The sequence below is a fragment of the Bos javanicus genome, chromosome 3 (genome assembly GCF_032452875.1).
Source record: "Bos javanicus breed banteng chromosome 3, ARS-OSU_banteng_1.0, whole genome shotgun sequence".
Taxonomy (NCBI): domain Eukaryota; kingdom Metazoa; phylum Chordata; class Mammalia; order Artiodactyla; family Bovidae; genus Bos; species Bos javanicus.
The window spans coordinates 9,707,127-9,849,807 of record NC_083870.1 but is presented as its reverse complement, the minus strand read 5'-3'; the positions used below and the strand labels follow the sequence as shown (position 1 = coordinate 9,849,807).

Genomic DNA, 142,681 nt, shown 5'->3' with positions numbered 1-142,681 from the left:
TGGGGGACAAGACCTACCATCCATGCGAGTGTCTCAGGCTCACTCGTCTCTCTGGAGACACTGTTCCCAGCCTCACAGGAGTAGTTCCCAGCATCCTGCTATGACATCACCAGGAAGAGGAAGGAGGTGGCTCCACCATGGGGAGCCGCATGGTTCCATGGGATGTCCCCACTGAGGTGAAATGAGTACAGGATCGGAGGGGAGCCCCTCTGGACCTCACAAAGGAGCTCCGCCTCATCCCCCACAACTAGGCTGGTGGTTCTCAGGGTGAGCAGGGGACGGACGGGACACCGGAGCTGGGGAGCCCACAGTTGGGAAGGACAGTGACTACCCAGGCTCCTCCCTTAGGGACTCCCCCACCCCAGCACTCCCAGGGGCCCCACTGCCCACTGCCCTCTGCCAGGCTTCTGAGTAGTGTCTCCCCTCCCCCAGTTATGCCACTCCCTGATCTCCAGCTGAAGGCTCTGTTTCTGGACCCTGCCACCCTCAGGGGCCACCTCATACCAGCAAAGCCTGGAGTCTCCCTCCTTGGCTGCTAGGAGGCAGAGTTATGTTAAGGAGGTGGAATCTAGAAAGCTAAATATGTATACACACACACATGTGTGTGTATATAACACAGCAAAAGAGTGAAAAACAACTAAATGGTTTATTAATGGAGACCCCAGTTAAACAATTATGGCCCAGCCGTATAGTGAAATACAATGTAGCCATGAGGAAGAGGTAGGTTCATAAATACCAAATGGAATGAGCCCCAGGATAAAGTCTTAGTGAAAGAAAATTAAAAACAACGTGTGGATCCTTGTGCACAATATACCTCTACTTGTATAGATTTAGATATAAAAAGACATGCATGTACGTATTCACACATCTATAAGTTTGTGTAGGCATATTAGATCTTTAGAATACAGGGGGTAGATTGGGTAACTCGTGGACTAGGCTTGGGAAAAAACAGTTTTCACAATGTGCTTCTTTGTTCTTTATAAACATTTTCTAATGCTTTTATCACTTTCACATTTTTTAAAGGTTTATTTTATTTATTTATAGCTGCGAGGCATACGGGATGTTAGTTCCCAAACCAGGGATTGAACCAGAACCCCCTGCAGTGGAAGTGCAGAGTCTTAACCATTGGACTGCCTAGGAAGTCCCAACTTGTTTTAACAAAAGGCTAAGTAAAACAAAAGATTCTAACCTTTATTTCCGATTTTCCATCCTCCCATAAATCCCTGCCACCTGAATTGCCTGAGCAGAGATCTACTTCCTGCAGCTGAAGATCCTGGGAGCTGAGTCACTAGATGAATAGGGAGGATGCTGGGAAAGAGGCAAGGAACAGACTGTGAAATTAAGAATCCAGGCAACCCCAGCTTAGGCAGAGCAGGATGAGTAGATGAGCAGACTGACAGCTGATGATAAGCTTGCGTTCTTGCTGGTGGCAGAAGACAGGAGAGACACAAAGCAGAGGTGGGCCTGTGTCCCTGGAGTTACAGGCCGAGGTCCCACGTGAAGCTGGGGGACACGCAAGGTCAGCAGACGCAGTCTTTACTCAGAGACACAAACAAGGGTTTATTGCCAGAATTTGGTTCTGGCATCTTTCTCTCTTCAGTTATGGGAAACATCCATTGTGTCCTGTCCGCTGAGCTCCCAGCAGAACCACTCACAGCTCCAGCTGGCAGGACTGGGACTTCAGCTGGAGAGGCCTGGGGTGAACGGGATAGAGTGGCTGAGAGGGAAAAGCTGAATGTGCCTAGGCACAGATGTTTGTCACTGGGCTCTCAGAGGAGGCGGGGGTTCAAGGCCATTCGCAGAAGGGAAGAGACCCTGAGACCTCCCTGCCTTGACATACGGCACACAAGCACCAGCTCAGCACTGCAGAGCCAGCCTTACCGACTGATCAGAGTCGGTGGCCGTAGAGGCCTCAGTCAGACGGCTTTCCCCTCAGACATTTCCACCCAGGGTTATCAGAAGGGGATGCGAACACCGCCATAAAAACAAAAACAACAGGGACGTGAAGCTAAGGATGCACCAAACTTTCCATCACAGGGCTCTGCAGTGGAGAAATTGAGGGGGGTTAGACCTGACAATAAGGACTTTCTGACAAAAGAGACTGAACATGGGTGAGTCCTGACGGATGAGTGAGCCCCCTTACTCCCTCTTCCTACACAAATCTGGAAAGTGCCAGCTCCCACTACTGCACCATCCCTAACTGGTTATGGCTTCCCAGGTGGCGGACTACAGTCCATAGGGTCACAAAGAGTCAGACACAACTAAGCATCTGAGCATGCATGCAACTGTATCCTGAGATGCTTCGTAGGAACATTTCCATACAGCACCTGGTTGTCCTGGCTTTAGGGTCTCCAAGGAGCAAGGGTCTTTCCTGCTCCCCGTCTTTCCTGCTTCAGAAGGAATGAGGCAAGGAAGTCAGACGAGACTTGACAACCAGTCCTCTCAGAAGTGGCAAGCAGGATAAGACTTGAGGTAGCGGTGGAGACTTTAAAAAGGAGAAGTGATTTATGGTCTGTTATGAGAGTAAATGTGGATCTTCATACAGGACATCAGACCTGATGAGGTGGATCTCAGCAGGCAGAAAGGACTTCTCATCTCTTAGGAGCCTGGTTCCAACTTGAAGGAGATTAATGGATGTTTGTAGTCACCTAGGTGACACATTGGAGAAGGAAATGGCAACCCACTCCAGTGTTCTTGCCTGGAGAATCCCAGGGACGGGGGAGCCTGTTGGGCTGCCGTCTATGGGGTTGCACAGAGTCAGACACGACTGAAGCTACTTAGCAGGTGACAGATGCTAGGATGGCATCCACACAGGCCAGGAACTAAGAAGGGAGGCAGCTAAAAATGCCTAAATTATATCTTACAAGACAGATTTGTGCTACTTTTTAAGTTTCCCTTTTACTTACCCTGAAAAGAAAGTGGAAGTGCTAGTTGCCTGTTGTGTCTGACTCTTTGCCACCCCATGGACTGTAGCCCGCCAGGTTCCTCTGTCCATGGGATTTTGCAGGCAAGAATACTGGAATGGGTAGCCATCACCTTTTCCAGGGGATCTTCCCAATCCAGGGATCGAACCCAGGTCTCCTGCAGTGCAGGTGGATTCTTTACTGTCTAAGCTATCAGGGAAGCCCTTTACTTACCCTGCTGCTGCTGCTGCTGCTAAGTCGCTTCAGTCGTGTCCGACTCTGTGAGACCCCACAGACGGTAGCCCACCAGACTCCCCCGTCCCTGAGATTCTCCAGGCAAGAACACTGGAGTGGGTTGCCATTTACTTACCCTAGTTTCTAGTAAATTCTCGTCTAAAGGTTTCAGCCCAGCTCAGCCATGTGTTGAAGAGGAAGCAGAGCTCTCTAAAACTCAGTGTGGTGGACACCGGGAGTGGTAGCCAAAGAGAGGCCCCAAGAGAAGGTGAACCTCAAAAGCAGAGGCTGTGGCCCAGTTGCTCCCCCGCCTGCCCCCCGCCCCGATCTCTGCACCGTAAGATTCTTGTTGCAGACCCAACTTCAGCGATTGTGAAGGTGTAGATCAAGCAGTGACTGGCTCTCTCCTCTTGTAGGAAAGGGAGTTTCTCTTACTCCAATCCATCTTTTTTCCAAGCTGACCCCAGAGAAGACTTCATTTGACTATGTGAAAATACAGATAACTTTTGGTTTTAAGGAATAGAGGATTCACTTATGCTTATTTATCACGAGGCTACTACCTGAGCCTTGAATGTCATTAAATACATCTCATCAATGCTGGCAGTATTGTTTCCTTTTATTAACTTCTGTTTGGTCTTGTTTGGTTTTCCAAGTTTTTGGCTGTTACTTGGTGTGACTGTTAGGTAGAAATCCTTGCAAAATCAATGTGGTAGGAGGAAGCTGTCATATTGGTTACAAATCAGGAGAAGTAGAAGGCTACCTAGGTGGTAAAGTTTGAGTTGTTTTAGAGAACCCTGTCTCTCAGACCCCACCCCCAACATGAAAGTCCACTGATTCCTTTTTTGATTGCCACTACTTTCCTCCAAGTTCTTCTTTAATATGCAAATACTGCTAGGAAGATAAGAGGAAACCTCAACATAGCTCTGTTTAAAAACTGTTCTAATATGTTTGTAAATGTTCAGGGGGAAAAAAATGTAAATCTCCTTGGGTAAGCAGGCTTAGATGAAGCTATGAGCTCATTTTGGTAAATGTGCAAGCTTAGGCATTTAAAGCAAAGAGATTTACATCAATCTAAACTTCCAAGGCCAGGAGTTAAGCATCAAAGTATGGTAGCCAAAAAATATTTTATTAACTAGAAGAGACTCTCATGGGACTCTTTATCATGAATGACCTAGAGAAAATAACATAAGGCAATATATTTTCTACCTCAGTTTAACTCAGCAAAGATCTACTTCATTCTACTATATGTAGGACACTATGGTGGGTGTGACTTGGGACACAGGATTGCAGATAACAGTCCTCTTTCCCAGGCAGTCTACCACGCAAGATAAAATACAAACGGAGACACAAAGCAAAGCGTCAGAGTACTGGGAGAGCTCAGTGAGGGGAGAGAGCCTGCCCAGTTGCAGGATTCAGCTGGTATCAAGAAGGGATTTAGAGGCAGTTATCAGGAAGATAGATTGTATGTGAAAGAGTTGTCATTAAGGAAGACACAGAGATAGGAAATCACAGGAATATTTTAGGCCATATCAGATGGTCAGGTCTGGATGGAACATAGAATAACAGTGGGAAGTTAGCGGAAAATGAAGATGGGAGAGAAGATTAGAAACCTCTGAGCAAGACCGAGGCAAAGGAAGTTTAGGGCCAATTTACAGTAAGTCTTCTGTTCTTTCCCATGTCTACTTTCAAGAGCTCGGCCCTAACCACCCACAGGAACAGTAAATCCTAGCACACTTCCAGGACAGGCTTCTGGGGCATCTCTCCACAATGAGCTGAGTCTTTGGTTCTACCCTTAGAAAGACTCACCTCACATAGCTCAGTGTTTGTCCTTTGGCCACTCTTCCCAGCCTCTTCCCATTTACCATATCCCAAACCTTTCCACAAGCCTAGATACCTCTCAGCCTCTTGTCCTTTCAGCCATGACTACCTTTGTCCTCTCTTTATAGTGACTAGTGATAGAAGGTACCCAATCCCATTGCCCGTGTGCCAGGCTCTCCTTTGACAGCCAACAGAGTCTCCTGAGGATTAAGTGCTAATTGGAGATCCAGCCCTATTTAATATGTATACTTCTCACTCTCCAACTCTTACGTCTTTCTCCATCACTGTCGGTGTCCACGTCTCCTGGACCCATCTGATTCTCCTTTTTCTTGTCAGATGGCACAAGTAGGAATCACAGGAAGGAGCAGCAACACATACACCAAAGGACTAGGGCCTCTTAATGTGTGAGAGAGTTGCAAGGATGAGATACCCTCTGTTATGTGCAGAATTGTGCCCACCCTCCCCACTACTCCATTCATAATTGAATTCTTAACCCCTAATATCTCTGGAGAAGGCAATGGCATCCCACTCCAGTACTCTTGCCTGGAAAATCCCATGGATGGAGGAGCCTGGTAGGCTGCAGTCCTTGGGGTCGCTAGGAGTCGGACCCAACTGAGCGACTTCACTCTCACTTTTCACTTTCATACACTGGGGAGGGAAATGGCAACCCACTCCAGTGTTCTTGCCTGGAGAATCCCAGGGACGGGGGAGCCTGGTGGGCTGCCATCTCTGGGGTCGCACAGAGTCGGACATGACTGAAGTGACTTAGCAATATCTCCGTATATGACTGTATTTGGAGGTAGGAATTTTGAAGAGGTAATTAAGGCAAAATGAGGCTCTTAGGGTGGGCTCTAATCCAATATGACTGGTGTCCTTATAAGACAAAAAGGTTAGGACCCCAAGGCTGCTTGTGCATGAGGGGATGACCCTGTAAAGAAGCAACAAAAGCTTGGCCATCTGCAAGCCAAGGACAGAGGGTCAGAGGAAACTAACTGTGCCAGAACCTTGATTTTAGACTTCCAGCCTCCAGAATTGTGAGAAAATAAATTTCTGTTGTTTAAGCCACCTAGTCTGTGGCATTTTGTTATGGAAGCCCTACCAAACCAATAGACCTCCCAAGACCATGTTGGAGTGGATGACTGGAAAGATTTTTTACATTATCAGTGCCTACAAAAATCCATAACATTCTTCAGATGAAATCAGCTCTGAGGACTTCCCTGCTGGTCCAGTGCTTAAGAATTTGCTTTCCAATGCAGGGGACACAGGTCTGATCCCTGGTCAGGGAACTAAGATCCCACATGCTGCAGAGCAACTAAGTCCATGTGTCACAGCCACTGAGCCCTAAAGCTCTAAAGCCCTTTCACCATAAAAAGAGAAAGCCTTGCCCTGCAGTGGAGACCCACCACAGCCAAAAAGAAAGAAAGAAGTTAGTTCTCTCCTGGAACACCAGCAAAATTTGCCACGCCCTGAGACTTGCTGTCCTGATACCCTGGGCACAACTGACTGGACCAAGGATCAAGGTCTCTTTAGACCCATGTGTTTATGGGAGAGCTTCTATCATAGAGTTACTAGGTTTCCCAGTTAGATACTCTAGGAGGGTTTTTTCTTTTTTCTTTTAATTAAAGATAATTACAATATTGTGTTGGTTTCTGCCATACATCAACATGGATCAGCCATAGATATACATATATCCCCTCCCTCTTAAACCTCCCTCCAAACTCCCCGCCCACCCCACCCCTCTAGGTTGTAAACAGGAAACAGTAAAAGAGCAGGGAAGGCAGAGGTGATAGAAATAGGAATGGGAGGAGAAAAGACAGAAGAGAGAGAGAGACTGAGTAAGGAGAACAGCTATGTCTAGAGCAGAAGCTGGCTTCTGAGAGAGCTGCTGCTGAGTAATTCCCACTATCCTGTGAGGCCTGACCATGAGACTGTTGAGACAGTTTCCTTACTTGTCCTTGCATCCTTTAAGTGGATCCCTGCCATTCAGCTTATTTAACTTATATGCAGAGTACATCATGCGAAATGCCAGGTTGGATGAAGCACAAGCTGGAATCAAGATTGCAGGGAAAAATATCAATAACCTCAGATATGCAGATGACACCACCCTCATGGCAGAAAGCAAAGAAGAACTAAAGAGCCTCTTGATGGAAGTGAAAGAGGAGAGTGAAATAGGTGGCTTAAAGCTCAACATTCAGAAAACTAAGATTATGGCATCTCTGGTCCCATCACTTCATGCAAACAGATGGGGAAACAGTGACAGACTTTATTTTTGGGCTCCAAAATCACTGCAGAGGGTGATTGTAGCCATGAAATTAAAGGACGCTTGCTCCTTGGAAGAAAAGCTATGACCAACATAGATAGCATGTTAAAAAGCAGAGATATTATTTTGCCAACAAAGGTCCATCTAGTCAAAGCTATGGTTTTCCCAGTAGTCATGTACAGATGTGAGAGTTGGACTGTAAAGAAAGTTGAGTGCCAAAGAATTGATGCTTTTGAACTATGGTGTTGGAGAAGACTCTTGATAATTTCTTGGACTGCAAGGAAATCCAACCAGTCAATCCCAAAGGAAATCAGTCCTGAATATTCATTGGAAGGATTGACACTGAAGCTAAAACTCCAACACTTTGGCCACCTGATGTGAAGAACTGACTCATTGGAAAAGACCCCAATGCTGGAAAAGATTGAAGGCAGGAGAAGAAGGGGACGACAGAGGATGAGATGGTTGGATGGCATCACCGACTCGATGGACATGAGTTTGAGCAGGCTCCGGGAGTTGGTGTTGGACAGGGAAGCCTGGCATGCTGTGGTCCATGGGATCACAAAGAGTCGGACATGATTGAGTGACTGAACTGACTGCCATTCAAGCTCTTTAAGTCTGAGCCTCTCTTTTTCTTGCAACCTAAAAGAACCTGCCCATTATGATAGTGTTTTGGTTTGCTAGCACCACTGTGACAAGTGCCACAAACTGAGTGGTTTATATAATCAAAATGTTCCATCTTACACCTTTAGAGGCTGGAAGTCCAAGATCAAGGTGTCGGCAGAGTTGGTTCCTTCTAAGGGCCCTGAGGGAAGGATACATGCTTCTCTCGGCTTATAAATGGCAGTCTTCTCCCCATGTCTTCCCTTTGTACATGTCTGTCCAAATTTCCCTTTCTTATAAAGGTATCAGTCATGTTGGATTAGGACCCACCCTAATGACCTAATTTTAATGTAATTGCCTCTTAAAAGATTTTATACCTTAATATGGTCACATTCTGAGGTGCAGGGAGTTAAGACTTCAACATATATACGAGAGTTGGGAGGGTGTGGACAGTTCAGCCAATAACAAATAGGTTTTTAATTTTTTTAATTTTTTTCTGCTTTATTGAGATATAATTGACAGATAAAATTGTACTATATTTAAGTGTACAGTGTGATGATTGAGTATATGTAGGTAATGTTTCACATGATGAAATGATTCCCACAATCAAATTAATACATCAATCACTTCACAATGTTACCATTTCTTCCGTAAGAATGTTTAAGATATACTTGTAGCAAATTTGGTGACTCAGATAGTAAAGAATCTGCCCCCAGTGTTGGAGACCCGAGTTAGATCCCTGGGTTGGGAAGACCCCCTGGAGGAGAAAATGGCAACCCACTCCAGTATTCTTGCCAGGAGAATTCCATGGATGGGCTGTAGTCCGTGGGGTGGCAAAGAGTCAAACACGATTGAGCTACTACCACTTTCATTTTAGCAAATCTCAAGTATACAATACCGTTATTAGCTAATTTTTTAAAAAGGAAACATATCTTTCAGTTATAAGTTTAGAGGATCAAGTGCACAGCATGGTGGCTATAGTTAATAGCAAGTAGGTCTTTATCTAAAACCAAGGCACTTCCAGCAGGCTTCCTCCCAGCCAGTCAGCTTTCCTCCCTTGACTTTCCCCCAAACAAGCAGCCATTCTGGGGTGATGGCCCTGCTCACTGACCAAGCTGCCCCTGAGGCCCAATGTTTAATGCTTTTCCAGAGAGGAATACTGATTTACCTACCTACCTCCAACCCATAAGCACAAACAAAATAAAGCAAATAGTCTGTGTACACTGATATAAAAGGATCTGAAAGACAATTTTAAGTGAGCAAACAAGTTGGAAAACAATCTGGTCAGCATAAGCACATTTATGCTTAAAAACAAACCTGTGTGTTTTGTATGCTGTATGTGCCGTGCTTAGCTGCTCAGTCATGTCTGACTCTGTGACCCTATGGCCCACCAGGCTCCTCTGTCCATGGGGATTCTCCAGGCAAGAATACTGGAATGGGTTGCCATGCCCTCCTTCAGAGGATCTTCCCAACCCAGGGGGTGAACCCAGGTCTCCAGTATTGCAGGTGGATTCTTTACCAATCTGAGCTACCAGGGAAGGCCTTTGTATGTGCATGTAAAATAATGTAAGTGCACAGAGAATAAACCAGGTGATAAGGAAATACAGAAGAGGGCATGAACATCTCAATCAGGCTGTAAAGGAAGGAGAATGTTGAGGGGAGGTAACAAGCTTGAAAGAAACTCTTTAAATGATGGAGTCTCCCTGAGCACATTGGTGAATGGGGATGGGGCAGGGTGAGCGATGCCCCTCTGATAGGACAGAACCCTTAATTAAAGGGAAAAGAATGAAATTAAATGTGAAACTGATCAAGCAGCACAAGAAAGAAAAAGAAAAACAGAAACTGGGCATGTAAAAAAGTCCTGAGGAATAGGAAAGAAAACTGGAAAACCTCCTGACAAACGACCTCAGTCTCAGCAAAATAAAAGTGATATATTCCACTGTTGGGGGCTGAATTATGTCCCCTGCAGATTCATATGTAGACATCCTAACCCTCAGCACTCCAGAATGTAACTATATTTGGAGATACGGTCTTGAAAGGAGGTGATTAAGTTAAAATGAGGTCACTAGGGTGGACCCTAGTCCAATGAGACTGGCGTTCTTATAAGAGGAGGTTAGAGCACAGACACATCTGGAAGAAAGACCATGTGAGGACGCAGTGAGAAGGCAGCCAGCCGCAAGCCAAGGAGGGAGGCCTCTGAAGAAACCCCTCTGCTGACACCTCGATCTTGGACTCATACCCTTCAGAACTTGAGAAAACACGTTTCTGTTCTTTGGGCCCCCAGTCTATGATATTTATTATGGCAGCTCAAGTTGACTCATACACCTCCCAAGGCTGTGGTGTGCTCAAGAAGAGGAAGACTTCACGCACCCGCTGGACAGAGGGAGGGCGCCGCAAGCACACACCCAGGAGAGAACAGCCTACGCCCTTCCAGGAGGCCGGCAGAAAACAGCCCACCCAGACCAGAGGTGCTAATGAGGTCAGCTCCTCTTTCACGTCTTTCTTCTGTTTCCCTGCGACTGCCGTGGTTCAAACTGGGCTGTTACAGTCACCTCTGTGCTGGGAGAGGTACCCTCAGGTGTGCCGCGAGGAGCCTGGGTGACAGGTCTTCATACCGAGGCCACACCCCCCACGCGGCTCCCAGCCAGTGAGGAGCTCAGCAAAGTGCCAGAGACAGGCCGGTTGTGCCTGATGTGGAGCGTTGCTGTTGGGCGCCCCATCAGCCTTGCCCCTCACCTCCTTTCACAGGTGTCACAACTACATTACAAAGGCTCTCCTCTACTCCTGCTCCCTCCTCTTTATCCATCACAGACGTGGCATTTCCGCCCAGTGACTCTCCTGTACGGGGACTTTTGTCGTGGTCTCTGCTTCTGTTAACCAATCTCCTTGCCCCTGGTTTCCCTTCCCTCCATCCATCCTCCACACTTCTAGACTCCTTCGCTTCAAATTCAAATCTTGCCCTGTTCTCTGCTTTCATTCTTTCCTGGATGCTTGATCACTTACAAGACGAAATGAAAAGATTTAAGCCTCTCTAGATTCAGCCTGCACTTGACTATCCATTCTCAGACTCCCTACTTCAAGTCCCGCTCCTGACAGCCATAGTAACTCTCTGCACTTTTCTGAACTCCAGTTCATTTAACATCAAGACTTTTGGTCATAAAATTCCTTCCTCCTGGAACCTTCTCCTCCATTCCCAGCATACCAGCACCACCACCTTCGGCTTACAAACACACCCTACACAGTGATTTTTGAATTCCTATCAAGACCCTCTTCAAATGTCCTGGACACACCCAAGCAGAGGAAATCATGCCTCTCTTCGAACTGCTTTTATACCCAATACCAGCATCTCTTATGGCATTTATCAAACTGTCCTGCAATTCCTTGTCTCTTAGGAAAAAGTTTAAGGTAGAATAAAGTCATTCTGTATCCTCAGTACCAGCACAATACCTAACACATAGTAGGTGCCCAAACTTTATGTGATGCTAAAGTAAATCTATATGTGTACATAAGCACAATATTAAATATAATACACGAAAGCAAACGTCTTCGTCAGTCATCTGCACCTTGGCCAGGCTCCTCTCTTATTGACTTACCCTCCCACCAAGGGTCTTCATCGCAGTGCCGTCACAGGTCTGTGATTCTTCATCTCTGGCGGAGTGAGGTGCATGTGGGTGTTGGAGGAGCCATGGGCTGAATATCGCAATCACTGCATATGTGCTGGGAGTCAGAGGTGGACAGGGGAAAGTTCCCTTTCCTGGAGAAGGAACCCTCAGGGTGCCAAGAAAAACAAGATCATCTCAAGAAAAGATTTTTCTGGCCACTTTTTCTTTATTCCCTTTAGTTCATTCAAGTCAGTTTCTATGACTTGCAAACAAAGGAATTTCATGAATTCACTTGAAAAGCATTGTTGGGAAGGAAATGTCTGGCTTGAGAGGTTGAGTTTGGGTGGAAAGTCAGTGTTGGCTAGTGGAGCAGGGTGGTGGGAGGGCGGAGGTGGGGTAGCAAAGCTTGAAGAGCTTTCAGAGCCCTTGGAAAAGGACAGAGGTGCCTCCTCTGGTCAGTGATTTTGGTCGGTCTCCTCCCTCCACTCCCCCAAACGAGAAGCTTTGCAGTAAGAAGGGCTCACAGATCACCAGCTCCCTCAGAGGAAGAGACGCATGGAAGTCCCAGCAGGGTCATTCACAGCAGCAAGCTGCCCGGGAGCCAGAGAAGGACGCCTACCCTTGTCCCAGCAGCAGCCAGTGCTTCAGGCTTGATGGAGTGAAGGAGGTGGTCTCCTCTAGGAGCAGAGTGGGCCGACTACACAGATGATGCGAAGAGGAAGTAGAAGGTGTGTGGTCTTGGTGCAGTGTTTTCCCTGCGTGACTAGGAAAACAAACTTTCCTCTGTGTGGGCTGAAGGGTGTTCCCCAAGATGCCCAAACCCTAATCCTGGAACCTGTGTTACCTTATATGGCAAAAGAGACTTTACAGACATGATTAAATTAAGAATGCAAAGAGTTGACTCACTGGAAAAGACTCTAATGCTGGGAGGGATTGGGGGCAGGAGCAGAAGGGGACAACAGAGAATGAGATGGCTGGATGGCATCACTGACTCAATGGATGTGAGTCTGAGTGAACTCCGGGAGTTAGTGATAGACAGGGAGGCCTGGCGTGCTGCGATTCATGGGGTTGCAAAGAGTCGGACACGACTGAGCGACTGAACTGAACTGAACTGAACTGAAGTGAACTGAGATGGGGAGTTATCCTAGATGACCGGATGGACCTGAAATAATCACTAGGGTCCTTGAAGGGCCTCAGGAGAAGTCAGCATCAGAAGAAGTCCATCTGATGGTGTGATGAGAGAAGCTAACTGGAGACAGAAGATGTAAAAATGAAAGTTGCTCAGTCATGTCCGACTCTTTGTGACCCCATGGACTGTAACCCGCCAGGCTCCTCTGTCCATGGAATTCTCCAGGCAAGAATACTGGAATGGGTAGTTGGAATACTGGAACCCCTTCTCCAGGGTTTCTTACTGATCAGGGGATGGAACCCGTGTCTCCTGCATGGCAAGCAGTTTCTTTACCATCTGAGCCTCCAGGGAAGCCAAAAACCACATGTGACAATTAAGAACTTGGAGTGTGGCTGGTCTGAATTGAGTTATGACACAAGTGTAAAACATACCCAAATTTCAAAGACATAGTACCAAAAAAAAAAAAGAGAATGTAAAATAATTAAATAATTTTGATATTTATTACAGATTTAAAATGATAATATTATGGATATAGTGGATAAATATAGTGTTTTATTAAAATTAAATTCACCCATTTCCCTTTCCTTTTATATTCCCTTTATCAAAGTGGCTCTTTGAAACTAAATTTCTGTGTGTGGCTTGCATTATGTTTCTACCAAACAGAGCTCTCTGATTCTCTGAACCTTGCTGAATGGAACACACAAAAGCAAGCCCGGAGCACTCAGGGAAGCCAGTCAAACACGCTGACTTCTTTATGAATGCCCCTGGCATTCATCTGTTCCTTCTCTTTTGTACCTTTAGGATGCTCCCCAAGAGACATTCCTGGGATCATCTTTAATTCTTGACTGTCAGGTCCAGCTAAGCCAACAGAGTAAGTTCAGTTGACCTCAGATGGCTCAGGTCCCTGCCCCAGGGCAGAAAAATATAGCCATCACTTTCTCTTTGAGGCATCCAATGGGCTCAGAGCACCATCTTCCCAAGTGGCTTAGCAGGAGTCTGCTCCCCGCATACTATACTCTATTTTTTAATCCCTGCCATCTGTTCCACAAAGTTTCAAGGGGTCATCATTTAGGTGCCTCTTTTGGATAGAAAGTTCAACTCTGTCTAGAAATGGTGCATGGGTCTTACAGCTATTACACCTCAGCAACCATCAGGAATTCAGCTTGCTTTCCTCTCCTCACCCTCTCCCCAAGAGTGGCCCTAGACCAGAAAAAGACCTTCTAGCTCCCTTCTTCAACTGTCCCCCAAAACACGCACACAGCTGGCTCCCACCTTAAAGGCTCGACATCACATCATTACAGTGATGCTGATGACCTTATAGTTGCAATTAAGCAACTGAGCTTAGTTGCTCAGTCGTATCCAACTCTTTGCAACTCTTTCGACTTGTAGCCTGCCCAGCTTCTCTGTCCATGGGATTTTTCAGGCAAGAATACTGGAGTGGGTTGCCATTTTCCTCCTCCAGGTGATCTTCCTGACCCAGGGATCAAACCTGCAGCTTTTGTGCCTCCTGCATTGCAGGCAGATTCTTTGCCCACTGAGCCATTGGGGAAAGGATGGCAAAAATAGCAAAACTTAGCAAGCTGCAAGGGCTCCAGAATTTTACTCAGGTCCCACAGCCAGGCCCTGGATGATGGGGACTCAGGTAGACTCCAGGCCCTGCCCTTATTCCCAAGCACGGAGCTCACCACCACTCCACACCTAAGGAGTACACAGGCTCCTTTCCTCAAGAAGCCCCGAGCCCACTTTGTGTGCCTGCAGAGGCTGCAAGGGCAGATACACAGGGCTAAGAGGACAATTTGCCCCTAAGAGGTCTCCAGACTGGGTGATGCACGCCTCACGTGTTCTCTGCCCATACCTCGGGATGCTCCTCACAATCCTTCTCAAACAGAATGACCATATATCTAGCAATTCTCCTTTTGGGTATACATCTCAAAGAATTGAAAGCAGGGACTCAAATGGATCTTTGTTCACCCACGTTCAGAGAAATTGTGGCATTGTTCACAATAGCCACAAGGTAAAAGAAACTCAAATGTCCACCAATGATGAATAGCTAAGCAAAATGTGGTCTGTACACATAATGAAATATTATTACTTAGTCTTTAAAAAGGAAGCATATTCTGATACTTTCTGCAACATGAATGAAACTTGAGGACATCATGCTAAATGAAAAAAGCTGATTATAAGATGACAGAGACTGTGATTCCACTTATATGGCTAAAGTAGTCAGCTTCCAAGACAGAAAGTAGATTACAGGTTTTCAGGGTACAGTTCAGTACAGTACAGTTCAGTCGCTCAGTCGTGTCTGACTCTTCACAACCCCATGAATTGCAGCACGCCAGGCCTCCTTGTCCATCACCAACTCCCGGAGTTTACTCAAACTCATGTCTATCGAGTCAGTGATGTCATCCAGCCATCTCATCCTCTTTTGTCCCCTTCTCCTCCTGCCCCCAATCCCTCCCAGCATCAGAGTCTTTTCCAATGAGTCAGCTCTTCACATGAGGTGGCCAAAATACTGGAGCTTCAGCTTTAGCATCAGTCCTTCCAATGAACACCCAGGACTGATCTCCTTTAGGATGGATTGATTGGATCTCTTTGCAGTCCAAGGGACTCTCAAGAGTCTTCTCCAATACCACAGTTCAAAAACATCAATTCTTCTGGGCTCAGCTTTCTTCACAGTCCAACTCTCACATCCATACATGACCACTGGAAAAACCATAGCCTTGACTAGACTGACCTTTGTTGGCAAAGTTATGTCTCTGCTTTTGACTATGCTCTCTAGGTTGGTCATAACTTTCCTTCCAAGGAGTAAGCACCCTTTAATTTCATGGCTGCAGTCACCATCTTCAGTGATTTTGGAGCCCAAAAAAATAAAGTCTGACCCTGTTTCCACCGTTTCCGCATCTATTTCCCATGAAGTGATGGGACCAGATGCCATGATCTTCATTTTCTGAATGTTGAGCTTTAAGCCAACTTTTTCACTCTCCTCTTTCACTTTCATCAAGAGGCTTTTTAGTTCCTCTTCACTTTCTGCCATAAGGGTGGTGTCATCTGCATATCTGAGGTTATTGATATTTCTCCTGGCAATCTTGATTCCAGCTTGTGTTTCTTCCAGCCCAGCATTTCTCATGATGTACTCTGCATAGAAGTTAAATAAGCAGGGTGACAATATACAGCCTTGACATACTCCTTTTCCTATTTGGAACCAGTCTGTTGTTCCATGTCCAGTTCTAACTATTGCTTCCTGACCTGCATACAGGTTTCTCAAGAAGCAGGTCAGGTGGTCTGGTATTCCCATCTCTTTCAGAATTTTCCACAGTTTCTTGTGATCCACACAGTCAAAGGCTTTGGCATAGTCAGTAAAGCAGAAATAGATGTTTTTCTGGAACTCTCTTGCTTTTTCCATGATCCAGCAGATGTTAGCAATTTGATCTCTGGTTCCTCTGCCTTTTCTAAAACCAGCTTGAACATCTGGAAGTTCACAGTTCATGTATTGCTGAAACCTAGCTTGGAGAATTTTGAAGTATTACTTTACTAGCGTGTGAGATGAGCGCAATTGTGCAGTAGTTTGAGCATTCTTTGGCATTGCCTTTCTTTGGGATTGGGGCAGGGGAAGGGGTAAGTGGAACCTCTTGTTTAATGGGTGCAGAGGTTTAATGTGGGAAGGTGAAAAAGTTCTGGATGATGGAGATGGATATGCCTGTACAACAATGTGAATGTACTTAATGTCACTGAACTCTACACTTTAAAAATGATTAAATTCATAAATTTTAAGTTATAGATATCTTGCTACAATCTAAAAATAATACCTCCAACTAAGAGAAAAAATAGTCTGTGTTTCTACATCTCTAACCAGAGCCGGGTTGTGATCAAACATGCCCCCAAATTTCCTCACTTTCCCTGGTGAAGAAACCTCCACCAGGGGGCCCCCAGGCCCCTCTCAGCACTCCCAGGCACGGAGCCCAAGGGTGGGCTTCACTCAGATGTTTTCTCTGTCTCTCACTGGAACTTGTGGGCTGCTTGAGAACACAGATTTTCATGAATCCACAGGGGAAGCCTGAAGCTTGAGGCAGGAAGTCTGGGTCCGGGGATGTTTGCAAACACATTTGACTGCATAGTTGACAACAGAGACTTTGTTAGTAATAAAGCTGGTATTTTGGGGTCTTCCTCGGTGGTCCAGTGGTTAAGACTTTGTGTCCCCAATTCCAGGAGCATGGGTTCAATCCCTAGTGAGGGAACTAAGATCCCACATGCCACAGGGCGCAGCCAAAGTATGCATAGTTGCTGTTGTCTAGTTACTAAGTTGTGTCCCCATGGACTGTAGCCTGCCAGGCTCCTCTGTCCATGTGATTTCCCAGGCAAGCATACTGGAGTGACTTGCCATTTCCTTCTCTGGGGATCTTCCTGACCCAGGGATCACACCCACCTCTCCTGCATTGTAGGCAGATTCTTTACCACAGAGCCACCAGGGAAGCCTGCATAGATCTAGATCTAGATTAGATATGGAGATGGAGATAGAGATATCTATAGATATAGAGATAGATAGATCCAAAGCTGATTTTTTAATCTTCATCTTCTAGCCGCTGACATTCTGACTTGTTGGTTCAGAACTCAAACAAGAAAGAGAGTAATGTTACTCACTGACCACCTAAAATCCCAGCACTGCCGGGATTAGACAGGAGGCCAAGGGCAGGGTTTTCTACTGGACCTAGATTTCAGCAGTCTTAGCTAAGGAAGGTGTATGCTGGTTATCAAGCTATTGTCTCTAGGCTCCAAATCTACCCTTTCATACTGTGTTGTGATGGTGGATACAGGACTTTGGAAATTACGTTCCCCTTTGCTGGCTTGCAGCTGTTAGGTTCTGCCAGGAAGGATGCTAGATAGAGACTGGAAGGCAGCGGTGAGGAAAATGCTCTTCTGATCTGCTCATTCCTCCTGGCAGGTGGGCCCAGCAACAACCCCTCATCCTGGTAGCAGGTCAACCTGGTACAGCTCCTTTCTGCACCTCAGAGGTACCAGTCCCAGCCAGACGGTGCCCCTCCTCAGAGGTCTGAACTAGCTCTGCTGCCTCCTTGAAAAACAGGGGTAGTCACAGGAGGGGCTTTACTCCAAGGTTAAGGCTCAGCTGTGTGGGCTTCTCCTCCAGGCTCACAGGTCCTGATGACCCTGACCTCATCGCGTATCCCCCAGCAACAGAGGTAGCTGCTTCTTGCACGTGTTTTCTTTCTTCCCTCACTATTTCTTTCTTTTTTTCAATTTTATGTATTTATTTTTGGCTGTGCCGGGTCTCCATGGCTGCACACAGACTTTCTCTAGTTGTAACGATCAGCGACTACTCTCTAGTTGCAGTGCTTGGGCTTCTCATTGTGGTGGCTTCTCTCGTTGTGGAGCGGGAGCTCTAGGGTACACAGGCTTCAGTGTCTGCAACTCCTGAGCTCTAGAGCACAGGCTCAATAGTTGTGGTTCACGGGCTTAGGTGCTTCGCGGGCTTAGGTGCTTCACAGCATGTGAGATCTTCCCAGACCAGAGATCGAACCTGTGTCTCCTGCATTGGCAGAAGAATTCTTTACCACTGAGCCACCAGGGAAGCCCTCACTATTTTTTTTAAAAAACGTTTTTAGTTGTCTAATCGGAGAAGGCAATGGCACCCCATTCCAGTACTCCTGCCTGGAAAAATCCCATAGACAGCCTGGTAGGCTGCAGTCCATGGGGTCGCTATGAGTCGGATACGACTGAGCGACTTCCCTTTCACTTTTCACTTTCATGCATTGGAGAAGGAAATGGCAACCCACTCCAGTGTTCTTGCCTGGAGAATCCCAGGGACAGGGGAGCCTGGTGGGCTGCCGTCTATGGGGTCACACAGAGTCGGACACGACTGAAGCGACTTAGCAGCAGCAGCAGTTGTCTAGTAACTATTTGATCAATTTCCTATATTAAATATATTCTGTTAGAATACCTAGTGTGGTTACTGTTTTCCTGACTGGCTCCTGATTGTTTTGGGGGTTAGGGTCTGTGAAGATAGACCTTTAGGGTGACCCTCATGACCCCTGCCCCCTGGTGTCCAGGTCCTGTATAATCTCCTCCTTTTGAATGTAGGTGGGACCTATGGCTTGCTTCCAATCCATAGAATATGGCAAACTGAAGGAATTTTTCAGAGGTGATTAAGGTCCTCAAACAGTCGACTTGAGTAAATAAAAAGAGTGATCATCTGAGATGGGTCTAACCTAATCAGGTGAAAGGACCTAAGAGAGGACTAAGCTTTCTCTGAGGTCAGAGAGACTCTCCTGGTTGACTTGATGAAAGTGAAAGTCTCTCAGTCGTGTCCAACTCTTTGCGACCCCATGGACTATACAGTCCATGGAATTCTCCAAGCCAGAATATTGGAGTGGGTAGCTGTTCTTTTCTCCAGGGGATCTTCCCAACCCAGGGATTGAACCCAGGTCTCCTGCATTACAGCAGATTCTCTACCAGCTGAGCCAACTGGGAAGCCCAAGAATACTGGAGTGGTAGCCTATCCCTTCTCCAGAAGATCTTCCTGACCCGGGAATTGAACCAGGGTCTCCTGCACTGCAGGTGGATTCTTTACCAGCTGAGCTACTAGGGAAGCCCTGACTTGATGAAGTCAGAGCTATCTTGAGGAGGCCCACGTGGCAAAGGACCATTCAGAATGGGGCCCTCAGTCTTACAACCACAAGGCAATGAAATCTGCCAACAAGCAGAATGAGGTCAGAAAGTAGCTATCTGTGGTTGAAACTTCAGATGAAAATGCAGCCCAACTGAAACCTTGATTGCAATCTCGGGAAACCCTGAGCAGAGAACTCTGCTAAGCCACACCTGGACTCCTGACCCACAGGAACCGTGAGCTAATAAATGCATATGTTTTCTTAAGCTGTTCAGAGTATGGAAATCCTTTATGAACCCATAGAAAACTAATACCATGTCTACAGACTTTGTATGAGACAAATTAAGCATAGTGTTAAAATTACCCTTGAAAATCTTTTAAGAGAGCTGACACTGATAGCTAGATATTTTCTTCTACGTTGGAACTTATGGTACCAGTTGAAGTAGGTGGCTTTCATTAAGGGACCATGTGCTTCCAAAATACATATGCTTTTAAACATGAGAATCACACTCAGCATACTAAGATACTCACATAAGGAAACTGAGACTTATGAAAATAAAGCCAGTTTGTGTCTCCCTCTCACCCTCATTCAGTGCTACATATTCATTAAGTAAAAGAGCAGGTGGAAATTGCCTTACCATGTAAAGTGTTTTCTGGCTCAGTTTATTGTTGAACTTAAGTTCAACAAGTATATAATGTAATTTTCCTTTACTTGAGCTTCTGTGTTTGCATTTTTAACTTAATAAGACATTTGTGTCAAATTTTGGAGAAGCTTCCTTTATCATTTAAGATCCCTCATTTAGCCAAGAGTCTACTGAGTCTGCCAATAACCCATTATTAAGAGAAGTAAAAACCTCTCAAGATGCAGCTGCAGTAGAACAGGAGATATTTCTTTGGGTCCTCTGTGTAAGGTGGCCACAAAAGGACTGAGAATGTCCTGTACCTCTACTGAGTCCAGAAATAATGCCAGTAAAAAGTGAAAAACAGCACCTCTGTTACAAAAACAATCTGTATCTGGGAACTAGGCAAAAGAGATTTTTCGTGTGCTCTTTCAGTGCAGTGCTGAGCGTGCTTTCTATTGATGAGGTTATCTTACAGTCCTTATGAAGCTAACTTGTAGCTTTTGGTCCACTAAAAATAATGTGAATAATTGACTGTATAATGGAACAGATGACCCCAAGATTACAGTTTAAAACGTTTTGTATCTAGAACTAACCCAGCAATCTTATCCTAATATTTTTTTTTATTTAATTGCATATCTTGGAGATCCAAACAGTCCATCCTAAAGGAAATCAGTCCTGAATATTCATTGGAAAGACTGATGCTAAAGCTGAAACTCCAATACTTTGATGCAAAGAACTGACTCGTTTGAAAAGACCCTGATGCTGGGAAAGATTGAAGGCAGAGGAGAAGGGGATGACAGAGGATGAGATGGTTGGATGGCATCACTGACTCAATGGACATGGGTTAGGGTTAACTCTGGAAGTTGGTGATGGACAGGGAGGCCAGACGTGCTGCAGTCCATGGGGTCACAAAGAGTTGGACACAACTGAGCGACTGAACTGAACTGAACTGATCTTGGGGTTTTCCTGGTGGTCCAGTGGATAAGACTCCACGTTCCCAATGCAAAGAGATCAGGTTTGACCCCTGGCCAGGGAACTAGATCCCACACGTGACAATTAAGCCCATGTGCCACAGCTAGAGAAGCCCACATGCCTCAACAAAAACCCAGCACAGCCATAATAAATGCTGAAATTTTAAAAAAATTAAAACATTTTATAAAAAATAAATAAATTGCATAGCTATATCTCTGTATCATGAGCTCATCTTCTCCTGTGAGAACTCCAAAATTACAACTCGCTGCTGAACAACCGTCGACAGGAGAATGTTGGATATCACCAAAAAAAGATAACCCCACTTCCAAGGGTAAAGGAGAAGCCCCAGCAAGATAGTAGAATCAAACCACATACCCGCCAGAGACGCTCAGAGGGCTCAAACAAACCTCGTGCGCACCAGGACCAGCAAGATAATAGAATCAAACCACATACCCGCCAGAGACGCTCAGAGGGCTCAAGCAAGCCTCGTGCGCACCAGGACCAGCAAGATAGTAGAATCAAACCACATACCCGCCAGAGACGCTCAGAGGGCTCAAACAAACCTCGTGTGCACCAGGACCCAGAGATCCCACAGACACTGAGACAGAACTGTGTTTGGGTGTCTCCTAAGGAGGTATGGGTCAGCAGTGGACTGCAGGGGCTCTGGGTGCAGTAGACATGGGTATGGCATAAGCCCTCCTGGAGGAGGTCACCATTAACCCACCATAGAGCCGCCAGAGGACTGGGGAAACAGACTCTTGGAGGGCACAAACAGAACCTTGTGTGCACCAGGACCCAGGAGAAAAGAGCAGTGACCCCCAAAAGAGACTGGCCCAGACATGCCTGTGAGGGTCCAGGAGTCTCAGGCAGAGGCATGGGTTGGCGGTGGCCTGCCGCAGGGGTGGGGGCACTGAGTGAGGCAGTGTTTACACGGAACCTTTTGAAGGAGGTGGCCATTATCTTCATTACCTCCATAATAGTTTGGCCTTAGGTCAAACAACAGCGAGGGAACATAGCCCCGTCCTTCAGCAGCATGCCAGTTTTGCCTGTCCATCACCAACTCCCAGAGCCTGCTCAAACTCATCTCCGTCGAGTCAGTGATGCCATCCAAACATCTCATCCTCTGTCGTCCCCTTCTCCTCCTGCCTTCAATCTTTCCCAACATCAGGGTCTTTTCCAATGGGTCAGTTCACATGAGGTGGCCAGAGTATTGGAGTTTCAGCTTCAGCATCAGTCCTTCCAATGAATATTCAGGACTGATTTCCTTTAGGACTGACTGGTTTGATCTCCTTGCAGTCCAAGGGACTCTCAAAAGTCTTCTCCAACACCACAGTTCAAAAGCATCAATTCCTTGGTGTTCAGCTTTCTTTATAGTCCAACTCTTACATCCATACATGACTACTGGAAAAACCATAGCTTTGGCTAGACGGAACTTTGTTGGTAAAGTAATGTCTCTGCTTTTTAATATGCTGTCTAGGTTGGTCATAGCTTTTCTTCCAAGGAGCAAGCATCGTTTAATTTCATGCCTGCAATCACCATCTGCAGTGATTTTGGAGCCCCAAGAAAATAAAGTCTCACTGTTTCCATTGTTTCCCCATCTATCTGCCATGAAGTGATGGGACTGGATACCATGATCTTAGTTTTCTGAATGTTGAGTTTTAAGCCAACTATTTCACTCTCCTCTTTCACTTTCATCAAGAGGCTCTTTAGTTCTTCTTCACTTTCTGCCGTGAGGGTGGTGTCATCTGCATATCTGAGGTTATTGATATTTCTCCTGGCAATCTTGATTCCAGCTTTTGCTTCTTCCAGCCTGACATTTCGCATGATGTACTATGCATAAAAGTTAAATAAGCAGGGAGACAATATACAGCCTTGACATACTCCTTTCCCAATTTGGAACCAGTCTGTTGTTCCATGTCCAGCTCTAACTGTTGCTTCTTGACCAGCATACAGATTTCTCAGGAGGCAGTTAAGGTGGTCTGGTATTTCCATCTCTTGAAGAATTTTCCACAGTTTCTTGTGATCCACACAGTCAAAGGCTTTGGCATAGTCAATAAAGCAGAAGTATATGTTTTTTCTGGAATTCTCTTGCTTTTTCGATGATCCAACAGATTTGGCAATTTGATCTCTTGTACCTCTGCCTTTTCTAAATCCAGCTTGAACACCTGGAAGTTCACGGTTCACATACTGTTTAAGCCTGGCTTGCAGAATTTTGAGCATTACTTTGCTAGTGTGTGAGATGAGTGCAATTGTGCAGAAATTTGAACATTCTTTGGCATTGCCTTTCTTTGGGATTGGAATGAAAACTGACCTTTTCCAGTCCTCTGGCCACTGCTGAGTTTTCCAAGTTTGCTGGCATACTGAGTGCAGCACTTTCACAGCATCATCTTTTAGGATTTGCAATAGCTCAACTGGAATTCCATCACCTCCACTAGCTTTGCTTGTAGTGATGCTTCCTAAGGCTCACTTGACTTCAAATTCCAGGATGTCTGGTTCTAGGTGAGTGGTTTGCCATTCCCTTCTCCAGTGGACCACATTTTGTCAGAACTTTTCACCATGACCCATCTGTCTTAGGTGGCCCTACATGGCATGGCTCATAGTTTCATTGAGTTAAACAAGGCTGTGGTCCATGTGATCAGTTTGATTAGTTTTCTGTGATTGTGGTCTTCATTCTGTCTGCCCTCTGATGGATAAGGGTAAGAGGCTTATGGAAGCTTCCTGATGGGACAGACTGACTGAGGGGGAAACAGTCTTGTTCTGATGGGCGAGGCCATGCTCAATAAATCTTTAATCCAATTTTCTGTTGATGGGTGGGGCTGTGTTCCCTCCTTGTTGTTTGATCTGAGGCCAAACTATGGTGGAGGTGATGAACATAATGGCAACTTCTTTCGAAACGTCCCCAGAAGCACGGTGGCTGCAATGGACCATGGGGCCTAGAGGAGCTACCACATACCCAAGGTCAGGGGTAGCGACTGAGAGTGCCAGGCTGTGACAGCACAGGAGCAGCAGAGAGGAGCTATCCCACATCCAAGGTCAGGGGTGGCAGCTGAGAGGAGCTACCCCACATCTAAGAAGCACCAGCTACACGGGTGCAGGAGGGCTGAGAGGAGCTGCTCCACGTTAAGGGTCAGGAGGGGCGACCTCGTCCAAGGTAAGGAACAGCGGCTGCACTTTACTGGAGCAGCCATGAAGAGATACCCCACATCCAAGGTAAGAGAAACCCAGGTAAGATGGTAGGTGTTGCAAGAGGGCATCAGAGGGCAGACACACTGAAACCATATTCACAGAAAACTAGCCAATCTGATCACATGGACCACAGCCTTGTCTAACTCAATGAAACTAAGCCATGTCCGTGAGGCCACCCAAGACGGGTGGGTCACGGTGGAGAGGACTGACAGAATGTGGTCCACTGGAGAAGGGAATGGCAAACCACTTCAGTATTCTTGCCTTGAGAACCCCATGAACAGTATGAAAAGGCAAACTGATAGGATACTGAAAGAGGAACTCCCCAGGTCGGTAGGTGCCCAATATGCTACTGGAGATCAGTGGAGAAATAACTCCAGAAAGAATGAAGGGATGGAGCCAAAGCAAAAACAATACCCAGCTGTGGGTGTGACTGGTGATAGAAGCAAGGTCCAATGCTGTAAAGAGCAATATTGCATAGGAATCTGGAATGTTGGGTCCATGAATCAAGGCAAATTGGAAGTGGTCAAACAGGAGATAGCAAGAGTGAACGTCTAGGAATCAGCAAACTAAAATGAACTGGAATGGGTGAATTTAACTCAGATGACCATTATATCTACTACTGCAGGCAGGAATCCCTTAGAAGAAATGGAGTAGCCATCATGGTCAACAAAAGAGTCTGAAATGCAGTACTTGGATGCAATCTCAAAAACTACAGAATGATCTCTGTTCGTTTCCAAGGCAAACCATTCAATATCACAGTAATCCAAGTCTATGCCCCAACCAGTAACGCTGAAGAAGCTGAAGTTGAATGGTTCTATGAAGACTAAAGAGCCTCTTGATGAAAGTGAAAGAGGAGAGTGAAAAAGTTGGCTTAAATCTCAACATTCAGAAAACGAAGATCATGGCATCTGGTCCCATCACTTCATGGGAAATAGATGGGGAAACAGTGGAAAGAGTGTCAGACTTTATTTTAGGGGGTTCCAAAATCACTGCAGATGGTGATTGCAGCCATGAAATTAAAAGACGCTTACTCTTTGGAAGGAAAGTTATGACCAACCTAGATAGCATGTTAAAAAGCAGAGACATTACTTTGCCAACAAAGGTCCGTCTAGTCAAGGCTAGTATGTAGCCAGTGGTCATGTATGGATGTGAGAGTTGGACTGTGAAGAAAGCTGAGCGCAGAAGAATTGATGCTTTTGAACTGTGCTGTTGGAGAAGACTCTTGAGAGTCTTGGACTGCAAGAAGATCCAACCAGTCCGTTCTAAAGGAGATCAGTCCTGGGTGTTCTTTGGAAGGACTGATGCTGAAGCTGAAACTCTAATACTTTGGCCACCTCACGCAAAGAGTTGACTCATTGGAAAAGACTCTGATGCTGGGAGGGATTGGGGGCGGGAGGAGAAGGGGACGACAGAGGATGAGATGGCTGGATGGCATCACTGACTCGATGGACGTGAGTCTGCATGAACTCCGGGAGTTGGTGATGGACAGGGAGGCCTGGCATGCTGCGATTCATGGGGTCGCAAAGAGTCGGACACAACTGAGCAACTGAACTGAACTGAACTTCAAAATGTCCCATGCATGCATGCCTCACTCACTGCCCCTGACCCTGCAGCAGGCCACCACTGACCCACGCCTCCTCTCATACCTCTCCTTTCATGAAGGGAAAAAAACTACACCAAATTGAAAATGGGATTTTATAGCCACAGATTAAAACTAAAAATCCACAATTAACACATAGAGATTAATTTTTTAATCTATGTAAAACCTCATGTCAACTTATTTGCAAATCTAAACAAAATGGTAAATTTATTGGAAAATAAAAAGTATCAAAACTGACTTAAGAGAATGTAGAAGGTCTGAAAAGACTAACAAACAGGGAATAAATTGGGAATCATTGCCAAAGAATCCGTCCTCCAAATATAGTAGGTCTAGTTGTAATCCCCAGCATGACAAAAACCATATATTTCAAACCAACAGCCGGTTGTTAATGCTAACCAAAAAAATCTACAATATTAACAGTAGATGAAATAGATTTCAAGTCAAAAATCTGACTAAAATAGCACCCAAAAGAGAAAATTACAGACTAGCTTGACTTATGAATATAGATGCAAAAATTCTGAATAAAATATTAGCCAATTAAACGCAGCAGTGTGTTAAAAGAATAATGCACTGTGATCAAGTAGGTTTATTTTTATAAGACTACAAGGACTAAAATTAGAAAATCTATTAATATGTTATTACCCTTAGGGAGAAAAATAAAAAGATCAACTCAATAGACACTAAAAACATCATTTTCTGATATTAGTAGAGAAAAACCTAAATAAACTGGAGATGAAAATAGACTTATTTAATAGAAAAAGGAATATCCGTTTCAAACCATTAGCCAATATTGTATTTAAAGGCAAAACTTTAGACTTTCCCAATAAAGTAAGGAGTAAGATAATGATAGTTGTTATTGCCATTGTTACAAGACATTGTTGTGGTAGTTTCAACTCTATGCAACAAGACAGAAAAAAGTGCATAAATGTATAAGTATTGAAAAAAGAGAAGTCTTCATTGCAGTTCACATAGTTGTCTGCCTATAAAACCCAAGAATATTGTGGAAATTAACAAAGGCTACCCAAGTGAAAACAATTAGGAGGCTATTTACTTGGAACTTGCTGTAGGAGGGGAATCAATCACAGTCACTCGATTTGGTGAAACTCAAATGCAAGCAGGAAAGGTTTATAGTCAAAAAGCTTTGGAAAGGTTTCAGATATGCCTTGATAGAAGATTGTTGGCACAGGGATGTTGGCTAACTAGCTACATCCTATGTGATTATTTGGGGGAGCATATTTGTTGGTTGGTCTATCTCTGGTTGGTCTTGAGCTGGAATTGTAGCAGAAATTTGGCCTCTGTACACTGGTACCAAATTAAATTTCAGAGACAGAGTTTTGGATGAAGTAGAAAAGAATAGCTTTATTGTTTTTCCAGGCAAAGGGGGACACAGTGGACTATGCCCTCAAAACTGGATGTATGTCCTGGCCTAGAGGAGGTAGTAATGGTTCTAAGAGGAGAGCATGCTCAACTCATGAACATTCTTCTGATTGGTTGGTGATGAGGTAAGTGTGAGTCAGCATCTTCAACCTTCTTGTTCCAACCAGTCTAGGGTCTGTGTGCTTGTGGGTCACATACATTTAAGTTCAATATCTGCAAAACAGCTCAAAGATACTGCTGTGAGTATCTGTTGAGGGGGAACCAGGACCCTGGCTCATGGTTGCAGTATTGTTTCTTTCCTTTCCTTTTTTGGGGGGGCTGTGCAGGGTCTTCATTGCAGGTGCGTGGGAACTTTTCTAGTTGCTGAGTGTGGACTTAGTTGCCCCACAGAATGTGGGTGTTAGTTCCCCGTGGTGGCAGGTGGTAGTTTAGTCACTAAGTCGAGTTCGACTCTTTGCAATCCCATGGATTGTAGCTTGCCAGGCTCCTCTGTCCATGGGATTTCCCAGGCAGGAATGCTGGAGTGGGTTGCCATTTTCTCCTCCAGGGAATCTTTCTGACCCAGGGCTTAGAACCTGGATCTCCTACTTGGCAGGCAGATTCTTTACCACTGAGCCACCTGGGAAGCCCAAGGATCAAACTGTCATCCCCAGCATTGGAAGGTGGATTCTTAACCACTGAACCACCAGGGAAATCCCATACTATTGTTTCTTGGCTGCTTCTCCCATGTCTCTGCATCCCCTCCTTCCCTGAGTAGCAACTGTATGAACGTGCCCTTTGGAACTCACGGAAGGTCATGGAAGCTGAATGAAGCCTATTTCCCACAAACAAGAAACAGGAACACAGAAAGGCTTTTGCATCCAGGAGCCCCACAGGGTCCTGCTCCGTTCAGAATCAGGAGCAAAAATTGGAGGAACTGATCACCACTAATCAAATCCTGACTGTTCTGATTGTTGCAGAGAGTCTGGTTTGACTTCCCAGGTTGCTTGCTACAAAGATTTTGGGTCATAGTGCTGTGATCATATGTGGTCTGACCATTTCCATTTGTATATTTAGTCTCTTAATGTGCTCAGTTGCTCAGGCATGTCCAACTCTTTGCAACTCTATTGTAGCCCGCCAGGCTCCTCTGTCCGTGGGATTTTCCAGGCAAGAATACTGGAGTGGGTGGTCATTTCTTCCTCCAGGGGGTCTTCCCAACTCAAGGGTCAAACTCACATCTCCTGCATCTTCTGCATTAGCAGGTGGATGGTTTACCACCTGGGAAGCCCTGTTTCTTAGTATCGGCCAAAAAAATAAATGAAAACTAACCACAAAATCAGGTAACGAAGTATAGATGTAATCTAGATTTCTGCAACTAGAGTCTCTTGAAGTCATCAGGCTTCTTGGTTATGTTTTTCTACAGTTTAAACAAAACAGTTTGATTCTCCATCCCATGTGGAAAATCCAGCATCCTTCCAATTAAACAATATTGTATTTCTCCTGGTTATGTCTTGCTATAATTCCTAGACTAAACCAGGTTCTTAGTCTTTGCTCTTAACTTGTCTCTCATAACAATGTCATTTTCCCATCATCTCTTAGTCCCACACTGGACTTTGCCCCTATTCCTTCATTCATCAAAACACTGTAATCCAAGCCTGTTATATACAACAGATTTTTCATCAAAGCAACTGAGAAAATAGATTTTTTATTGCAGAACAGTTTAAGTGAAAATATTGAAGGCAAGTCTCCATTGTCCTAAAAATGCATTTCCATTCCTCAGCGTGGAGATGTTCCCGCTAGCCCTATTTCTTCTTAGGCACCAAGTATGCTCAAATCCCTACTGCTTTCTCTCCAGTTCTACTCCCATCTGTCTCTAGGCATTCTTCACAGTCCTCTTACCTTTCTGTTCTTCGCCCCTCAACCCTTCTTCCAGCCTCCCTGCAGACACTTGAAATTTTTCCCACTTTATAAGAATGCATTCAGGCCTCTTCGAGTCTAGCCAACCCAAATGATTGGATGGCATCACTGACTCAATAGACATAAGTTTGAGCAAACTCCAGGAGATAGTGAAGGAGAGGGAAGCCTGACGTGCTGCAGCCCATGGGGTCACAAAGAGTCAGACACGACTCAGTGACTGAACAACAAAACCCAAATTTTTTTGTTTGCTACAATTGACTTTCTCAACCAGAAATGCCCATGGAGGCATTTTCTTAAGACAGACAACCATGAACCCCAAAGATGAGTTATGATATTCCCCTAGGAAGCAGAAGTAGCTGAGTTGAATTTTTTTAGTCTGTTTTTTTCCTACTCTCTACACAATATAAATTTGCAAAAATCAACTACATTTTAGAATAATAATTCATGGGGTAAGTTCCATTTGCAATATAAACAGTAAAAATAAAAATCAGTAATAAATATAAGAAGTACATGGCAACTCAGCTCATGAGCCACAACTACTGAGCCCAAGCTCTAGAGCCTGTAACCCACAAGAGAAGCCACTGCATTGAGAAGCCCCCTCGCTGCAACTAGAGAAAGCCTGTGCACACCAACAAAGACCCATCAGAGCCAAAAACAAATTAATTAATTTTAAAAAGTGTATAAACTGATACAAGGAAAAATTATTTGAGGAATATAATAAAAACTTTCAGAGAGATGTACTGTATTCCTGTGTGGTAAAATCATAAAAATAACAGCAATTTTATACTAACTTATAAATTTAATGCAATTTTAATCAAAATTCCAAAGGAAATTTTTGTTTTCAAACTGATTTCCTTATCATAAAATGTACCAAGAAGAATAACAGACAAGAATAATTAGCAAAATATTTTAAGAGAAGTATCTGCATTGTCACATATTAAACTATGTCACAATGTTAAAATCTAATTTCATAGCCTTGTTACATGAATACGCAGATACCAGTGGAGCCTCATGGAAAGACTCATCAGTTAGAATTAGGTTCACCTGCAATGACCAATTAAAAACAATAGAACAATGATGTATACACAATAGAAATTTATTTTTCTCTCCTTTATTAGGGTGTTCTTGCCTGGAGAATCCCAGGGACAGGGAAGCCTGGTGGGCTGCTGTCTATGGGGTCACACAGAGTCAGACACGACTGAAGTGACTTAGCAGCAGCAGCAGCAAAGGTAAGCAATCCACAGCTGTTAGAAAGTCATCAAGATCTCCTCAGACACCAAGACTTTTTCTGTTTTGCAATAATGCTCAACATGTAGCGTCTATTTACGGTCCAAAATGGCTGCCAGAGTGCTTGTCATCACATTTACATTCCAGTTGTCAGAAATGAGGAAAAGACCTAAGAAGAGCGTGGCCCTTCTCAGTCAGGATATATCTTGAAATTTACAAATAACATTCTCCTTGTATATCAGTGAGCAGAATAAGCCACATGACCACACCCATCAGCAATGGAGGCTGGGAAACACAGTTTTGATTTAGGGGAATCAGGTATCCAGCTAAATTAGAAAGTTTTATTACAAAAGATGAAGGGGAGAAGGGATATTGGGATGTCTCTTGTAGTGAAACCCAGATTGACGTACACATGAACATTTAACATAATCCCTGGAGGAGGGTATGGCAACCCACTCCAGTATTCTTGCCTGAAGAATCCCCATGGACAGAGGAGCCTGGCGGGCTATAGTCCAGGGGGTCACAAAGAGTCAGACACGACTGAGGACTAAGCCTGGCACCACACAGCATAATGTAGAGATGGCATTTACATCAGTAGAAAAAGATGGATTATTTGATAAAGGGTGCTGACATATTTGGATAGCCTTTAGGAGAAAGGTTAAGCTAAAGTTTCACCTCATTCCTTAAATTCCAAAAGGAATTAAGAATTGAACATTTTAAAAAAATGAAATCATAAAAAGACTAGACAAAAATCTATAATCATGGGTTTTGAAAAAGTTTAAAAGAACTATAACATCCAATGTAGAATCTGTAAAGGAGTAGACAGATTTGACTGCATGAAAATTTAAAATATCTCTTGGTGCCAAAACACTAAAAGTGTTTTAGCCAAAAGTAAAAGCAAGTGACAAATTAGGACAAAATGCCTGAAATATATTAACCAACAAAGAGTTAATATTCTTATTTTATGAGATCACAAAAATCAATAAGAAAAAGATGAACCCTCTAATAGGCAAAGGATAGAAACAGACAATTCATAAAGGAAAAAAACAGATGGGCAGAAAAGTGTACAACCTCACCAGTAGTGATCAAAAGTGAAAATAATAATGGTTGTGTGCTCTTTTTTTAAACTATAAATTGTGAAAAAATATGAAATAATGTTGATACTCAGACTGAGGAAAGATAGTTCGTTTTCTAAAGTAACATCGCTATCGGACGTCCACTCATCTCCTCCTGCGAGAGCACCAAAACTGCGACTAGCTGTTGAACAACCATCGACAGGAGGACACTGGACCCACCAGAAAAAGGTACCCCACATCCAAAGACAAAGAAGAGGTTGCAGCAAGATAGTAGGAGGGACACAATCACGATAAAATCAAATCCAATACCCACTGGGTGGGTGACCCACAAACTGGAAAACAATAATCCCAAAGAAGTTCTCCCACTGTTGTGAAGGTTTTGAACCCCGTGTCAGGCTTCCTCAGCCTGGGGATCTGACAAAGGGACTGGGAATCCCCAGGGAACCTGCCCTGAAAGGTCAGAGGACTGGGAGAACCAAGACCCAGAGGAAAGGCACAGTGACCCCACAGGAGACTGAACCCGAACTACCTGCTCGTGTTGGACAGGAAGAGGCTCACCGCAGGGATGGGAGCACTGGCGGCAGCAGGCTGGCACGGTCCCCTTGGTATAAACCCTCTTGGAGTTTGACTTTAACCCTGCCATAGAGCCCACGGACCCCAGAGCCGGGTCACTTCAGACCAGACAACTACCAGGGAAGGAGTGCCACCCCACCAATCAGCAGATAATCGGGTTAGAGCTTTACTGAGCAAGGCCTGCCCACCAGAGCGAGACCCAGTTTGTCCCGTCACCAGTGCCTCCCACCAGGAAGCGTACACAAGCCTCTTAGCCTCATCCATCAGAGGGCAGACTGAAGAAGCAAGAAGCAGCACAACCTTACCATGGCTAAAATAAAAACCGTATTACAGAAAGGTAATCATGATGAAAAAGCAGAAAGCTGTGTCCCAGATGAAGGGACCAGATAAAACCCCAGAAAAATAACTAAATGAAGTGGAGATAGGCAACCTTCCAGAAAAAGAATTCAGAAAAATGATAGTAAAGATGATCCAGGGTCTCAGGAAAACAATGGAGAAGATGCAAGAAATGTTTACCAAAGACCTCCAGGAACTGAAAAACAAACAACAGAGATGAACAACACACTGGAAGGAATCAGTAACAGAATAACTGAGGCAGAAGAACAGATAAATGAGCTGGAGGACAGAATGGTGGAAATCACTGCTGCAGAACAGAATATGGAAAAAAGAATGAAAAAAAATGAAGACAGCCTAAGAGACCTCTGGGACAACATTAAACACACCAACAGTCACATTATAGGGGCCTCAGTAGGAGAAGAGAGAGAGAAAGGACCTGAGAAAATATTTGAAGAGACAATAGCTGAAAACTTCCCAGCATGGGAAACGAAATAGTCAAAGAAGTCCAGGAAGCACAGAGAATCCCAGACAGGGTAAACCCAAGGAGGAACACACTGAGACAGACGGCAATCAAACTGACAAAAAATAAAGGTAAAGATAAAATATTAAAAGCAACAGGGGAAAAACAACAAATAACATACAAGGGAACTCCCATCAGGCCATCAGCTGATGTCTCAACAGAAACTCTACAAACCAGAAGGGAATGGCATGATATATGTAAAGTGAAGAAAGGGAAGAACCTACAATCAAAAATACTCTACCCAGCAAGACTCTCATTTGGATTTGATGGAGAAATCAAAAGCTTTCAAGACAAACAAAAGTTAAGAGAATTCAGCACCACAAATGCTAAAGGAACTTCTCTAGGCAGAAAACACTAGAGAAGCAAAAGACCTACAGAAAATAGACCCAGAACAATTAAGAAAACTGTAATAGGATCATACATATCAATCATTACCTTAAATGTAAATGGATTAAATGCAAGAATCAAAAGGCATAGACAGGTTGGGAGGATGAAAATGTGTGCGTGTGTGCACTGACCACATCACTCTGCTTGACCCCCCAAACTATATGTAATTATTTTATATTGTTAAGTTAATCATTTTCCTATTATGGCTTGCAATTATAATTATCTTTTATTTTGTGTCTGACTATTGATTGTGAAAACTGATAAACATCTTTTACTATTGTGATTATGTAACTATTACTCAGAACAATTGCATCATGATTGGTCAGCAGAAAAATAATAGAAATCTGTATCACCAAAACTGTCATTTAACAGAAAAACCTGCAATCACTTTAAAATCCAGATGGATATCAAAATTATCTTGAAATTTTTTGAAAAATACAAATGACCAGGTATTGCTTTTTTCTTTTCTCCAGAGCTCCAGATATATTTCTAATGAGAAGTCCTGTTTAAAAACAACTGGATTATATAAGGATCTTTTACTTTTATCTAGTTTGTCTCACTTTTTCTACTTCATATTCAGTGCTCCCATTTCATTTAGTTTATATTTTCCAATTTCTCCACCTCTTCTTTTTTTATGCTATTTCTCAAGCCTTTATCAAGTGTAGTATAAAGCCTCTGTATACACACATATATAAATGTATAATATATATATTTCAGAAAATAAGAATTTTTGCTTAACTAAAAAATTTATGACATTTTGATTCCAATTGTTTGACTTAGCATGAATAGAAAGCTAGATTTTCTAATTAAAAAATAGATATGCAACAAGCATCAAAGATTTACTGTATAGTAAATCTTTGGGAACTATAGTCAATATTTTATAATAATCTATAATTAAAAATAATATCAAAAATAATATATGTGTATATGTACAACTGAATCACCTTGCTGTGCACCTGAAACATTGTAAGTCAACTATACATCAAGAAAAAATATATATTAAGAAAAAGAATAAAGTAACATCACTACCTCTTTGGGGGAAGATAGTAATCCCAGTCAAATGTTCTGAAATACTTCTCTGGCCCTTGTAAAATCCACTTCTGGGATACAAAGGGAAATAATTAGAGATGTGGGTAATGCAGTGGGTACAAGGATGTTTATTATAGGTTATGTATATAGCTTAGGAGCAGGGTGTCTACCTAGACCCTGGGGGAATAAACTGTAAGTGCTGTTTCACTGCATTCCCGATTGTACCGTAATTATTGTGGATTTATTAAATGTTGTCTTGAGTCTTGTCCTTCTTTCAACCATGCAGCTAATTCTAAAGGGTGCTATAAATATGAGGTTGAATACCTGGTGATGTGAAAGAGTAATGATATGCGGGCATGCTGTTGAAGTTTTTTGCTCAACGAAAAAAGCTGACTGCAAAATTCTTCAAGCTCAGTATATCCTGGTTCTCCCTAATGTCTGCTCCCAGCCTCCACTCCCAGCTCCTTTGCTCCCTCGCCACCCCACTTTCCTCCATGCTTCATTTCAACCAAAGCAACCAAACCCCAGGGTGTTGTTAATAGCATACTGTTACTGGAGGGTTGAGTCATGGAGTACAGTTACAGCACAAGGCAAGCAGGAAATCGCTTCACATTTAATATCAGACACTATCTGCCACAGGGAATTCCTCTCTAGTGTTCCTTCACAGAACCTACCCTTTCTATGCTTCCACTGTTCCTCCCCAGTTGCCCTCCTCACATTCTGCACGCTCACCCCCAGTCTCTTGAGCTGCTAGCTTAAGCTTTCCTCCTGTTGGGAGTAATTTATTTGTCTTGCCCTGGAAGGGAGTAGGGTTTTAGAGGTGTCCACCATTCACACTTTATACAGACCATTAGGAATGCTTCTAAGTTAAAATAAATCTTCCTTGAATGAAATAATACCATTTGCAGCATCATGGATGGACCTAGAACGTGTCATACTGAATGAAGTAAGTCAAGCAGAGAAGGAGAAATATTGTATGATATCCCTTATATGTGGAATCTAAAAAGAAATGATGCAAATGAACTTACTTGCAAAATAGAAAGAGACTCACAGACTTAGAAAAAGAATTTATGGTTGCCACAGGAAAGGGATAGTTAGGGAGTCTGGAAGGGTCACGTACGCATGACTATATTCAAAATAGATAACCAACAAGGACCTATTGTATAGCACAGGGAACTCTACTCAATATTATGTGCCAGCCGGGATGGGAGGAGGGTTTGGGGAAGAATGGATACATGTATATATGTGGCTGAGTCCCTACACTGCTCACCTGAAGCTACCACACCCTTGTTAATCGGCTATACCCTAATACAAAATTAAAACTTTTAAGCTTGGGGAAAAAAAAATCTTACTTGAGATGAATCCTATCATCCTTCTAAAGGCAGAAGCAGCTGCAGTCCTGTGAATGTATATATATAAATGCATGTCTCCTTTCCTAGACACATCCTATTTACATGTGCATATGGCTAGAAAGCGGAGAAGGCCATGGCACCCCACTCCAGTACTCTTGCCTGGAAAATCCCATGGATGGAGAAGCCTGGCAGGCTACAGTCCATGAGGTCACTAAGAGTCGGATACGACTGAGTGACTTCACTTTCACTTTTCACTTTCATGCATTGGAGAAGGAAATGGCAACCCACTCCAGTGTTCTTGCCTGGAGAATCCCAGGGATGGCGGAGCCTGGTGGGCTGCCGTCTATGGGGTCGCACAGAGTCGGACAGAACTGAAGTGACTTAGCAGCAGCAGCAGCATGGTTAGAAAGAAAGACTGAAAAAGTATACTCTAAAACGTTAACAATAGTTCATTCTGATTGTTGGAACTACAAGAGCATCTGCTTTTTGTTTTTAAGTTTTGTCTGCGCTGTCGTCATTGCTGTTCATGGGCTTTCTCTAGCTGTGGCGAGCGTGGGTGCGGCTCTCCAGCTGCAGTGAGCAAGCTTCTCGTGGTGGCTTCTTTTGCTGCTGAGCATGAGCTCTAGGCACATGGGCTTCAGTAGTTTCATGTTGAAGTATTTTTCTAAGTCTTCTGCAATGTGTGTATAAATTCATTTTATATTTATGAACCTTGTGTTTTTAAGTAATCATCTGTAGCAACAAAAATATTCTTTTGTTACAAAATTTTACTTTTCAAAGGTAAATACCTTCCACATTATCTTAGCTCCCTTTAACCTCAATGCTCACCAGTACATTTAAGGGGAAAATGGGTTTATAGATGGACTTCCCTGGTGGCTCAGACGGTAAAGTGTCTGTCTACAATGCGGGAGACCTGGGTTCCATCCCTGGGTCGGGAAGATCCGCTGGAGAAGGAAATGGCAATCCACTCCAGTACTATTGCCTGGAAAATCCCATGGACAGAGGAGCCTGGTAGGCTACAGTCCATGAGGTCGCTAAGAGTCGGACACGACTGAGCAACTTCAGTTTCCATTGTTACAGTATAAAATATGTATCCCAAAGACGTGAACAGGAAAAGATGAAATAAAAAGCAACCATGAACTGATTTGTAACCTTGATCCTTAGGTTCAAAATGTGGATGAAGACTGGGCTGGATTTACACCAAGTATTTCCTGGATTTATACCACGGGTTGCCTCACAGCAGTGTTCAATCAGACTTGCAGGCATTTAGCCAGATGGCCCATGAGTTTTAATCAGAGATAAAATTTGGTAAAACCTATCAGTCTTGATCTTTAGGTTTATAAATATATTTGTGTCAGCCATTTGTCTATGTAAAGTACATAAGGAACAATCGACTGTTAGGCTGAATCAAATATGTAATAATATCATATCTGGGGGAGGGCACAGTAAGGTGAGTGCGGATGTACTAAATCGCTTCGGCTGTGTCTGACTTTTTGCAATCGGATGGACCGGAGCCCTCCAGGCTCCTGTGTCCATAGGATTCTTCAGGCAAGAATACTGGAGTGGGTTGCCATGCCCTCCTCCTGGGGATCTTCCCAACACAGGGATGGAACCCACATCTCTTAAGTCTCCTGCATTTGCAGGTGAGTTCTTTACCACTAACTCCACCTGGCAAGCTCGGTAAGTTGAATAGTATCCTCCAAATTCATATCAACCTGGAACCTCAAAGTGTGTCCTAAAAATGCACAGATATAGTTAACTTCTCATTGGTTGTGAATTTAAAAGAGAGTGAGTTTAAGACAAAAAGTGTAGTTAATTAGTAGGAGAGATTACACCAAGGTCCATAGATGCAGGAGGTTCTCATTGGGGTGCTCTCACCCTTAAAGAGGAGAGGGGATGTGAATATCATTGAGTTGGAGGAATGAGCACTTGGGCTTTGGTCTGGGTGCCATTTAGTCCCAAACAATATGATATTCCCTTAAAGAAGAGAGCAAGAGGGTACAACTGCACAGCCTTGGCTCCCCTGGCTGGCTGGATGAGAAGGGCTGGGGCCCCAGGGATCAGGATGGATGGGCAGCTGAAGATTACCAACTCCCATCAGAGAAGAGAAAGTTCAACAAGTCTGAAAGGTGTGTCGGTGATGAGAGAGCTATGTGGACACTGGAACAGTCTAAGCAGAAGTTCCCCGGCTTTAGGGTCCAGCTAGAATGTGATTAGAATGGTACACGCCTATTTGAAATACTAACCCAAGGCTGCAAGAATCTGACGCACCAATATCACCATCTGCCTTGCCCATCTCTGCAGAAAAGACTGTGAATAACTCAGGGTCAGATGCTGTTTTTATATTTAATACATTCTGCATGGAAAGTATTCAATTCATAGATGATGATAACGCAAAACCTTCTCATCTTCATTGCAGGCAGAGCCAGTAGCCACAGGACCAGGTGGACTGGGTGCCCAACGTTGGTAGCACCCAGCCTGGGAGAGATTTACCCCAGGTTCCTAGATTCAGAGAAGTTACCTGATTAAGATGTTTCCAACCAAATCTCAGTTAATTGCAATTGAAAATGTGGATTATTCCCTTTATGGATCATGAATATTTTGGGCTTTTTTTCTTTTCATTCTAAGCAGATTTGTCCCTATCATCCCAGCAGAAATTTGTGAAATGATACCTGTGTTCAAGAAACCCAAAATGATTTGATTAATAACTAAAGAAAAATATAATGCAAGAGGTTAGAAAAAAAGATCTCCTGGGAAAAAAGGATCTATCTGCTAAAAAGAAAAAATGGAGTGCAGCAGTTTAAAATGATAGTCCTATAACTCTGTTTATTCCAGCTTTTGATGGAGTAACTCTACTTCAGGTGTGCTCCTATTACAGTCTGGGTCTCTGAGTCTGTGAGACAGAGATAGGGTGGGGCGTATAGTGTGTTATCTCTCTCCTGGCTTTGAATGTGAATTCATTCCCTTTCTGTAAAGAAACAGTGCTGTTACAGACACCCCTGCCTTCCCAACAGCCCTGCAGTCTTTCTAGGGAACCTCGATTTAATAGGGAGAGTGCCATGGCTCCCTATCAGGCATGCTAGCTGTAGATATCTCTGGCTCTGGGACTCTCTGGGACTAGGTATGGTGAGTGAGACCTCACCTTAGGTACAAATTTAGGAACTGCCCCAAAACTCAGCAATCAAGATCAATACTATTTTGATGCAATATTTTAAAAATCTTAAACCAGTGCCCCGCCATAATTCTTTGTGAACAAAATACCAAAATTTGAAGACATGATCAATATTATCCATTTTTCCTTTGGTTTCCAGGTTCCAATATGGCTCTATTTGTTGTTCAGTCGCTCAGTCGCGTCTGACTCTTTGCCACCCCATGGACTGCAACACACCAGGTTGCCCTGTTCTTCACCACCTCCTGGAGTTTTGGACTTGCCGGTCTCCATAATCTCAAGAGCCAATTCCTTATAATAAATCTCTTTCTACATGTATCTTTAAATGTCCATATTTATACTTTAATTCTAATAATTCCAACATGTGTGGTTTTCTCCATACCTCCAAGCAATTAATTCTGACATTATCTACTCAGAGACAGGTCCCACAGGTGAAGTCCTCAGTCCCATAAGACTGCTCGCCCCCCTCAACAAGCAGACTTCAGACACCAATTGCAAGTCCAGATCGTCACCTGTGCTTCTGACCAACCAGCTACAGATTCTAGGTTCCCACAGTTGAACCTTCTTCAGGTTCAATTAATTTGTTAGTGTGGTTTACAGAACTCAGTTTCCTCACTCAATTACAGTTCATTGCAAAGCATCTAATGCAGGAACAGCCAATGGATGTGTAGGGCAAAGCACAGGAAAAGGGGCATAGAGTGTCCATGCCCTCTGCAGGCACCCTTCTCCCCAAATCTCCACGTGTTTACCAAGCTACAAGTTCTCAGACCCAATACTTTTGGAGAACTATGGAGGATTCATTACACAGGCATGATTGATTAAATCACTGGCCACTGATTTTAAACTCAGTCTTCCTCCTTTCTTGCCTCCCTGAAGGTCAGTGAATGGGACTAGAAGGTAATCAAGCCCCATCCTTAGGTTACCTAGGGGCTTTGTTTCATTAACAAAAAACACTTTTATGTCTCTTACCACAGGAAATTCCAAGGGTTTTAGGAGCTCTGTGCCAGGAACAGGAATGAAGACCAAATATCTATTCCTTATTATAAATCATGTTATCAAGGGGCAGGGGGATAAATTAGGAGCTTGGGATTAACAGATACACATTGCTATATATAAAATAGACAACAACAAGGTCCTACTATGTAGCACAGGGAATTATGTTCAATATCTTGTAATAACCTATGATAAAAATAATCTTTAATATATGTATTATATAATGTGCATATATGACTGGATCACTTTGCTGTACACTAGAAACTAACACAATATTATAAGTCAACTATACTTCAGTTAAAAAAAGAAAATTAAAAAACCATATCACTCATCTCTATTATCTATCATCCATCTGTCTAGCCACCCTACTGGTTCTGCTTCTCTGGAGAACCCCAACTAATACAGATACCCCCTAGGAGCTCTCGTAGGGCAGTGCTCCTCTCCATCATGGTGCGATTCTTCAATTAACACAAACTCTCCGGAGGCTCAGATGGTAAAGAATCTGCCTGCAATGTGGGAGGCCCAGGTTCAAGCCCCGGGCCAGGAAAGATCCCCTGGAGGAGGGCATGGCAACCCATTCTAGTCTTCTTGCCTGGAGAATCCCATGGATAGAGGAGTCTTGCAGGCTACAGTCCATGGGGTCGCTCAGAGTCGGACATGACTGAGCAACTAACACTTTCAACACTAAGATCCATGACTGCACTGCTGGGGCTTGTTTGCCCCTCACCCTGGCATCTCAAGGGCCTAACTCTGTTTCTGGCTTACCAGGTAGGCTTTGGTAAATAGGTATTTAATATCTAATGAATAAGAACAGACCCTGCACTTATGTAGCTTACAGTCTAGTAGGAAAAGATGGCAAATAATGAGACAATTTTAGTGCTCTATGACAGGGAGTTACTTCCAGCATGAAATGCCTCCACTGCTTGGAGGTGCAGCTCCTAACCCAAGCTATGGGGAAGGAATAGGTCACAAAAGTCTCTCTGAAGGCTGTGACACTTGAGCTCTGCCTTCATGGAAAAATAAGGGTTAATCATGAGAATGAGAGGAGGGAAACGTGCTAGGCAGAGGAACAGTGTGGGCAAAGACTTCAGGCATGAAAGCACTATGGGACCTGGACAAGCCTGACATGAGACCTTTAGGCCAGTGTGCTCGTGTATTACCCACAGGTGGTGGGGGGCGGGGTGCAGCTGTTGCAGTAGGCATGACATGCTAACTTTGTGTTTTATTTTTTTTAATATTTATTTATGGACTTGTCTGCACCAGGTTTTTAGTTGTGGCACGTGAGTTCTTTAGTAGAGGCATGCAAACTCTTAGTTGCAGTGGAATCTAGTTCCCTGACCAGGGATCGAACCCCCCGGCCCCCTGCATTGGGAGCACAGGGTCTTAGCCAGTGGGCCACCAGGGAATTCCCTAGCTTTGTACTTTAATCAGGTGCATGGAAGACAGATTGCAGCCAGAAAGGCAATGGAGTCATGGAGCTCAGTTAGAAGTCTTTAAGTCTTTGCCGCCACCATGGTTGAGATGGTGTTAGCGCTAATGCTGAGAAAGACTGATATGAGCTAGAGACAGAGTAGATGGGACTTGGGAACCCAGGGGACATAGGGCAAAAGGAGAAGATGACTCCAGTCTCTGGGCTGGGCAGCCCTTGGTACCACACCTGATAAAGGAAGTGCCGATGGTGCAAGTGTGAGGTCGTGGGTGGGGTGGAGGAGCGACTTGAGGGGAGTTGGGAACAAGCTGTGTTTGAAATTTGAGTCACATGGGAGGGAATTAACATTTGTTGAGCAGTTGCCATATCCCAGCTCCCTTATTGCGTTCTTTCTGTTTATTATCTCAGTTACATTTATAACTGGCCATCTAGGAGTTGAGGGTGTGGTTTGGAAGCAAGGTCTCACTTTGATCTCTCAACCATACAGAGGTCATATCTCCATTTCACAGGAAGAAACCCAGAAAGGTCAGATTCCTTCCCCAAGGCCACACAGCTGGGAAGTGGCAGAGCCAGGACTAGAACAGAGAGTCTAGAGAGAGTCTCCAGGGAGAGAGCCCCACCCCAGGCTGCCCGCCCAGACAGATGAACCCCACATCGCCAATTCTGCAGGAGAAATGGCCTGAGGTTCACTCTTGGGGAAACACAGGACCATGTGGGGTGACCCCCAGTCTCTCCTTTCCTGTCTGCCCCAAAGGGCGTCTCTCCAAGATTGAGCCACACCCACGTTCCCTGCTGCCCAGGACCTCTGCTCCAGCTCCGCCTTGCTGCACTCTGACTTCCATCTTCACGCCCAAGCCTGGATGAAGGCCAGCTGCAATATTCCTCGGAAGACATCGCACTCGGCACAGAGGTGGGGCTTACACGGACCACACAGGACCGGAATCTTACCCTGTACTGGAAAACAGGAAAAAGGTCTCTGAAGAAAAGCTGCAGTGATGGAACGGGGGATATTTGTCCTGGGGTTGAGCAAGGACTAGGAATCGACTCCTGGGCTTTTAGAGCTGTGGACAAAGTAGGAGTCCTTGATCTTCTTAACATGCAAACCAGCAGTGACTCTGGCCCCCAGAGTCCCCAGCAGTGCCAGGATTGGGGCGGGGGAAGTGGGGCGGAGACTGAAAGCGTCCGCTGAGCCGGGAACAGAAAGGGGGAGGAGCAGGCGCTCTGCGGGACACGCCCCTCCCAGAAGCGAGCTGCCAGCCCAGAAACCCCAGGGGCCAAAGCAGGGCCCGCAGGGATGATGAGCTGCCCCTACTGCAGAAAACTGCACCTCTTTCACAGAATGTAGATGTTTGAAGAGGCCTTAAGGGTTCCATTTCTTGTCCAACTCCTTCACTGTGAAGAGGAGAAAAGCAATTCCTTAGCGAACTGAATCGGAGAGGGAAATGGCACCCCACTCCAGTACTCTTGCCTGGAAAATCCCATGGACGGAGGAGCCTGGAAGGCTGCAGTCCATGGGGTCGCTGAGGGTCGGACACGACTGAACGACTTCACTTTCACTTTTCACTTTCATGCATTGGAGAAGGAAATGGCAATCCACTCCACTGTTCTTGCCTGGAGAATCCCAGGGACGGCGGAGCCTGGTGGGCTGCCGTCTATGGGGTCGCACAGTGTCGGACACGACTGAAGTGACTTAGCAGCAGCAGTGAACTGAATAGACTTATCCAAGGCCACTCTGCTGAGAAAACAGGCAGGATGAGGCCCAGCCCTTCAGAGTCCAGGGTTCTAGTCCCTAAGAAACTTGGATCCTGAGAGGGTAACAGGTAGGAAGGCCAGGGGTCTCCAAACGGAGGAAATAGGCTTCAAGTGTCAGACATTTTCTCTCACTCTTAGGCGGCAGGAGGAAACAAACGTGATATATTTTTTCCCCTTTTCTATACAAATTTAAATAGAGTCTTCTCTGAAAATTCTGTGTTGCCATAATGACGCCTGGTTCCACCTAAACTTAACTTTTCTCAAACCCTGAGCTAACCAATGCATTTTTCTTATGGAAATGTTTGTCTTAAGCTATGTTAATGTGCTCTGTATTTACCCCAGACTTTGTCTTCAAGTGGTTCCCTAAAGACTCAGAACCCACTTGACAAACCAATATGTTATACATTGTTATCCTAAACTATGTAAATGAAACTATGTATTTGTACAGAAATCTGACTTTCTTCAAGATTCGTGTCAATCGCTTTATGGCCGGGGATGGCTCACCTGGTGCCAAGGTCATCTCAAAATGCATCTTGTGGGTGAGGGGCCTGGTGCCATTCTCCGAGTTTTGAGACATTTCCTTTCTTTAATTAGCAGACTGCTAAGTCACTTCAGTCATGTCCAACTCTATGCAGCCCCATAGATGGCAGCCCACCAGGCTCCCCCATTCCTGGGATTCTCCAGGCAAGAACACTGGAGTGGGTTGCCATTTCCTTCTCCAATGCATGAAAGTGAAAAGTGAAAGTGAAGTTGCTCAGTCGTGTCCAACTCTTAGCGACCCCATGGACTGCAGCCCACCAGGCTCCTCGGTCCATGGGATTTTCCAGGCAAGGGTACTGGAGTGGGGTACCATTGCCTTCTCTGAATTAGCAGACTGCTAGTAGCTATATAACATCCAGCTGAAGACTAGCAGGGGGCACTCTTTCTGCCCCCTTCTGATGTCTATGTCAGAAGCTTTCTCTATCTCTTTTGTACTTAATAAGACTTTATTGCACTAAAGCTCTGAGTGAGCAAGCCTCATCTCTGGCCCTGGATTGAATTCTTCTTCTCCAGAGACCAAGAATCCCAGTGTCTTTCGTGGTTCAGCAACAACCTTTCAATCCCTTCCTCCCCTCAGTCAACTGTTCTGGGCCCTCAGCTCTCAGGCCTGCTTGTGCAAGACATCCCACCACCACCACCACCTCCCTCCCTGTGAGTCTGGCGTAGGGAGAACTGGGACCCAGGGCTGACATTCACTACCACCCTCTGGGGCCTTCCTGGGGGCCACTGAAACAGACACCAGGGGGCCAGACCTTGTTGGGAAAAGGGAAAAGCAGGCGCTGGGTGGCGATTCAGGTAATTAACCAGATCACATGCCACACAGAACAAAGGACTAGGGCAACGCGCTGCCTGGCTGCTCGACCCTCCCTGGTCACACACCCCAGCCTCTGAGTCTCTGCGGCCTCCGTGACAAGGGTGTCCTTGCCCTTCCTGGGAGCTTGTACGCCTGATTCTGATCACTTTGGGGTCTGCTGTTCTCTTCTGCTCGTCCCCAAATCGGGCTGACACTGCGCCTCCCAGGCCCCTGCCCCTCCCTTCCTCAGTGGCTGGACCATGGGCACCAGGACTCCACAGGGGGCTGCACTGCTAAAGGCTCCCTGACCACCGGTCCCACCAGCCCTCTCACCCGCCCAGCCTCACCTGGGAGGCCAGCTATTTGTATTTCACTGGGGGAGAAATGGAAACAATTTGAGGATCTCTGGTGCTTCCAATGGTAAAGAATCTGCCTGCCTTGCAGGAGACCTGGGTTTGATCCCTGGGCCAGGAAGATCCCCTGGAGAAGGGAATGGCAACCTACTCCAGTATTCTTGCCTGGGGAATTCCACGGACAGAGGAGCCTGGTGGGCTACAGTCCATGGGATTGGAAAGAGTCGGACACGACTGAGCAACTAACACTTAGGGTCCCAGCGCTTGTGAACCAGACTGAATATAATAGGCATCAGAAAAGCGAAACAAGGGTGAATGTGTGCAGGAGGGCTCTGAGGTGACTGAGCGGTGGCTTAACTTATCATTTCCTACTTGAAATCGCCTTCTAACAGGCTCCCCTGCCTCCGCTCCCATCTCCTCACCTCTCCCAGACTCAATCTTTGTATAATTCAAATCTGACTGTGTCTCTCCCTTGAGGAAATCTTGCAATAATTTCCTGCCTGCTAGCAGGGGAACCCTGTCTCTCAGGCATCAACCTGAAGCCCTGCATCTTTCCACGAGAGATGGGGATTCTCCCCACCTGGGACCCTAAGCCTGGCCTTACCTGGAGCTGGCCGGCCCCAGCACTCCGTGTTCCATGGCACAGGGCCTCACAGGTCCTTCCCTGCCTTCTCACCTGGCTGGCCCCTCTCAACCTTTGAGACTCACCTTCCCAGCGAGGCCTGCCCTGCTCTGTCCGGCACGTGCCTCACAGCTCCCGCCAGCCCTCTGGGCAGACTTCTGGCCCAGCATTTGCCACTGTGTGCCAATGGTCTATTTGCTTTTTCCCCTACCTTTGAGCCTCTTAAAGGCAGGGACCATATATTACTCATCTGTGTACCCAGGCCTGGCTCCATAAAGGCTGAAAGATGAAACCATAAATGAACATAGAAATGAATGCAGTAGTAACACCTCCCCTTACATACCACCAGAGCCAGCCCAATGAAGGCATCAAGGAGAGGCCAGAGGGTGAGCTCTGCCTTGGTGACCCCAGTGGTCGAATAACCACCACTTAATCCTGAGACCCTGACATGATGGATGGACACTGTTTCACCATCCGGCTCAGTGTTTCCTCGGATGGGAGGGGCTGCTGGAGCTGGCCTAGCGCCACCTGGTGGACAGAATCTCCACTGCACTCCCCACCGAGGAACACAGCAACCCTCCTCCATCCCCCTCCCCGCCCCCCAACTCCCCACCCTTCCTGGGGGAAAGCCCTTGAAGACCCCATCTGTGGATTGCCAGCCCAGAGGGTACCGGGGCCACCCCCAGAAGGTCAGGCCATAGGGCGTAGCGTGCCAGACCACAGTGTCACTGTCTGGGGAGAGAAAGCTGTAAACAACCTTCCTCTCTTGCCCACAGCAAAATGTTCTCTACATTAACCATCAAGGCCTGCAATTCACCCAGGGGGTGATCTCCTGTATCCTGGAGGTCCAGGTAGAGACACCTGCCTGGAAATCTCAGAACTGCTCCAAAGGTTACTGCCCAAGGAGGGAAAAGTTGATTCAAGAAACTGGTTTTCCTGAAATGCCCCATGCCCCCACCCCCAATCTGTATGAGAGGAAACACCCAGCTCCCCACCCTGAGTCCACCAGTCCAGATCTGTGATGTTGCACAGATCACAAGCTGTTTTGGAGACCACAGCAAGGGGAGTAAAATGATCCATTTATGAAGATTTGGGAGGCAGGTCAGAGGCTAGAAGCTAGTGGCTATGAGGTCAAGGTCTTTGTATGGCCAGGCCAGTTTTGTCATTTAAAATAATTCGTAGATGCCCATGCCACCTCCTTTATAGTTCGCCTGAGCCCAGATGGACCAAGACTTCACCCAAAGTCCATCTCGGGTCCCAGACCAGTGTCTGCCTTCTGGACAGAAATCCTCTTCTTCCAGCTTTTCCCCTCATCTCCCTCTCCCCACAACAGTAAATTTAGGACTCTTGGAATTTGGAATATAACTCAGGGATACATTATGACTTTCGTGGGCCATAGGCATTTTGGCCTTTGTCAGCCTCTTGCTCAATTAAAAATAATTTTTTTAAAAATTATATTTCAAGATTGTCAGTATAAAAACAAATATAATTAGTATACATTGGATTCATTATTCATTCTTATAATTACATTTTGATTTCAAAAGAAATTAAATTTAAATAGTCTTCATGAGCCTGATCCACTCTATATTGTGGCCCCTAGACACGTGATTCCCATGCCTCGTGGGCAAATCATGCCCTGCAGAACTGAAGCCCCCACTGCACAGGTGCACAAACTGGCCTATCCCCCGAGGTGCCCACGCTTGCGCCTTTGGTCAGCATCGGCAACTGCAGCAGCCCCAGCAGACCTCAGGGACGCCTAGGAGTTTTCTTTTAAGGGGATAGTGACAGTGATTCTCGGAGAAGGCAATGGCACCCCACTCCGGTACTCTTGCCTGGAAAATCCCACGGATGGAGGAGCCTGGTAGGCCGCAGTCCATGGGGTCGATAAGAGTCGAACACGACTGAGCAACTTCCCTTTCACTTTTCACTTTCATGCATTGGAGAAGGAAATGGCAACCCACTCCAGTGTTCTTGCCTGGAGAATCCCAAGGCCGGGGGAGCCCGGTGGGCTGCCGTCTATGGGGTCGCACAGAGTTGGACACGACTGAAGGGACTTAGCAGACAGTGATTCTAGTGGCCTCTTTGTTTCTCCCTGAACACCACGGCAACCTTCAAAGTAGCCAGAAGATCATGCTTCTAATCAAACCAGTCCTTGAACTGTTGAGGTTTCTCTGAATCTGGACTATGGGGCATGTGGTGTTGCAATGGGATTCTGTCATTATAAAATGGCATTTCCTTAAAAATAACTATTTGAAAACTTAAGAATTCTGAGAAACAGAAGTTAAGTGTTAGTGTAAGGTGGGTTTACATAGAAAGATATAATGAAATTTACTTTACATGTGAAGTTAGATCCAGAACACTTTTTAAATTATTCTTTCAACTAATAGTTATCAGAGCAACCAATATCATAAAGTCACAGATCCGTGAATTCTCATTTCATTAAAACCTCCACTTGGCAGCCTACACAGCTTTTAGTGAATGTGAAAGTTCCCAACCAAAATATTGCCAAATCAATTAAATCAAGGCATTAAATCTGTGGCTGAAAAGTTATGAAACCACTTATATTTATTTATTAAATGGCATTTTAACTGCATTAACAGAATCATTAATTAAGCACATCATTTGTTTAAGTTTTACAAACTTGTTCGAATTACTTTTGTAAACCGAAAAAATAAGATAAAAATTAAATTTTAAAATAAACTGAACTATCTGGCATGTTAAATTATTAAGTGAAGAATTGTTTTGTATTTCATCAGCTTTAAAAATTCACATGGTGACATATCAAGTTTCCCCAAGTAGGGAGGGATACACCTGTAAAAGATTAGGACCAGCATGTCTTGTTTTACATAAATAATTGTATTGTGTTATGAAATTGTGGAACTTAATCAGAAGACTACTTAGTCTCTTAAGTCCTTGTTCCCACATTTTTTAAAATGAAAGCTCGGACTAGTCTGTAGTTTTCAAATCATTTTAGCTATGAAAACACTTTTATCAAGTGAAATAATCATAGCTAATAAGACAGATAATCTTTGTGGTTTCACATTGCATCCTCACAACACTGTGTGATCAGTGTCCTTACATAGAAGCTGAAGATACTGAGGCCAGAAGAGGTTAAGCAACATACTCAAGATCACAGAGCTAACCACAGAGCCAGAATTCAAACCCAGTTCTGTCAGCTTCAGACCTCATGGTCTTTAATCATTTGAAGCCCTCTCTGTGAAGTAAAGAAGAGGACTCTGCTGATTGAAAGGAAGGGGGCGGGGCTCCCCAGAGCCTCACTAACTCTACTTCTCATCCTAGGAGTTCAGTTTAGGAAATATCTGGTTTTTTCCTTAAAAAAAAAAAAAAAAGAATTTCAGCTAAAAGTTTAGCCTTTATCTCTGGTCAAATAATTTAAATTTTTTTGATAATTAAAACATTTTAAAATTCTCATAATTCTCTTTGGTCATCTGGTCTCAGTCTGCCTTCTTCAATAGACTCAGGGATTCCCAGGAGTCTGTAGATCCACAATTAAGAAATTCAAGTATTAACCTAAGGGGTGGGATGGGGTGGGAGGTGGGAGAGAGGTTCAAGAGGAAAGGGACATATGTATACCTATGGCTGATTCATACTGATGTACGGCAGAAACCAACACAATATGGTAAAGCAATTATCCTTCAAGTGAGAGTTGGACCATAAAGAAGGCTGAGCACTAAGAATGGATCAATGCTTTCGAATTGTGGTGCTGGAGAAGACGCTTGAGAGCCCCTTGGACAGCAAGGAGATCCAACCAGTCATTCCTAAAGGAAATCAACCTTGAATATTCATTGGAAGGACTGATGCTGAAGCTGAAGCTTCAATACTTTGGGCCACCTGATGTGAAGAGCTGACTCATTGGAGAAGACCCTGATGCTGGGAAAGATTGAGAGCTAGAGGAAAAGGTGGCAGCCTAGGATGGGATGGTTAGATAACGTCCCTGACTCAATGAACGAGAGTTTGAGCAAACTCCAGGAGATAGTGAAGGATAGAGAAGCCTGGAGTGCTGCTGTCCATGGGGTCTCAAAGACACAACTTAGCGACTGAACAACAGCAAAGAAATTCAAGTTTTGATAAAATTCAGTTCAGTTCAAGTTGCTCAGTCGGGTCCGACTCTGCGACATAGAAGTTAAAATTCAAGGGGGAAATCCCATATACACAATAACATGGAATATAGTGCCATCTACTGGCACATCATGTTATTGCATTCAACTTCCTCTTGACAGGACATAAAAGAAGCCAGTGGCTAAATTCTACCTTCTTTCTACCCTGTTGCAGGTATATATTGAAATAGGAGAAATTCCTGCTATACAGAGAGCAAGGAGGAGGTAGTAGAATTTCCCAGTGGTTAAAATCCCAAGTTATGGGCCTGGATTTGCCATCAATAGCTGTATAGACTTGGTTACGTCCCTTGGTGCCTTGGACAAGAACTCGCCTTGGATCATGCGGGCTTTACCATTTTGCCCTCAAAGCACTAAGGACACCTGAAGGACAGTGCCAGAGAGGCAGAGCCTAGAGAGTGTGGCTTATCTCCTCCTCTATGATGCAGGCACTTCTCTTTTTACCTCTTCATATGCTAATTTTAGAAATAATATTCTATCCTCAAAAAGAATTTCACAGCTCTTTTCAAAAGTTTCTCAAAATTCTCTTTCTACTATAAAGACCTGGCCGACCTATGTCAGCATTTACTGGGCCTACCATAATTTACTGGGCTTCCCTGGTGGCTCAGAGGTTAAAGCGTCTGCCTCCAATGCAGGAGACCCAGGTTCAATCCCTGGGTCGGGAAGATCCCCTGGAGAAGGAAATGGCAACCCACTCCAGTATTCTTGCCTGGAGAATCCCATGGACGGAGGAGCCTGGTATGCTACAGTCCAATGGGGTCGCAAAGAGTCGGACACTACTGAGTGACTTCACTTCACTTCATTTCTTCACCATAATTTAAGGTCTTGCATAATTCTTTCTGAGTACAACATAGGAGACCCCCCCTTCTCCTGAAGAACTTACAATATGATTGAGGAATAAAATAAGCACATCATCTGCTCCTTCCTTAACTAAGCATTTTTGTCAAACCAATTGGGATATTTTTTTCCATGTGATCATATTTCTGATTTTATAACACTAGTCAACGAGAGAGAGAATTCTTTTTATAGTCAGTCTTGCTGGAAGGCATCTTTGCTATAAAACCAGTGTTTCGGGAGTCTCTGGGGAAGAAACTGATGGAGTTGAGACCCACTGTCATCACTATATGTAACAGTGTTCCTTCTCATGGGAAGTGCATCGGAATACGAGACTTTACAGGTATTATCTGCTATAAGCAAAGTACATAAGACTCTGAGGGTCCCAGCCCAGACAACAGGCTGTATATCCGCAACAAAGGAAGACATATAGATATCTTCAAATTTTCCATTCGTCTTCATTTAGTAATCAAGTTGCTTGATTTTTTAAACATTTCTATTAAGGAATGGACTTCCCTGGTAGCTCAATGGCTTCCCTGGTGGCCTTCCAATGCAGGAGACACAGATTCGATCCCTGGGTCAGGAAGATCCCCTAGAGAAGGAAATGCAACCCATTCCGGTATTCTGGCTTGGGAAATCCCATGGACAAAGGAGAGTAGCAGGCTACAGTCCACGGGGTCGGAAAACAGCCTGGCATGATTTAGCAACTAAACGATAACAACAGTTATGGGAAAGGGAGCAGTATATTCCTCAATGATCCAAAGAAAGTAATGCTACTATGGTGAATTCACCATAGTATTGATTAAGTATATTGGCCCAGGCGTTGTTCTAAGAGCACTAACTCCTTTTATTATCCCAACATCCCTAAAAAGTACATTTTTGTTCTTATCATTTTACAGAGGGAGAAACTGAGCCTCAGAGTCATTAAATAACAAGGCAGTTATCATTGTTTGATACCATTGATCCAGACTTTCTGCCCTTGAGGAAGTTATGAAAGGGAGTCAGACCAGCTCCCTCCACCCCCCAGTTGATGGGCTACTCTCAAGACCTTGTTGCGGACCCCCTCCTGCACGCTGCTCTGGCTTCCAGTATTATGTGGACAGATGAAGAACCCCATCTTCTTTCCTCTCCCGGGTCAGCAGTGGTACAGACAGTACCCGAATACTGTTTGGCATTGTATTCAGTAAGGAAAAGAACATTTAAAAAGAGAAAGTCAAGTTCTTCTGGCCTGTCTGCGTCTCTAAGCACCCTGTATAAATCTATATTTGATAAGATTAGATTGATCAAATCTAATCTTCCTTTAAATCAGAAACAGGCCCCCCAGATTGATATTAAAGGCAAAAAGATGAGTTTCAAGATTCCAGCAGGCATTTTTTAAAAATCAAAGAATTCTTTTACTTTCCCCTTTTTCCTCTAGCCAAGAAAATCCAAGAAGTACTTGACTATAACAGGTGCAGTTATCAGATTTCAGTTGAAGATGAAGTTCTCTTTTCAAGTATCTTAGACCTCTATAAGACCGCCTTCCCCATTCTACCCTACCCCTGGTCTTGCAAGAAAGACCTCCAGACCGTAGGCAAGTCCTGTGGGCACAAAGGGATAACTCTTAAAGGAAAGTGTTCTCGCCTTTTAATTATCTTCCCAAGAGCAGGAATGATCAGCTGGAAACTCCCAGTCATAACTCACTGACATCTTGCTGCTGCTGCTGCTGCTGCTTCTAAGTCGCTTCAGTCATGTCCGAAGACCAGCTGAATAGACAGGTCTGCTCTGATAGATATATTATGCAGCAAGCAAAGAACAAAGAGACTCTTCTCACGGGAATGTCAGCATCACTGTGTGTTTTCATCCTTTCTTGTAATATGTATAATTTATCTTCTTTGGGAAAAGTACATATAAATTTTAATGCAACTTGCTAAAGAATAATAAACAAAGTCACCCTTCACTACTCCCATTCGTTTCTCAGGAGAAAGGGGAAAATCTTAACTGTATGATGAGTATTAGGGGGACTTCAGGCCAATAAAGGGGAATTTAACCAGAGATCTCCCCAGAGGGAAGGAAGGTCCTTAAGACAATAAAAAAGTATCTGTGCGATGACAAGACAGCCTCATCCTTCACACACTGACTAAAAAGCATTAGGTAACATTGAAGAAAGAGGCACGTATCTCAGGATTTCAGGATTAGCAAGATGGATTCCCCTTAACAGCAAAAGAAAACACCAGGCACAGAATTTCTGGAAATGAAGAGTATTGAGGACATTGTTCACCCTCCATCCTGTGTATTTCTCCCGCCCACAATAGCCTTGGCAGGTGGCCAGTCCCCGTTTTGTTGTCCAGAAGCTAAGAGGAAAAGACCATCTAATTCAACATTAGAGACAAATGCTAATCTCCTGGGAGGCTGTAAATTGCAGGCAGCCTTCAGGGCAGTAACCTGCTGAATAGGCTACGATTTTCACAAAGTATGGGTCAGAAAACAGAAGCTGCCTATCCCTCTCTGCCGTCCCAGCTGGGCTCCGAGAGACCTCACAGATGCACAGCAGGCCCACCTTTCAATCTGAGAGTCAATGCAGGTGACGTAGTGGTGTTTCCAGTCCAAAAATGACAGTCCAAGTCGATACACTTAACACTGTCCCTTCCTAATTCCCAGATGAAGTGACTTCCGGGGCAGAAGACGACAAACCCGCTGCGTCTCAGAGTGACACGGACCAGAGGTGAGTGAGTCTAGCATTTTGAACAGAGGAACAAATGCTGGTAAGACTAGCATTTTGTGGAGGGTGGTGCCAAATTTGAACCCCACCGCCGCCTCAGAAAAGGGCAGTGTACTGGAGTCCCCAACGAGGGGCAGGTAGCCGAAGGTACGCCCAAGGCTTGCTCGAGACACAGAAAGCATGAGAAACGGAGCAGAGATGCTGATGATGTCTGGGGCCCCCATGTCACTTGGAGGGAGTTTTGGCTGTCCCATCGGCCTCGGTGTCCACAGAGGGAGCCCTTGAGTCAGCGGTGAGACTGGCTGCCCTTGGTCACCCACCGTGGAATTTCTAAGGTGATAAGATCAAGGAAATAAAAATTTGTTTCCTTTGCTGAGACTGAAAGACTTCAATAGGGACACATAACCTCGAACAGAATATCTATCATCTCCTTTTCTGGAGAAGCACCGATCTTCCTCTGTGAGGATGAGAACACAGGGGGAAATTACCAGATGTAGAAATAAAAGGGCCCATATGAGAAGTGCCAGGCAAGTTTAACAAAAGAAGGTTTATACGGATACATTCCAGCAAAGACTGAATCTCAAAGATAGAGGAAAGGGGTCTGTAGCCATCCAGGTAGAAAGCAAAACCAACAGGCTATTTATACTGAAAAGTAGAAGATTTCTGCTTTGGAAGCTTAAATGCAAAAATGTCATTCAGTAGCAGAACAGATAATTCATTTGTATAATGGAAGATGATACAACAGAGAGAATACAGTGTGCTTCAGCTATACCCTCAGCACCAAGGAATCACACTCATAAAACAGGGCAAAAAGGTGTCAGAAAAATACAGTGTTGTTTTTGGTGGTGGGGTGCTCAGTCATGTCCAACTCTGTGAGACACCATGGACTGTAGCCCACCAGGCTCCTCTGTCCATGGGATTTCCCAAGCAAGAGTACTGGAGTGGGTTGCCATTTCCTTCTCCAGGGGATCTTCCAGACTCAGCTATTGAAACCTAGTCTCTTGTGTCTCCTGCATGGGCAGGTGGATTCTTCACCACTGTGCCACTTCACAGAAAAACAGTATGATTCCATATATGTAAAGGTTAAAAGTAGTCAGTCTAAACATTGTATTATTAGGGATGCAAATCTAAGAGGTTAAACTATAAACAAAAAGGTGAGATTACACTAACTCAAAACTCAGGAGTTCATTTAGGGAAGAAGTAGAGAGATGCTAATGGAAACGGCCAGGTGTTGGTGAAGTTCTGTTTCTCAGGCCAGTGGTGGCTACACTGGCATTTGCTTTCTTATTATCCTTTAAATTGTACAAATATATGTGATGCACTATTCAGTGGGCTTCCCAGGAGGCTTATCAGTAAAGAATCTGTCTGATGATGCAGGAGACAACAGAGACACAGGTTCAATCCCTGGGTGGGAAAGATCCCCTGGAGGAGGAAATGGCAACCCACTCCAGTACTTTTGCCTGGAAAATTCCATGGACAGAAGAGCCTGGTAGGCTACATGGGATTGCAAAGATTCAGACATGACTGAGCACACACGCACATATATATAATGTTTCAAATAAAAATTAGGACAGAGACATCTCAAATAGAAAATGAAATGCATAAAGGAAAAATTAACTTTTTTAAGATTTAAATAATGTACCAGTTAATGCAATTTTTAAAAATTAAACATGGGCAGAAATAGGAATATCATATAAAGTATATTTTAAGAAAAAAACTCACCAAAAAGAGAAAGAGAGGAAGATTACAATGGATGAATCTCATTTGTGAAAAACAGATGCAAAATTCCCAATAGGTCTTTTTAAAAATAGGATATTAGACTAAGAGGTATATTATTAAGGCTTATCAGGTACTGTTAGGTATTATTAGACTTCATAATAAAAATATGCACACAGTTTGACACTGGAACATCTCATATTAAATTCAGAGAAAAGTCTCAGGATAATATCAGTAGATGCCAAAAAGTCATTCAATTAAATTCAACAAAAATTAATTTAAAATTAAATATTAATAAAAAATTGAAGTGCCAGAGAACTATAAAAGTATACATCTTTGAAGTCAAACACTAGGGGCATTCTTATTAAAATTCAGTATAATATAAAGATGTCTGTTATCATGACTGTTACATTATTAGGAAGTTTTAGGCAAGTAAGTAAAAACAATAAAGAAGCATACATGTTGGAAAAGAAAAGACAATTACAATGTTTTGCATGATGATATAATTATTTGAAAACATCAAGAAAATTAACTTAAAAAATGATTAGTACAAATGAGAGAGTTCTTGTGTTGTGTCTAATTGCAAAATAAATACACAAAACTTAATAGCAATGATCACAACCTCAAAGGCCTTCAGGCAGACAGCAAAAATCAATGATGCAGACTGGTGGGGATCTTCTGGGACTATAGAAGGCAACAGCTTCTCAGCATGCATACGTTTTCTTCAAGAGAAAAAGTGACCACAGAGTTGCTAGATATTCGGATTTTTTAAGAAGTTTCATAAAATTATGTTTTTGTATGAAAATTTTCTGATTTTATATGTAGATAACTAATTCAAAAATTATATGAACTGAAATATATCCATAGGCTAGATATAACCAGGAGGCTCCAGTGTGCAATTTTTGATCAGTATTTTGCTATTATAACTACTCTGCAAATAGAATGAAGGGAAATGTGAAATGGGACAAAAATTGATTAATTTTTCAATAGCTCACCTTTTGAAATAAAACTAAATTTCTTCTTACATCACATCAAATAAAGGCTAGAGGGTAAAGATTTAAATGTAAAATATGAAGCTAGACAAGTACTGGAAAAAATATATAACTGAATATTTATATAATCTTGGGGTGGGGAAGTCTTTCTAAAAATAACAATATAGAAATTATAAAAGGAAAAAACTGACCATATAGTTTTTAAACATTTCAGTTCTCAAAAACTAAAAGGCTTATGGCAGACTAGGAAAAATACTTAAAACAAAAAAGATCAATAGCCCTTACATAGAAAGACGATTGTACAAATCAATAACAAGCACCTTCAGAAAATATCAAGCATAGGCTGTGGAAGAGTAATTTGCAAAATAGGGAATGCCAACAGCCAATGAATATATTGTAATGTCCCATGTCACTAATCAAAGAAATACAAATAACGCCAGTGACTCAATGCCATTTTCCCCTATCAACTTGAAAAAGATTTTTTTTATATATATTTTAATTTTTTTATTTATTTGACTGCACCAGATCTTAGTTGCAGCGTGTGGGATACAGTTCCCTGACCAGGGATTGAGCCCCCAGGCCACTTGCATTGGGAGTGCAGAGTCTTGGCCACTGGACTACCAGGGAAGTCCCTGACAAAGATGTGTTTTTTTAAATTGTTTTGGAGGTCCAGTGTTGACAAAGACATTTATCATTGGTAGAAGGATCTTTGAATACAGCTTATAGAACAATTTGACAGTATAGGTCAGAATGCTTTAACTCAGCAAGTCCATTGCTGGAAGTTTAGCCTAAGGAAATAAGAATATATACAAGGATTTAGTTGCAAGAATGTTATTATTGATATAATGTGTGTGTGCTCAGTTGTGTCCAACTCTTTGCGATCCCATGGACTGTAGTCTGACAGGCTCCTCTATCCAGGTTGATGTAATAGCAGAACCCAAAAACAAACAAAAAAACAGAACAATGCAAACACTAATTGAGAAATACCTAAATGAGTACATTCATAATGGGAAATTCTTGGCAGTCAGTTGAAAGTCTGAAGAAGTCTTGAAAAATATTTATTATTATTGAAAGACATTCACAATACATTGCTGAGGATTTTTAAAATTTATTTTTAATTACATTTAAAACAAATAAAATTAAGTGTATTTTTAAATTAGTGTGACTCCAAACTACGCAGTTGTATATACAAAGATCAGAAAGAATATATCCCAAGATATCAACAGAAGTTCTTACAGTGGTCATCTCTGGATTGTGGAGATATGATTATTGTGTTCCAAATCTCCTTTTTTAACATTTTGTTTTTCTTTTTCTATGATGAACATTTTGTTTTGATAACAAGGAGGGAAGCTTTATTTTTAAATAAAAAATAAGGAAAGCTGGGGATACCAGGTGGACTAATTGATTATTATAGTTACTCAGCTGTAAGTATTAGAAGGAACTAGATAGAGTTCAGATAGTCTGGTTTGCTCTGCATGTGTGCATAAACATGTATACTGGATATAATCAGGCTCACCTTTCTACTCATGTTTTGCTTGGACTGCTTTTAAAATAAAGTCATTTGCTAAACGCTGGTAAAGAGAGCCACCCCAGAAATATGCGAAATGCAATAAGAGAGCTTAGGCAGGATTTAATTTAATCTGAAAAATTAAAATTTTATTGCAAATACTCCACAAAATGGATTTTCTACATGTGGTTTATTAGAGTTGCTTATAAGTACCTGGTTTAGCCACAGTAACTTAATGGGCGCTATACAAATATTTACAGGCCCAGAGAGAGGTTTATTGGCAGACTTGGCCTTCCTGCCAGGCCTAGCAGTGAATTCCTGCCAACCCGTCAAACACACATAAAGAAGCTAGAAAGATTTTGCCAGTGATTTAGGCAAGGAAAAGTGTGGAGCTGTGAAGGGTCTGACATTTACTAGATGAATCTGGAGTGTATTCATAAACAATGAGAGTATCCAAAATAAACTGAGTGGTACATGTTAACCTGCAAACTAAAGACCTGCACTTTGAAACCAAAATGGCATTTCTCTGATCGCACCAACCACTCCCTGTCTCTGTCGCCCATTGCTGCCCAGCTAGACTTTCGGCTGTGACAGTGCCCAGGGCTCGGTCTTAGGTGCCTCCCACGTGACCTCATCCCGCCTCTTGTTTTAGGTAAAGTCTGTAATCTGGTAGCTCCCAGACATACATCCAGCTGCCCACATGCTTCCCCACTAAGACATCTGACCCCTCAAACTTGACACGATATCGTTCAATTCCCAACTCCATCATCCTCCCTAAATCTGCTCCTTCTCTCAGTCTTTGCAGCTCAGTGAAGGGTATTACTGGGCTTCCTAGATGGAGCTAATAGTAAAGAACCTTCCTGCCAATGCAGGAGACATAAGAGATACAGGTTCGATCCCTGGGTTGGGAAGATCCCCTGGAGGAGGGCATGGCAACCCACTCCAGTATTCTTGCCTAGATAATCCCATGGATAGACAAGCGTGACGGGCTATAGCCCATAGGGTCCCAAAGAGTCGGACACGACTGAAGCAACTTATCTCACACACACGCAAAGGGCATTACTGGCCTCTTAGCTGCTCAAGCCAAAAGCTTAAGAAACATTTGGATCAATTTTATCAGCAAGTCCTGTCAATTCCCTCTCCAAAACACAAAAATACATGCTGAATATATCCCCTTCTCACCCTCTCCAGTACTACCCCCTTGATTAAAGCCACCATTGCCTCTCAGCTAGATTACAGCAATAACCTCCAAGTTGAACTTTCTAGAATTCATTCTCCATCACCAAACTGAATTTTTAAATGTAATTTATATGCGCTTAAATCCCTCCAGTGACTTTCTATTTCACCCAGGAAGAAAAAACCCTAACTTCCCACCACTGCCTACAACTTCGGTGAATGCCTTTCCTCTACTCCCCATTCCTTGCAAATTCTTCTTTAGCTACAAGAGCCTTCTTTCTATTTCTGGGACTCCAAGTTCATCCTACCTGAGGGCCATTGCACTTTTTGTCTCTTCTGGCTCAAAGTTCTCCCACCCAATTCCCACCCCATTCCCATTCATTCATTTTTAAAACAGTAAGAAATTAAGAATACGCACGGACAGAAAGCAACAAAATTCTGTAAAGCAATTATCCTTCAAGAAAGAAAGAATAAGCACTGCAGTCACAGTGTGTCACTGGCAAACAGAAGACCTGGGTGCTTGTCTCCCATTGTTTTCAAGGTATGACGCCTGCTCCAAACCAGTAGTGATCCCAGCAGCCAGCAACCACTGAGGAGATGCTTTGACTCACAGCTTCCCCTTCTGTAGGACGGGTACCTACAGCTAGCTTCTCTCCTGGCAATTTAAAACCTGGACACAGAGATATAGAGCCTGGAGGTCTCGATGGAGCTGGTCCCCTCCTGTGGAAGTCCCCAGACTACCCAATTTCTTGTGTTCCCAGATTCTCTTGTTCAGGTCTCTTCTTGGAGTTTATGAGCTACTCGGTACTCTTCAAATAAGTCCCTTGGCTAACCTTTGTTTCCGTAACGTACAACTGAAATGAACTTTGACTAAAATAATGAAGGACTCCATCTTAATTGCCTGGACTGCTTCCTAGAACTCAGCTTCACAGAATCCTTCTTTTACACATGACTACTGGCTAACCCAGGGCTTCCACTGTGGCACTAGGTAAAGAACCTGCCTGCCAATACAGGAGACATAAGAGATATGGGTTCAATCCCTGGATCGGGAGGATCCCCTAGAGTAGGAAATGGCAACTTTCCAGTATCTTGCCTAGAAAATCCCATGGATAAAGGAATCTGGCGGACTACAGTCCATGGGGTCACAAAGAATTGGACACAACTGAGAAACTGAGCATGGATGGATAGATGGTTGGCTAACCCAGGTCATCCTTGGAACCAAAAATCAGCATTGATGTTGGCATAAGTGATAAGTGAAAGTCGCTCAGTTGTGTCCAACTATTTGTGACTGCATGGACTAAACAGTCCATGGAATTCTCCAGGCCAGAATACTGGAGTGGGTAGCCTTTCCCTTCTCCAGGGGATCTTCCCAACCCAGGGATCGAACCCAGGTCTCCTGAATTGCAGGCGGATTCTTTACCAGCTGAGCCATAAGGGAAGCCCGATGTTGGCATACTTGGGCAATTTAATAGTCATTTTGTCCCCTCTGACTGATATACACACACACACACTCCTGAAGTCTCTCCAGGTCCTCTTTCTCCAGCATCCTTGAGGATGAATTATGTTCTGCTTTGATGTTTGCTCACAGCTCATCTCCTCTCTGCACTGCACGTTTGTACATGTACATGAAAGAGCCTCATGCAAACACAGCAATAAATCCAAACTCTGAGAAGGAAATCTCTCCTAGGAGGAACTTACTTCCCTTGCCTTTCCTGAGTTAATCTTCTTTCTATTTCATTTTCCCCAGTAGTTACATTTTCATCACCAAGACAGCGAGCTTCACTTTTTGGAATTTAAGGACTATTGATGAAGGCTACCTACTTTTTCACAAATAAATGCACACTTCCCACAAGCACACACAATCTTGCATGCAACAAAAAGCTCTTGGATTCTTGATTGAGAATCACTTCACTAGGAACAGTACTTCTGTGACCTTCTACAACCCCATACACACACACACACATACATACCACTAATTCCCCCCTTTCTCTACCAATGACTCATCCACGCCTCTGCTGTCAAAGATACTGATAAATTAAACGTGGTTCCTCCCTTCTAGGGTTTATTCTGCTGGAAGAAAAAAAAAAAAACACCCAAAGCATCCTTAACAATTATAGGCAGTTAAATTTATGTCATCAGAAGCTTCCCCCATTAGAACACTTCTCCAAGACAAACATTTAAAAATTTCCTAGATTACAGTTCATCTCACACAAGTTACATTTTAAATGCTTTCCTTCAAGGGGAAGCACTCTTGGACTCTGACTGAGATTAGGAAACAGACAAGTTTTATCAGTAGCACACTTATCAGGAGTTTCTTAGATGGGTTATTTCCTGGGTAGATTATCACAGTAATTAATCTCATCCATTTTTCATTGTCAGTTTCAGAAGGTGACATTTTTGGCCCTGTTCCCAGATTCTAGACAGGTTGTCAGTTTGGAACCTGCAGCCTCCTATACTGACTCTGCCTTCTAATTAGAGCTTAGAAAACATTGGTGTTTTCTGGGTTGCCTTCTACAAACTAGAGTCTGCTAGGGGTCTGCCCTGGTGGCTCAGAGGTTAAAACATCTTCCCACAATGCAGGAGACCTGGGTTCGATCCCTGGGTCCAGAAGATCCCCTGGAGAAGGAAATGGCAACCCAATCCAGTATTCTTGCCTGGAGAATCCCATGGACGGAGGAGTCTGGCGGGCACGGGGAGTCCACAGCGTCGCAGAGAGTCAGACACGACTGAGCAACTTCACTTTCACTTTAAGGACAGGAAAAAGTGGAGAGGAGAGGATGGAAAGAGGAAAGACTGGATGAATGCATTAGAGAAAGAATGGAAAAATCAGAGGCTGATCAGATGAGTCTTTTTTTTTTCTCTTATAAAAGCCAGTGGCTCCTGATTGGCCTCAAGCCCCTAAGGGGTCTCTTCACCCAGTTAGCCTCCTGGTAGATGCGTTTACTTTGTATGATTACTCGTTGGAGTGGGGTTTCTCAACCTCTGCTCTGCTGACATCTGGGGCCAGAAAGTCTTTGTTGTCAGGGCTGTCCTGTGCATTGTGGGAGGTTTAGCTGCTTTCCTGATCTGTACCCTCTAGATGCCAGTAACAAGTCCTAGTTGTGGGCACTAAAAATGTCCCCAGAGTGGGGAGGAAAATCACCCCTGGCTGAGAATCACTCAACAGAGGAAAGTTGCAGACTCAGATTTAGGTTCCAATTCTAGCTCCATCCTTTACATCCTTAAAAAACAAACAAACAAAATAATATTTACTTGAGCCTATTTTCTTTCTTTTTAAAAAATTTTACTTACTTATTTGTCTGCACTGGGTCTTAGTTGCAGCATGCGGGGTCTTTAGAGGTGATATGTGGGGTCTCGTTCCCTGACTAGGGATTGAACTAGGGCCCCTGCATTGGGAGCACAGAGCCTTAGCCATTGGTCCGCCAGGGAAGTCCCTGAGCCAGTTTTCAGGTCAGCAAATGCTTATCTCAAAAAGCTGTTTTGAGAATGAAATGAAATGTGTGAAAAGCATATATTATCATTATTATTGAGCTCCCAACAGGTGTTTAGTAAGCATTTGTTCCCTCCCCGTTTCAGCTTCATTTATTTAACAAATATTTATTGAGAACGTATGCTGTATGCTAAGGATACGAGCACAGAACAATTCCTGTCCTCCAGGAGGTAACCCACTCTGAAAGGAGATAATACTGCAGGTTTCTACCTGTACATGAAAGGGCATATGGACATATATTATAATAGTATAATACTATACTAGACCAAGTGCAATAATAATGTTTACCAAATCTTACAACTCTGGTCCTATTCTTCTTTCTTTTCTTACCAATTAATGTCTCTGTATAAACTCACCTTGCATGCCTCCCGGTAGGCCCCTTTGGGCCTGTGAGTTGGATCTTAAAAAATGCGTGACAGTTCATCTGAAGAACAGGAGAAGCACATGTGTTAGAGGAAGAGAAAGAGCAAGGGCAAAGGCTTAACAGTGTGGTGATTTCAGAAAACCCTGCATCATTCAGCAGGTAGAGAGAGGCTGAGCAGAAGAAATTGGCCCAAGATGGAGGATGCTACACAATTTAGACTTTCTCTTGCCGGTCACGCACGGAGTCCTCTAGGATGCTTTTATCAGGATGGTGACAGGATCAGTCTGCTTTGGAAAGCGTGCTCTGGCAGCAGTCGGGAGGATAAATGAGAGGTGCAGTGGAGGGCGGGAGAGATGGGATCCGCGAGGACCAGTCAGGAGCCATCGATTCCAGATGAGAGATAATGAGGACCTGAACTGTAGAATCGGCAGTGACAATGGCGAGATGCCAGCAGGCTCCAGGGACATTAAAAGGTAGAGCTGACAGGATTCAGTGACTGATTAGATGGGAAGGCAGGCAGCAAGCGAAGAAGAAGGAATAGGAGGTGATTATAAGATTCTAGCTTAGAAAATTAAGTGGATAGATGGCATTTAGAAATGACAGGCAGCCAGAAACTGCTTCCTTTCTTTTCTCAGCTGCCACCATTGACACTGGGCAAAGAAGCTCACTATCCCTGGTTCCCACTTGACAGATTCATGTACAACTCAATTCAACAAACCCAGGAGATTATGTGGCACACACAACAGCTCGACGACATGTGTTACTCCTGTTTGGCTTTTCTTGGTCCTGGGAACACCCAAGGAAAATAACATCAGTAACTAAGAAATAATCACTGTCCCTGGGGAACTCAGTCTAGGTGGCTCAGACACACAAGTGGGAAGTTACTGCACAATGCTATCTGTGCTATATAATAGGGGCACTGAATCAGAGAACATTTCATGAAGGTCGTTGTTAAACTGAACAGGAGCTGATGAGAGAGACAAGGGGATGAGAAGAACGTTTTGGCCAAAGAAATGGCAGATGAAGAGGCGTGAAGAGATGGTGTGGTTTGGTATGACTGCAGGGTGGGTTGAGACCAAGAGGAAGCTGGAGTCATAGGCCAGGGCCACATCATAAAAGGTCTTGTGAGCTAAGCTAAGGAGAATCTAAAGTATACTTAATCACTGGGTGATTTAAGCAAGGGAGTTTCAAAGACAGCCCCCAATATGTACTCAGTATTGAAGGAAAACAGGTAAGTAACAAACATCTCAGTACCTAGTGCTAAAAGATAAACCAGCGCAATTAATTTTTTTAAGCTTATATGAGCAAAAATTGATTTAAATTGGGCAGATCAAACTGGAAGTGGTTAAGAGCAATCTACCTACAGGAACTAGGGGAAAGACTTTTACAGGGAAGAAGCAGAAGCAGAGCAAGGAAGTTATGTGACTGGCTATAGCTCCAGGTGTTGTGTTATTTGGGAAAAACCTACTTAGCTGTCTGTAACTAGCTTTCCTTAGGTTTCAGTTTGAGAGGTTAAGGCCTTCTTAACCTTTACAGGCTTAGGTTTTAGCTTGTTCATGCAGGCTGCTAAGGTTTTAGTTCAACTTAGTTAAATGGTCTCCTTGTTTAACTAACTTAACACTAATATACACCATGTTCTGTGCTGGCTTTGTCCAATGGATGGATGAGTGAAGCGCTCCCAATTACTTTATATGTGTTTGCTCTTGCCATTGTTACACTGAATTATAACCACCTTTCCATCTGCATCCTCTGTGAGACACTGTGAGCTCCCTGAAGTGGGGAACGTTGTCATAACCATCCTCACACCCCCAGCCTAGCTGAGTGCATGGAACAAGACCAAAGCATGGAACAAAATAAATTCAGGAAAAATTTACTAAATGAGTGAATGCTCTATTGGACAACTTTTCCCCAAACTTCTACCTTCTAGAGTCCACATCTAAATGATAAGAGTAGCACAAAGAGAGGAGCGGTAACTTCAGCTCTGGAAGATGTGGGTTCTGGTTCTATCTTATGTACTAACTCTGACCTTGGGCATATATTCTGAGCCTTAGGGTTCTCATCTGTGACAATAGATTCAAGAAAATACTCATGTGTCAAAATAACATGTGAAAGTACTTTGTAATACTGCTTAGTTTTTTTTATATATATTTTATCTTCCTTACAAATTAACATGTGATCAAAAGTCAGGAAAAACAGAGCTACAAGTTATTCTATTACAGGCCAATAAAAATACTAATGTTAATTGTATTTCTCAACTAGCATTCATGTTCTGCTGGATACTGTGCATTCAATTCTGGTTCACCCTCGCACACTCCCATCCATTATACTGTCCTTCCTGGTGTTCTTTAAACCTGCCAAGCTCTTTCCTATCTCAGTGGCCTCCACGCAGCAAGGTACACTCCTCCTCAGAGAGCTTCATGAGTGCTGGATCTTCGCTTCCTTCAGGTCTCTGCTCAAATGCCACCTCAAGATGCCATCTGCAACCACTTTATCTAAAATAGCACTCCTACTTCTCCTTACTGCCGTCACTCTTTACTTTTCTTAGCTTGCTTAATTTTTCTTTGTGACAGTCGCCATGGTCGTGTATTTGCTTATTCTTTGCCTCCCATGAAATTGTAAGTTCCGTGAAGACAATCTTTGCCTCACTCACTCAGAGATGCATCTACATTGCTTAGAACAATGTCTGGCACATAAAAGATACTTGGGGCCTTTTGTTATATGGACAGCATTTGGTAAATAAGTGAAGTTCCTCACTGTAATCACCTGTCATCATACGGAATTAAGAAGGACTTGCAAAATACAGAATTAGAATCAGAAGACCTACTCTTTTCACTAACAAGCCATTTGGTCTTGGAAAGCCACATGCTTCTTAGCCTCTATTTTCTTATCTGTAAAATGGAAATAGTAGAATACCTTCTACTGCCTCATTTTACAAATCACCAAATTGTTGTGGAACTTAATGAGGTCTCATATAGAATTTATTATATTAATGTTTCTGTCTTTACTGTTAACTCTTCAAGAGTATGGACCCTGTCTTACTCATCTATTATTAGACTTGGCATAGGTCTGGATCTGTAAATAATCACCAAAAGGATGGAGAGCAAAGGTTAAAAACTCCCTTTGTGAAATCACTGAGCTTCAAATACTCACACTACAAATTATCTTTAAATAGTCACTATGTCATTTCATCTTATATAGCAGACATAACAATTAGCAAAGTGTCTGAGCAGCTAGAAATATTCCCATTTTGTCTGGGTTTTGTTCAGGGTAATGAATATGAATGCTTGTTTTGACTAAATGAATGGTTTGCCTAGATCAGCACTGAATAAATGCTTACGCTATTATTCTGATGATTCTCAGCTAGACAGAGGACATGTGCTTCCATCAACATAACGCCAACCCTTGAATGACCCCTCAACACAATGGAGAAAAGAAGTGCTGTGTAACTTAGGGGCTAGAGCCAAATCTCCAACGTGTACTGTCAGCCAAGGTATGACACGAATGCACAAACACAAAACTGTCAGGTCAGAACCAGAAATCTGAAAAACCTGTGCATACATTCTCACATACAACTACTATCTTCTCAGAGAACCAGATCAAAATTAGAAGAAATAAAGCTTATATTAACAGGCAGTTAAAACAATTATTTAATACAAATCCAGGTTCTTTTCCTATATTCTAGTAAATTGGGAGAAAAGACTTAAGTGTAGATTCTAAAAGGAGTTCCTTCTTTAAAGGCTTGTAAACAGAAGTGAAACCTGGGGAGGTGATGGGGAACAGCTTGTCCTAGGCAGGCATAAGCACTTTGGGTATATTAACGCATTTAATTCTTACAAACAATTCTATGAAGATTATATTATCATCCCCAATTCATAGATGGAAAACTAATTTATCTAGATAGAAGAAATCTGTCCAAGGTTACACTCTGGGATTTGAACCTAAACTATATGAATCTGTGTTTTCGTTTGCTATACTTTTAGTACAGGACATGAGTTTTAACCATATGAATGCACCCTGCAGAAAGTACATTGCAGAGCAAGAGAAATTTAACAATAATCATTTGGAAACCATTGATTTACAAATAGAAGGGCTAACATGTGGCTCAGCAAATCAACTTCTTAGACCAGACTATGGAGGGAAAGGACATTACAAAGTCAGCAGTAACAAATTATACAATTTGGTGAGAGGGTTTGGATGTGGGAAGGGGTTATTAAAGGTCTGGAATTACTAAAGTTGGGGAATGACAGAACCTTTTGCCCAACTGCAAGAGAACTGCCCCTCAAGCAAATACATAAAAGAGTAAGGACAAATTGATTGGCAAGGTAATTGTTAAGAGTAGTGCTGAGTTTCATTTATTTTGTCAGAATCTCCACCTATTGCATCTGGACACTTTGGAAAATCCCAAAGCCTAATATAGTGGAAAGGTTATGACATGTAGTCTGGCAAAATGTGCTTCAAATTCTAGCCCTGTAATTTATTTCTAAGCCATTTAATCTTTGAGCTTCTTCATTCATCTATAAGATGTAAGTACAATTATCAATTCTGAAGTGTTGCTGTGAAAATTAAATGAAACCATATATGGCAGAATAGGTACCCCAAATCATTTAGCCATGAAAAACCAGAACTTATCATCAAGATATAAAATCAGTTAATCACTTGTTGGAAGAGAGAAGTAGATACCAAGAATCTACACACGGGGAATTCCCTGGTGGCCTAATGGTTAGGATTCTGGCTTTCACTGTCGTGATCCGGGTGCAATCTCTGATCAGGGAACTGAGATCCCTCAAGGCTCATGGCCCAGCCAAAAAAATCTAAACATGAAATCTTTTATTTGAAAAACTTATTAGGGGTGATTACTGCCCTGCATTTTCTTAGGAGGAAGACAGAAAGATTTGCACAAAATTGTTCGGTCGACTTTGATAGAAGGTAAATCCCTTAGTTCTCACTTTGCTTTCAAGAACAGGGAAAGACCCAAACTTCCTAATTATGGATTATTTATCATCTCTTTCAGGGAATCTTTGATATCCAAGAATGTCTATTCTTTAAAATTAAACACAAAATAATTGGAGAAACTTGAAAATGGACAGGATGCAAAATTATATTAGATAACAATATAATAGTTTTACAGGAAGAGTATTTTTACGCAATGCATGCTGATGTACTTAGTGGTAAAGTTCAATGATGTTTTCAACTTTGTGTGGTTCAGGAAAAACTTGTATGTAAATAAAGCAAGCATGGCAAAATGTCAGTTGTTGAACTTAGATATGGTAGGCATATGGGTAATGTTTAAAACTGTTCATGGTAAAGCACTGGGGGTGGGGAGGCAGGGAAACAAACAAGAAAGTGCTTTTAAGGACTGTCCCACATGAAATTTTCCATCTTTTCATTTCTACTCATTGCACAGATGGCTGAGGTAAGGGTGGTACAACAGAAAACAGCTGAAGAAGTGATATATTCAGTAATATATTTAACAAGTGAACTAACTAAAAGACAAGTTCTGCAAAGCTTTTGAAACCATGTTATGTCACTCAGACTCATTCAGCAAGGTGATGAGAAGTCAGTAACTGAAGAATATGGTTTTCAGAAAGAGGTCCTTTCCAATGGACCTAATTCAGGGACTTTATCTAGGGATGTTTAGGGACCACATTTTGAAGACATTAAGGCAACCACAGAAGAAAATAAGTCATGCAGTCCCTCTGTTTAGAACACAGACCATCTTGAGAAGCATCCTTCACATGTTAATAATTAATGTTTATCTAGAAATGGGTATATTGATCTTAAAGGGTGGCATAAGACCAAAAAGTGTCATATAGGAAAAAAGCCAACGTGCTATTCAATTTTAAAGTATTATAAAATGATAACAGTGTTATAGGATTAATAATGAAACCAAAGAACTGCACATGAAAAGACAAGAAATTTTACAAAACCAAAAAACAAAAACAAATGAAAAAAATTTAAAAGCCCAAGAGACCAAATAAAATCTTTTCTTGAGTTAATTTACTAAATGTCTTGTAGCATAAAAGAACACTTTCAGCATCTTCTAAGAAATGCCTGTAGTTCTTTGGTTGAGAATTTCTTATAAGGCAGGATTTGCTGATGAAATTCCTTCCAAAATCCCAAGAGAACCCCACTGATTTCTAAGAATGTTAAGGTAATTTAAAATGTGGAAAATGTTTACTCTTATGATGCATTTATAATGTGAACATTCATATGATAGAGTATTATTTAGCAATTTCAATGTAAGTATGAAGAATGTTACAACAAAGAATGTTGTTACAATGTAACAACAAAGAATGTTAAAGTAAAAAAGAAATGAATAAGTAAATACACTTGTGACTATTAAAAGTACCAAAAAACCAATTAAATTGAGATGTTGGAAATCTATTTCTGATTCCCTTTCCCTCTCAGTTCGACCAGGAAAAAAAATTTTTTTTTAATTATTATTATAAAAGGATGAAGAAAAAAAAAGTAAGACTGCCGTGGCTGGAAGGCCACTATTGAACAGTCATATACAAATGTTAAGGTTGCATATGAGACTAAATGTTACAAGAAAGGTCTCTGTCCTCAACAATTAATTCTCTCTGCTACTTTCATCCAAACAGCAACCCATGCAAAGTCACCCATTCTCCCCTTCTTCATTTTCTTCTTTTTTTTTTTTTTTAATATTTATTTGGGTCCATTCTGCCAGGTCTTAGTTTCAGCACATGGGACCTTTAGTTGCGGCATGTGGGATCTAGCTCCCTGGCCAGGGACTGAACTCAGGCCTCCAGCATTGGAAACACAGTCTTATCCACTGAAACACCAGAGAAGTACTCTCCCCTTCTTTTTAATGGTGGGTTGTAAAAGGTATCCAATTAAGAAGTGCTGCCAGTAATAGCATTCTTAATTATGACCTGTCTACAGACATCTTATTTTCAGACTTTTTTAGGCTTGAACTGACATGAAATATATTACTTCCTCTGCAGTTTTTTGGTTTTAGTGAAAGAACAATGTTGTCACATTACTCATCTTTTACTATCAAAATCATAAAACCAAACTCACTCATTGCTAATACATTTAGAGTGTTAGGGAGTCCCCAATCTAGATGGGTTTTTTTTTTTTAGCCTGCTTGTTTGAAACTCACAAAGCATTTTTTCCTAGAAAATTAAAGAGTAATAAGGAAAAAGCATCTGGCTACTAAAGCCCATTTTCACAATCTCTCCATCAATTTCCTGGTCTAGAAGACTAATGGCTATCAGAATGCTTCTTATACTTTTTAGGAGCCTCCTATGCAGGTCTTCATTTCTATCACAAAATTTTCATAAGTGAGGTATTTTTAAGCTGGTAAATGCCTATTAACTATTTATTTTTTTATCACCTAAAATCTCTAATCATTTTAACAACACTGATAATACTTGATTAACTTATATTCTGTATTAAAAGTCTTTTCTAGTAATTAGAAAATTAAAAACAAAGAGACAAAAGAGAGTTCTAAAATGTCACAACAAAAGCAAGATGCTATTTTAAAATGTTGAGAAGTTTAAAGATGAATGAATTTATCTTTTTAAAAATATTTATTTACTTATATTTATTTAGCTGCACTGGGCCTTATTTGCAACGTGTGAGATCTTCATTCTTTTGTTGCAGCACATGGGCTTAATTGCTCCGTGGCATGTGGGATCTCAGTTCCTTGACCAGGGATCAAACCCAAGTCCCCTGCATTGCAAGGTGGATTCTTTACCACTAGACTACCAGGGAAGTCCCAAGATGGATGAATTTAAATTTAATCCTTTTTGTATAAAGCCAAACAGTAAATTAATACCACTAGAATTAAGTGCTGAAAAACTAAGTTATAAAACAAATACATGAAACATGACTATAATTTAAATTCTTTGGATTCTTTATCTTCTAAGCCCCCACTTTTAATACAGAATTAACTTTCCCAACCTCAGTAGTATTACTTAACACTTTATATCTAAAAGCTATACTTTAGGAACACTTTGAGTTTTCACAGTTATCAGGAAAGCCTTAGAACAAAAAAGTGAAGGATAAAAGACAGTTTCAGACAGTACCACAGTATAACTGTAACAAATACTGGCTCAGATTTCATCTCTTGACTGTATTCCTCTGTCCTTTCTACAAAAACCTTTTAGTATCTGATTATTTCATTAGCCCTTCCATTTTCAAACAAGAGGACTGCAAGAAGATCCAACCAGTCCATTCTAAAGGAGATCAGTCCTGGGTGTGCTTTGGAAGGACTGATGCTAAAGCTGAAACTCCAATACTTTGGCCACCTCATGCGAAGAGTTGACTCATTGGAAAAGATTCTGATGCTGGGAGGGATTGGGGGCAGGAGGAGAAGGGAACCACAGAGGATGAGATGGCTGGATGGCATCACCAACTCGATGGACCTGAGTTTGGGTGAATTCCGGGAGTTGGCGATGTAACAGGGAGGCCTGGCGCAATGCGATTCATGAGGTCGCAAAGAGTCGGACACGACTGAGCGACTGAACTGAACTGAACTGAACATTTACTTCCCATCATGTCCCAGATGAATGAGTCCTGAGATTTCCCAAAGGGTGAAACTCAGTTATTGAGCCCCCTCTATAAGTAAGGTAAACATTCATTTAAATTTGTTGGAATAGTTTTATGCTCCAAACTGAACTTTCACTAGAGTGCTTAGGATGTTCAAAAAAAATTTTCTCCAAAGCTCTCTCTGATCCATTCAGAACAATCAGAATCCAAGTCGCAGAAGAATTGGAGCATATCAGTCATATTTGGTTCTGTCTGTCAGGGGTTCCTCCTTGTAATGGGAAATGATTTGAATGAGGATGGAACAGTTGATAAGGAGGAAGAACAAACCGGCTAACCAGATAAACAAAAAGGTGTTCTTTCCTTGAAACTCAAGAACATAAGCAGGAGCCAGCCATAAGGCCTGCCCGATGAACCATAACATGAGGAGAACCACGGCTCTTCTCCAAGGTATTCTCACTAGTGGCATCACAAGAGGCAGGAGGCAGAGGTACCAAAGAAAGTACTGGGAGGTGCAGACTTTGTTAAATGTCACAAAAATTGACGTATGAAGAAAACAACAAAAGACAAGGTCTCTGTAATAGGCGAAAGACACTGCTGAAAGTAAGATGAACTGTGGCAGGAATGCGGCAATTCCCAGGGAAAAACTCCACTTGCTCTCTGCGGTCAAATACAACATGTAGAAGTATGGAGAGAAGTTGTGTCGGATATCCCGCCTGGTCAGGTGATAAAGGTAGGCGTGCTCCAAAAACTCCCAACCATATCTGTAATAAAAACCAAAGCTCAGGGCAAAAAACGTGAGTCCAGCAACTGCTACGAAGAGCAGCACAGCCCGATGACACAACCTTTTCAGGAATTCGTACAAACGAACCTGGAAAGAATATCGGGATTGACGGAGACCTTCGTCACTGTCGCGTTCCGGAAGCAAGTGGAGGGCAATGGGAAGGATATAGGTCACCGGATACATCTTCAGGTGCACTGCGAAACCATAGGATACAGCGGCACACGCGACGAGTCTTTTTTCTATTAGGTACAGGGTCATAAGCACCAGGGAGGCGACAATCGAGTCCGCATTGCCTCGGCTGGACACCGCCATAGGTAGGGGATTAAGAAGCCAAAAGACACAGTACCCGCAAGCCTGGCGGCGACCCAGCCCCTTAAGAAGCAGTAGCCGGTATAGGAGGAAGGCGGTGAAGAGGTCGAAGCTGATGAAGAGAAACTTTCCGAACAGTTCATTTAGATAGATATTGGGAGTGAGCAGCCACGCCAACAGGGGAGTGTATCGGTATGTCGCCCTGAGGTAAGGGGAGCGCCCCTCCGTGACGAAACGCGCGGCGTCCGTGAAGACCTGGTAGTCGATGTCTGTATACCTCACGAGCAGGGTCCGGTCCTGGAAAACCCCATAGAAAATCAGAGCCACTCGGGCAAGGAAGGCCACAACAAATACCCCGGCGGGGGGCACCCGCAGATTCAGGAACTTATCTCCCCAGTGTGTGGTCGGGCTCATGATCTGACGGCACCACAGCAGCTCAGTCCCCAGTTCTCAAATTGTCCTGAAATGTCTAATCCTCGCTTCGGTTCCTCGCTTCAGGTTGCCTGTACATCTATCAGCTAGGCGGCCAATCGAAAACAACTTCCGGCAGGAAGATCCGCCCCCGTCCTGCTTCCGGCCACATACCGGGGCTGGATTCTCATTGGCCCCTGCTCTCCGGCGAAGGCGGGATTTCCGGTCCTTGGGGTAGGCGACTTCCGCTTGCCGGGCCGGTTGGCTCTGGGTGGGCTTTTTACAGAGCTGTAAGTGTGTTAATTGTTGGTAGCCATGTTCTTCCCTCGCCTCAACTCCAGATGGGAGAGACTGACTCCTAGAGCGGAGCGAACTTCGAACCACATCCTTCTGGCCTGGGCGGGAGACCCGAGAGTGAAAAAAATAGGAATGAAGAAAAAATAAACCTGTGATGATTTCTCACGCTTTACCTCTCCTGCTCGAGGGTAATTCAGGGGCCGGGGGCGGGAATGAGGCAGATTGTGGGCTACCAGAGAGCCGAGCTGGGATGAATTGAAAGGAGGCCCAAAGTGTGTGCAATATTTGGTACCTACTTATATTTTGAAATTATTGTTTATCTAAATTTGAATTGAACTGGTCAGCCTGTATATTATCCGACAACGCTTGGTGGAGGAACTGGAAGGGAGGACGGGAAGCTTCGTAGGGTTCCTAAAATATGTCATGCCCTCGTACTTCAGTGTCATTGTATTTGCTGTTCTTTCTGTCAACGTTGCCGTCTTTTCTTCAGTCACTACTTAACCCTTCAAGCTTCGGCTCACGTGTTAACTCCTGAAAGCATATCCTGGCTCTCAGCTCACTTTTTCATCAGGCACTGTGATTTAGATGCCATTCCGCTAAGTGAGGATAGACGGACAGAGGCCAAGGGGCTCTAAGTTCTAGAAAGTCATTCACACAGAAGCCCCTGCTCCTCTCTGCTGTTCAGTGCTTGCTGTCCCGTTGCTTTAAAATTCCCTTTTGGAATCACTATCCCTGTAATATAGCATTTGTCAGTGATAACTGTTTTTTGGTTTCATTTTCCTAGTTTTCTGTCAGGACGCTTTGAGTTCTTTGAGAATAGATTATCTTGTTCTTTTCTGTACCTCAGCGAATATCACATTACCAGACTTATGGCATTCGGTACACGTTGAATTGATTTTCCAGGTTACTCAGAGCAGAAGCTCTGGAGTGGCATCTTTGGGGATGCTTCCAACTCCCAGTCCTTTTCTCTTTGAAATATCCTTTATTTCAAGTTCTACCCCGTTTACTCATCCCACTCCAAAACCCTGTTCCCATGAATTTCTCACCAAGGACTCTAACCCGTGATCTCTTGCCCTTCTGTGGGCACTTACTGAACTTACAGTCTGCACTTCGGAATTTCACCATTTATTTTATATTGTATTCATAACCCTTTCAATGAGATTGTAGCGTTTTTGAGGTTAGGGGTTATATCTTATCCTTAATTTTTTTTAATTACTCATAACTTATTATAGTCTTAAGCACACAGTACATGTTCAGTAAATGCTGACTTAATTGACTTTACAGATTGATCTACTTCCTAGGGGAAGTCTTCTATACTAGCATAAGGAAAGTAAATGACTCCATCTAGTCTGAATATGCAGCTTCGAGGACTACCCTCCATTCATCCCTCATACAATTTACATTTATTCTTTGGATAAACTGTCTTAATCTCACATAGCCTGTATTCATATTCTGATATCCCTTTGTCATTATCTGTGCCTTAGTATAAATATATACCTTATATTAATAGTTACTTAAAATTTTTTTTTGGCTGTGCTGGGCCTTCGTTGCTGCGTGAGCTTTTCTCTAATGTGGAGAGCAGCGGCCACTCTCTAGTTGCAATGCGCAGGCTTCTCATTTTGATAGCTTCTCTTGTTGCAGAGCTCAGGCTCTACGGCACATGAACTTCATTCAGTATTGGCGGGATCTTCCCAGATCAGGGATGGAACCCGTGTCCTCTGTGTTGGTAGGCAGATTGTTTACCACTGAGCCACCAGGGAAGTCCCAATAATTACTTTTAACTTTTTTTTTTTTCCCCTTGCAGTTAAGTTTCTTGCATCATTCAAATGATGATGATGATTTCTAATAGCCAGCTTTGTTGACAACTTATTTGCAGTATGTCCATCATCACACTAAATACTTAACCATGTAAGATAGATAGTCCCACATTCACAAATGAAGAAATCAAGGCTTGAGGTTAAGTAATGTTCCTCAGTCACATAGTCAGCTAGTGGCAGAGCTGGAACTCAGAAGCAGATGGCACAGAGTATTCTTAACTACTGTATGGCTAACCTGCAAATAGAATGTTAATTATGATATCTAATTTCCCCCTCTCCCTCCCATCATTGATCTCTTGTTTGAATCTTTTGATATTTTCTCTCACTGTGATTTATCTCTGATATTCTTTTCCTCTGCTAGTGATAGATAAGTGAGGGCTGGTCCCAGAAGGTAGAGGATATGGGAGGTAGATGTCTGAGGATTAACTTAGTTAATCCTCCAGAGGGAGAAAGGGGTTCCTTTGGTTGGGTTGGTTTAGATAGTGTGGCAGAAAGGCCTCAACCAGTTTGTCCCTATAGAGCTTCACCTAGTAAACGCATAAAACACATCAAATTTGGGAAATTAAGAAAACAGTAAACAGCTAATCAAAAGAAACTAAGTTTGGATCAAAGCGAGATGTAGATAGTGTTTGTGGGACTTGAGAAGGGAGTAGATTAGGGAAGGTAATTCTAGGTCAGACAGAAGTATCACGGCACTAAGGACCCCATATTGAGCTTTTTGCATTGGGCGTAGGAGTTGTGTCTTCTCACTTCTCCCTGGAAAAGCTACTTTTTTTCAAATGCTCCACTGTTCATTACCTCTTGAACCATTACTTAAAATCCTTCCTAATTCTCCCTTTCATTGTCTGTCTCTTGTTTCCAGTTTTTTAGAATGAGTGGCTAGGGAGAACACACAGACATGCATACCTCAGCCCTAGCATCAGCAGTGAGGACCTTGGCCTTGGTTGCTGTGCTCTGTGTGCTCTCACTAGCTTTTTAGGTCCACTCTCTGTCTATTCCTCCCTGTTTTTTCAGCATCACACGGTTTCCCTTGCCCCCTGGCTTCTCATTAGAATAGGCCAGTGGCAGACATTAGCAGAACTTTGGGAGTGGCATGAGTTCCTCTACCTAAGGCCAAGGCTCCTGCTGAAATTATAGCCCTGTCCCTTGGCTACAACTCTCCACAGGTTTCAGTGACAGTCCCTTCAGATTTACGACTAGTAAAGACTTCCTTAGAGAAGCGCATGGCAACCCATTCCAGTATTCTTACCTAGAGAATCCCATGGACAGAGAAGCCTGGCGGAGTCCATAGGGTCAAAAAGAGACATGATTGACACGACTTAGCAGGCACACACTTGGTAGGAACAAAGTCTCCCTGCTGTTCCAAGTCCCTGGGTGCTTCACCAGCCCTGAACCTCCCCATACCTCTGCAGATAATCTCTTCATTAAATCATGTCCAGTTAGCCCTTTGAGAATAAGCATCTGCTTCCTACCGGTGCCTTAATTCAATCCCCTTCTTTTTTTGTCTGGATCTTGCTTATATTTCCTGCTTTGTAATTTCTTTGAGTCTATCCCTAATTCTTTTTGTGCTCAGCATCCTGCACCTCAGTCCAGACTTCAACAGCTCAATTTGATAACAGTATTGACACTTGTATTACACTAGGATCTGTGGCAGTTACCTTTCCCCTAAGGTTTTGCAAGTCTCTAACTGGTTTAGTGTCTCCTGGTTCTCAATTCTGCAGCCAGATTGTTATTCATAAGCAGTATTTTAATTAGATGCTTTCTTTTCTCAAACATCTTCAATAGCTCCCAAGCCTGTAGAAAAAAATAGTAAACTATTTAACCTGATATTAAATCCTTCCATTGTCTTATGTTTTAAACCTATTCACCGAGAAAGCCCTCTATTCTAGGGTGTTTTTTATAATATAATTTTTATTTTATATTGGGGCTTCCCTGGTGGCTCAGAGGTTAAAGCGTCTTCCTACAATGTGGGAGACCTGGGTTCGATCCCTGGGTTGGGAAGATCCCCTGGAGAAGGAAATGGCAACCCACTCCAGTACTCTTGCCTGGAGAATTCCATGGAGGGAGGAGCTTGGTGGGCTACAGTCCATGGGGTCGAAAAGAGTCAGACATGACTGAGTGACTTCACTTTCACTTTCACAGTTAATTTACAATGTTGTGCTAGTTCCAAGTGTACAGCAAAGTGGTTCATTTATACACACACATATATTTTTTTTTTCATTCTTTTTCCCTGTAGGTTATTTCAGAATATTGAGTGCAGTTCCTTGTGCTATACAGTAGGTCCTTGTTGATTATATCTTAGGTTTATTAACCATTCCTTAAATATACCTTTTGCTTTTTTAACTGTGATACTTTTTTTCATGCTGTCCTAACAAAGGTTCCTGTTTCTCCTCACTTATTTATATACTACTTGTCTTTCAGTACAAGAACAGACTTGTCTCCCTCTTTCCGTTCCATCCTTTGTTCTCCAGTTCTGAGCATCGCACATGCAGGTGGGCTTCCCAAGTGGCACTAGTGGTAAAGAACCCACCTGCCAGTGCAGGAGATGCAGGAGACATGGGTTCAATCTCTGGGTCAGGAAGATGCCCCGGAAAAGGTATGGCAACCTGGAGAATCCCACGGACAGAGACGCCTAGAGGGCTACGGTCCATGGGGTCGCACAGAGTTGGACATGACTGAAGCAACTTAGCACGCATGCCCAGCTGTACTGGTGACCCAGCACTGACAAGAATCGCAGTTAAAGTCACATGGCACTTAAAGTCCAGTGGCTGAGGCAGATATTAGTCAGATAATGGACAAGTAGCAAAATTGCAGCTGTGACAAGTGTAATGAAAGTCACAGCTTTTAACAGGGTTTTGTCTACTGAGAGTTAACATGGGAGTTTGCAAGCAGTACGGAGAGTTCCCCAGAAGGAATAGCAGTTATAAAGTCAGAAAAAACTGTATGTACCTTGATGGTATGTATCGTGTCTTGTTTGTCTCTTGAATAGTACACTTCTTGTAAAAGGAACTCAGTTTTTGCTGATTTTTCTTGAATCCTATGTCAGATGTGTTCTAACCACACCTCTTAGATTGATACCATCCCTTGCCTAGTGCCCATCCTTGGGGAATGTTTCCCACAGAGATCTCACTGTTTAGAATATATTGTTAATGGTATATCTGGCCCTAATGTATGCTACTTGTTATTTTGTCTTTTTTTCTTCACAAGGTGGCAAGTTTCTTCAAATGTTATGGGTCTGTATATTTCATATATCTTATATATCTTTCCTGTTTTATGTGTGCATGCATGAAGTCTCTTCAGTTGTATCTGACTCTTTGTGACCCTATGGATCATCGCCCACCCATCATAGCCCTCTGTCCATGGGATTCTCCAGACAAAAATACTGGAGTGGGTTGCCATGCCCTCCTCCAGGGGATCTTCCCGACCCCAGGGCTCAAATCGGAGTCTCTTACATCCCTGCATTGGAGGCGGGTTCTTTACTTCTAGTACCACCTGGGAAGCCCCATGTCCCATGACTCATCCCTAAAACCTAGTGTTTCCCAAATGTTGTAGATAAGTATTTATTGATGATGGTAAGAGACCCAATCTTCTCCCTCTGTCCTTCCTTTTCTAGGGAACAAGAGTCAGTAACCATCGGGGTCTGTTTTTTCAATTCAGGACTGGATATTAACAACCAAGCCTTCTTTAGGCTGTTGATAGATAAGCATAGAAGAGAAACCCACTTCTTTGAGAATTGGGGCAAGAAATACCTAATGATTAAATGAACAGGCATGTAGAGCCTTGAGGACATATAAGGAACTACTCCATGGTAGCGTGGCAGGGAAGTTGTGTTCATGATCGCTGGCTAAAAGGGGCAATGCCTGGATTCCAAAGCAACTTGACTTTCCTGGATTAAGCTGAGACAGTTTTCAGATTTCTCGGTCTTAACTTTTTTGTAATCCTTTTAAAACTGAGTGTAAAAGGTATTTGCTAGAGGATCCTAAAGTTAATGAGGGGAGGTGTGGGAAAGGAGTTGGTGGACTGATGGTAACACTGAAAGAGAAAGACCTGACCATGTTGTCAGTGGCTCTTCCAGCACAGCCCAGTTCCACCCTCCTTTCCCAAAGGAAGGCCAGTGAGTTCAGGCCTTAATAACAGGATTGGTTTTGATTTCTAAAAGAAGCTGGAGCGAAGAACATAGATTCAGCCATTTTATTTAGTAATAGTAACTTGTTCTGAACAGACAAAAATAAAATAAACAAAAAAAAAAAACCCGACATATTTTTCCTAGGTATGTTTGACCTGGTTTAGTCTTTAATGAAGTGAATGGAAAAACCATCCCTAGATATTTCTGCTTTCAATAGAGTTGGCCATGACTGAGCCCGAAGCCCAGGCTAACTTTACAGCAAAGGTAGCGTGTTATATTATGTTACAGATAAGCTAGGTTACCTAGCAAGGGCAAAGGACCAGGGTAGCAGCCTTGGGAGGGGCAGTGTCCTTGACTAGTAGCAGCAGTATAACTGGCTGCTTTTCTCTGCTCAGGTCTCAGAGAGAAATCCCTGATGGTCTTACTAGCTGAGGCTGGGTTAGGGGGTCAGGCGGGTAATGAGGTAAAGCACAGAGTAGGGATTTCAGAAGCCTCTCCCATCAAAGCTAAAGCACCACGCCCTGCCCCATGCCCAGATGCTGGAATTGGGACTCTTCAGCACAGAAGGTATTCTCTTTGGGCTGCTTGCAGCCACACGGAAAGCTGGGCCTCTGCCTTGAGAATATCTTGGGTCCAGCAGCTCTTTAGTCCTGGCATTTAGATTCTAGGCTTGAGGCTTCCCTTTAGTACCTCTGACACCAAAGTGCTCAGCTTCTCAGTTTAATAGCCGTCACCTCCTGGGGCTAGAGCTGCAGCTGCCCCACCCCATGACAGCAGGGAAATAGAGAGGGGAACAGGACTTTAAGTGCCACAGGGACAGGACACTGGGCGTGCAAGCACACCGGCTTGTAGACCGTCCTAGATTTCCATGGATGGAGTGTCTCCCCTCCTCCTGGTCCTGTCGGCAGCACAGGGTTTATCGGAAGCCTCAGTGGACACCTCTTTATTCTGAAGAGCAACTTCCACCCCTCCCTTTCCCATCATCAAACCTGAAAGCCTTTGTCAGGCTTTGCATGTTGAAATGAGGATCACTGGCTGTAAGTTCTGGGAACCTGGGGAGTCCTACCCCCCAAACGAGAGCAAGCTACCTGCCCCCATGCTGAGCTCTCTGAATACTTTCTTTCTGCACATTCTGTATATTTGGTCCTATGTACATCTATATTACCTCTGTGTGTGTGTGTGTGTGTATATATATATATATATATATATTATCTCTGTTTCTCTTTCTTAGATAAACCTTTGATTTATTTATCATAGCTTAATTCCCCGAGCCTCCAGCTACTTCTTGTCTGCTAACCCAAGTAAGACTCAAGGGTTTCATCGATTTCACTAGGTCCCCCCAGTACCACCCTTTCTCATCTTTGCACCCTGAGTATCCTCCCACATGAGTCATGTTGACCATCCTCTGAAATCTCCTCCCTTAAGATCTGTGCCCAGTGCTCTCCTCACAGTCCAAGTCCATGGTTGGTGTGGTCAGGGATCCCATTGCTCACCAGACCTGGCTGCTTCTAAAGCTTGCCTGATAGCCTGAAAGATGATTTCAGCTCAGAAGAGATGGGGGCTGTAGGCTAGAAAACCACTTAGGGTTGAGGGCAAGGGAGTGTTGTTCTCTGATGGGGCTTATAAGCCAGGTTGTATCAAAAGGATGGTATGATTTAAAGTGCAATTTAGAGCAAAGTCAGGGATTGTGCAGGAGAATGAAAAAGGGTCAGTCAGAAAGTGTTCATTTTGTTATCCAAGAATCTGAGGAGTCTGGAGGCTTGGAATAGACAGTGAGGGAATGGGAAAACAGCATTTCTCTCAGGAGGGAAGCAACTGTACAGAAGAAACTAGGTGGAGGACAATTTGAAAATAGATCAGAAGATACACACACAATGCAGTGCTCTTTGCCTGCACAAGTTGAAAGAAATCAGGTGAGTCAAACATTGAATAAAGTGTAGAGCCCAGAAGGTGACTCTTTGCCTTCTGTCTTCTGTCTCAGATTTTCAAGTTGTTCTGGTTCTTGTTTGCTTGAGAGCTAGGGAGTAATGGTGGGGTTTACAGTAAGTGGAGAATGAAGGGTTAGTTGAGTTCAAGGAGAGATCATATAGGAGGATCTTGGGCAGTTGTAGTAAACGATAACCATGGGTCCACTCTCCAGATTTTGCGGGTTTCTCTGTAAGGCTCATCTTTACACAGATGCAAATATACATTCTGTATAAGTGTGTAGCTTATAACAATTTGTGTGTTTGTGTGTGTGTGTGCGTGTGTGTGTGTGCATTAGTTGCTATAGCCCACCAGGCTCCTCTGTCCATAGGATTCTCCAGGCAGGAATACTGGAGTGGGTTGCCAGTTCCTTCTCTAGATCTTCCTGACCCAGGGATCAAACCTGGGTCTCCCAGATTGCAGGCAGATTTTTTACCATCTAGGCCACCAGGGAAACCCATAACAATTGGCTGGTCTACCTTAAATAATTTGCCACTTGATTCATACATTGACTCTCTGCGAATCCATCTGGGGTGGGGGAGAGTGTTCCTTGGTACCTAAATGAGAACAGGGAGCACTCTTGGGATTTGGAGCTTTAGAGAAAGTTCTGGCATCCATACACCCTTCATGACCTCATACCACAGTCCCCATCAGGGAACAAGGAATGGCCTGAGTCTGATCTCGTAAAATATGCCTTTTAACTTGCCTGAAACTGGCTTCATGGCAAAGGAGAGAAGAGAGAAGACTGATATTCATTTTATACTGTCTCGGGAATGGCTGAGGGAGACCATAGTTATTTGATCAGGAGGTGTAATTTCCTCCCCTCCCAGCACTGCCTAACAGAATAGCTGGCACTTTTCAGAAGGGCACTGGGAGGGGTAACAGTGAATAGTGTCTGCCAGCCACAGAGTTCTGCCTCTGCTCAAACCTTAAAGCCACGCCAATTCCCAGAAGCTGTATACAGCAGTCTGGAAATCTGAGAATGTACTCCTCCCATTTGGTGGGTTGGTTTAACTTTCCTGCGACTCTGTGCCCTGTGAGTCTAGTTTTAGTCAAGCATCAGTGTTGAGAGGAAGGCCCTTGCATTTTCCCTCCCTTCCTTCAGAGCTGGGGTTAAGAGGAGAGTGGGCTGGGCAGGAAAGAATCAGGGAAGCCAGGGACAGTGTAATCAGGAACACTATTTCCAGACCTTTCTATGGGGCCTGGACATTGGACTTTTTCTAGGGGAATGAATTGTGGAGGGTCATCACATTATGGAACACAGGGAAACAGGGCTACCTGGAGGACAGGTTCAAAGTTTTAAACAGTAGCTCTGTGTTAGTCACCCCACAGTGAAGAATTCAATATTCAGGTTGGGTACAGATGTGGTGGTTGTGTCTTTATGCTTTATATTCCCTGGGAGTAGAGGACATGTGTGTAGGAACTGGGTATCCAAAGAGAGAGTCCAGTTTAGAAACTAGAAAGAGGAGAACAGTGGGGACCAAGGTCCTAGGTTAGAGTCGGGAGTTGCCAACAGAAAGTAAACTACACCATGAAAAACCCTGGCTTCTCTCCATAGGTTTTGGTGGAGAAAAATTATTCTGCCGACCTATATTTCTGAGGGCATATATCCCATCAGAGAGAGAGTCTTGCCTTAGGTAACATGGTAAGTGGGAAGATAGAGAGGGAGGGGGCTCCAGCCTCAAAGTACCAGACATTGGTGGTAATGGGAGGTGGGAGGGAGTCTATTCATCCAGCCGCACGGTCCTTCTAATGTGAGTCTCCAAGCATGGCTGAGGCCTTCTAAGCCACTTCAGCCTAATCTTCCCTCTCCTTCCCCCATCCTGGCTTAAGGGAGTTGTACATCTTGGGGCCAAAGTGGGGTGAGGTGAAGGGAGGAGAATGTGGACTCCAGGTGACCTCGGGGTTAAAGAAGAGGAAGTGGAGAAGGATGCTTCTGGGGCTCCCCAGTAAGCCTGGATAACAAACATCCCTCACCCAGGAGCCACAAGAAGAAGAGAAACCAGAGGGATGGGGAGGTGGGACTCCAAGCCGTCAGACATTGCTGATGCGCACACTAACGGCACTGCCCTCCTTCTCAGCCTGCTCCCTTAGCGACTCCTCCAACTTGAGCTTTTCAGGGTCTCCATAGCGTACAGTGCTGTCACGGAGGCCGCTTGGAGAGGCTACTTTCACCACTTGGTCAAAAAGGCTGAAGTCTGCTATGTATTTGCCACTGGCTGACAGCGAGATGGCGGGTATGAACTCATAGCCCCAAAGGATCTCCTCTGGCAGGTAGGAAGTGCGCACCTGGCAGGTGGCGCTGGTGGATTCCACTGTCCCACTTAGGATCAGCACCAGCTCAAAGTCGCCCTCACCACTGCGGAGGGGGAGGTCTTTCAAGGGACTGGTCTCATCTACCACGTGGTAGAAAGTAAGGGGGAGGATGAGGAAGGGGCTGTCAGAGGCTGTATCCACTTGGAAAGTCACATTGACCTGGTTGAGGCGGATGTTCTCACCCTCCTTGGTCTGGTGGGTCTGAAGCAGTTTGCCTGTCACCTGGCAGCCAATGAGGAGGCTCTTACGCATGTTGGCCACTCGGATCATAAGGCAGGGCTTCCCATTGTGAGCGGCTACGACTGCGTGCTGGCTGAAACGGATGGTCTCCGCCCGCTTCTTGGGCCGGGCAATCTTTGCCAGGAAGGTACCTGTGATGAAGATCTCCAGGATGGTGGTGAGCACCAGCTGGGCAATAAGAAGCACAATGGCCAGTGGGCACTCCTCACTGATGTAGCGGAAGCCATAGCCAATGGTGGTCTGGGACTCAAGGGAAAAGAGGAAGGCCCCGGTGAGTGTGTGCACCTGTACCACACAGGGGGTGTGGTTGGCCGGGGGGCCCAGCTCCAGCAGGTCCCCGTGGGCCACGGCTACCAGATACCACACTACACCAAAGAGGAACCAGGTGCCTGCGAAGGTGGCAGAGAAGAGCAGCAGCTTGTAGCGCCACTGCATGTCAATGAAGGTGGTCCACAGGTCCTTGAGGTAGAGGAAGCGCTTGTCAGCGATGTGCTCCATTCTCACGTTGCTGCGGCCATCTTTAGTGAGGACTCTCCTCCTCCGGATCCCTGGGCCCATTAGGGGCCGGCTTTCCGTCTGAGTGGTCTGGTTGTAATATACCTTGGCAACCGAAGTCATCTGCAGAGAGCAAGACAGCATAATGAGAGTTACTGCAGAAATCCAGCCAACTCCCAGCCACCCCCTTCCCAACAGGAAGGAAGAAGTATTCATTTCAGTGCCACTGATCTGTTCTCTTATTAGCAAATGTTTACTGAGCACTTGCAACATGCCAGGCCCTGTAGTGCAAGATGCTGGGAAGTCAAAAATGAATCTGACAGCTGACAGCAACCTTGCTGTCCAAGAATTCACAGCCTAGTGAGAAAGATACTTGTTCAGCAAAGCAAATAATTGCAATATAGTCTGATATTTTTAATTCTTAGGCGGGGCAGAGAAGAAAAAGTAATAATAAGTTCCCAGTTCCTTGAAAATGGCAGTGGGACTAAAGAGGGCTCTGCTGGTCTCCTTTCACCACAGAACTGGTTCTGTGAAGATCCCTAATTCTGAAATAGGATCCCTCCCTACTGTCTTGAATGACACCAGCAAGAAAGACTATCCTGTTGTTATCCTTCCAGGTCAGTCCCCCTGAACACACATATGCCCTTAATTTCTCCATTCTCTCCCCAACCTCCACGTCAGTGCTCACTGGTGATACTAAGATACTCTTCTAGCTGAGAAGATAGCAGAAACTACCTGTTCTTCCACCCCTCAAGATGTTCTCTAAGCACCCAGCCCATTTCACTATTTATTATTATTGTCATTATCATCTTTTTGCATTATCTAGGTTTGGGTCTGGAGTGGTGTCAGAAAGAGCATAGACAGAACTGAGCAAAAGTAAACAAGCGATGGGGTAGGAAAAACATCTAACTGAAGCCTCCTGGCAGCACTGGGCCGTTTTCCCAAGGACTGGGAGAGATGCCAGATTGTAGGTGGCAAAATTGTCTTGACTGAGTGAAGTAGGAGAGTTGGGAGTGTATATTAGCTCGTGACTGTGTGCTCAAGTTCAGATTCAGGAATGCTGTTTGTCCTGATAGTAGAAAGTGGGACAAGGCTCTGAAATAGGAGACAACTCATTTAATACAAGGTGCTTGGCACCTCTGCCCAAGGAATAACTTGTACTTTTCCAGCAGAGAAAGAATTATAATAAATTGAGCCCTTGGACTTGATATCTGCTGGCCAGGCCTTCTGGGAAGGAGCAGGTGATCTCTGGGGAGTTTGTTTCTTCTTGGAGAACACAGAGAGGCTCATCACATTCTCCATTCTCAGAAGTCTGTCCCATTGCATTTTATCCTTCTGCACACTGCCCCTTAGCCTGTATTTCCATGGCCTTATTGCTAGAAAGCTCTAAATTATCTAGGTCGATTCATATATTCACCCAGTCAGTCAGTTCAGTTGCTCAGTTGTGTCCGACTCTGCGACCCCATGGACTACAGCACAACAGGCTTCCCTGTCCATTACGAACTCCTGGAGATTGCTCAAAGTCGAGTTTGAGTCAGTGATGCCATCCAACCATTTCATCCTCTGTCGTCCCCTTGTCCTCCTACTTTCAATCTTTCCCAGCATCAGAGTCTTTTCCAATGAGTCAGTTCTTTGCGTCAGGTGGCCAAAGTATTGGAGCTTCACCCAAATAGACACAAAATTGGAGATCACCAACAGACAAGAATCCAAGAATATTCAGAGACAACCAACAGCGCATTTTACACTGCCCACTTGGAACTCATCCACATGAGACTCCTCAGCCAGACATGGCTGTTTTGGAGAAGGAGACCCTGTAATTCTGAAGTTTGAAAAATTTTTATTTAGGGCCCAAGTAAAGCCCCATTCAGTACTCAGAAGTAGTAATATTAGTAAAAGAAACAATCACCACAAAACTTGCATCTGTGTGCAGTCACAGTTTACATGTTAGCATGCTTCTCATTTGACCCTCAAACTCTTGAAAGAAATGAAACTTCTATAGAAGATTTTGAAGAACAGGGGAATCTAAAACAGGTTGTAGAGAACAGAAGGCGTGCTAGAAAGTTGTGGATGAGTGAGCATGATTTTAATTTTCAAAAAGAAAATTTAAATGCATTTCACAGACTACAAAGAGGTAGACCATAGACAAGACTCTAGAATGGAACATTAAGATAGTGAATGCTTGGGCAGGGTTGGGGAAAGGCAGTTATCAGTAGGACCCAGCATGGGGTTACTAAGAACAAGTCAAATGATGTTAACCTAATTTTCTTTGACAAGGTTACTAATTTGGCACATCAGAGAAATGTAATAGAGAAAGTGCAACTAAGCAAGATTTTTTTTTTTTTTTACAAGATCTCTCGTTATGTCCTTGGGGATAGAGACAAATGAACAAAATGCTTCTCTAATTGGGTGGCTTAAAAATAAAAAATCAGTGTTACTGGTGAGTGGATCATGAGAGCCTGAAATAAGCTTTCTAATGATGTACCAGAGAGCTTTATCTTTGGTCTTGCCCTCAGTCAATGTTCTTAACACTAATTTTATTCAAAAATATAGAACACATGGCCATCGATTATGCAAATGACACAGAGTTGGGACAGATCAAAAAGAAGCCAGATGAGTGGGCCAAATATAACAAAAAGGATAAACATAGGATTACATATTTGGGTCCAAAAATTACCTGAGCAAGTTCTACAATTGGAAAGATGTGATTTCATAAGCAGAACCATGAAAATAAATGTAAGCATTTTAGCAGAAAGTAATCCAATGTGAGTTACTTATGTGTTTTGGCTGCCAAAAAAGCAGTGCAATTGTAAGTTCCTTGAGTTGAACTAAAGTATCTAAGGATTCAGTTGAGTCTGAACCTCTGTTCATCTCACATCTGCAGTATTGAGTCTCAAGGAACAATCAGGACATGAGGGTCTTCAGAACCAAATCATGTGAGAAGTGGTTGAAGGTAATGGAGAAGTTTACTTGGGAGAAGAGGCAGTCTGAGGGATATGAAGGCTATGTGAGAATATTTGGTTTGAATGCACTGCCATGTGAACACAAGTTTGAGCTCCAAGGGGAACAACCAGGACCACTGAGTTTAAACCATCAAGAAAAAGATAAACTGCCAAGGAAAGGATTCCAGATTGATATGAAGAACATTGTAACAAATGTAGAAAGAGCATCTCAAAAGGTAGAGAGTACCCTGTCCCTGGAAGTGTTCAACGCCAGGTAGGATGAGAACTTTACAGAGATTCTACAGAGGAGATTAGAGCTTTAGATGGGAGGTTTAAAGACTGTCTTTAAGTTTCTGACTACATTCATAGAAGATCAAGATGCCTGCCTCCTTCCTGTCTGTATCGCCTCACTTTATACCATGACATCCAGGGATCCTACACTGAAGTCCTAGCTTTGCTTGTGCTGAGGAGAGACCCTGTATAATCTGGGGAAATGGAAGCTCTTGGGGCTCAAGGGATGTCTTGCTTATTGTTCCCAACGTAATAGTCTATAATTATATATCATTTGGGGGCTTCCCTTGTGGCTCAGTTGGTAAAGAATCCGCCTGCAATGAGGGAGACCTGGGTTCGATCTCTACGTTGGGAAGATCCCCTGGAGAAGGGAAAGGCTACCCACTCCAGTGTTCTGGCCTAGAGAATTCCATGGACTGTATAGTCCATGGGGCTCCAAAGAGTCAGACACGACTGAGCGACTTTCACTTCACTTCATATATCATTTTACAGTTTATGAGACATGTAATTTGACCCCCACACCGTGAGGTAAGTAGGAAACGCATCATTAGAAACTAAGGTTCAAAGACGTTTGCTCCAAGTGGATTTGGAGCCAGAACCCAAGTCTTCTGGCTCCAGAACTTTTAAATTATAGCAACTGCTTGCATATATCCCGAGTTCATTCTCACCGTCTCATGTTCTCAGGAGGTGCCTCTGTAGTTTCCTGTATAGAGGAGCACAGCTAATACAGAGAAGATGGGGCGCAGAGCTTCCAGAGGCCAGTGTTAAGGCGACAGATTCTTGGGCAGTGGAGGTTTGGGCTACTGTTAGTGGTGACTGCCGCCTCCAACTGTGGGCCTGCTGTTGCCAGCCTTTGTATCTGCCTCCTCCAGCTGTTACATGCTGCTCCCAGCTATTGCGCTACCTCCCACCGCCAGGCAGCTTTGTTCTCCACAGTACTGAGAATCGGAAGCATATGAACAAATCTGCTACACTCCACCCCCAGGGCTGGCTGGGCCCCTGGAGAAGGGGGCAGCGTAGAGTTCTGGAAATGATTTGTTGCTGCCCCACCTGAAACACATAACTGTCTCCTCTAGAGGGTGCTGTTTCCCCAGAACAGTCCCAGCCAGATACCAGGGACAGTAGCTGAAGAATTCTGAAAACAAAAGCAGCCTCTCAGCTGTCAGACACAATCACCTTCTTTCTACACCAAAAATTAAGCTAATAAGTCCCTAAAACAAAAGCCAGTCACACCTACAGTGATGTCCGGCACGTCCCCTTAGCAAACACCTCTCCCTCCTGATTCACACCTGCAGATGGATCTAAGCTTTATTTCTTTATCTAAGAGCTCATGAGTCATTTATTCTCCAGAATGGATTTATCAGAGCCTTTCTTGAGTACCGGACTGCTCTGCAGTATGCACACTCCTCCTGTGATTAAAACTGATTCATGGCTCCCCATTGCTCTGAGCACAACATTCAAGGCTCTTCGTGATTTGGTCCCTGCTTCCTCCTTGGCTTTGGTCTGGCCACTTTTCTGCTCATATCCTAGACTCTGGCTCCATAAAGCCCCTCACATCTACCTTTACCTCTGGATCTGCTTTTGCTCTGCCCCGCTCCTTGCCCACCAGGATGATGGCCTTCAGCTTATCTTTCAAAACTCACTCAAGTGTTAGTTTCCCCGTTGGAAGCCTGCCTGACAGGTGAAGAAACAGTTCATCTCCACCTCCCCGCCTCCAGAAGCAGTTTGTACACATTCCTATTTTCAAACATCATGGTGTTTTGCAACGGTTTGTTTACAATTGTTTGCCATCTGTGAGTTCTGAATTTAAGGCCACAGACTGTGCACATCACCTGTTTCACTAGTACTGAGTGCAGTTTGTTGAGAAAGTCTGAGGAAAAGGATGACTAGAACCCTGATTTGGACAAAGGCCTGAGTCAGGGCTGCAGCCATGGTCTACCTCATAGGGACCCAAGTTTACACGTGCACAGATGTTTACAAATTCTTTTTTCAAAAGGTGGGATAGAGCAAGCCCCAGGCACAGGTCCCAGCTCTCTCTGGATCTGCAGTTCCCTTTCCAAGAGGATGAAGGAGGAGAACAAGCCTATACACAGCTGTGGGCATTGGGGAGGACTCTGCCAAACGGCATGACCAGAAAGGATGCTTCAGCCCCCTCCCTGAGGCAGTGGAGCAGGGGCAGCTTAGAGCTGTGTACCTGTCAGGCTGGGAGTGGGGTGGGCGGGGAAGCAGCCCTGAGCAAAGAGCTTTATCCTCTCTGTGGCAAGAGCAACCCAAATGAAGAAGCTTTGGGATACGAATTCTAAATGCATCCATTTCCATGTGTGAATGAATTCTCTTTCTTCTACTTCTGCCCCTCTTTGGTTTCCTAAATAGTTAACAGTGCCAGGACTTCCCTGGTGGTCCAGTGGTTAAGACTTCGTGCTCCAATAAAGAAAATCCTCAGAATGGGAGAAAATAATTGCAGATGAAACAACCGACAAAGGATTAATCTCCAAAATATACAAGCAGCTATGTAACTCAATACCAGGAAAACAACCCAATCAAAAAAATGGGTGGAAGACCTAAACACATTTCTCCAAAGTAGACATACAGATGGCCAACAAACACAGGAAACGATGCTCAGCATCACTCATTACTAGAGAAATGCAAATAAAAACTACAATAAGGTATCACCTCATACCAATCAGAATGGCCATCACTTAAAAATCTACAAATGCTGGATAGGATGTGGAGAAAAGGAAAACCCTCTTGCACAGTTGGTGGGAATGTAAATTGATAGATATGGCTGCTATGGAGAACAACATGAGTCCTTAAAAAAAAAAAAACTAGGAATAGAACTACCATGTAACCCATAAATCCCTCTACTGGCCATATATCCTGTGAAAATCGTAGCTGAAAGGGGCACATGTATCCCAGTGTTCGTTGCAGCACTTTTTTACAGTAGCTAGGACGTGTAAGCAGCCTAGATGTCCATCGACAGATGAATGAATACAGAAATTGTGGTACATATATACAACGGACTGTTACTCAGCTTTAAAAAAGTACACATTTGAGTCAGTCCTAATAGGTGGGTGAACCTATAGCCTATTGTACAGACTGAAGTAAGTCAAAGACAAATACTGTATATTAAGCATATATATGGAATCTATACAGATGGTACTGACGAACCTATGTGCAGGGCATCAGTGGAGATGCAGATATAGAGAACAGACTTATGGGCACGGTGTGAGAGAGAGAGGATGAGACGAATTGAGAGTAGCATGGAAACATACATTACCACATGTAAACTAGATAGCCAGTGAATTGGCTGTGTGACACAGGGAGGTCAACCCAGTGCTCCATGACAACCGAGGAGGGCTGGATGGGGAGGGAGCTGGCAGGGAGGTCCAAGAGGGAGAGGACGTATGTATACCTGTGGCTGACTCATGTTGATGTATGGCAGAAACCAGCACAATATTGTAAAGCAAATAACTTGCAATAAAAAATTTAAAAAAAAAGACTCTGTACTCCCAATGTAAGTGGCACAGGTTTGATCCCTGGTCAGGGAATTAAGATCCTGCATGCATGGTACAGCCAAAAATTTTTTTAAATAGTTAACAGTGCCATAACTTCCAAGTTAACTGCATTGAAAATGTTTCACAACATCTCAAACTCTGCTCCTTCCTCATCCCAATATTCATCAGGTGCCACATGCTGTGGATTTGTTACTATGTCTCTTCCCCCTCATTTCATTGTCTGAGTTCAGGTCCTTAATACCTTTTGGCTGAACCATCAACCTCCTACTCATCTCCTGTCTCTATTCTTTCTCCCCAAATCCTTCCCACACCGCTACCGGATCACTCTTCCTAAGCTACGCCTCTGATCACGAATCAGTGCACATGCATCCGGTACTTCACATAGCACTTCTACTCTCGTGGCATTCCTATGAGATATTAAGGTTACAATCCTTATTTTATGAATGAGGAAACTGAAGCCAAGGGAGATGATGTGATTGGTAAATCGAGGTCTTTGCTCTCCCAAACTTTCTCCCTCCAAACTCCATTTGTCATTGTACTATAACTATCTCAGATCCTTCCCCAGCTCAATCCCTTCTACTCTTGGTTTAGGTTTTACAGATGATGTGTCCACTAGGTATCAAAGACAGGCCAAACTCAGTCTGGAGCATTCGCAGAGTCTGCTTCTGTACCTTCTTTCCAGCCTTCTTTCCTGCTTCTTCTGTCCTTGGCAAACTTCAGACAAACCAGCAGTCCCCTGCTCCCTATTGCACAAACCCCGGTTTTCCTGCCTTCAAAGGGCTGTTCATGCTCCTGTCTCTTCCTGGACTCCTTTTCTCCTTGTCTTTATATAGCTGAGATATCTTTCAGAGCCCATTTCAAATGATTCCTTTTCCATGAGGACTTCTCTGACCCCCACAGCCTTAAGTAAAGCCTCTGAAAAAAAAAAAAAAATATATATATATATATATATGTGTGTGTGTGTATTTATATTCCATCTATATCTTCTATTGCACATCTACTTGGTATAACATGTATCTTCTACTACGAAGAAGCTTATTGAAATAAGGATTCAGGTATAGCATATTTCAATTAGCCTGACGTATGATTAACACAATGTATGACACACAGTAGGTACTCAAGAAGTAGTTTCAGTCAGGTCAGTCGCTCAGTCGTGTCCGACTCTGTGACCCCATGAATCACAGCAGACCAGGCCTCCCTGTCCATCACCAACTCCCAGAGTTCACCCAAACTCATGTCCATCGAGTCGCTGATGCCATCCAGCCATCTCATCCTCTGTGGTTCCCTTCTCCTCCTGCCCCCAATCCCTCCCAGCATCAGGGTCTTTTCCAATGAGTCAACTCTTTGCATGAGGTGGCCAAAGTATTGGAGTTTCAGCTTCACCATCAATCCCTCCAATGAACACCCAGGACTGATCTCCTTTAGGATGGACTGGTTGGATCTCCTTGCAGTCCAAGGGACTCTCAAGGGTCTTCTCCAACACTACAGTTCAAAAGCATCAATTCTTCAGTGCTCAGCTTTCTTCACAGTCCAACTCTCACATCCATACATGACCACTGGAAAAACCATAGCCTTGACTAGATGGACCTTTGTTGGCAAAGTAATGTCTCTGCTTTTCAATATGCTATCTAGGTTGGTCATAACTTTCCTTCCAATAAGTTAAGTGTCTTTTAATTTCATGGCTGCAATCACCATCTGCAGTGATTTTGGAGCCCCCCAAAAATAAAGTCTAACACTGTTTCCACTGTTTCCCCATCTATCTGCCATGAAGTGATGGGACCAGATGCCATGATCTTTGTTTTCTGAATGTTGAGCTTTAAGCCAACTTTTTCACTCTCCTCTTTCACTTTCATCAAGAGGCTTTTGAGTTCCTCTTCACTTTCTGCCATAAGGGTGGTGTCATCTGCATATCTGAGGTTATTGATATTTCTCCTGGCAATCTTGATTCCAGCTTGTGCTTCTTCCAGCCCAGCATTTCTCATGATGTACTCATGGAGGAGGAAGTTAAATAAGCAGGGTGACAATATACAGCCTTGATGTACTCCTGTTCCTATTTGGAACCAGTCTGTTGTTCCATGCCCAGTTCTAACTGTTGCTTCCTGACCTGCATATAGGTTTCTCAAGAGGCAGGTCAGGTGGTCTGGTATTCCCATCTCTTGAAGAATTTTCCACAGTTTATTGTGATCCACACAGTCAAAGGCTTTGGCATAGTCAATAAAGCAGAAATAGATGTTTTTCTGGAACACTCTTGCTTTTTCCATGATCCAGTGGATGTTGGCAATTTGATCTCTGGTTCCTCTGCCTTTTCTAAAACCAGCTTGAACATCTGGAAGTTCACGGTTCACATATTGCTGAAGCCTGGCTTGGAGAATTTTGAGCATTACTTTACTAGCGTGTGAGATGAGTGCAATCGTGCGGTAGTTTGAGCATTCTTTGGCATTGCCTTTCTTTGGGATTGGAATGAAAACTGACCTTTTCCAGTCCTGTGGCTACTGCTGAGTTTTCCAAATTTGCTGGCATATTGAGTGCAGCACTTTCACAGCATCATCTTTCAGGATTTGAAATGGCTCAACTGGAATTCCGTCACCTCCACTAGCTTTGTGTGTAGTGATGCTTTCTAAAGCCCACTTGACTTCACATTCCAGGATGTCTGGCTCTAGGTGAGTGATAAAACCATCATGTTATCTGGGTCATTAAGATTTTTTTGTACAGTTCTTCTGTGTATTCTTGCCACCTCTTCTTAATATCTTCTGCTTCTGTTAGGTCCATACCATTTCTGTCCTTTATAGAGCCCATCTTTGCATGAAATGTTCCCTTGGTATCTCTAATTTTCTTGACGAGATCTCTAGTCTTTCCCATTCTGTTGTTTTCCTCTATTTCTTTGCATTAATCGCTGAGGAAGGCTTTCTTATGTCTCCTTGATATTCTTTGGAACTCTGCATTCAGATGCTTCTATTTTTCCTTTTCTCCTTTGCTTTTCGTGTCTCTTCTTTTCACAGCTATTTGTAAGGCCTCCTCAGACAGCCATTTTGCTTTTTTGCATTTCTTTTCCATGGGGATGGTCTTGATCCCTGTTTCCTGTACAATGTCACAAACCTCCATCCATAATTCATCAGGCACTCTATCTATCAGATCAAGTCCCTTAAATCCATTTCTCACTTCCACTGTATAATCATAAGGGATTTGATTTAGGTCATATCTGAACGGTCTAGTGGTTTTCCCCATTTTCTTCAATTTTAGTCTGAATTTGGCAATAAGGAGTTCATGATCTGAGCCACAGTCAGCTCCCGGTCTTGTTTTTCCTGACTGTATAGAGTTTCTCCATCTTTGGCTGCAAAGAATATAATCAATCTGATTTCTGTGTTGACCATCTGTGATGGTCCATGTGTAGAGTCTTCTTTATCAAGAAGTAGTTTATGAGTAAATAAATGAGGAGGAGGGTACTCCCAAATCACTCCAGCCACAGGGGCCAATGTAAGCATACTGAGAATCCTTCTCCACGAGGACCAAGGGCATATGGAAGCTCTTGGTCTGGGGACAACAGATAGAACTTCACTCTGGTTCAGGGTCTCTGTCCCTCTGAGGCCTTCTCACTCCCCATTCTTGTTTGTATCTTTTGATTTTTTTCTTATGATGATTTTTCTCTTTCCTGTATCCACTGAAATGCCAATAACTAATTATCAGCACTATTAGATATGCAAACAAACCAAACACCCTCATCTGTAATGATGCACCCCCTGCATAGGCATATTTATGCAAGTCTCAGGTGTGTGTTCGTGCATTTATACAATGAACATTTACTAGGTGCCAGATTCTAAACAGGACACTGAAATTATGGAGGTAAGTTGGATATAGATTCTAGCCTTGAGTGCCTTACAATCAAATAAGGGAGACAACCACAAAGCAGGCAAAATGTGATAAGTGCCACAGGGTGGGGGGAAGATCCATGAAGTCCTGGGGGACTTTGCAAAGGGAAAGGTGACGTCTAACTCAAGGCGATGGGGCTGGAAAGACAACCAATATGTATTGACGGAGCACCTATTAAGTGCTAGGCACTGGGCTAAGCTGTTGGGGATATTTTAATGTTATCTCCTATAATTGCTATTATCCTCATTTTTTTTTTTTTTTTTAACCAGGAAACATAATCAGTAAGTAACAAGCAAGAGTTGAGGTTTTTCCTCCACACCTGACTGTTTCACCCAGGGGAGATTATGTTAGAGAAAGGTGGCACTGGGACTGTGCCTGAAGGCAAGATTTGGACCCTTAGAGACTGGAGTTTGGGGGTGGGGTCAAAGAGAAGGCCCCTCAGGGAAGAGAGCTGTAGGAACAAAAGGTATAGCGTTGAGGTGATCCAGGGCCAGCAGGGGAGAGGAGCCAGTCATTTTGGTAGAAGTGTTGAGAGCACATGAGACTTAATGGGACAAATGGGAAAACAACGATGGGCTCTGATCCCATAACACCCTCCTGCCTTGTGGTCAGCTTCATGGATTTAAAGGTTGGGCTTAGAATGAGGGGCACGAGCCACATGGCCTGGGTATGGAGCCCAGCACCTCCCACAGGGATCAGATTCAGGGACTTGGTCCCCTGCCTGTAGTGCACACCCATTCAGAGCCCCCGGGGGAGTCTTCTCTTCTGACCACGGAGTACTTCCTCTTCCTGGCGGCTGGTTCAGGGAAACAGGAGAGAGAATGAGGGCAACTATCATTTCCTGAATGCCTAGTTTAGACCAGCACATCACATTTCACCTTTGCAGCAACTCAGGAACAGAGTTTTGTTTTGTTTCTTTTTTTTTTTTTTTAAGATTTTTTTTTTTTTTGATGTGGACCATTTCTAAAGTCTTTATTGAATTTGTTACAATATTGCTTCTGTTTTATGTCTTGGTTTTTTGGCCACAAGGCATGTGGAATCTAAACTCCCCAACCAGGGATCAAACACGCACCCCCTGTGTTGGAAGGCGAAATCTTAACCACTGGACCGCCCAGGATGTCCCAGGCAGAATTTCCATTCTTCAGTTCCTTATGGAACTGGGGTGCAAGGAGCCCAGGTGACCCAATATATAAGTAGCAGAGCTGAGATTAGTATCTAGTTCTGGCTGCATTACAAAGTTCTCTCCACTATAGCTTCAGGTTAATATTACAGTGACCTTGCCTTTGCTGAGCAGATTTCACACTCAACAACACCTAGAGAAGATGGACACCTAGAGCAGGATGGGGGCTCGCAGGAGCCAGGTGTGCAGAATGCGCAGCAATCACCCAGGGTGCGTCTGAGGGTTGGTGGTCATGCTCTCTGTTGTGTGACTGCTCCGTCCTAGTGTTCCTTCTAGGTCCGCATGACAGGTCTTTATCCTCCCCATTCCTTCCCTTGGACTCTGCTCCCAACTCTCTTCTCATCTCTTCTATCATCTGCCCTGCCCTGCTCATATTTCATACTGGCTGTTTTACCAAAATGTGTCTCCCCTTGTCTATCCTTCTTTTCACCTTCCTCTTTGTCTTTTCGCTCCCCCTACATCTGTCTGGCCCATCCCTTCTTCTCCTCCAAGTTTCTTCTGCCTCCTGTCTTGCATCCTGGACATGTGATTTTGGAAGAGGGTGATATGGAGGAATACTGTGTGTGTGTGTGTGTGTGTGAGAGACAGTCACTCAGTCATGTCCCACTCTTTGCCACCCTATGGACTATAGCCCACCAGGCTCTTCTGTCCATGGGATTCTCCAGGCAAGAATACTGGAGTGGTTAGTCATTCCCTTCTCCAGGGGATCTTCCCGACCCAGGGATCAAACCCAAGTCTCCTGCATTGCAAATGGATTCTTTACTGTCTGAGCCACCAGGGAAGCCCGAAGGAATACTGTGCTGTCCATCAAATCACACCTCCGACCTCCAAAATCTGTGTCACTGTATCCCCACCCACATCCCAAAGCCAAGGTGCCCATGTTAGTAGAGGCATTCTAAGCCCCACAACCTCCTGTTCGCCCTGTTTCTTCCCTCCAAAGATGGCTTCTTGATGCAGGGATTTGGAAATGGGGTCAGAAAGGGAGGCAGTTTCTAGGAAGATAGGAAGAGTTCCCACTATCCAATTATTCTAGGTTTGAAGGTACAGGAATACCTGAACCAATCACAGTGGGGTATAGATAAATGAATGGGAGGCTAGAAACAGGAAGTCGTAGTGCTAGCTCACTCTCTGTCCCAACAACAGCCCATCATGCTCGGATGCTGTGTGCTGGGAGAGCCCTGAGCACAAATAGTAGGGTTGTGAGCATGATCGGACTCAGAGCTGGAAGCGGGGTGGGTCTCCAAGCCCATACACATCTTAGACAGCTGAGTTAGGTGTGTGTCTGAGCCTAGCGTCCTAGAGACAGAGCCAGGATATCAGGAACTCATAGGTAGGCAGTGGGCTGGACTGGGAACAAGAGCTTTTGGTACCTGCCTCAACTCTGCCTCTGACTAACAGTGATCTTGGGTAAGTATTTAAACTTCTTCAGCCATTATTTCCTTAACCGTGGAAAAAAGGGCATCATATTAGCTCCATACTTCTCAAACTAGGGTGCCAAGAGGTGCTCAAAGCCACAGGATTAAATTAAATTAAGATGTCAATTTCACTCAAGGATTCTGAGGGGAAATCTTATTTTACTATTAAACATAGTTAATATTACACAGTTAAGTGTTAGTCGCTCAGTCGTGTCCAACTCTTTATGACCCATGGACTGTAGCCTGCCAGCCTCCTCTGTCCATGGGATTCTCCAGGCAAGAATACTGGAGAAGGTCCCTGCTCCAGGGGATTTTCCCAACCCAGGGATCGAACCCAGGTCTCCTGCATTACAGGCAGATTCTTTACTGTCTGAGCCACCAGGGAAGCCCCAATATTTAACAAACGATGTAAAACAGAGTAGAGTGAAAATTTTATGTAATTTAAAAGACAAAACAGATTTCAAGGATTTCCAGGGTGTGGGAGCTTATGACCCACCCCTGTATCTTCTGGGATAAAATTCCTTCTGCCTTTTAGAACCTGTTGCTGGGTCAATTTGGGATGCACTGTGCTTGAGAGTTATCAAGATCACGTCCTGCTTTAAAGTCCATGTCTAGCCTGAGCCCTTCCCCGTGCAGATGGGTCCCATCCCTCCCACTGGCCTTGGTGGAGACAGGAGACTACTACTTAGCCTCCTCTCACCAACCATATTATCTCTGTTTTGGATACCAGCTCCAACTTGAATAGCGACCTTGGAGGCCTCCAGGAGGAGATCAGCTGCACAGTGGGGACTGAAAAGAAGCATTTCTACGCTTCCAAGTGTTCTAAATGTGAGCGAGGGGAAGAGAGGAGAAAGGAGACGGTGTCAAGGAAGGCCTAGAAGAAAAGCACTGCGGGGTTATGTAAGCCCTCAACGTTGGGAGAGGAATGGAGCTGGGTTTGGGGTTCTTTTGAAAGTTGATGTCTTTGTTCATTAATCTTCCTCCTGTCCTGCCCCAAAGAAAATAAACAAATAGAAACTGAGCCAGATGCACACAAATCTTGAGGTGGGGAAAAAAAGGGCCGTGTGTGTGTCCGGGGCCTGCCTTGCCAGCTGAGTCACTGCAGGCTCTGCCTCCCACCCTCCTGTCTCCTTCCCCTTCCCTCCCATCCTCTAGCCTCAGCCTGACACAAGGCCCTGGCCCAAGGAAGAATAGGCTTTTCTTCCCTTGTGTCAACGTTTGGAAAGTTCTCATAGTCTGATCAAAAGAAAGGATAAAAGCCTTCAAAGCATTTCCTGGGAGCCTGTGACCTCCATTTGGCCCTTCTGACCCTCTTGTGCTTTCCGGTCAGAAGAGGGAGGAACACAGAGATGGAGCCCTGTCAGATGTTCTCCTCTGTCCAGACGCCACCCCAGTCAGTGTGGGCTGATTAGGACCACAGCCCCTTCCTCCGCCCCAATTCCCTGGCAGTGACTCCTGTCCCATATGAGAAGGGAACAGCGTTCCTGCAAAGAACTACCGGGGCGGGGGGAGGGGGATGGTTCTTCAGGGACCTCCTTCCCCCAGATGGAGAGGGAGAGGACTTCCTGGCACGTGCAGCCGGTCACGACTGCCTGTTTGATGCACCTGCCTCCCCTTGCCCCCGGCGTGCGCTCCCTCTGTGAGTCACCACCCGGCCACAGCGTCTGCCCCTACCCATTGTGTGGGGCCGCAGGGCTGCACATCCTGGTCCTGTGTGAGGAGCTTGGCACCATCCAGAGTTCAGCTGAGGACAAAGGATGCACCAGTGCCTCCTCAGCCCCAGCTCCAGCCATCCGGGGAGCCTCCCGGCCTGGCCCCGTCTGGGTCCTCACCTCAGAAGAACGTCTCAGAGATATTAACCCACCCCTCCTCACCTCGACTGAAGAACCAGAAAAATCAGGCGCTAAGACACAGCTGAGGCGCTGAGAAGCAATGGCATTAATACAAATAACATCCGTTGTCGTTGTTATTCTATTGTCATCGGTAAGACCTGCAACAACGAAGAGGTCCCCAAGGACACTGGGGGAGGTTTCAGAGGAGCTGGGCCGGCGATGACCAAGGGCTTGGTTCAAGACTCGTGTTCATGTGTCAGCTGCCCTGACTCTTTAATCAGGCACCACCTGGCCGGGGTTCCTGAGATTCTCCATAGAACCCAACTGATCCCCAATGATACTAGTTGAGAGGATCATCCTAGTTTGGAAGTTAGAAGTATTCTTCCAGACAGAGCCCCGCTGGGAGAGTTCACCCCCACGCCCAGCTGCATTTAGCATAGAGGGTGCTGGCAAGATTACAGATGGCTGGAGGGGAGCAGAAGAGATGAGAGCACTCCGCAAATTCAAGCTTCACCAGGTTACCTGCCCCCGACACCCCGCCCCCCGGTCTGTGCTGAAGCTCACCTTCCCACCACCAGGGGGCAGGGCACCCCAGCCCCAGGAGACTGCCTGTGCCCAGGGCAGCTGGGCTACACCTGCCCTAGCCGCCCTACCTCCACCCCAGCCCCCTCCTTTTACTATTAGGTTAAAGCATACAAAATTACCCATTTTTCAAAATGTCAGCAATCTCAAGTGGTCCAATCTATTAATATTTAATAACAATAAAAACAAGAGCACCAGTCTCCTTCAAACTACCAGGGTCTGTGTTCTGCAAAGCATGTTAGAAGCAATTTCACTTGATCCTCACAGCCAGCTGGGTGGCAGCTAGAGCTCCAAGAAGCTCTCTCCAAGGTCACAGCTCAACTTCCAGTCATCAAATCCAAGGGCATTTTGTCAGCCCTTGACCCCAGCAGTCTCTCTGCATCATGTGAGACTGATGACCAGTCTGTCTGTTCTGGACACTCTCTCCTTTGACTGTCCTTGGACTCTTAACTGCGATGTGATGGGGATCCACTGATCTGGAGACCTTGATTAGCTCTTAGCAGCTCTGCCACGTCTAGGCTTTGGGATTTGGGGAAAATCACTTAAACTCTTTGAGTTTCCTTTTCCTTTATTTGCAAAAAAAAAAAGGGGGGGTGTTTAATGATGCCTACCTCACCAGGGTGTTGGGAGAGTTAGATAAGCACACAGATGTACCAAGAGCACTGGGTGGGCCAGTACAGCCTGTGTGGAGGGTCTCACCATCACTCTCTGAGGTGTTCCTCCAGGCTCTCTCCTCCGTCTCTCTTTCCTTTTCTTTTTTTTTTTTAATTTTTTGGCCCCACAGTACGGCTTGTGGCATCTTAGTTCCACAACCAGGGATTGAACCTGCATACCTTGCATTGGAAGCGCAGTCTTAACCACTGGACCACCAGGGAAATCCCATCTCCCTGTCTCTTTACATTTGGCCCATCTCTCTTGCTGTGGCCTCTCGCTGATGCTGAATTACTGATGTTTCTCAGGGATCCTCTTTGGCTCTCATTTCTAACCACTCTGCTCTCACTTCCTCAGCTGTTTCAGCCACTCCCACGGATCTCCCCTCACCTCTGCCCCCTAGGTCCAACCCTTACAGGCTCCCTCTAACTGGAGGTAACAGTTTTACCATGTTCAGACTCACACGCTATTCTCAAAAGGGAGTCTCTTCTGTGCTTCCCCTCTTGTTCGCAGAATCACCACCCATTCAGTGCTCAAGCTGCAACCTTAGAGTCACCCTCCGTTTCTCTCTTGCCCCCCATCCAGCGGCTCACTAGGTCTTATCAATCTGCCTTTGTGGGCTTCTCTCCGTCTCCTTTGAGGCTACCCAAGTTCTCTTTCACCTGAAACACTGCAATGATCTTCTGTCTCTGCACCCCCCAGCCTCGCCTCCCTCACCTCCACCTCCTCAGCCACAGCAGCGCCTTTCAACAACACAGTTACATCCCATCGCTCTGGCTTTCCATCCTCAAAGAGTTCCACAGCTTCTGCGATAAAACCCACGCATCTAGACACAGCATTCTGAATCCTTCCCCATCTGATGCCACCCTGATTTTCACAGCCTCTCCCTCTGGTTCTTTTCCCCTTCGGACCTCATATTCTAGCCATACAGAACTGCCACTGGCTCTTCAAATGCAGCCTGCACCACCACTTGCATGGTCCCCAAGCTTTTATCGAGCAGGCCCCTCCACCTAGAATGCCCGCTAGATGCCCTCTACGTTCCTGGAACGTTTTACCACGGCATCAGTTCAGCACTCCTCTGTCCTTGAGAGATGGTGAGCTCTTTGAAGGCAGAGGCTATATCTTAGTTCTCTTTTCAGCAGGTGCCTTTGAACTTAACCTAATTGATTAGTATAGGGAAAGGACTTAGACATGAAGTCCTGGTGTGACTCCTGGCTGGGGATGCCAACCATGCTGCAGGTGGGCCATCACTTACTCCACCTCCCGCCCTTCAAAGATATCACCAGTTCATCACAGTCCATTTGTTTTTTCTCACTGAGCCTCAGAATCTTTCTCAACATGGTGATACAGAGAGCCATTTTCCAATGCAGTTAGCCTTACAAAGGAAACCTGTTTGTTATCTTGGCAGGTCTGAGTCACAGCCAGAGGTCCCCATCTATTCTTCTTTTCCACTATTGGCCATCCTGGTCTGTGCCATTTACCAGGCATGGGAACGCCAATCAATCTCTTCATCTCTCTAGGGCTCTATTTCCTCACCTAAGGAGGCAATAAAACCTTCCATTGTGTGGTTGGGATTACAGAAGTTCTGAAATCTCTATGGCCCTTATGTAAATATAAGGTATTATTATTAGCCTACTTTGCAGATGAAAGAAAAATATCTACCAAATTAGAGAAACTAAGGCTCAGAGAGGTAAAGTAACTTGCTAACGTTTATATAATGGCAAAGCTGGACCTCTGTTCTCCAAGCCCGGTGGATCTTTACTCATGGTGCCTCTCCATACCCCCTCGGGCTTGACGGTGCTCCAGCTCCCTGTCTTATTTGTCCTTTCTGCAGGGTAACAGTGCTTCATGGAGTAGGACTTCCTATAGCCCTGGAATTGGAGGAGGCTTTCAGCCCACCTCCTTCATCCTACTTCCCTATAATTCCTAAGGCGAAGCTCCCTCCAAACCCATTCACCCTGCCAAATGGTAGGAAAGGTGTTCAGTGAGGGATGCCCAATAGAATCCAGCTCCTCCATCATGCTCTGCAGCCCTTTGCCCTCCTGCTCCCCCCACCCCCCACCTTGATGGCTCCAGGCAGCTGGCAGGCTGTTCAAAGCCCAAGATGAGGGGTAAAGCACAGAGCTGTTTCGAAATGCATCTCTGAAGAGAGCACACTGGATTTCAGTTAAGTTCCTTATGTCTTCACCTGAAGTTTCTACCCTCTCAGAGGGGCAACTGAAGTATCAGGCTCTACCAAAATCTATAAGGACTACGAAGTGTGGCCAGGGGGAAGTCTTGATAGGAACTGAGAATTCTCCTGGTGTGCAGGCTACAGATGAGCAGGAAGTTGTCAAGAAGGGTGTGCAGATCCTTGTGATTGGCCAGGGGGTGACTGAGGCCAGGAAGGTACCCCCATTAGCTGTGGAGTACTCAGGAAACAAGGCACTGATGTGCAGGTCCAAAGGACGATAATGCCTTGCTTACCCAAGGTGTCGGGGCGGAAGTGGTCTCCATTCCCCCTGCTGATGGAGCCTTAAAAGAATAAGTCACTAAGCAATGATCAAACAAATTTTGTTTAAAACTTTTTACAGAGCCCAGGATGCCAGGCCCGAGGAGATAAGGTTTCTGGGGTGGAGGCCAGGGAGCCACTGAGCTGTCACCAGGTCTGCCACCAGAACCTGGGAGACCAGAGAGAGGCCAGGTTGATGGGACTGGCTCCTTAGGGTCCTGGGACCAGTGTGACCTCCCACCTGAGAGAAAACAGGGAAGCTGACTACCTCCTGGCTGAGGGTCCCCTTCTCTATCTCCTTTCTTGTCTGGGACCTTAGCCATTGTGTGGCTAGCCGGTGGAGGCCCCAAGAGGCAATGTAAGCAGTGGAGGAGGCATGAGCGTTACCCGCAGTGTGGAAGCACCCTCAGGAGAAGCTGCCAGAGGGGCCTTTTATCTGTTCCATTTCTTCCAGGAAGGATCATGCTCCCCTTCCCAATCAGAAGGATCATTTCTTTTATTTTAAATTATTTATTTATTTGGAAGCTCTAGGTCTTAGCTGCAGCATGCGGGATCTAGTCCCAGACAAAGGCTGGAACCCGGGCCTCCCTGCACTGGGAACATGGAGTCTGAGCCACTAGACCATCAAGAAAACCCCAGGAGAATCATTTCTGAACTGCTTCCTGACCAGTGCAGCGTTCATCTTGGTAACCTCCTCAGTGCCTAGTACAGAGCTTTGGCTAAGTAGTTCTTGGCTTTAAAAGAACCCATAGGATTGATATTGTACATCTCTTTTCCCTCCCTCAGGCCCCCTTTCTGGCGAGTGACCTGCTTCATCCTTGGGAAGCCCTTCCTCCGAGTTTCCCATGACAGTGTCAGCCTTTGAACAGCGGAGGGCGCTGACTCGGTCTCCCCATCAGCCTTTACTCCAGGCTGAAGACCTGTCTTCTCTCTGGTTTCCCTCTGTGCTCACTCTGCACTGCCCTCAGCCCACCTCCGCCAACACTCTCGCGTCTCTATATCATGAGAGGGCATTGCGGCAGCCAAGGTGCACAGTGGGCACACAGGGAGCCTCAGTGCCAGAAATCCAGAGTCTTCAGCAGAAAGCAGATCTTTCTTTCATGGCGGGAAAGGAGACTGGCAGAAAACCCCAGACCTGGACCCCAGACGGGGCCCAAGTCAGACAAGTGGGGCCCAGAGATTCTCCCGGGACCAACCAGGTCCTCTTGGGGAGCCCAGTGCTTCCCTGTACCCACATGACCAAAGACAAGAGGACTGAGCTTGGGAAAAAGAAAAGTAGGAAAAGGAAGATGCAGTAAAAGTGGAGGGACCCCAGCTCACAAGCTCCTAGGGTTACAGGCAGCAGAGTGTGTAATAAGCTGCCCTCTGCTGCCCTCTCCAGCATCAGTGTTCTTGGCCCTCCACGTGCCCCTCACACACGGCCTCTGATCTCCAGCCACACTAAGCTGCTCCCAGCGCCTGAATGGGCCATGCTTTCTCTCACCAACAGTTCTCGGCAAGCAGCGGGGCCTCTTCCGTGAAGCTCCCTTCCTCTCCCCACTCTCCTCGGTCGGTCTCTACCCCTCCTTCAAGCCTCAGTGTGGATGTCAGTTTCTCTGGGAAGCCCTTCTGGATGCCCATAGCCTCGCTGTGAGTTGCTGCCCCTCGTCCGTGTCCCCGTGTGCCGTGGACTTCCCTGCCTCGGTCCTTACAATGAGCCAGGCCGTGTGCTGCGTGTTCACACACTGCATCATCCTATATCCTCCCTGGGAGCTGGGTGATGCCAATGCCCTCATATGAATGGGGGGAACCAGACTCGCCCAGGAGGACCACTAGTGAGGAGGAGGTGACTGCAAGGTGAACCCAGGCCCACTGAAACCGAGGTCTGTGCTTTTCCTTTGACCGCTCTACCACCATGGGCTGTTGGCGTTGGGAGGCCCCCATGGTCATCTTGTCCAATCCCCTCATCCCATCGAAGAGGAAGCCAAGTCCCAGAAAAGCTGAGTAACTTTCCCACAGTCACAGAGCTGGCTTGTAGCACCAGAATCAGAGAATGACCCTGACTTTCTTCTTCATCCCAGCCTCTCTCTTCCTACAGGATCTTTTCTTGATCCTCGGGTGCTGAAGGGCCAACCTGGGAGCATTAGCCACTGAGGTTTCCCCTCCAACCACAGCCCCAGCCCAGGGTGTGCAGTGTGCCCCGCCCATCAGCAGGCCTCAGGAATCTAACCCAAACCCTAACCCGCCCTCCCACAACAGCAGCTGGCCCAGAGATAGACCCAGAAGAGCTGGAAGAAACAGCAGATAGGGGGCCCATTAGGAGAGGGCAGATCCAATGACACTCTCTGTGGGGTTTGTGAAGCTGATCAAGAGAGTTTCTCTGAGACAGCTGGAAATCACGCAGCCCACAGGGGCTCTAAGCCCCTTTGGAACTGTCTCCTAGATGCCCCCCACCCCCGCCACCTCTGTTCAATACGAGACTTAACCAGGCCTCTCTTTCTCAAGGGGAGTGGGTCATCCACCTCTCTCCATCCTTCCCCGTTGCCTGGTAATCCCTTACACCCAGGAAGTGCTTCCCATTAAGTCAAAATTGACTGCCTAAGCAATTTCCTCTTATTTTCACCCTCGATGGAGATGGAACCCCATAGGTGCCCTGAGCTTCTGATGTGTATTCAGGAAACTGACCCACCTTCCCTGATGCGTGTCCTCGCCACTCCCTTTCCTTCTCAGGTCTCAGGCATGCAGAACAATCCTGACCCTCAGACAGGAACCTAGAGAAGGACTACTGTCACTCTAGGAGGGAATTGCTCCGTCGTTCCCCAGCTATCCACTTATTCCTCATCCACATTCCTTGTTTGAGTAGAAGTTGGGGGGCAGGGTGGCACGAAGATACTGACTAGATGCAGAACTAGATTCAGAGGTGGCTTCCCCGTATCCCTCCTCTGAGCCAGAGTGCTGCTGGACGGGCTGAAGATTTTGGCCAGGCCCCCTTCTCCAACGGGGAGCATTTGAAGGGGCACTTGGAGACGGAAGAACCAGAGAATAAAGACTGGGGCAGAGTGTTCATGCATGGAGGAAGATAGATGAATCACGCAGCTTAAGCTGAATCTGGTAGCGAGCCGGGGAACATCCAAGATGAGCAGTGGAGTGAGGAATAGAAGGGTCCTCCTACTGGTAAAGATTTCGCCAGCAATGCAGGAGACCTGGGTTTGATCCCAGGTCTGAGCCACCAGGGAAGCCCATGAACACTGGAGTGGGTAGACAATCCCTTCTCCAGGGGATTTTCCTGACCCAGGAATCAAACTGGGGTCTCCTGCATTGCAGGCAGATTCTCTACCAGCTGAGCTACCAGGAAAGCCCATAGATCCTTATACAGATGTAGGATATTAACAGGGAAGGTCAGAGTCAAGTGTCATGGACTTAAAATCAATACAGATCTCAATCCCTAAACCCTAGCCCAGAAGGCCATGTGGCTTCTCTCTCCAGTGATCCAGTCAGCAGTGGGAAGTGGGGCTCATGGGAAGGCAGGAAATGAAAGGAGGTAGACTCACCCTGCCCAGAGGCCGTCAGAGGTCAAGGTGACCTTTCAAAGTTCCTTCTAGACTGAGAATCCCATTTAAGCTTCTCGTACCTGTTTTTTACCCCCTCTACCACCCATCCCAATATGCCCTGACTCTTCCCAACAAAGATGGGCAAAAGATAGCTCTGATAAAATTCCACATGGACTAGGTCATCCGAGGAGGTCAAGAGGCAGACAGTGCACGTGTGTGTACTCAGCCCTTTCAGTCATGTCCGACTCTTTGTGACCCTATGGACTGTAGCCTGCCAGACTCCTCTGTCCATGGGATTTTCCCAGCAAGAATACTGGAGTGGGTTGCCATGCCCTCCTCCAGGGAATCTTCCTGCCCCTGGGATCGAACCTGAGTCTCCTGGGTATCCTGCACTGCAGGTGGATTCTTTACCACCAAGCCAACCAGGAAGCCCCTAGGCAGACAGTGACCAACACTGCTCCCTCCACAAAAAAAAAAAAGAAAAGAAAAACACCAAGCAGCATTCCAGAATAGAGTCCAGTCTTGCCACCTGGATATATCATGTCAGCTGGTCGGAGCCTTCCCGTAAAATGGGGACATAATAACGCTCCCGTCTACCTCACAGGGTTGTAAGAGGCTGTGACCAGGAGTGCACTGGGGGGGTGCAGAGGTGGTCGCCCTGGGTCTGGGCTGGGGCGGCTTGGGGTTCATCTTCCCCACACTGCTCCATTCAGTGTCTCGCTAAGCCCTGGGGCCGGGGGTCCTGGGCCCACCAAACCTCTCTGTGGGCGGCGAGACGCGGGGGGAGCCTGTTCAGAGTTCAGCGGAGGCGGTGTCTGTGGTTAACAGGTAAGCAGGAGCGGTCTGGAGCAGTGGGACATTTCCCGCCTCAGGGCTACATTCTTAAAGTCACAAGTGCAAACTTGTTACAACCTGTGTTGGAGCAGCAGGGGGCAGCGAGGGCATGGTGGGGGGCGGGGGACCGGCGCTGAGCTGCCCGAGGCTGGTGAAAGGGGCGCAAAGCGGGTGGAGGGCGGGTGTGCAGGTGCATATATGCAAGTGGGGGGTGGGTCGGTGCGCCTGAGTCGGCCTGCTGGGTCCAGGGGCCTCCTCCGCTCAGACGTGCGGACGAGAGCGTGTGTGGGGCCGCATACAAGAGCGTGCGCCTGTGTGTCTCTGCATATATGAGTCTCGTGGTGGGAGAGGGAGGAAAGGCGGGCAGCCACCAGCCGCGGTGGCTGGGCATGTGGAGCCAAGGAGTGGGCAGGCTGCGTGCCCCTTCCCCTGGGCCGGCCTCATGGAACCTGAATTCCAAGTCCGTCCACAGACTGCCCGGGCCCGCCCCCCTGGGAGCCGGGGCCACTCCCTGCCGGGTGCCCATCTCCCCAGCCTGCCCAGGGAAAGGGGAGGGGGGATTGCCTCCTGCCCATCCCCCCTGGCCTTGGGCTCATTCCCCCGCGCTCACTGGGCCCTCTGGACACTGGGGTGGGTGGGGGTGGTGGTGGGGGGAGGCTCTGAAAGCAGGTGACTGTTTGGGGGAACTCGGGGACAGAGCCCCCATTGTGCCCGCCCCGGAGCCGCCTCAATGGAGCTCCCGGGCACAAAGGGGCTTTGACAATGGGCAGGACATTAGTATGCAGGGCCAGCCCCTCGGCCCTCTCCCTGTCCCACAGCCCAGGGGAGGAGGGGGGCGCTGCTGCCAGCCTCGTGGGTGGAGGCAGGGGATGGGGCAGGGCTGAGGCTGTAGAGATCTTAGCCCCCAAGGGCTCCCCTGGGGGCACTGCCCAGGAGACAGGGGAAGGAGACAGACCAGGGCCCCCAAACCTGCCACTTGTCAGGGCTCTCCAAGTGGAAAAAGCCAGGGGGACTGGGAGGAGGAGGGGCAGTGCTGTGGGAGACCAGGATCCTTCCTCCCAGGCTGGACTCTTGAAGAAGCACGTGGGCAGTCTGAGCCCACCCACTTTTTGGCCTCAGTCTTCCCATCTATTCAAGGGAACTGTGTGGGTGGGAGAGGCAAAACCAAGCAACAGGCAGGAAGGTCTCAAACCTCAGCCTGCCATGTGTCAGAGTCGCCAGGCTGCATGTGGGTCCTGACCGTCCAGAATCCTTCTGCTCAGGGTGTGTGCCTGGAGTTCGGGGTGTTTAGGCTTCAGACAAGGTAGTGCCTGCGGCTCAGCCCAGGGGGATTTGGCTGATAGAGGAAGAGCCGGAACTAGCTCCCCTCCACCCCTGCCCCCACCACCACATGTTTGTCTGTCTCCCCCATCTGCCTCATCCCCTTCCCCAGGCTGTGGGAAGAGGCTTCTCCTCCTGGCCAGGGACACCCCCGCCTCATCCCTCCTCCACCTGACTAGCACCTTTGCACCAGCCCTGCCTTCCCAAGGTGCGAGCACTGCCTGTGGCTCCACAGGACAAAGGGCAGGGTTGGAGCAACGCGGAAAGGCACCCCAGGGCTGGGAGACTGAGAGGGAGTGATGCTTGAGAAAGGGCTGCAGGCAGACAGCAGGAAAAGGGACACCCCGGAGAAGCAGTGTTGCTGATTACAGACTTCCTCTGCCCTGGGTCAGGAACCCATAGGAGAGAAGGTTGGGGCCACTTTACAGAGGTGCTCACCGCAAGGCACAATGGAAAACCTGGGCTGAGGAATGTCTTCTCCTGGCTTGCTTTCTCCTTTTGCAGTTGCTGTTGATGTCAGGAGGTCCTCCCTGCTACCCGCCTTCCTGCTCTGCCCTTAGCCATGGATGGCACACTTGGGATTACTGGGGGAAAGGTAAGGTCTGCTCCCCTCTCGAGCATCTTGAGTTTTTTCCCTCCACTGAAACAGTCTGATGGGGAAAGTGCAGGACTAAGAATTAGGACTCCTGGGTTCAGGCCCAACAACCCTGTTAACTTTTTCTGGGACCTCGCGCAAATCACTTTTTCTGTCTGGTTCAAGAAGCCCACATCTGCAACATGGGAAAGGTCAATTCTGCATCACCCTGCCTTCTGGGCCCATGGGCAATGAATTCAGGGACAAGGCTCTGGGATTTACTAAGAGCTCATATTATTCAGCATTATGTTAGGCCCTTTTCTAGCCTTACATCATCTAATTCTCAACAATTCTAAAAACTAGACACTATTTAAAAGTTCCATTTTATAGACGAGACAACTGAAGCCCAGAGATGTTAATAATTTGCCCAGGCTTGTACAACTAGCAAGTGGGAGAACTGAGATTCAAGCTCAAGCAGGTAGTCTGTCTCCAGAGCCCACATGATGAATCACTGCCCCATACTGCCTCCCTAGTGAAAATATTCAGAAGACCATGGGCAGCTGAGAGAAATCAGCCAGGATATTCAGATCACTGAGGGCTTTTCCAAACCTATCTTCATAATAATGCTAATATGTCATTTGCTTTTTTTTTTTTCACTTTCATTTTCTCATGGGTGTTCAGTAAAATTTTCCAGAATCAATGTGATATTGTAACCTATTGAATGCAGAAGCAGATATGAGATACCAACTGTCTTCTGTTAAGCCAGATATCACACAGATTTGAGACAGTGAGACAGTGCCACTTACTAAATTTTGTTTTTAAATATAGCTATTTTTCATTAAAAATGTCATTAAAGTTGACATCTAAAACAGGTTGATTGTTATTTTTGAATGAAGTGATACATATTTTAAGTTTGCTCTTTCTAACCTATCAGCAGATGTAATCCGCATGAACAAAACTCAATAAATTTTAAGATGTGAAGGGAGTCCTGAAATCCTCAAGTGTGAGAGCCACCGCCCTAGACTCAGACATCCTTACCTTCTCCTCTTGCTGTTGCCTGTGGCTTTTTTTTTTTAAGCAGATCAACCAGGGAGATTTGGATGTGGGGAAAAAGTCTTGGGGTTGAAACTAGAATGAGGGCTGAAGTTGAGTATATAATGCTAAAAAGTCAGGCCTAACCCCACTTGAGAACTATCTCCACATGTCTCCTAGCCTGCAAGCTCCCACCCAGAGGTATGCTCAAGACCACGGGCCTGTCTCAGGCTGGATTCTGATCTCTGCCCCTTTTGCAATCCAGATGCCGGCTGACAAGTCCAACATCAGGCAGGGGCAGACCTTCCTGGTGAAGAGAGAAAACTTCTGTGGATACCCATGTGGATTTTTGTGTTTGGGCCAGCAATGCTTAATCTGCTGCCTGTAATCTTAGGATGAAACTGTCTCCACAGGATGGGGAGCCTGGTAGGAGATAAATGTCTCTGGCAGTTTCCAGGAGAATTGGATAATAGGATCTTATGTATACCCTAGTCTGGGCTTCCCAGGTGGCACTAGTGGATAGAACCTGCCTGCCAATGCAGGAGATGTATGAGATGCAGGTTCGATCCCTGGGTCAGGAAGATCTCCTGGAGGAAGGCATGGCAACCCACTCTAGTATTCTTGACAGAGTTGGACATGACTGAAGTGACTTAGCATGCACGAATGTGCACCCTAGTCTAGGACACTCCTAAGCTTCTAAAGCCTTAAAAGTCAGGATCCTCCCCCAGAATTAGCAACCAGAAAGACTTTTTACCTAGAATCAAGCTGGTCAGTAGGCACTCTGTGCCCTGGGGTAGAGGGATCCAGGGAGGGAAAAGATGCGCTTGCTTCAGGGAGTCCACAATCTGACAGGGGTGTAGGCCCCTCCCTAGAGGAGCCCCCGTTATTGAAGGAGACGGGATGTCCCATCCAGTATTACCACTGCCCAGGATGTCCTGGGCAAAGTCACAGACACAAAGGACAAGGGACAGGCAGGATGCTGACAAGAAGGGGTACAAGATGATAGAGCAGATAGGGAAATAGGAGGATGGAGATTTGCAGGAGGCGTGAGGTTAAGATCCATAGGCCTATGTGAGGGCCCAGGGTAGAAGGGTGTGGCTCAGGGATTGCCGTGGGATATGCTCCCCCAGTACAAGGTCTGAATAGATTGGGGTCCCTAAAGAGGGGGTGCTGGAGGGGATAGGAGAAAGGCTGATATAAAGCAGCTTGAAGACTGTGATTGGGAACTTTAGTCTGAAAACCGATAGAGATGTCTGGGTAGGAAAGGGGCAAGGTAAAACTGATGCTTCATGATAACAATTGCAGTGATGATTCCGTGAGGTAAAGGGAGAGAATCAAGGAGAAAGAAAGGCGGGAGTCAGGAAAGTCCTAAGGAGGCTGCTGTGGACACCCAGGCTAATGGGATGGACGGGCTGATCGGGGGACAGGGAAGAGGTTGGCTCACACACCTGAAAGGAGTTGTGGGGGGTGGGGGGAAATGGGCAGGGAGGGGACAGGCAGGCCCATGGAGGGACCAGGGTGAGATGTGGGGACAGAAAGAAGCTGCCATCTTTGGCCGGAAGAAGTAAGTTGCCCAGAATGGGGAAAGACACTCTTTTAGGGAAGCTCACCAGCTCAGTTACACTTGTCATATCTGAGTTGAATGCAAGACATCTGCTAGGTGAAAACTTATGGAAAGAAAGGGCCAGGGACGTGGAGACCCAGGCTCTGGCTGTGGCCAGACTGTTGGAATGAAGACAGGAAGCTCATCTTCAACAACTTGATAATTCTCCCACCCTTTCAAAGTCTAGAAGGGTGGAGAGATAGAGACCTAGGACAGACCTCAGAAAAAGCCCCAGGGAAGGGCTGTGGCAGGCCCAGGAGCCAGGCAAGATGATGGAGTAGAAAGAGTCACAGACGTGGGGACACCACGATAGCCAACAACTGCACTGTTTTAGTTTCCACTTGTTGAGCACCATTCCAAGCCCTTTACAAATACTGACTCTGTTAATCCACAACTATAACTTTTAGCCCCATTGTAAGGATGAGGGAATGTGCAGCTACAAAGCGGCAGAAGACAGATTGTAAACCCAGGAAGTCTGACTCCAAGGCTGTGCTCCTAACTGCTATGCCTCTGCCTTTCAGGCAACAGAAATGCACCCTGGGACGTGCTGTGGGTCGCACCTTCCTTCCAGAAGAGGCCTCTTGGCCTGATACAGTAATCCCTGCATTTCTCTGAGTTTCACAACTCCCCTCACAAGCCTTAATGATGGGCTTTTGTTTGTTGTTTGGGAGCTTTTTTGTTTTTGCTAGAGTCCACAGGGTGGTCTCCCTCTCTTTTCCAAACTCCAGATCTCTTTCCTTCTATGGACATGCTTCCTGAAATCTAGCCTAAGTCCTTCAAGTTGCAGCCCCAACCCTTTCCCTAGGTCTTCTGCCATTGGCCACATCCACTCCTTGAATACTACACCTTTTCAGGGACCTGAAGTGCTAATTAAGCCCTCTCAAGCCCATGCTTCTCCAGCCTCCTCCAGGCCACCATTTCAGTTCTCACTTCTCTCCTGCATTCCATAGCCAACCCCTCCCTTCTCCCCACCACCTCAAATCCAGCTCCCAGCTGGCTGACACCCACGGGAGGGTTTTTCCCATAATCCCTTTCTCTCTGCCCTTTCAAGGTTCTGATGGGGGGAGGGGATGAAGAGGGACCACGCAAATGCACTGTCTCCATGAAAATGGTGGCAACGTCTATAATAATCTTGGATGAAGGGAGAAAAGCATTGACTCAGCCTATGGAAGAGAAGGGGTGATGTGGTAAACTCAGAAAGCTCTGATTCCCAAGAGCTGCCCCTTCCAACCACCCTTCACTGCGTGCTAAAACAGTTGGATTCCAGATCTCCCATCTCTCTAATCTTTCTGCAGTTTCATCTTAACAGTGTGCCTTGGACTCTCCCTTCTCTCTGCCCCTTCCGGGGCCTCACCACCGTCCTGGACAACTTGGCCTCAACCCGGACCATAGCACTGACCAGTCAGGCAAGAGAAGAATCTAGGCTGGCTGGGGAGGGGATTGAGAGTGGAAGTTTCTTCGTTCTGTCCTAAATAACCCTTGGCAGGAAAGCTGAGGGGCTCTGTGGCCCAACATCTCTTTCCCTCCCCACCAATGCCAGGGGGTTCAGCCTACCTTCCATCTTGTGTGCAGAAACCAAACATTTTACTAAAAGGTGCAAGAGGCCGTTTCTCCTTTTTGTAGAAGTGGGTCTTTCTGCCTGACTCACTCCCCCACCCAGAGCCCTAAACCCCGTATTCCATCAATCCCAGCATGGCCCCAGAGGACTTCATTTAAGCTCACCCAGATCCAAGTGCGCCAGCCTTTCTGGTCCCTAGGGAGGACTGGGGAAGGAGGGCCCTGGGTCTTATGCCATGCCCTTCCCTTCTAGCCCAAGCCAGTGTGCACAGAGGTGCAGGTACAGAGATGGGGCACCCACCATCCAGTGGGGCACAGGGACGAGGTGGGAGATGCCAACGGCCTGACAACTAACCCTCCCACACAAACAGATGCATCCACAGACTGCATATGGGGCGATGTTGGGGAGACAGATTTTTCCCCCAGAGTAGGGGACAGCAGTGGGATTCTGCACTGAACCACAGAAGGGATGGGACCATAACCCTGCCCCCCCACCCCCCTGTGTGGAGTCACTGCCATTTGATATCCACTGAGACAAGTTGGCTGCTCTGCTGAGGGTGGAGGGTGGGGGGATGGCTCAGAAAACAGCAGCTCCTTTCAGGGCCTAGGTTGGCAAGGGCTTTGGGAGGCTGGACTGGCCCAGATCACCCCCAACACCCCCTCTTTCCCTCCCGCGCCACCACCACCAAAGGACTGGAGGGCGGCGAAAAGGAGTTGGCACTGCCTGGGCCATGCCTATTGCCTCTGTAGACCAGCCCTGGCCCCCCTCCTTGGCATGATGCCTTCCCTCACCCTCCTCCCTCATTTCCTCCTCCCTGAAGACCTAACTATAAACCAGGACACCTGGTTCCTTCTACACTTGGTCCCTAGTACCCAGCTTATACTATGAGGAATTAACAAGCCTGCCCCTCAGCACAGGATGGTGCCCACCATCATGCCAGGAACATAGAAAAGAAATCCTTGGAGATTAGGGAGACAGTTTTAAGATGAAACTAAATGGAACTCAGTGGTAGCTGCTGGTCTCTCCTCAAACTGGTTTCCTGATAGCCACCCCAAACCCCCCTCATTCCTAAACAAGCGTCACTCCTCGTAGGACACCGAATCTCTCACCATCTCCCTCCCACCCAGAAATGCCTAAAGCAGTCCTGGTGGGGGGAAAAAAAAAAAAATTCAAGCACCACAACCAAGGCAGACAGGCTAAAAATCTTTAGCCAGAATGTGTATCAGTAAGCAACAGCATCAGGCTTTAAGCCTAGGCCTCCTTTGGGGTCCAAATTTGTATTGGCTTCTTCACCACCCCACTTTCCCAACTGTCTCACTTTGCAGTGGGGAGGGGGTTATTAACGGGGAGGCATGTCTTGAAATGGGAGGCAAGTTGGAGTGGAGGGAAGAAATTAAGTGGGCAGGGGGTCCCAGTCATACCAAGCTACTACATCTCCCTAATCTGAGCTGTCTAATATGAGCAGTAGTTACACATACAGCTTTCTTCCTCTGTGTGACTTATGTGTGGGTGTCACTATGTGTCACAGCATGGGGAGGGGGAAAGGGGCTGGGCATGGGAGTGGGAGTAACCTGATGATCCTGGGGAAAGGGGGCGCTGTCTGGAGTGCCTGTGGGGCATGCATGGTTATATGTGGTAGTTACTGAATTAGTTGGAAAGCTGTGATGCAACTCCAGGTCTGCCCAATAGGAAGGGGTATTAGGAAAGCCCCTTCCTGGGCTGAAAGCGCTGAGGTGACCAGCTTAGGTAAATTTCCCTTCTTGGAGAGCCCTTCCCAGACGCCCAAGGTGGGAGGCTAAGGAATAGGACCGTACCACTGAGGCCAGTCAGGGAGGGACCCAGGGACTGGGGGCCCCGGTATCTCTGGACAGTGAGGTAAACGGGACCCCGGCCTAGGCGGCAGCACTCTTTCATTAGGGCCAGGGTCTTACCTTGGGTCCAGGGTGGAGTGGCCCCTCGGATGGGCAGCGGGACAGACGGACGGACGGGGCGGGCAGGCGTGAGGAACGGAGCTGTGCAACCGGCAGGGCCAGGACTCTTAAACTCGGAGCTGGGATCAGATAAGGGCTGGTCCACGGGCCGGGGCTGGGGTCGGGCCGGCCGGGGGCAGAGCTGGGCCGGGCCGGGCCGCCCCCTCCCTCCGCAGCGCAGAGCCAAACTTTGCGTGAATGGAGGGACCTGGAGGGGCCGGGCGGGCGGGGGCGGGGGGCTCCGGACAGGCCAATGGGAACGTGGAGCGCCAGGCCCGAGCCGCCGGGATTGGAGGGGCCTGGGCAGGGGGCGGGGCGTGTGGAGCAACGAAGCGGAGCCCCAGACAGCTGCAGGAACGGGGCAGAGAGCAACACCCAAAGACAGAGACCCAGACAGACTCAGGAGAGAGAGATGGAGAGACGATAGGCGAAGCGATAGAAGCCGAGCTGGCAAGGTGACAGAGGAAAAGAGAAGGAAGAAAAAGGAGGCGGTCGTGTCAGGGATGGGGAACAGAAGCGGGAGCTGGCGGGGGCGGGCCTGGGGCCGAGTTAATGAGGTGGAAATGAATTCAGCACCCGCCCAGTGGCCCGACAGGCAGCGCCTAAGGGGCGGGCTCCGGGGGCTACGGGGTTATATCCCTCGGCACCATTTCCACGCTGTTTGCCGTTTTCTAAGCGCTGAGTGAGGTCCTGCGAAATGCGCAGACATCATTACCACCTACAGTGGCTTGGTTTGAGAGGGGGGCAGAACATGCAGCCCTAGTGCCTGGGAGGTGCCAGAGGCTGCAGAAAGGGAAAGAGCACTCTACTTAGGAGGTCTTAGGTGGGAGGACAGACTTCCGATAAGGTCCCTAAAGAATGCAGAGGATTCAGGTACTAGGAGATGATGGGGAGGGAATTTAAGGCAGAGACAGCTGCATTCAACAGTCTGGGAGGACAGGAAAACACAAGTAGGCTTGGGAAAGAAACAGCAGAAAAGTGTTCCACTGGACTGGAATATAGAATGGTGGTTCTCAACCTTATCATCACAAGGGACTTATTTGATTATCTGAATCCATGTTTTGAGAGATTTTTCTCCACAATCTCCCATTCTTGGCATGCATTAAGAAAGAAAACATTAACTTCCCCGTTTCTATACATCATAGATATTTAACTACTAATCAGTAAACTGTATTATCATATTGAGTTGATACACATCTTGGGGGGGGGGGAGAAAAGGAAAGAAACTTGAAATTTTAGCTTAGTTCAACTTCTAAACGCCCTATGATGGATAAATGTCCATTCAAACAGCCCCCATGGGGCAGGCCATGGGGGCAGAGGGGGTTGCACTGGGCTGAAGGTAAGCACCACAGGCATAGTGATTGTGGTGGGGGAAGACCTGGACCAAATATAGAGCTGTGCCCATTCACGGTCAGCTCTGAAGGCGACTGAGAGCAATGAAGGTATACTGAGCAGGGGGGAGACAAAGCTATAGCAGAATTTTAGGGAGGTTAATCTGGACGTGAGCAGAATGGTGACTCAGGAGGGAATCTGGCAGCAATCCTAGACTCTTCCTGAGCAAAAAGGTGGGTCAGGAGGGAACCTGGCAACAATTCCAGGCTTTTCCTGAACAAAAAGGTGACTCAAGATGAAACCTGGCAGCAATCCTAGACTCTTTCTTTACCTCCCTTATCTAAGCATTGCATCTCCTTTTCTAAACCCCCTAAATCCCGCTCCCTTCCTCCCTAGCTCATCATCTAGTGGTCCAGGACCCCATCACCTCTCCAGGATTACTGCAGCAGCCTTCCAACACCTGCCTTTAGTCATTCTCCACTCTAACAATCCTTCGAATCATGAAATCCTTCTTTTAAAAAGAAACACCAGTGCCTCTGAAACACAAATCTGACTGTTTCACTTCCCAATTTAAGCTTTCAATGACTGCCCATTGTCTATAAATCAAGTCCAAATTCTTAACCATGGAACAGAAGGCCTCTTATGGCCTGGACCACTCCAGTCTGTTCTTCTTCCACTGCCCCTACATCCCAACCTACAGGTTCCTCCTCCAATACTCAAGGTTGAGTCTTATGTTCTCTTTCCCTGTCCTGCCCCTGGAGCCTTCATGGTTTACACGGCTCCAACTATGTTTCCTGAGTTATACCCAGATCTCTGTCTTCAGTCTTAGGCTGTCTTTAGAGTGTCACCTCCACAATTCCAGTTCCTTGCTGGGGATTTCCACTCTCAACTGGACAGGCACCAAATTGAACTCATCATCTTCCACCCCCAGTGTGACACTTCTCATGGCTTCTGTGACTTCTCATGACTTACTCTGTGTTTCTCCCGGTCAATCAGATTAAAAAGTTAGAAGTCATCTTCATTCTCACCCTTACCAACTGTGCTCCATCCATCGGGACGTCAACTAAATCCTGTCATGTCTCCCTTTGGCCTATTTCTCTAGGATATTCTTTTTCATTTCTCGGCCACTTTTAGGGTCAGGAAGATCCCTAGCAGCCCAGGACCTTGACCCACCCTTCACCTTTCCCTCCAGTCTCAAAGGAAGAGGCAGCCTGTATTCACCATGCCACTCCTTGTGTCCTTGGATCAAAACCTCAGACTGGTGGCCCTTGCTAACAGGTCACAGCCCAAACTCGCTAGCTTGACGCTTAGAGTACTCCTCTGAGGAGTTGGAGGGGAGGAAGAATCAAGGGGCAGAAGCAGAAAGAGATACCTAGTGGTGAAGAAGTCTCTGGAGAAGTTCCTTACAAAAGGTCTTCACTTCTGTGTAGCTCAGAAAAGTCATTCACTGAAACTCAAGGTGTGGCAGGACTGGACAGTTAGAAAGCACTTAGACGTTCTAGAATAGCAGGTGTGTGGAGACTGTAGAAAGTGTACAGATAACTTGAATGGCATTGTTGAGTTTTCCATTTTAAAATAGTGATTTAAATAAAAGTTTTTTTCTTTTTATGTTTTATACAATTATAGAGATATCTATTATGTATATTGCTTTTTGCATAGTCAGTTTTTAATTTTTGTCTTGTTACAAAAGAGAAGTCTCAAAACAGTCACTAGGAGACCAATATGGAGTCAATAGTACAGACATAGGAAATTCATATGTGTGAGCGTTCACTATGCAAGATACACGTATTACTTGAGATGGGAAAACGGCGAGGTTCGGCAGCTCATCTATGGTAACAGAGCAGAAAGTGTTAGATTTGGAATTTGAATCCACGTATGTTGGACTCCAAAGTTTGTCTCAAGGTAATACTGGAGTGAATTTGCATGGTTGAAACAAAAACTCGGCATTATGAGCACACGTTTGTATGAAAAATTTGCCAGGGTTGCAGTGTCCAGTGTTTCCCAATTTGGGGAACCGGCGTCCTTTGAGGACCTCCCCCCCCACCCCATTCCTCACTTTAGCAAGTTCTATCTTTCTTATTTTCAATGATTCCTTTCCGATTCACTCCTTCCAACTTTGGCCTCATCCCTTCCTTTATCTCATCCGTAATAGGGCAGGGGCTTCCTCAGAGCACAGAGGGCCGCAGAGATGAGAAACCCGTTTGGGGAGGAGAGTCCACAAGCAGGCAGCTGTATGAGGGGCTCCTGGTGGGAAAGGCCAGTGGACAGAGGACAGGGAACCTTTGGGTCAGGAGGCATGAGGAGGCTCAGAGTAGACAACACTTCACAGTCAGGGGTGCCACCTATAAACGGCAGACGTTGACAAGGAGAGGATGCCAAGGGGCATTTTAGTGTTCAGGCCCCATAAGGCTGAACAATTTCCATTAGTAGTAGGGCGCCTACTAGCTGGATAATTCAGACCACGGAGGAGAAAGCCAAGAGAGGGACTGAGCCTTCCCCCTGCCAGCCACAAATGGATTCATTATTTAGATATACCACTTCCTTTCAGTAAATGAGATATACACAAACATTTATAAGACATAAGTTACGGGATGCTTAATCACACGACCAAAGTGTTCTTCCCAGAATTTCTGTAACTAGGTGGTTCGCTTGTTGTGTTGTTCAGTCGCTGAGTTGTGTCTTGACTCTGCGGCTCCGTGGACTGCAGCACTCCAGGCTGCTCTGTCCTCCACTGTCTCCTGGATGTACTCAAACTCATGTCCATTGAGTCAGTGATGCTATCTAGCCATCATCCTCTGCAGCCCCCCTCTCCCTTTGCCTTCAATCTTTCCTAACATTAGGGTCTTTTCCAACAAGTTGGATCTTCACATCAGGTGGCCAAAGTATTGGAGCTTTGACTTCAGCATCAGTCCTTCCAGTGAATATTCAGGATTGATTTCCTTTAGGAATGACTGGTTTGATCTCCTTGCTGTCCAAGTCAGTCTCGAGAGTCCTCTACAGCACCACAGTTTGAAAGCATGAAGTCTTCAACATTCAGCCTTCTTTGTGCTCCAACTCACATCCATACATGACTACTGGAAAAACCATAGCTTTGACTATACAGACTTTTGTTGGCAAAGTGATGTCTCTACTTTTTAATACACTGTCTAGGTTTGTTGTAGCTTTCCTACTAAGGAGCGAGAGTCTTCTAATTTCATGGATGCAATCACCATTCACAATGGAAACAGTGGAAGACTTTATTTTCTTGGGCTCCAAAATCACTGCAGATGGTGACTGCAGCCATGAAAGTAAAAGACGCTTGCTCCTTGGAAGAAAAGCTATGACCAACCTAGACAGCATATTAAAAAGCAGAGACATTACTTTGCCGACAAAGGTCTATCTAATCAAAGCTAAGATTCTTCCAGTAGTCATGCATGGAAGTGAGAGTTGGACCATAAAGAAGGCTGAGTGCTGAAGAATTGATGCTTTTGAACTGCAGTGTTGGAGAAGACTCTTGAGAGTCCCTTGGACTGCAAGGAGATCAAACCAGTCAATCCTAAAAGAAATTAATCCTGAATATTCATTAGAAGGACTGATGCTGAAACTGAAGCTCCAATACTTTGGCCACCTGATGCAAACAGCCGACTCATTGGAAAAGACCCTGATGCTAGGAAAGATTGAAGGTAGTAGGAGAAGGGGACGACAGAGGATGAGATGGTTGGATGGCATCACTAACTCGATGGACATGAGTTTGAGCCAGGTCTGGGAGATGGTGAAGGACAGGGAAGCCTGGCGTGCTGCAGTTCAGGGGGTCACAAAGAGTTGGACACGACTGAGCAATTGAATGACAACAATCACCATCCTCAGTGATTTTGGAGCCCAAGAAAATAAAATCTGTCACCAGTACTTTCCTTTTTTTTAAAATTAAGACCTTTATAATTGGTCCAATGGACAGAAATTCTATTAACACCCAATGTACTGCAATAGGAGGGAGGTAACAGGGAATACACGAACAACCAGGGACCAGGAGCCAGGCAGCCCGGATCTCAGTCCTGTGTATTCTCTTGGGACCCGTCTCTTACCTGTAAAGTGAGGACTAATTCTGGACTACCTCTAAAGGCCTTGACTTTTAAATCCTGGTCTACTTCCAGCCAGTCCTATAAAGCAAGATAGACCTGTGTACGAGAAGGCTCTGATCCTCTTGCTCCTCTGAACTCAGCCAGAAGACAGCAAAGCCTTCAGCTTCAGAAGCCCACTGGGGCTCCGTGTGCCTGGATCTGTGCTCCACTTCTCCCCACTCCATCCTAATCTCCAGCCACATGCACTCCGGCAAACATATGCTCCCTCTCCTCTGAAATTTCTAGGGCCTCATCTCCCTTGAATCTATAGAAATTGTTATAATCTATCTGATTGGCCTCCTTGCTCCATTAAGCTGATATCCTCAACCATCTCCTGACTCCATCATGCTTCTCCCACTTCCAGCCTTTTACCCAAGAAGTTTCATGATATTGCTCAAGGAAACCTTCCCAGATTGGTTGATCCCAAGGCTGCCACATACAGTTGCACAGTTTGTGGACTGCACAAAGGCACCTGCTGAGGGGGGAAACTAAGGACCAGCATTCACTTTGCCTTTTGTTGCATCATGGCTCAGAGCAGTGTTTACTGGAGGGACTCCCGTTTTCACTTTTTTAACCCCAAAGTACCACTTGCTACATGCCATAAGGAGTACATCTGCCCAGAGAGAGTTCCTTTTTGCTATTTTGTACTAAGTTTCTTTATAGACCAGCAATGTGGCCCCAGCTGTGACCCTCCTGCCCTCAATATTTTCCAGTTCCAAACCCAATCTCCCATCATCACACTGTACTGACATATTTAATTGGTTCCTTGTAAAGTTGCTTGCTTTATCCCATAATACTGACAGCTGGGATCTTGCCTATGTTTCTGTCTCCTGGTACCTAAGAAAATGTTTTTTCCCTCACTCTGTTCAAGTTCAATGATAAACAAAGAGTTGGTTAGATACCAAGTAAAATCCAGGACCAGAAGGATCGGCAAAGCAGGGCAGGGGGTTGTGGGCTTCTTCTTTGTCAGCAAGGCTATGCTCAAGGCAGCCTAGACTGAGGAAGGGGGCTGGCTGATACAGCTTCTGGGGGGTCCTGTCAGCTCTGCCATCTCCCTCTCCAGGAAATGGGGCCAGTCCTATGCAAATACGTTCTTGCCCAGGAGTTCCGTTTCTTCTCCCTGGGCTCCTGGCACAGTGGCACCAACGTGAGTGGCTGTTTGGCAGGACAGAGAAGGGCGGGCTAGCAGTCCCGAGGCTCAGGTGACAGGGCTAGGCCCAGGAGACAGGGATGCTGACGGGGCTCTAGCTGCCCTCCTGATGCCAATCTCAGGCTGAAAACTCGATATTTCCACTTAGAACAAGAAACACAGGGGAGAAGGCTAGAGGAGGGCAGTGTACCAGGAGTGCCCCCTGCAGGTCTCACTAGGTGGCACTAGATCAGACGAAGGTGGCGCTGGGTGGGCGGGGATTTCAGGAGCCGCCTGGGTGGAGGATAATGAGAAGGAAGACCATAGCTAGCATCTTCCAGGTGGCGCCAGTGGTAAAGAACCCGCCTGCCAATGCAGGAGACTAAAGAACGCAGGTTTTTCCCTGGGTCAGGAAGATCCCCTGGAGGAGGGCATGGCAACCAACTCCAGTATTCTTGCCTGGAGAATCCCCATGAACCAAGAAGCCTGGTGGGCTACAGTCCATGGGGTCGCAAAGAGTTGGACATGACTGAGCGACTAAGCACAGCACAGGGGACTACGATCCCACAAGCTGAGTTGGTGGCCAAAAAAAGAGAGAATACTTTCATGTTCTGGTTTTTATGTAACAGTGTGCCTACATGCATGTTTACATGTATGAACATAGTAACTGCTTATATTGCTTTGCCATAGATGTTGCATTACCAAGGGAGTGACAAGATGTGTGAGTGTGATCACTTCTCTGCCAATATCCAACTCTGTGACATTCAGTAAACCATTTAACCTTTCTCACTTTTAGTTTTCTCATCCATAAATAGAGAAAATAGTACTTATCTCATAGGGTATCACCCAGGGTTTTTAAATGAGGTGTGTCTAGCTCAGAGCTGATACTCAAAGAATCCTTAATAGTAGTGTCAGTATTCAGAGAAGGCAATGGCACCCCACTCCAGTACTCTTGCCTGGACAATCCCATGGACGGAGGAGCTTGGTGGGCTGCAGTCCATGGGGTCGCGAAGAGTCGGACACGACTGAGCGACTTCACTTTCACTTTTCACTTTCATGCACTGGAGAAGGAAATGGCAGCCCACTCCAGTGTTTTTGCCTGGAGAATCCCAGGGACGGGGGAGCCTGGTGGGCTGCCGTCTATGGGGTCGCACAGAGTCGGACACGACTGAAGCGATTTAGCAGCAGCAGTGTCAGTATTCTGTGCTTATGTGTCTTTCTCCCGAGCAACCACGTGCTTCTGGTGGGCAGGGACTTATTTCTGTAACTGCTCCCACCCAGCACATTACCTGGCACTTGGGCTCCATAAGAGTTTGTTGAATGAAGAGTTAGTAAGCCCTAGCCTAGACTTTTTTGTTGGACATCTGGGCTCTTTCTAGACCTTTCACTGTTAACAAATTATACTCCAAAGCCCTTCTATTTACATTGCCTCATTCAATCTGCACACCCTGTGAAGTAGGAGGAAAGAGGCTATTTGCACATATCCATGTCCTGGAAAAGATGGAGCAACTGTGGCTGACTGAAATGGGTCACCTCGAAAATCAGTGACAAAGGTCAGAACCCCTGACCCTACCTCCCTTCCTTGGGTGGATCTCTTTTCTCTCTGACTACTTTCTTCTGGATCAGGGTGGCCTCTCTAAAAATGAAGACTGTGATGGCGGGCCTGACCAAGAGCCTGACTTGAACCCAGAAAACTGCCTCATGAGATCGTATTACTCAGCACTGCCTTTTCCATCTTGCCAGGCCATTCCAGGAACTTCAAACCTTCCAGCACCCAGAAGCCCGACTGGAGGTGAATCCCCGGGAAACCAAATGCCTAATTCCCAAACACATCAGGGCTTGTATTTTCTCAGAGCAAGGAGCTTCTTAGGAAAGAGCCAGCATGCCAGCTTTTCTTCTTCTTTTTTTTTTTTTCTGAGGGGGTGAGGAGGCGAGCATTGAGTTGTCCAGGAGGAGGGACTTTGGCTAAAAATAGCTATGGCGTGTGGATCAGCCTCTAGTGGTACCCAGGACTGGGGAGGGGAGGGGGATGCTCTAGAGCTGTCGCCAGACTGGTTGCTGTGGAAACAGGAGAGGAGCAGGGGAGCCTGGGAAGTGGGGATGACACAGATAGCAAGTCCTAGTCAGAGCTGCCGCTACATTTAGGAGAAACAGCAGTGCTTGCGGCTCCCACCCTCCAGGGGTGCTTGGGGTGAGGGGGAGGCGGTGTCAGGGGCATGGACGCTACCCCCCAGGGGTCTCTGCTGCCGGCTACTCTCCTCTCCACACGCTGTGAGTTGAGTTGCGGGGGACTTGGGTTTGGGCCCCTATTTCCAAGGCAAGTGGGGATTTGGGAAGAGCTGGTTACTGAGGGAGTTTTCATCAGATCCCCTTCCAAAAAATAAGCCCCCTTGCAGGCCAGCACTCTCAAGTGGGAGAAAGGGAGATTCAGCAGAATGCAGCACTGGGGTCTTCTGAAAAGGGGACACAGCATGCACGTGAAATAAGGAGGAACAGGCTGGAGGAACAGGACTCTCCGGAGGGAAGCTGCAGAAACTGAGTCTTTGCTCCCGGGATGAAGGCAACCATTTCACACCTTTGCTGCCCCATTGAGAAAAATGCAGCCCCCACTTAAGGAAGATAGGAGACAGAACACAATCAAAGTGAGGCTCACCTAGATCCCTAGGGCAATGGAGGATGAGAGAGTTCTGGGGACTCTCAGACTCTGGGGTTTCTTCCCCACACATGGCAGAGAAATCTGCCTAAGCAGGCAGATTGGGGGTCAGATGACCTAAGACCTTGAGAGAACATCTGAAAGCCCACCTGGATGGAAGCTGGAATAAGTGGGCTCAGGTACTTTTCTGCAGGACCTGTGATCTCTAAGCCAGTCAGTGCTTGGAGATCACTTCTCAAGGATATCCTGAGCTTCGGGGAGAGAAAAGGACACTCACCACTGGGGGAGGGGAAGACCCTAATCTGCCATTGCACTGGGACTCGTGGATGTGTCCCTGATTCCTCCTGAAAAATAAGTATAGGGGATGCCCCCAAGCTCCAAGCCATCTTGTTTTGGTTTTTTCTCCTGCCCTCTACCCCAGCAACACACACACACCACACATACACCCACACCCACACCCACACAGCCTCCAAAGATCTACAGAACACCTCACTCCAGAACTTAAATTCAAGAGTGCTGGGTTTGGAGTTACATATCCAGGCAGTTTCTCCCCAGGACCTGGTCAAATGTCCAGACCATCTGTGATCCTTATGTCACATCTTTCCGTCCACCACTCTACTACAACCAGTCCAGGATTGGAATGGGAGAAGAGGATGATTCCCAGGAAGAAGGGAAGGTTGAAAAACCTTGAATCTTTATGCTTTACCTTTCCTTGTATGGGCCATACCTCCTAGGGGTCCTTAGATGCCTATGGAAGGGCTCTGGGTCTCTCTCTCTTAGGGCAGATTGCAGTCCAGAGAGCTGCTCACAGGGAAGAATTTAAAGCAAAATCAGGTAGGCTTCTCTTGGAATGTGAGATCTGGGACATATGGAGGGGGGCTGTTGTGAGGATAGTCAAGGGAGGTGGGAGGCTGGGGTGGGGAGAGAACTGAAGGGAGGAGAGAGGTAAATGTGGGTGCTTCAATCACTTATCTGAGTTAAAGGCTCATCAGGAGTAGGTTGCTAGAGGGTTACAAGCCTAATCTTGATGAACTTTGTGCTTCTTTTACCCTGGCTGTCCGTGTTGATCTCACATCCTCCGACGCTCCTGCCCATTTGCAGGCTGTCTCCACTGTGGAAATAACCCAGGGGAAATGGGGCTAACGCTACAGCTGCAATGACCAGCGTCAGTCCTCAGGGAGAATTCTCAGTGGGAATTTCCTAAGGTGGGAATGTTCAACCTTTGCCCACTGGAGATTTTTCACTCGCTTTCCACCACTTTCATTTCTCCTTTGTAAGCTTCTTGAGAGGAAGAAGATGTGTGGGGAGGGGGGTTGGGAGTAGAGTAAGCAAGGTCCAAAGAGGGAGAAATGGGAAAGACTTTCTGCGTCAGTTTCCTGGTGAATGGTAAAAGAGCCTGGTTAGCCGGCAGGCTGAAGGCGGAGATCAGGAATAAGGAGACTGCCTGACTTTAGCCTGGGTGGTGTGGAAGTGGGAGGCCTTTGGGCAGGGAGGGCTCTGCCCTGGAGAGGAAGATGAACCACCAGCTTTCAAGAAGCTCACAGCGTACAGATCTCAGGAAACTCCCTTCTTGCCCAGGGCCTTTTGCCTGAGGGTGGCCATGAGGTGCTGTACAGCCCGGTTAGAGGCAGTGGGACCAAGATCTCTGTTACCACGCCCCGCCCTTTCCTTCTAAAATAATCAGTCATGCAGAGTGCGATCCAGTTCATACACCCTATCCCACTGGATCCTCACGATTTTGTGAGCTGCGGGTGGGGCCAGCTAGGGCTGTGTGTATCGTTCCCATTCTACCGATGCGGCAAGCCGAGGCCGAGAGGCAGCAAGGGACTCGCACAGGGCCACCCGGCCCCTGCGCGCAGGCCCGGACGTCTCGGCCTCTCTGGCGGGTCGGCTAACACGGCCCACCTCTCAGCCCCTCCAGGCCCCGCGCCGCCGCCCGGGCCGTGACCTCGCCGCCCGCGGCCACGGCCATGGCTCAGGAGAACGCAGCCTTCTCGCCGGGCACTGAGGAGCCGCCGCGGCGCCGCGGCCGCCAGCGCTACGTGGAAAAGGACGGGCGCTGCAACGTGCAGCAGGGCAACGTGCGCGAGACGTACCGCTACCTGACCGACCTGTTCACCACGCTCGTGGACCTGCAGTGGCGCCTGAGCTTGCTCTTCTTCGTGCTGGCCTACGCGCTCACCTGGCTCTTCTTCGGCGCCATCTGGTGGCTGATAGCCTACGGCCGCGGCGACCTGGAGCACCTGGAGGACACGGCGTGGACCCCGTGCGTCAACAACCTCAACGGCTTCGTGGCCGCTTTCCTCTTCTCCATCGAGACGGAGACCACCATCGGCTACGGGCACCGCGTCATCACCGACCAGTGCCCCGAGGGCATCGTGCTGCTGCTGCTGCAGGCCATCCTGGGCTCCATGGTGAACGCCTTTATGGTGGGCTGCATGTTCGTCAAGATCTCGCAGCCCAACAAGCGCGCCGCCACGCTCGTCTTCTCCTCGCACGCCGTGGTGTCGCTGCGCGACGGGCGCCTCTGCCTCATGTTCCGGGTGGGCGACCTGCGATCTTCGCACATCGTCGAGGCCTCCATCCGCGCCAAGCTCATCCGCTCGCGCCAGACGCTGGAGGGCGAGTTCATCCCGCTGCACCAGACCGACCTCAGCGTGGGCTTCGACACGGGCGACGACCGCCTCTTCCTCGTCTCGCCTCTCGTCATCAGCCACGAGATCGACGCCGCCAGTCCCTTCTGGGAGGCGTCGCGCCGCGCCCTCGAGAGGGACGACTTCGAGATCGTGGTCATCCTCGAGGGCATGGTGGAAGCCACGGGTGCGGGCGGCCCTGAGGAGGAGGAGCAGGGGAGGGGAGCGGGTGGGCAGGGAACTGGACCTAGAGGAGCCAGGGTGGACGAAGCAGGGGGCGAAGAGGGATGGGGGGACTGGTAGAGAATGGATGGAGAGGCTGGTAGAGGATGAGAGAGGCTGAGGTGAGATTCGGGACCTGGGTTGGGAGAAGTGTGTGAACAGAGTGATCCCCCAGAGAGCCGAGAAAAGGCAGGAATCCTCTTGAAGTAGCCCTGGCCGGGGCCCTGGCTGAGAAGTGCAAACAGGGGACGGAGAAGCCTGGTGCGCTGCAGTCCATGGGGTCGCTAAGAGTCGGACACGACTGAGCGACTTCACTTTCACTTTTCACTTTCATGCATTGGAGAAGGAAATGGCAACCCACTCCAGTGTTCTTGCCTGGAGAATCCCAGGGAAGGGGAAGCCTGGTGGGCTGCCGTCTATAGGGTCGCAGAGAGTCGGACACGACTGAAGTGACTTAGCAGCAGCAATGACAGTAGCCAATCCAGTGCTTACTCCCTGCCCTCCACGTTTCCAAAGCACTTTACCCCTCTGAGCTCATTTAATCCAAGCCCCACGAAGGACCCTGCTGAGGTTATTTCTCATTTTTGTGCTCATTTTTCAGGGAGCAGAATGCCCCAGTGAGAAGTTAAGTTGTCCACAGTCATAGGCTAAATAAGCAGTGGACACAGGCAGTCTGGCTTCAGTGTTTAGGGTGCAGAGTAGGAGGGAAGGTTAAGGTTTGCAATCTTTTTCAATACTGAGAGGTCCAGGCTTCTGGAATTTGATGGTGAAGGTTTTCTATGACCTCTTATTCCTAGCCTGGACCTTAAGGAGAGGTTGACAGCTGCTCGCAGCTCTACCTGGGTTTCCCAGTCCATCAAAAGGCTCAGTCTCCACCGACAAAGGAAACAGATGACCTGAACATTTCGAGCCCCTTTCCAGAAGGAATTGGCAATGTACCTGTAATGTCAGAATTTCCAACTCAGGCCTCCACAGTGAAAGGTTTGGGAGCAGGTAGGACAAGACCAGTGTAGCAGGACCAGCAAATGAGTCCTTTGATACTTGAGATCTAAAAGGGAGAGGGTATTTCCCTGGCAGTCCAGCAGTTGAGACTCTGAGCTGCCAGTGCAGGAGGTGGGGGTGGATCCCTGGTCTGGGGACTAAGATCCTGTATGCTTTGGTGGGGCCCAAAACATGTTTTTTTAATGGGGATAGAAATGGGAGAAGCTTGCAAGTGGATAACCCAAGGCCCACCAGGTGGCCCTGTGGCTGCTGCCTGTGTCCCCTGCTGGCTTATCCGAAGTTGGGGCCAGCAAGCACGCTCCACTCCGAGCCTGTACCACTGTCTGCCCCAGTCTTCCTCACTCCTTCCCCCACACCACACCCCGTTCCTTTCCCTTCCCCACTCACCCAGTTTCCTTTCCTCTCATCTCACCAGCTGGCACTCTTGCTGGTACCTGGGAGATCCCTGCCCAACCCTCTTCTCAGGTACCACCAGCCCCTCACCCTCTTCCTCGAACCCCCTCTCTCCAGGGTCACTTTTGTTTCCTCTTCCCCTCCTCTCCTGGACATTTCCTATGCCAGCCAAAGGAACAGAGAACACCAATGTCCCCACACTGGCTCAAGGTGGGGCTTTCAGTGTTAAGAGCCAGTCTCTGGTCAGCTAGTGTTCACTCTTCTGTTCCCCTTTGTTCGAAGGTAGATATGAGCTGAGGGGGATGTGAGAGACCCCAAGTAGAAGAGAAGCGTTTGCCACAGTGGCTGTGGCCACCCCACAGGGAAAACAGGACACATGGCCATGGCAAGGAGTACGGGGGAGGGTGAGGTGAAGGAGAGAGGGAGGGGAGCTTGTCGGATTTTTCTAGAGAGACAAAGTTGGAAAGGATGGTAATATTTTGGGTGAGAGAGTCAGTATCCAAAATGCTTCTGAAAAGCAAGTATAATGAGCCAAAAACCCAACAAGATGACATTTAAAAGGAATAAATATAAAGTTCTAGATTTAGGCTTAAAAAAAAATCACTTATGTAAGCACAGCATGGAAGAGCTCTGGTGAAAAAAGAACTGGGGGTTTTAGTTGGCCACAGGCAATGTGATGCAGCTTCCCAAAATGTTTATATAATGTAATCTTGGGCCCTATTAGCTAAAGAATCATGGGCAGAAGGAGAGGCAGTGAGCCCTCTCTTATGCGTGCATCAGGCCATGGTTGGAGTATTTATCACATTCAAAGTGCTTAAAGCATCCTCCTTGGCCGTTCTGGTTTGCAGTCAAGAAAGTAAAATTTTTGGAAGCCAGGTCACAGGAATGGTGAAGGGAGACAGATATTCAGTCTGAAAGAGAGAAGACATGATGAAACTTGAGACTCCTGCTTCCAGTTACTTGAAGGGGTGTCATAAAGCAGAGGAATGAGACTAAGGGAAGCAGATTTGGGCTCTGTATAAAGAACAACTCAAATATTAGAGCTATCACGCAAAAGAAGGGATTCCTTGTGAGGTGGTGAGGTCTTAATCCTAGGAGGTAATCAAGTGCAAGCTAAATGCACATTATTGGGAATGCTCCAGTGGGGTACCCTGTATAGAGAGGCAAGTTAGACTAGATGATCTCCAAGGTCATTCTCAAAGTTAAGCTTCTCTGATTGGCATCTCCAATGGAGGGGAAGGGAGAATGTGGGCCAGAGATGAAGAGTTGGGGTAAATGGAGGGGAGGAGGGGTACAAGAATTGGGAAGGAAGAGAAAGTAGACTGGACCAAAGGGGGTTGGGGGCCCTTGAAGAGGGCTACAGGGAAGAGTTTTAGGAATAGGATTGTGAAATGACACAGGAGAGGTGAGGCTGGGGCTGGGATCCCCTTGACCTATGCCCCTCCCCCCAGGGATGACATGCCAAGCTCGGAGCTCCTACCTGGTGGATGAGGTGCTATGGGGCCACCGCTTCACCTCAGTGCTGACCCTGGAGGATGGCTTCTACGAAGTAGACTACGCCAGCTTCCACGAGACCTTTGAGGTGCCCACACCTTCATGCAGCGCCCGGGAGCTGGCCGAGGCCGCGGCCCGACTGGACGCCCATCTCTACTGGTCCATCCCCAGCCGGCTGGACGAGAAGGTGGAGGAGGAGGGGGCTGGAGAGGGGGCTGGAGAGGAGGCGGAAGAGGAGGCGGGAGAGGGGGCGGGCGAAGGGGCTGGGGTTGACAAAGAGCAGAATGGCTGCCTGCCACCCCCAGAGAGTGAATCCAAGGTATGACCAGATTCCTTCAGACCCCTGTGGCAGGGCCAGACACAGGTACCTGGGGAGCTGAATATCGTAGGTGGAGAAGGAGTCCGGCAAGGTCCCTATGAATGCACCAAAGCTGGAGAGCCCCCTCAGAATCTCAGGTCTGGGATCCAACTTGGACGGGAGAGATCCTGATTTCAGGAGAATGGAGGGTGGGGATGGGTGAACTTACCCAGCCTGTCTGTGTTTGACCTTCCTGTCTGTTCATGGGTGGATGCATGGACAGAAGGATGGGCCTGTGTGAGCCAGATGAGAAGATGGAAGCAGAGAGAGACAGCCAGTAGATAGATAAATGGGCTGACAGGCTGGTGGAGCGCTCAGGGCTGCCGCTAACTCACAGAGCATCTTTGTGCAAATTCTAAAAAGGCACCCTTTTCCTCTAGACTTACACCACCCTAAACCAGGGTGCACAGCTTGGGGAGCAGATGTGGGCTGCATTTTAGTCCCCACTCTTCTCCTCAGCCAGCCTCCCTGAGTCTGGCGCTTCTGTCTCACTGGACGCAGCAGCCCGAGCTAGCCCAGGGCAGAGAAAGCTGGAAGGGGGCAGGCAGAGAGGGAGAGGCTGTCCTCCTGCCTCCACCCTCACCACCGTGACAGGCTGAGGGCAGGCTGAGAGATTGCGAGGGCAGCTCAGTAGGGTGTGAAGGAGGGCTACAGGGAAGAGTTTTAGGAATAGGATTGTGGAATGACACAGGAGAGGTAAGGCTGGGGCTGGGATCCCCTCGTCCACAATGCAGGGAAGCCAACTGTAGGGGAGATGCCAGAGCTGGGGCCCTAGGGCCCTGGGGCTGGGCCTGGGCAAGGCAAGCCAGGGACGACCATCTTCTAACAGCGGAGGGAGACCTCAGAAGTGCCACTGCAGAGGTGGGAGGGGAGAGCAGAGTTGTGAAGAGAAGAACCAGGGGAGACATGGAGCTCGTGAATTCACTAGAGCTGGGACACGGGGCCCTCGGGAAACAAGACTCAGTCTTGGGGTACTGTGAGAGGGAGTCATTCACGTGGCTTACTGGGTGCCAGCTGGGTCCGGAGCACTGACCCAGGCATGTGTGGGGAGGATGGCCAGAGATCCGATTCCTATTCCGGAAATACAGCGCATGCACGTGGGAAAGACAGGGACATATGCCTTTGGCAACTGTTTCAAACCAAGAACCTGGGCAATCTCTCTGAGTACGGGTGGGAGGGCTCGATGATCAGAAAGCCGAGGACTGAGTCAGACCTAGAGAGTGACTTTAGCCAGCAGTTGTGAACTGGGGTGGGCATCAGGGTCAACCTGGAGGGCTCGGGGACACAGATGGTTGAACCTCACTCCCATAGTTTCGGACACAGTAGGGCTGGGACAGAGACTAAAACAGCATTTCTAACACGTCAGGTCCTGATGCCAGAACAGGGACCACGCTTTGAGAAGCCCTCCCCTAAGCAGACTGGGGGTTCTGTCAGGAAGTGGGCATCAAGCTGAGGAGTCGCTGAGGATCCTTGGGAAGGAGACTGAAATATAACGGGTGGAGAATTGTGGTGGAGGGAAAGGGGACCCGGAAACCCAGGCTGAATAGTTTAACTCTGGACCCAGGGACTCACCCGTCAGTGAAAATAGGGCAGCGACAAGCTGGAGATGGGGTTTGGTGAAGATGAGTAGGCATAATAGATAAAGCAAAGCAGCTGGGAGGGCTTCAGGGGGTGTCCTGGGGAGGCAATGGGAGCTAGAGGAGGAAGGCCATCAGTGACAGAGGATGGAATCCCACATGGGACTTGAGGTAGGCTTAAACGTGGGAGAAGGTGTGAGAGAAGCGAGAGTCCAAATATCTGGGTGTGGCTGTGGCCTGCCGTTTGCCCAGCTGGGACAGGAGCCCCTGGAGACATATTCCCATGCCACGTGCATCCCCTTCCTGGCCTCATCTCAGTCACCAGTGAGGCCCTCCATCCCAGGATGATGAAGGGAGAGCAACAGCGAGTCAAGAAGGGGCAGAGACGGGAGGACCTGTGGCTGGGAGAGACGTGTGCACACGCGTAAGTGCACCATCCCCAGCAGTGACCTCCAGCCCTTGGCCCTGGCTACATCCCACTCCTGAACTTTTAATAAAAGTCTGAACTCCTTGGTGGGGAGCACCCCACGGTGCTGCATTCCAGGCTGCGAAGCTGGGGTCCTATGAGACGCTGTACCTCCTGGAAGCAGGAAGGAGCCATGCCAGCTCAGAGAGGACGTCTTTGCCGCAGATCAGGGTCACCTGGGCCACCATCAGTCAAAGATGAGGTCCCTGCACCCTGGCATCAGTTGTTCACAAAAAACAAATGTTGGGGGATGGAATGGAGTGTGCTTTTGGTTCAATTTGCTGAGACAGCTGGAGTCTGGATAGACGGGAGGGGACTGTTGGTGCCCATACTTGCTCCCGTGGGAGTTCACCCACTAAAAATGAACCCACTGCAGAGAACTGAGGCTGGACGGGAGGCCTGAGACCCTGCCGCCCCTCTCCTCATGTTCAGCCACCTCTCAGGGCCCTGCTGTGTGCGGCTCGGGGAGTCTGGAGACCGGGGTTCGAGTCCTGACTCTGTCACTACTTAGTTCTATGACTCTCGGCAAGTCACGTCACTTCTCTGGGCTTTGGTTGCCCCATCTGTAAAAACAACACTTGGCAAACTGGTAATGCTCAATAAATGTTTAAATCACTGAGTTGAAAGAGATCAGAGAATCCTTAGGCACAGACAAATTCTGGGAGCCCCAAGGGTGCGGGAGGGGATGGGGGCGCAGCCAGGAGGAGCAGGGGGTTTGTAGGGGCTCCTCTGAGTGCTGTCCTCCCACCACCCAGGCGGCTGTGTTCTGGGGCTTCCATTCTGCTGCTGTCAGACCAAATAATGAAGATCAGGAGGGAAAGGCTGAGGCCCCAGGGCCTGGCGGGGAGGAGTCAGGTCCAAGATTAGCCTGATCAAGAGACTGAGATTGTAGAGTAGCGCGGGAACTCAGAAAGGGGGGCACTGGGCCCTGGAAGCCCCTACCCCGCAACCTGGGAGAAGTCTTAGGCGAGGCTGTGCTCAGCTGGAACTCACCCACCTTCCTCCCTCCCCGCCCCAAGCAAGAATCCCAACAGGAATCGGCTCTGCACTGACAGCTCGGACAGCAGATGGGACCCAGGTGTCCCCTCCTGGGGTGGGTGGCATGGCCCACGGAGGCCAGATGGTGTTTGTAGGGGGAAGAGCAGCCTGGGTTGTCCAGAAGAGGCTGTCAGCCCCCAGCAGCCTCCCTGCCACCCGCCCCAGCCCCCACGGCAGGGAAGACACAGCCAGCCCGGATTTTATAAAACAAGTTTATTCACATTTTAGAAAAACTAATTCTAGGACAGGGAACTGCCTCCCTTTGGGTTGGGTATGAGATCATGAAGAGAAGGCCAGAGGGACGAGCTTGGGAAGGAAGGCGTGGGGGGTGGGGGGCCACGTCCCCAGCTCTGGGTGGGTCGGTCAAATAAATTAAAGGAAGGGCAGGCAGAGGGAGAGGGTATTCAGACACCAGAGGCAGGCTTGCGGCTGGGCTGGAAGACAGTCACACCTGCAAGAACAGGAGAGCACGCGGCGAGGGGGCTAGGGAGAGCGTGACTCCCTCCTGGCCCTTGCCAGGGTCCTGCAGAGCTGAGAGCGGCTGGGTAGGGCCAGGGAGGACTGGGGAAGGCAGGACTGGGGGTTCTCACCCCTCACCTGGGGTGCGAGGAATCACCGTTTCCGCAGCCTCTTCATGAAACAGCAGGTGATGGAGCCGAGGATGGTGGCTCCGATGACTAGAGCAACCCCCGTGCCCACCAGCAGGGGCACAAACAGAGTGTCCAGGGCTGGGCGAGAGAGGATGGCTCTGTTCAGCCTGGGGTGTCCCTGCTCTCCACCCACAGTCCCACCCGTTTGCCAGCACCTTCTGTCAAGCTGTCCACACCACCTTCTCCCACACACACAGTCTTCTGCCAGATCCCTGCCCTTTCTGCACTCAAGCCAGTACCCACCACCAGGACACTGGAGCAGCTGGGTGGTGAACAGCCGAAAGCTGGACTTTTGGAGGAGAAAGAGGGACCAGAGGGACAGCTAGTGGGAGGATCAGATGCAAAGGAGAGAACAAGAGTGGGGGATGGGGGGAGGCCTGAGCAAGGAGGAGAGGGCGGGCGTCACTCACCATGCGTGTATGGGTAGACTGTGACAGGCCCCGAGCGGGCACTGCCCGCCTGGTACCAGCTGTAGTCAGCATGCTGCACCCAGGCGCTGGGGGCGCAGTGGTACACGCCTTCGTCCTCAGGCCCCAAGCCGTGCAGTCTCAGCCGATGGCTTCGGGGCCCCACCAGCTCCACGCTGACGGGACCTCCTCCAGGCCGGACCCCCAGCTCCGCCACACCGTCCTGGCCCACCCCGCCCACCAGTTGGGCAGGGGCAGAGCTCAGCTCCCCCTCCTCCGGCCGCTCCACCCACCAGCTGGCAGCGAGCCGCAGCCCAGGGGGGCCACCCCGCACGGAGATGTTGCAGAGCAGGGAAGCAGTCTCCCCGCGGTACACTGCGCCTCCCGCTAGCCAGGCCACGGCCTCCAGCACCACACCTGCACAACGAAGGTCAGAGGTGAAAGGTCAGGGCACATGGGGTTAGGACCACTGTCCAAGCGATCCCCCAGAAATTCAGTGTTCCCACAATCTTAGAAGAGGAGTGTGAGGCTGAGACATGGAGGCAGCTGATAGAGAGGGAGAGAGGCTCAGAAACGGAAGGGAAAGGTTCTACAGACCCTGAATCCTGTCCAGGGTCCAGCCTGCCCCGCTCACCTTCTTCTCGGACGTGCACGGGGAGGGGCCGGGAGCGAGCACTGGCGGCTTCTCGAAGCCGGGCCCCAGACCCTCGGACATAGGCTTTGGCTAGGCAGCGGTAGGTGCCCGCATCCGCAGGCCGGGCAGCCTCCAGCCGTAGCCGGTAGGTTCGGGAGGCCACCTTTTCCATGGCAATGTGCCGGCCCTCGTAGCCAGGGCCCAGGCTGCCCACTCCCTCCGTGTCCAACTGGGCCACCAGGCGGCCGGGCCCAGGTGCCCCTGCGGGTGCCATCTCCCAGCCCACGGAGTACGCGGCATGACGGCCCGGTGGGGGCAGGGCCCCTGACACATTGCACAGCAGCTCCAAGGGCTCCCCTGGGCCGACCCGACGCTCACCAGGCCCCACTGTCACTGCCAGCTGGCTGGCTGAAACACAGGCGGGGGAGGAGTGTCAAGGAGCCAGGAGAGGGCACAGAGCACCTGTCCTTCCTTGACAACAGGCAACTGCCCCCCATCTCCCCCACCCCGGGCTCTGGCTCTCACCCTCAGCCGTGGCTCTCCCATCTCCACACCCATTTCTGAGCAGAGAAAACCCATCACGGGTACAGATGCTAACGGGAAGCAATGCTAACAAGACTGCTCACTTGAGGGAACGGGGGCTCCCAGGTCTTGGAATTATGGTCCTCTAGTGTCCCTGAGATACTCTGGCTCCCAGCTAGCACTGGGGGACCCCGGGCACTCACACAGTGTCTGAACATCCACGTGCGCCAGCACAGCCCTCTTCTCTGCGATCTGGGCCCAGCTGCCATCAGGATCCTGAATCCACTCGGTGGCAGTGCAGTGGTAGGTGCCTGCATCATCCGCCTGGGCACTGCCCAGCACCATGCGGTACCGCTCGGGCCCCTCCTTGCCCAGTCGAAGCTCCCCGGCTGCCAGTCGAGCGGCATAGGGAGCTCCAGCGTCCACCGCCAGGTCGGGCCGGAGCCCCACCACTTCCTGCAGAGTCGCTCGCCCCACAGGCGCCTCGGGCACGGCTCGCCCAAAGGACACGGCCAGGTGTGTGTGCTTCTGCGTGCTCGTCCTCGCCAGGCAGCCCAGTGCCAGCTCCTGCCCCTCGTGCACTGTGAGGCGAGGGGGTGAAGTCGGGGCCTGGCGGCCTCGGGGCCCCGGGGGGCTAGCAGACACCTGCAGCGTGTCTGGAAGAACTGGAGAGAGCAGGTGGAGTGAGGGGGTGCTGTTGACCTGTGTGAGCTATTTTCCACGTACAACTTATTTCCCTAAATAGACCATGAGATCCTAGGAGGCAGAGACTTCGTGTTGTATCATTCCTCTGTAACCAAGTGGTGCCAAGCACAGTGCTGGGTACACAGCAGGCACTCAATAAATACTTGCTGAGTTTCATAGAACCAGCACATTGCCTACTCACCCTTATGTTTGAGAGTGACCCCTGTTTGAAATACTCAGCAAAGTGGCTCTGTCTTCCTTCCCGGAAGACAAAGAAACTTAAGATAGCAAGAATGTCATGTGGTCTCCCTCCTCCTACCCTGCCTCTACTTTCCCCACTCCTCCCCCAGATCTGGATCCTGAAATCTCCAGGAATGGAGTCTGTTCACCCTATGGGGCTCCCCTACCCTCCAGGGAATGGAAAGCTTTAGGACACTTCCCCTTCTCCCAGGAAGCCGCTTGGTAAAGTAAGAGCTGTGCTGTGCTTAGTCACTCAGCTGTGTCTGACCCTGTGTGACCCCATGCACTGTAGCCCGCCAGGCTCCTCTGTCCATGAGGATTCTCCAGGCAAGAAGACTGGAGTCAGTTGCCATGGTCTCCTCAATAAGAGCTGTGGCCTGGAATGAAGAGTTCTGGGTTAGAGTCCCAGACCAGTCACTAACTTGCACAAAGTCAAATTAGGGGACCTCCTTGGACCTCAAGTCCCTCTTGAGTTTCGGGCCGGCCCTGACTTCCTGGCTTTTGGGAGAGAGTGGCCCCACCCCTCTCAGGGCCCAGTACCTCTCAGTTCCACTTTGCTGCTGTAGCTGCCCAGGTAGCGGGCATCAGTGGAGGGTGTGTAGCATTCGTAAATGCCAGCATCCTGGGCCTGCAGGCGGGAGATCCTGAGCACCGCGGCATCGCCCTGCAGACGCTGCACCTGGACCTCACCGGCGGCCACTCGGGGCCCAAAGATGGCGTAGGAGAACCGGGGGTCCCTGGTGCTGACGATGCCCAGGGCGGCCTCTGGGGCCTCGGGCCTGTACAGGAACCACTCGAAGTCCTGCTGGGCAGAGCCCTCATAGCCACTGACATTGCAGGAGATGGAGATGGCGGTGCCAGCCACACGGTACAGGGGCCCCTGAGGGACCAGCACTTCCCGGGCACAGCACCCAATTCCTACGGGGAAGGACGGAGTTAGGCACGCCCCGGTCCTCACTGCATCCCCCCAGCACCTGCATCATCCTTGCTGCCTGCTTGTGAAAGGAAAGGAAACCTGAGCACACTTGGTGTACAGCTTGGGCCCATTCTAAGAACCTCAGAATGTACAGGAAAGGATGCTGGGAGGCAATCCTTTTGGGTCTCAAGGAGGTGGTGGGAGAGAGCCCGGTTAGCCTCAGAACCCAGAATCATCCCTGTTCCTGGCAGGCCAGAAGCAGAGCAGCCAAGTGCAGAAAGGAGTGTATCTGCTTTCTGATTTAACCATTCCTTGATTCCAGCCGTACCCTCCCCTTGTTACCCCACTCTCCTGTCTGCAGACCAGGTAAGTCTTCTGAGACCACATGTCCCCCTCCTTTGTTTAAAAGGAGCTGGAAAAACTTTGATCAGAAGGGCTGGTTGGCCCAGCTGTGTCACCTGGGCCAGGGGACTCCAGACAATGGAGCCACTGGCCCGGGCAGGAGAGGGTACAGGCCCAGTCAGTTCTCACCACAGCATCCCTCCCCGGTCTCCAGCTGTGTCATGAGCTCACTGCTTCTCCGCCCCCTGGGGCTGCCGAGGCAGCTGAGGCTCATGGGGCAAGAACCAGCCTCTGCCCTGGGCTCTGGGGGCAGAGGCTCCCCTCCCCCACCAGTGCCTGCCAACCTTCCCCAAGGCCCAGCTGACACACAATCCTCCCCCCACCCCACCCCACCACTCCCTAAACAAAAGCCTTAATTTGCATATAGTGTGCATTCATTTACATACTGCTCCCTTTCTGTAGGGAGGCTGTAACCACCACCACCCGGTCCCCCACCCGCCCTCACGGTTGTCCCCTCCCATCTTTCTCTCCTCAGAGAGGCCAAAACTCTTCTTCACCCCACGCTCACCCCTAGCCTGCCCTCAAAGGGTAGCCTTGTGGCCTTGGAGGGTTCAGCTTCTTCTTCTGTCTTTCCACAGCCCCAAATCACAGAATCTCAGGACACAAGGAGGGCTGGGTCAACTCTCTACCTCCATCTTACAGATGAGAAAGGTAAGGTACGAGAAGTAGAATGTCTTGGCCAAGTTCCTACTCTCCTTGGCTGGCCTCCCCATGCCCCTGTAGAGGGACAAAGGCAGGGAGGTAAATGGGGACATACAAGGGGAGGCCTGAGGGCAATGGCCTCACCAAGCAGAGCATCACTCCAGGGACAGACCCCAACCTTTCTGCAGGGGCGGGAGGAAAACACCTAGTCTGTGGTCACTGTCCTCCGGAAGCCCTCCCCATAACTCTGTCTTCTCCCTGCGGCTGAGTCATGGGGAGACCTGGTGGTCACTCGGTTAGAGCACAGGCTGGAAGTCCGGAAGCCGAGTTCCAGCCCCATGCCCATCCCCAGCTGTACTGTGTGGACTAGCCCTGTCCACAATACACTGGAGGAGAACTAGGAGCTTCTTCCACTTTAACAGGGAGAGAGCCTATGACTCAGAAGGGCCCTGCCCCAGGGCGTTTCATAATCTGCGTGTTGGAGCTGACACCTTCGCTGGCCTCAGGGCAGACTCTGCTTAGGAGGGCCGCCTCCCATCTTCCTGGCTCCACAACTGCTGATGCTTGGAGATCCCCATGGGAAAGTCACCCTCACCGCCTTGGGAAACCAGCTGCCAGGCAGCTTTCTCCACAGCCAGGCCCCCTTCTCTGGGTTAGCAGAAAAAGAAAGGAGAGCAAAGAGACCTGCTTCAGGTCTCTGGTGTGTGTTCAAATCCAAGCCCCAACACTCACTCAATGTGTTCTCCAGGGCAAGTTATTTCATTTTCCTCACCTTCAACGTGAGAGTAAGTGCCCACATCCAGGGCACTCAGATCCCACAGACTCTCTAATCTTTCTGCGCCACACTTACCCTGGGCTCCTCTCTGCGCCACGCTGCCCACTGGGGAAAAGAGGCCCAGTGCTAGGTAACCAGGGCCCACAGCTCCCTGCTCTGTATGGCCCTGCCTAGGGCCCCAAGGAGAGGACTCATTCTAGTCCCACAGGGCCTGGGGACCTATGCAGTATAGGGAGGCCGCTTGGCTCTGAGATGGAGCGCTGGTCTAGAAACAGGCTGCTGGGGCTACGTCAGCCTCTGCTTTAACTATGACAGCTCCGAATCCGGGCACCAAAGCCACCCCCTCACAGCCCTGTGTGCTGATTTCAAGGGTTGCAGTCTCCTGAGTCTGTGTAGGCAGTCACCATCCGATCCTCCTCCCCAGGCCAGCCCTACAGGGAGCCCTCCAGTTCACACCCAGAACATTTCCACTGTCACTGCCCTCATGCAGCCATGCAGAAGTGGTCCAGACAGCCCAGCGTCAACACCCACCGCAAGAGACACGGGGTGCTTGGGGACCTCAGCATCAGTCTCCAGGGAGCCCGGTTTCTCCTGAGGCAGGGAGGCTGGGACTAAGGGGGTGTGACAGCTGGTGGGAGGCTACAGAGACAAGTGCTATCTGAGAGACCCGGCCCAGGATGAGGCTGACTCGTCAGATAATGAAGTTGGAGAGGGGGGTGCAATTAGGGGAGACTTACTTCAAAAGATCGTGGGGCAGAACGGGCCCCTGGGCCTCCAGCCAACTCGGGCGATTATGAAGATGGCCAGGCACTGCCCACGCAGGGCGAGTACCTAAGGCCGGGCCTGAAGCTGAGTGTGAGGCAGACAGGAGTCGCAGCGCCCCCCGACCTGAGTGTGCCAGCAGGGAAGCGGGACCCGGCCCCCGGAGGCCTGGCGGTCCCTGGGGACCGCACTTTGGTGGGTCTTCACTGTGTCCCAGCCTAGGGCCTAGAACCGGGGTGCCTCATCCCAACCCCAAGCCTGGCTAGGCCGGCGGCCACAGAGGGCAGCTGGACGCCAGGCCCGGGAAGGCTGGAGGCGCCGCTGAGGGAGAAGGGGCTACCAGGAGCTCCGAAATGCTGGGGAGACGACAGGGCTGAACAACAGATAGCAGGCACCTGCCGGGCGGGGCTGGGAACCGGGGCGGGGGGCCGGGCTTACCCAGCATTAACAGCAGCAGCGGCGGCGGCGGCAACTTGGGACCGAGGGCGCCCATCCTGCACAGCTGGCTCTAGGAAGGCTCTGGGGGGCGGCGCGGGCTCTGGGTGACCAGGGGTTCGGGGGGCGCATGCCCGGGTGGGGGTCACGAAGCGGAGCTGCGAGGCGTGGGTGCGCGGAGCGGAGCTGAGCTAAGCGGGAGCTGCCAAGTCCCCGCCCTCTTCCCTCCTCCCTCTTCCCTCCTCCTCGCCACCTCCTACTGCTTTCCCTCCCGCCTAGGCTACTAGGAAGTCCGTTCCCGCCCCGCCTGGCCCCGACCCCTCCCAGCCTCGCCCAGGCCCCGCCCCGGCCCTAGGCTGCTGGCCCCAGTCTGGCCCCGCCCCGATGCCCAACTCCGCCCCAGGCCCTTCCAACCCTGGCCCTGCTCAGGTTCCCGGGTTTGTCCCGACAGGGTCCTGGACCTTGGCCCCGGCTCCGCCTGCGCCAGTCTCCGCCCCGACCTCAGCCCAGGCCCAGCCCGGATGCGGCTCGGGTACTGGGCTCCGCCCAGACCCCGGCCCAGGCCCGCCCCCCTCAGCCCTAGCTCCGCCCCGACCCCAGTCCGCGGGCGGGAGGCACAGGAGCTTGGCCAAGTCCCCACAAGCTCCGCAGAGTGCACGGTGCCCTGCACCGTCTTGCTTTTCTCTGAGAGTTAGATGCTAGGGCCCTGGGATGGGCGAAGTGACTGTGCCTTCGCATTTAGAACCTGGCTATTTGCTCTGGACCTCTAGGCCTCGCCGCAAATCCTGCTGAAACGGGAACGGGCGGGATCTAGACGTTGAGGAACTAGGAGGATCTGAACTGCAGGGCACTACCGGCTCCACAGGGTCACTGAAGACCTGTTTGCCACCCCCTGGGGGCAGAACAAGAGGAAGAGAGTTAGGAGGCTGGGCCGTCTGGGTGCCGTCACTTCCTGGCTGGCAATCCTGGTCAAGTAGCTTAATTTAACATCCTTCCACTTTTCTTATTGGCAAATTGAAGTGAATGATATCCACCCCAAAGGATTTTTGTGACAACTGAGATAATGTACAGAAGGTGTCTGGCACAGAATACACTAAATACGAGATGCTGCTGCTGCTGCTAAGGCACTTCAGTCGTGTCCGACTCTGCGACCCCATGGACGGCAGCCCACCAGGCTCCCCCCGTCCCTGGGATTCTACAGGGAAGAACACTGAAGTGGGTTGCCATTTCCTTCTCCTATGAAAATGAAAAGTGAAAGTGAAGTCGCTCAGTCATGTCTGACTCTTCGTGACCCCATGGACTGCAGCCTACCAGGCTCCTCGGTCCATGGGATTTTCCAGGCAAGAGTACTGGAGTGGGGTGCCATTGCCTTCTCCAATGTATGAAAGTGAAAAGTGAAAGTGAAGTCACTCAGTCATGTCTGACTCTTTGTGACCCCATGGACTGCAGCCCACCAGGCTCCTCGGTCCATGGGATTTTCCAGGCAAGAGTACTGGAGTGGGGTGCCATTGCCTTCTCCAATGCATGAAAGTGAAAAGTGAAAGTGAAGTCGCTCAGTCATGTCTGACTCTTTGTGACCCCGTGGACTGCAGCCTACCAGGCTCCTCGGTCCATGGGATTTTCCAGGTGAGAGTACTGGAGTGGGGTGCCATTGCCTTCTCCGAAATAGGAGATGGGGGAGGGGTAAATTATTTAAAACGTTTGCTAAGAGATTTAGTTCAGACCTAAAGAGGGGGTGATCCTGGGGTTTAGGTGAAGGAGTCTCTAGTTCCAGTGAGGAGAAATGGGTGCTGGAGAAGAATCTTGAGAGACCCTTGGACAGCAAGGAGATCAAACCAGTCAATCCTAGAGGAAATCAACCCTGAATATTCATTGGAAGGACTGATGCTGAAGCTGACACTCCAATACTTTGGCCACCTGATGCAAAGAGCCGACTTATTGAAAAAGACCCTGATGCTGGGAAAGATGGAGGGCAGGAGAAGGGGGCAACAGAGGATGAGATGGTTAGATGGCATCATCAACTCAATGGGAATAAGTTTGAACAAACTCTGGAAGATAATGAAGGACAGGGAAGCCTGGCACACTGCAGGTGCATGGAGTTGCAAAGAGTCAGACTCAACTGAGCGACTGAACAACAATTACTGCACTGGGAGGGGTGGAGCCTGCCCAGAGGTGGGAGAGTGGGAAAGTCATCTTTCCCAGGTACTCTGTCTTTCTCTGCGGTGGAGAATGTGGGAAGTGGGGAGAAACAGGAAGGGTGGGGCCAGACCAGGAAAAGGGACAACCAGGCCTGCTAAGCTAAGGCTGTCAGAGTGGCCGTCCATGGCCGGTGACCCCAAAGCTCATCTAGCACCTTCATCCTCAAACTTTCATCTGTTCCGACTCATTCCCCTCAACCCTTCCTTTCACTCCTTATTCCCTTTTACAGAGGAGGAAATGGAGGCCCAGAGAGGGGAAGTGGCACAGGCCAGACAACCTTCCATGATTTTGTCTTCTCAGAGTCTGGCACAGAGTCTAGATCAGAGGAGGTGCTCAGTTGAAGCCACATCAGGAACCCTAGAGAGACTGGAGAAATTCTGAGGCAGAATCCTGGGGACCTCTGAGGAAACCAGAGGTCCAGCCCTCCGCTCTCAGTACTTCCAGTTCTGCCCCAAGAATAGGGCAGCAGGGTGCCTTTTCCCTCACACTTTATCATATCTACAGCCTGATATCTCCAGACTGATTTTATCTAAATGCATCCACAGGCCAGATTGAGTTATGTGAAAACTGAAATGTGTCGGGAAGCTTTTGGAGAAAAGCCACACTCCCTTTATTTGGGAGTGGAGTGGACATGATGCCTTTCTGATGCTTGAGAGATGAGAGATGTTGCCAAACATC

General features: G+C 47.1%; 4 protein-coding genes, 1 non-coding gene and 1 pseudogene across 8 annotated transcripts; 3 read left to right on the top strand and 3 right to left on the bottom strand.

The window, feature by feature from the left end:
• The first annotated feature begins 49,699 nt into the window (after window positions 1–49,699).
• Window positions 49,700–49,771, top strand: TRNAW-CCA (transfer RNA tryptophan (anticodon CCA)). Its single transcript has one exon. It is a non-coding gene; the product is annotated as a tRNA-Trp (tRNA).
• A 19,971-nt stretch (window positions 49,772–69,742) lies between these two features.
• On the bottom strand, window positions 69,743–72,400 carry PIGM (phosphatidylinositol glycan anchor biosynthesis class M). The gene has a single exon (XM_061401903.1). It carries the CDS (start codon window positions 71,902–71,904, stop codon window positions 70,633–70,635), a length of 1,272 nt encoding a protein of 423 aa, XP_061257887.1. The 5' UTR covers window positions 71,905–72,400; the 3' UTR covers window positions 69,743–70,632.
• Window positions 72,401–78,192: 5,792 nt separating this feature from the next.
• Window positions 78,193–114,533, bottom strand: KCNJ10 (potassium inwardly rectifying channel subfamily J member 10). The gene is made up of 2 exons (XM_061401918.1): window positions 114,303–114,533; window positions 78,193–83,280 (listed from the first exon to the last, which is right to left on the bottom strand). The coding sequence occupies exon 2, from the start codon at window positions 83,278–83,280 to the stop codon at window positions 82,141–82,143; it is 1,140 nt and encodes a 379-aa protein (XP_061257902.1). The 5' UTR covers window positions 114,303–114,533; the 3' UTR covers window positions 78,193–82,140.
• LOC133238618 (mth938 domain-containing protein-like) lies at window positions 101,608–102,652 on the top strand (annotated as a pseudogene).
• A 7,267-nt stretch (window positions 114,534–121,800) lies between the features above and the next one.
• Window positions 121,801–132,316, top strand: KCNJ9 (potassium inwardly rectifying channel subfamily J member 9). Of its 3 annotated transcripts, none has more exons than XM_061401874.1 (3): window positions 121,801–123,170; window positions 125,465–126,372; window positions 129,254–132,316. In XM_061401874.1, the coding sequence occupies exons 2-3, from the start codon at window positions 125,523–125,525 to the stop codon at window positions 129,619–129,621; spliced, it is 1,218 nt and encodes a 405-aa protein (XP_061257858.1). In that variant the 5' UTR covers window positions 121,801–123,170; window positions 125,465–125,522; the 3' UTR covers window positions 129,622–132,316. The 3 variants fall into 3 exon arrangements, with proteins under 3 accessions (XP_061257858.1, XP_061257875.1, XP_061257868.1); XM_061401891.1 differs by having other exon boundaries at window positions 121,801–124,386; window positions 124,654–126,372; XM_061401884.1 differs by having other exon boundaries at window positions 121,801–126,372.
• Window positions 132,317–132,931: 615 nt separating this feature from the next.
• On the bottom strand, window positions 132,932–140,051 carry IGSF8 (immunoglobulin superfamily member 8). Of its 2 annotated transcripts, XM_061401860.1 has the most exons (7): window positions 139,808–140,051; window positions 136,413–136,790; window positions 135,152–135,613; window positions 134,427–134,834; window positions 133,796–134,209; window positions 133,333–133,463; window positions 132,932–133,186 (listed from the first exon to the last, which is right to left on the bottom strand). In XM_061401860.1, exons 1-6 carry the CDS (start codon window positions 139,860–139,862, stop codon window positions 133,348–133,350), a joined length of 1,833 nt encoding a protein of 610 aa, XP_061257844.1. In that variant the 5' UTR covers window positions 139,863–140,051; the 3' UTR covers window positions 132,932–133,186; window positions 133,333–133,347. The 2 variants fall into 2 exon arrangements, with proteins under 2 accessions (XP_061257844.1, XP_061257836.1); XM_061401852.1 differs by having other exon boundaries at window positions 132,932–133,463.
• Between the last annotated feature and the right edge of the window lie 2,630 nt (window positions 140,052–142,681).

What these genes read in the sequence shown, in the direction of transcription:
- PIGM (XM_061401903.1), bottom strand. Translation starts at nt 71,904, where the DNA reads ATGAGCCCGACCACACACTGGGGAGATAAGTTCCTGAATCTGCGGGTG.
- KCNJ9 (XM_061401874.1), top strand. Translation starts at nt 125,523, where the DNA reads ATGGCTCAGGAGAACGCAGCCTTCTCGCCGGGCACTGAGGAGCCGCCG. An exon ending in GGGCATGGTGGAAGCCACGG is followed by an intron (nt 126,373 to 129,253) that starts GTGCGGGCGGCC and finishes CCCTCCCCCCAG; the next exon opens with GGATGACATGCCAAGCTCGG.
- IGSF8 (XM_061401852.1), bottom strand. Translation starts at nt 139,862, where the DNA reads ATGGGCGCCCTCGGTCCCAAGTTGCCGCCGCCGCCGCTGCTGCTGTTA. An exon ending in CGTGGATGTTCAGACACTGT is followed by an intron (nt 134,835 to 135,151) that starts GTGAGTGCCCGG and finishes CCTGTGTTTCAG; the next exon opens with CCAGCCAGCTGGCAGTGACA. An exon ending in CGTGCACGTCCGAGAAGAAG is followed by an intron (nt 134,210 to 134,426) that starts GTGAGCGGGGCA and finishes TTCGTTGTGCAG; the next exon opens with GTGTGGTGCTGGAGGCCGTG.
- KCNJ10 (XM_061401918.1), bottom strand. Translation starts at nt 83,280, where the DNA reads ATGACTTCGGTTGCCAAGGTATATTACAACCAGACCACTCAGACGGAA.